General features: G+C 34.9%; 14 protein-coding genes and 4 pseudogenes across 19 annotated transcripts; 14 read left to right on the top strand and 4 right to left on the bottom strand.

Moving 5' to 3' along the window:
* The first annotated feature begins 571 nt into the window (after positions 1-571).
* Positions 572-2,397, top strand: LOC148760228 (putative 7-methylxanthine methyltransferase 4). Its single transcript, XM_088802727.1, has 4 exons — positions 572-715; positions 805-1,200; positions 1,286-1,555; positions 1,951-2,397. The coding sequence occupies exons 1-4, from the start codon at positions 641-643 to the stop codon at positions 2,305-2,307; spliced, it is 1,098 nt and encodes a 365-aa protein (XP_088658853.1). The 5' UTR covers positions 572-640; the 3' UTR covers positions 2,308-2,397.
* Positions 2,398-3,842: 1,445 nt separating this feature from the next.
* LOC148760227 (7-methylxanthine methyltransferase 1-like) lies at positions 3,843-5,941 on the top strand (annotated as a pseudogene).
* Positions 5,942-17,532: 11,591 nt separating this feature from the next.
* On the top strand, positions 17,533-19,812 carry LOC18585924 (putative 7-methylxanthine methyltransferase 2). The gene is made up of 4 exons (XM_088802743.1): positions 17,533-17,731; positions 17,827-18,222; positions 18,308-18,577; positions 18,969-19,812. Exons 1-4 carry the CDS (start codon positions 17,651-17,653, stop codon positions 19,323-19,325), a joined length of 1,104 nt encoding a protein of 367 aa, XP_088658869.1. The 5' UTR covers positions 17,533-17,650; the 3' UTR covers positions 19,326-19,812.
* A 1,617-nt stretch (positions 19,813-21,429) lies between these two features.
* Positions 21,430-23,334, top strand: LOC18585922 (caffeine synthase 1). Its single transcript, NM_001404990.1, is given in 4 exon segments — positions 21,430-21,551; positions 21,632-22,027; positions 22,170-22,442; positions 22,874-23,334. Coding segments are annotated over 4 exon segments (1,092 nt in total). The 5' UTR covers positions 21,430-21,476; the 3' UTR covers positions 23,222-23,334.
* A 3,232-nt stretch (positions 23,335-26,566) lies between these two features.
* LOC18585919 (putative aquaporin PIP-type 7a) lies at positions 26,567-28,308 on the bottom strand. The gene is made up of 4 exons (XM_007008997.3): positions 27,859-28,308; positions 27,418-27,716; positions 27,089-27,229; positions 26,567-26,986 (listed from the first exon to the last, which is right to left on the bottom strand). Exons 1-4 carry the CDS (start codon positions 28,193-28,195, stop codon positions 26,894-26,896), a joined length of 870 nt encoding a protein of 289 aa, XP_007009059.1. The 5' UTR covers positions 28,196-28,308; the 3' UTR covers positions 26,567-26,893.
* Positions 28,309-33,709: 5,401 nt separating this feature from the next.
* On the top strand, positions 33,710-37,467 carry EPC1 (Nucleotide-diphospho-sugar transferases superfamily protein). The gene is made up of 5 exons (XM_007008993.3): positions 33,710-34,201; positions 34,825-35,221; positions 35,930-36,090; positions 36,195-36,265; positions 37,021-37,467. Exons 1-5 carry the CDS (start codon positions 33,993-33,995, stop codon positions 37,179-37,181), a joined length of 999 nt encoding a protein of 332 aa, XP_007009055.2. The 5' UTR covers positions 33,710-33,992; the 3' UTR covers positions 37,182-37,467.
* Positions 37,468-38,310: 843 nt separating this feature from the next.
* LOC18585917 (uncharacterized) lies at positions 38,311-40,463 on the bottom strand. The gene is made up of 2 exons (XM_018128680.2): positions 39,173-40,463; positions 38,311-38,869 (listed from the first exon to the last, which is right to left on the bottom strand). Exons 1-2 carry the CDS (start codon positions 40,306-40,308, stop codon positions 38,614-38,616), a joined length of 1,392 nt encoding a protein of 463 aa, XP_017984169.2. The 5' UTR covers positions 40,309-40,463; the 3' UTR covers positions 38,311-38,613.
* A 2,640-nt stretch (positions 40,464-43,103) lies between these two features.
* HSPRO2 (Hs1pro-1_N and Hs1pro-1_C domain-containing protein) lies at positions 43,104-44,794 on the bottom strand. The gene has a single exon (XM_007008991.3). The coding sequence runs from the start codon at positions 44,709-44,711 to the stop codon at positions 43,281-43,283; it is 1,431 nt and encodes a 476-aa protein (XP_007009053.3). The 5' UTR covers positions 44,712-44,794; the 3' UTR covers positions 43,104-43,280.
* A 7,564-nt stretch (positions 44,795-52,358) lies between these two features.
* On the bottom strand, positions 52,359-54,314 carry LOC18585915 (large ribosomal subunit protein uL10). The gene is made up of 4 exons (XM_018129361.2): positions 53,867-54,314; positions 53,704-53,772; positions 53,125-53,223; positions 52,359-53,019 (listed from the first exon to the last, which is right to left on the bottom strand). Exons 1-4 carry the CDS (start codon positions 54,122-54,124, stop codon positions 52,483-52,485), a joined length of 963 nt encoding a protein of 320 aa, XP_017984850.2. The 5' UTR covers positions 54,125-54,314; the 3' UTR covers positions 52,359-52,482.
* Positions 54,315-54,582: 268 nt separating this feature from the next.
* Positions 54,583-57,383, top strand: SYP31 (syntaxin of plants 31). Its single transcript, XM_018129360.2, has 6 exons — positions 54,583-54,928; positions 55,347-55,597; positions 55,718-55,863; positions 56,206-56,244; positions 56,532-56,729; positions 56,931-57,383. Exons 1-6 carry the CDS (start codon positions 54,706-54,708, stop codon positions 57,088-57,090), a joined length of 1,017 nt encoding a protein of 338 aa, XP_017984849.1. The 5' UTR covers positions 54,583-54,705; the 3' UTR covers positions 57,091-57,383.
* A 7,199-nt stretch (positions 57,384-64,582) lies between these two features.
* LOC18585913 (auxin transporter-like protein 2) lies at positions 64,583-69,283 on the top strand. Of its 3 annotated transcripts, none has more exons than XM_007008986.3 (9): positions 64,583-65,230; positions 65,515-65,697; positions 65,818-66,003; positions 66,112-66,224; positions 66,346-66,529; positions 66,624-66,721; positions 67,403-67,610; positions 67,701-67,958; positions 68,727-69,283. In XM_007008986.3, the coding sequence occupies exons 2-9, from the start codon at positions 65,527-65,529 to the stop codon at positions 68,931-68,933; spliced, it is 1,425 nt and encodes a 474-aa protein (XP_007009048.1). In that variant the 5' UTR covers positions 64,583-65,230; positions 65,515-65,526; the 3' UTR covers positions 68,934-69,283. The 3 variants fall into 3 exon arrangements, with proteins under 3 accessions (XP_007009048.1, XP_007009047.1, XP_088658591.1); XM_007008985.3 differs by having other exon boundaries at positions 64,583-65,240; XM_088802465.1 differs by lacking the exon at positions 64,583-65,230 and adding an exon at positions 65,381-65,398.
* Positions 69,284-71,107: 1,824 nt separating this feature from the next.
* Positions 71,108-73,376, top strand: LOC18585912 (uncharacterized). 2 transcript variants are annotated; one of them, XM_007008984.3, is made up of 5 exons: positions 71,108-71,257; positions 71,479-71,574; positions 71,698-71,772; positions 72,227-72,593; positions 72,939-73,376. In XM_007008984.3, the coding sequence occupies exons 1-5, from the start codon at positions 71,231-71,233 to the stop codon at positions 73,208-73,210; spliced, it is 837 nt and encodes a 278-aa protein (XP_007009046.3). In that variant the 5' UTR covers positions 71,108-71,230; the 3' UTR covers positions 73,211-73,376. The 2 variants fall into 2 exon arrangements, with proteins under 2 accessions (XP_007009046.3, XP_088658867.1); XM_088802741.1 differs by lacking the exon at positions 71,108-71,257 and adding an exon at positions 71,296-71,348.
* A 965-nt stretch (positions 73,377-74,341) lies between these two features.
* Positions 74,342-79,132, top strand: EGY2 (ethylene-dependent gravitropism-deficient and yellow-green-like 2). The gene is made up of 12 exons (XM_007008980.3): positions 74,342-74,669; positions 74,760-74,832; positions 75,134-75,277; positions 75,835-75,885; positions 75,983-76,093; positions 76,388-76,462; positions 76,548-76,653; positions 76,740-76,833; positions 77,178-77,331; positions 77,786-77,993; positions 78,248-78,408; positions 78,602-79,132. Exons 1-12 carry the CDS (start codon positions 74,515-74,517, stop codon positions 78,848-78,850), a joined length of 1,581 nt encoding a protein of 526 aa, XP_007009042.3. The 5' UTR covers positions 74,342-74,514; the 3' UTR covers positions 78,851-79,132.
* An 8,447-nt stretch (positions 79,133-87,579) lies between these two features.
* Positions 87,580-92,298, top strand: ASA1 (anthranilate synthase alpha subunit 1). Its single transcript, XM_018128631.2, has 11 exons — positions 87,580-87,840; positions 88,352-88,536; positions 88,644-88,833; positions 89,558-89,709; positions 89,837-89,952; positions 90,047-90,293; positions 90,390-90,446; positions 90,570-90,722; positions 90,958-91,038; positions 91,392-91,478; positions 91,697-92,298. Exons 1-11 carry the CDS (start codon positions 87,690-87,692, stop codon positions 92,018-92,020), a joined length of 1,743 nt encoding a protein of 580 aa, XP_017984120.2. The 5' UTR covers positions 87,580-87,689; the 3' UTR covers positions 92,021-92,298.
* Positions 92,299-93,144: 846 nt separating this feature from the next.
* LOC18585909 (uncharacterized) lies at positions 93,145-97,514 on the top strand (annotated as a pseudogene). Its single transcript, XR_016028830.1, has 3 exons — positions 93,145-93,895; positions 94,097-95,605; positions 95,846-97,514. The product of XR_016028830.1 is annotated as an uncharacterized LOC18585909 (transcript).
* Positions 97,515-109,789: 12,275 nt separating this feature from the next.
* Positions 109,790-113,354, top strand: LOC18585907 (putative receptor-like protein kinase At3g47110 pseudogene; annotated as a pseudogene).
* A 1,799-nt stretch (positions 113,355-115,153) lies between these two features.
* LOC18585906 (uncharacterized) lies at positions 115,154-118,872 on the top strand (annotated as a pseudogene). Its single transcript, XR_016023084.1, has 3 exons — positions 115,154-115,195; positions 116,061-118,151; positions 118,373-118,872. The product of XR_016023084.1 is annotated as an uncharacterized LOC18585906 (transcript).
* A 16,757-nt stretch (positions 118,873-135,629) lies between these two features.
* On the top strand, positions 135,630-139,582 carry LOC18585905 (uncharacterized). Its single transcript, XM_007008974.3, has 2 exons — positions 135,630-138,498; positions 139,005-139,582. The coding sequence occupies exons 1-2, from the start codon at positions 135,843-135,845 to the stop codon at positions 139,400-139,402; spliced, it is 3,054 nt and encodes a 1,017-aa protein (XP_007009036.3). The 5' UTR covers positions 135,630-135,842; the 3' UTR covers positions 139,403-139,582.
* Positions 139,583-139,856: the final 274 nt, after the last annotated feature.

Genomic DNA, 139,856 nt, shown 5'->3' with positions numbered 1-139,856 from the left:
ATCCCTGTAACTAAATAAAAGTAAGTGACAGGCTATTACACAATCAATCAACCTAAATCTGCCCATGTCGTAAGCATTACATATACCCATTAATGTAGGTCTTACATATACCTTAACAACACCTATCCACAGATAGAGATAACCACACATCAACACAGTATAAAGTACCACAACATATGACGAGTTTATTGAAGCCATTAGTCTGCTCCAATTTCTTCTCGGATCATATCGATGCAACACATAGGATCTCTCTTGCCACCCCTCTGCAAGGCAGCCCAAACACTGGCTGTACTCATCCAACACTGTCCTAATGTTAATTATTTTTGCAAAGAATATTCCCTTCACCTCTTTTACACATAAGTGTATTTTTAAACCTTAATTTGTTTTCGTAAATTATAATTCATCCTATTGAAAGAAACTAAGTCAAGTTTAAAATTATATTAGAAAAGATGAATTTAATTAAATTGTCAATCACACTTAAACAAAAAAAAAATTAATCACAACTTTTATTTAGTTACAGTGATAACATACTTTTATTTAGTTATATAAACCACACAAAGCAAGATAGTTTTCAAGTGCTTGGGAGAATTCCAAAGAAATAAAGTTACTTTAGATTCCAACAGAGAAAAAAAAAATAGCAATGGAGGTGAAGGATATAGTATTCATGAACAAAGGAGATGGAGAAAACAGCTATGTCAAGAGTGCAGGATTGACGGTCTCCACATGATCCTACCCCTCTCTATCTCTCTCTCACTCTCTCTTTACTTGTTTATTAATCATTTTACGAACTTTGCTTCAATGCAGCTAAAAGTGATAGCCAAAACCCAGCCGATGGTGCAAAAGGCAGTTCAATCTCTCTTCAAAGGAACTCATTCAGCCCCACTTCAAGTTGTTAACGTGGCTGACCTGGGGTGTGCTTTAGGTCCCCAACCTCTTGAATCCATGTCAATAGTGATAGAGAGCATCGTGGAAAAATGCGGTGAATTGGGATGCGAAATGCCAGAAATCCAGTTTCACTTTAATGATTTAGCCGGCAACGATTTCAACACACTGTTCAAAGGGTTATCCGTCGTTCAAGAGAAATATAAGAATGTTTCATGGTTTGCTATGGGTGCTCCTGGTTCCTTCCATGGCCGGCTTTTCCCTCGAAACTCCATGCATCTTGTGCATTCCTGTTACAGCGTACACTGGCTCTCCAAGGTGTGCCATTTTTTCTTTAATTTATTAGTATACTTTTCGCATAATACATCAACCTTGTATGATTGACTTCGGACGAATTTCCAAGGCACCAAAAATCACAAGCGAAGAAGGGTTACCATTGAACAAGGGGAAGATCTACATGTCTAAAACCAGCCCTCCTGCTGTAAAAGAGGCATATCTTTCCCAGTTTGAAGAAGACTTCTCTTCAGTCTTGAGATTTCGATCTCCAGAGCTGGCACCTGACGGCCGTATGGTCTTGATTCTGAATGGACGGCAATCTGCAGATCCCACAGAGAAAGACATCTGCTACCTTTGGGATCTTCTAGCTGAGGCCTTATCCTACTTGGTTTCAGAGGTGAAATACAAAAATTTTCACCTAATCTATGGCTAATTAAGTTCTTTCATTATAATTGCAGAGATATATATAATTAAGTATCAAAAGGGGGTCAAATGTTTTGATTAGGATTAACTACACATTTGATATCCGAACAATGATCAAATATTTAATTTAGTATTTGAAATTTAAAATTTCGTGATTAGATACTTGATTTTATTTTCGTTAAATAATTTTTAATTAAAATTAATCTTGTTAGTTAAATAAATATTGTGATAAAAAAATACTAGTTAATAAGAACACGTCCAATATATAATCTACTTAACGAAATGTAATTCGGATAGCAAAAATGTAATTAACCTTTATGATTATTATATTTACTTAATTTTGATTTCAGTTTTGGTCCATACATATAGGGATTGATTGATGAAGAGAAATTAGACTCCTTCAATGTACCCTACTACAATCCCTCTCAAGAAGAAGTTGAGCGTGTGATAGACAAGGAAGGTTCCTTCACAACTGAGTTTAGTGACACGGTTGTGCTGGAGATTGGAGGAAAGAATGCATGGTCCGACCCAGGATTAAGAATTAAAGGCTACAGATGCTTTTCAGAGCCCGTTTTGTCTCACCAGTTCGGAGAAGAAGTGATGGATAAGCTATTTGATAAGGCCGAAGAGATTCTAGCTGAAGATTACAAGCAGGGAAAAGAAGCAACCAAGAACATTAGCATTGTTGTTGTGCTGAAAAAGAAAACAAATCAGACTTGGACTTAATTTCTGGGTCATTCAGCAAATTACATTGCAGAAAAGAATAAAAAGTAATGGGAGAAATAATAGTATGACATGAATGTATCTTGAGACTTAGTTTTTCTTCATACTAAGATGCCAAGAGGCTTTATTTTTAAGTATAATAATTTTTAAGATGATAAAAATCTCATAGAAATCGATGGCTCAAAATGTTTTGTTTTTATTAAATCTAATAGAAAATAACAACTCAAAATGTTTTGTTTTCATCAAATCTAATAGAAAATGATATTCAAAACGTTTTGTTTTTATCAAATTTTATAGAAAACGATGACTCAAAATATTTTGTTTTTAAGATGACAAAAATTTTTAATTTCATAGAAAAATGGCCAATTGCTTTATTTTCAAGTATAATAATTTTTAAGATGACAAAATTTTTTGCTAAGATAACATGGATATTCTTGCTAAAAAAAAATCAAATGTATCCATATATATAAATTTTTGTCAATTGCCCATTTGATGTTTATAGTATAAAATATGTTATCTATATAATCAAATAAAAATTAAATTAAATACTATTACTTAAAAAAATAAAATTAAAAAAACTCTTAATCTCATGAATTGATAAAATTATGATACCTAACATCCCACATCTGATGTGAATGTGATTGTTAAAACCTATATAACAATCTAAGCCCATCATTACTAACAATTTGAGCTTAAATTTTTGTGAGTCATGTGGTTTAAGTCAAAAAAATGTTGGATCAGTAGTTGGGCTTGAATCATTAAAAATACTTACTTAATCGAACCTTTTGTTCGATTTAATTGACTTAACCAAATTAGCATATAACAGAATTAACCGAATTTTTAGATTAATTCGACCTTTGTCCAAATTCTGCTCACACCAGTACGATGATGTCGACACATAAAGTTTCAGGTTCGATTTAATTGACTTAACCAAATTAGCATATAACAGAATTAACCGAATTTTTAGATTAATTCGACCTTTGTCCAAATTCTGCTCACACCAGTACGAGGCAGATAAAGTTTCCCAAAGAAAACGACGGGACAAGCCGTACAAAAAAAGGACAGATGACGTTAAGCCCACGTGGTGAAATTGTTTTGCATGATCAGCTGGAAGCATTGAAAGATGTCTGAAGCAAGGACGGCCATATCAAAAGGCGTGCCGGTGTTGGTCTTCCACACCATCAATACAGAGAAAAACATCCAATGCCATGAAGGAAATACTTATATAGGAATTTTAATTATATATGAATTTTTTTACAGGACAAAAATCTTTCCCCTCGTTCCTGTCTTACATATGAATTTTAATTGTCTAATTAATGCCTATAGTGTAAACATGTTATCTTGTAATTTATTCTTTAAAAAGCATGAATTTCATAAGTATAAACGTGTACATATCCTGCAATTAAATAAAGAATAAATTAAATACTATGTATAAATAATAATAATAATAATAATAAATTTCTCTTTAGAAATGGTGTTGGTTTCAATCATGATTTTTAATTTTATTTTTTTCAATCCTCCCAGCTCATCATGCAAAACAATTCCACAACCTGGGCTTAACAATACAGAGACAAGCAATATTAAAAAGCGTACCAGTGTCAGGATATCACGTAATCAATACAGAGACAAGCAAAGCAATGGCGAGTTGCTTTGTGCTAGTAATTATGTAACCACACAAAGCAAGATAGTTTTCAAGCACTTGAGAGAATTCCAGAGAAATACAGTTCTTTAGATTCCAACAGAGAGGAAAAAAAAAATTAACAATGGAGGTGAAGGATATGGTGTTCATGAACAAAGGAGATGGAGAAAACAGCTATGTCCAGAGTGCAGGATTGACGGTCTTTTCCCTTTCCTTCTTCTTCTTCTTCTTTTTCTTCTTTTTTATATGTTTTCAAGTTTTATATTTGTTAAATGCAGGACAAGCTGGCAGCCGTGGCACAGCCGATGGTTTACAAGGTAGTCGAGTCTGTGTTGAAAGAAAAGTTCTGTTCGAGCCCCGGCGAAGTACTTTTCAACGTGGCTGACTTGGGTTGTTCTTCGGGTCCCAACACTTTCACGGTGATGTCGACGGTGTTAGAGAGCGTGGCGAAGAATTGCGGTGGATCGGAATGCCAGATGTCGGAAATCCAGTTTTACCTGAATGATTTGGTGGGGAATGATTTTAACACACTGTTCAAAGGGTTGTCTGTCATTCAAGAAAAAATATAAGGATGTTCCACGGTTTGCCATGGGTGCTCCTGGTTCCTTTTATGACAGGCTTTTCCCTCGGAACTCCATGCATCTTGTGCATTCGTCTTATGGGATACATTGGCTCTCTAAGGTGAGATTTTTTATAGTTTTTCTGATAAAAGCATCTTTAGGTTTAATGAGATTTGATGAGCGTCGGATACAGTCATATTTTTAACACGAATATTTTTGTTTGAATTCTTTCTATATTTGGAGGGATCAGAAAATTCATAGTTATAACTATTATTTACATATAAATATAAGTATTTCAAAAGATAAAAAAAGTCACTAACAACATAGTTATTATTTTAAACTAATTTGATTCAGAATGAGTATTACGATACGATTATCTAATTTATTTTATATATTTAAGGGTCAGACTTCTATACTTATAACTATCATATATATGTTGAATTTTACAATTATCAACTTAATTTATTTGTTAAAAAGGTTATTTACAACATTATATATTCATGAATTACCCTAAATATATACTTTTAACTTAATACAAATAGAAATTTGGGTATAATTCATGGAATGCATTTTGACTAATCATTTGGAACCCATGATAAAGGCACCAAAAATCACATGTGAAAGAGGGTTACCACTAAACAAGGGGAGTATCTACATATCAGAAACCAGCCCTCTTAAAGTAAGAAAGGCATACCTTTCTCAATTTCAAGAAGATTTCCTTTTGTTCTTGAAATGTCGATCACCAGAGATGGTACCTAACGGACGCATCCTCTTCACAATTAATGGAAGGAAATTTGGGGATCCCATAGGCAAAGAAAGTCTGTACAACTTTGAACTCCTATCCAGGGCCATATCTTACATGGTTTCGAAGGTGAAATATTATCAAATTTTATCCTTTTTTTTAATTATTATTCTATACATTGAAAGTAGAGCTTTTTAATTTCACAAGTAAATTTATACATTTAAGATGTGTTTATTCATTGATCGAGTTACTTAACTTGACATAATATAATTCCAAGTGAATATAATCAAACAAGGATTGATTGATAAAGACAAATTAGATTCCTTCAATGCACCAACCTTCACTCCATCCCAAGAAGAAGTTGAGGATTTAGTGGAGAAAGAGGGTTCTTTCACCTTTGAGTTCATAGACACAATCAAAGTGGAGGTTGGGGATGCATGGGCGAGTGCAGAATCGAGAGCCAAAAACGTGAGAGCATTTTCTGAACCATGGATCTCACACCAGTTTGGAGAGGAAATAATGGACAAGTTATATGAGAAGGTGACACAAATTGTGGTTGAAGATTACAAGTTGGGAAAACAAACAACCATGGTTGTCAATATTGTTGCTGTGCTGAAAAAGAAAGACATCTGACCCTGAAACTTGTGTCATTCAGGGTATTTGATAGTATATTAATTTGCCAAGGAATAAGGTGAAAATACCAATTGAGCTTGGCTTGCTTACATCTTTTGGTCAGGCAAAGTACCTGTATTGACCCATGATGTTAGTATGTTAGTGCTTATAAATCATGGATTGTAAGCTTAAATTGAGATGTGTTAAAATATTGGTCGCACTGGCTTGAGAACTATGTTTAGGGCACAGTTTTCATTCTATTTTGTATTATGTTTAATTTTATAAAACTTTATCTATGATTATATTTATATCAATAATATTAATGTTTAAATAAAGTGAATTTTATTTTTTTATTCTTTGATGCTTGATGATTAAATAGAAATAATTTATTCAAATAGAAGTATAGAATAAATGTGAGAGTGAATATAGATAAGGAAATCCCTTTTGATGATTAAATCTAACCCTTCATTTATATATATGTATAAAAAAATTATGTGAGTGCATATATGTAATATAAACCCTTAAAAATATACTAATTTCAAAGTCAATTAAGTTAGTTAACCAATTTAAAATTTTTTTAACCAAAGTAAATAGATAAGATCGACTTAATCAAACCTTTTAACGAATTTAACTAAATCAATCAAATTAATCAAACTGGATGGGACATATAATACTAGAAAAGGAGAGATGATATTAAGCCCACAAGGTGAAATTGTTTGTGTCGTTTTGCATGATGAGCTGGGAGGGTTGAAAAATGTCTGACGAAGGAAGGCTATGTTAAAAAGCCCGCTAGTGTCAAGATATCACACAATCAATACAGAGAAAAACAATGGAGGTGAAGGAAATACTGTTATGGTTTCTTGAGATGAACTTAGGCTAAAAGTTCTGTTAAGTACATGAAAAATAGAAGCTAACAAAGAGCAAGAGAAAGTAGAGTATGATAACAAGTTTGTATACTGATTTGATTCATTAATGATAAACATAAAGCTTATATACAAAACATGCATGAAGGACACTTGTAAAACAGCAAAACAAGTGTTTAGCCTAATTACATGCACCTGAACACGTAAGGAACAGGGGTAACACAAGCATTTTTCATGACCAGTACAATGAAGCAAACGGATATAATATACAAAAGCAAACTTAATTAAGATGCTGTCCACGTGCTGACTACATACAAGTCTTAACTTCATAACACTCCTCTTTAAGACTTGTATCTAGCTCATGCAGATTGCTTATGAGGAATTCAAGTCTTCGCTTAGGCAGTATCTTTGTCATTATATCTACTAACTGGTCTTTAGATGGACAGTACCGCACATTGACATTTCCTTGTTGTTCAGCATCCCTAATTGCATGGTACTTAACTTGGATATGCTTTGTCTTACCATGAAAAACAGGATTTGGTTTGCTGCAGCAAGGTGAAAATTGGTAGGCTCCTTCATAAACCTCAATAACAAGCTGATTAGAAACATGATGTCAGGACGAGATGAGAAAGATGATTAAGTCTGCTACCACTCTTAGCAGAGAACCTCTCATTAACAGCAAGTGGAGTTGCAGATGGCTTACATTGATCCATGTGAAATCTTTTCAAGACTTCCACGATGTAACTCTTTTATGATAATATTATACCATCAACATTCTGCTTAATTTTGAGTTCCAAGAAGTAATTTATAGCCCCTATGTCAGTCATGTCAAATTCCTTAAACATTTTCTGCTTAAACTCATTCATGACAGCAACATCTCCTCCTGTAACCAACAAGTCATCCACATAAAGTGAGATTTTGGGTGTCAAAATGGATGGTCGAGCCTAGAATCAAGAATCAAAGGCCACAGATGCTTTTCGGAGCCCATTTTGTCACATCAGTTCGGGGAGGAGGTGATGGACAAGCTATACGACAAGCCACACACAAGGGCGGAGGGTAATGCAACAAAAAGGCTCCCCAAATATTTTAAAAATGATTATTATATATATATATATATATATATAAATGGCTCCTCCAAAATTTTTTAGAATTATTTATTTATATATATGTTTTAATGGTCCCTTCAAAAATTTATCGAATTATTTATTTACTATATATTTTTAATGGTTCTCTCAAAATAATATTTTATTTTATTATTAATATAAATAAAAAATAAGAAAATGACCTCATAAACCTTACTTAACTTTACCCTAATTTAAGTTTCTTCACACCTCTTTTTCTCTCTTTCTTTTTCTCTTTTGTCATTTTATTTTTATTTTAGTCTGTTCTCTGTAACTCACCATTAAAACACATTTCATTATTCAAAAGAAATTTATGAGCTTCTGAGTGTGGATAAAGAATGATGGAAACCACTCACCATCATTGTGTGAAATTAAGAAGTGGTAAAATTTTCTTTTATTTTTTTTTACTTATATTATTTAATTATTTATATATTTAACCATTGTGTAAAATCTTATATATCGTATTTAACTATTTATATTTTATACATTATAGTTTTATATTTAGTATTCTAAATTTAGATAGAAATAAAATTAGAATATTGGATGTTGGCTATACATTGATTAGTATCTGATCTTAGGTTTTTTGATATTAGTGGTCTCATGTCTTGCACTTCTTTTGGTCGTTGGGCGTTTTTGTTCTCTTTGAGCCGCTATCAAGTTTTTCGAGTGTTTTTTTCATGTAATTGTATAAGTTTTCGAGTAGTTTAGGAGTCTTTGGTCAATAAGAGATTCAATAAAAACACTTTTCACAAAAAAAAAAGATTTGATTAAAGTACGAGTAAGTTCTAAATAATTTTCCTACACTTGAGTCATCAAGCCTCAATACTTCAAATTATGAAAAAGAGTAATATGAATCAAAGTGTCTTAGGTTCAATCTTGAAGAAATAGATGCTTTTCAAGTAAAATTTGATACTTGTAAAACTGTTGTAAGTTTTTCTTTTCTTATTTCTTTGATTTATATGTTATATAAAATTATTATCTATTATGAATCTTTTGATTATTTTTTAAGTTCAACGTATTAGTTTTAAAAATTTTTAATCCTTAGACCTTTCTCATTTTTAACCTCCCAATAAAAGTTGGCTAACTCTGTCTCTAACCACATAGATTCTTGTGGAGGATTACTCGCATGGAAAAGAAGCAACCAAGACTATTAGCATTGCTGTTGTGCTGAAAAAGAAAGAACTCTGACTTGAAGCTGGCAAAGAATCAGAACCAATGGCATAAATAATAGTATGAATTTGTTGTAAGGAATAAGGAGAAATGTCAATTGACCATGTATAAGTCTTTAGATTAAGTAGAGCTATGACATGAAAGAATCTTGAAACTTTGTTTTTCTTGATACTAAGATGCCAAGTGGCATTTTTAATATATATATATATATATATAATTATAATCGTCAATTTTTTTATAAATAAATTGAAAATGATTAGTTGGGGAAATTGGGTTTTGTAGAAATTTGTATTGTGATATAGCAGAACCTAAACCTATTTAATTTTGGCATATGCTTGCTGTAAATTGGCCTGCACCAAAATGAATTGGGCTAAAGGTGAGTTCTGTTTATTGGTTCCATTAATTTTGTGGTATTTGATGCTTAATTGGGCAAACCACCCGTAATTAGATGCTTTAGGTTAGCCTTTCTATGGCCTTATTGACTTTTAAAAAAGGAATAAACTTTATGCAAAAAGAACCTTTCATGGAATTTGAAATCCACCAATCCAAGCAATTATCTTTCCTATTTTATACTTTTTACCTTTCAATATTGATAATTAATGAATGTCACTATTTGATAGAGATTTGTGAATGTGAAAAGATAAGGTAAATAGTATATATATATGAGTTATTGTTCACGAATATTTTAAAAAATTTTATATTACGTAATATATTTTGTCAACGTATTAAAATATATAATTGTGAATCAATATAATTGATATAATAATATTATTATAAATTTTCAACTGAAGATTAAAATCACTGTTGGGAGATCTTGGTTTTCTTTGTTAAGTTCTCACTTCTTGTTCTTATGATCTTTATGTGGAATTGTTAATAGTCAAGAGGTCTTAAGTCTTTTGTCCCTGCTCCCTCCCTTTGAGCTGCAGTTCTTTTTGTAATTATCTCATTATCAATAAAATTTATTGAATTGTTGAGAAAAAAATTATTATTATTATAATTAACTTTAAAAAATGCCATTCCATAACCAAACCCTTTCAAAATAAAATAATAATGAATGCCATTATTTACTTAAAGCCAACAAAGACAGCTTTTGACAATATTGTAAATGTGATTTCACCCCTTTTCCATCCCTTTGAGAGAAAAAGGCATATCAATGTGAAGAAATCTTGATTTACATAAAAAAATTATAATATCATAAATATCATAATATTTACAATTAAAAATTATAAATATCATAATATTTATTATATATAATAAATTTCAATATTAATAAATATAAATCATCATAAAAATATTAGTATTTATATAAATCAACAAATAGATATTAACCACATATCAGAAATCAAATCTCGTGCAGTCTCTAAGGCATACCTTTCCCAGTTTCAAGTGGACTTCCTTTTGTTCTTGAAATGTTGATCTACAGAGATGGTACCTAACGGATGCATCCTCTTCATAATTAATGGAAGGAAACTTGGGGATCCCATAGGCAAAGAAAGCATCTACCACTTTGAAGTCTTATCCAAGAACATACCTTACCTGATTTCAAAGGTGAAATCTTACTAAATTTTATCTTTTCTTTTAACTATTATTCTATACATCGAGACTTGAATTTTTTAATTTCACAAATGGATTTATACAGTTAAGATATGCTTATTTATTGATCAAGTTACTTAATTTGACATAAACTAACTCCTAGTGAATAAAATCAGTAGGGACTGATTGATGGGGAGAAATTAGATTCCTTCAATGCCAACCATCACTCCATCCCAAGAAGAAGATTAGGATTTGGTGGAGAAAAAGGGTTCTTTCACAGTTGAGTTCATAGACACAATCGAATTGGAGGTTGGAGGTGTATGGGCTAGTCTAGAAGTGAGAGCTAAAAACGTGAGAGCATTTTTTGAGTCATCGATCTCATACCAATTTGGAGAAAAAGTAATGGACGAGTTACATGATAAGGTGACAAAGATTCTCGTTGAGGATTACAAGCTGGGAAAACAAGCAACCATGAATGTAAGTATTGTTGCTGTGCTAAAAGAAAAAGACATTCGACCTTGAAACTTGTGTCATTTAGGGAATTAGATAGTAGTTTTAGTTTGCTAAGGAATAAGGTGAAACTGCCAAGTTGAGCTTGGCTTGGTTACATATTTTGATCAGGCAAAACACATGTACTAACCTATGATGTTGTTATGTTAGTGGTTATTATCATGGACTGCAAGCTTAAATGGAGCAAGTGTTGAAGGGTGTGGACAGTTGTAACCTGTGCTATTCGAAGTGAAGGAGCTACTGGTAATGTTAGAACACCAAACTGAAAACTTAGAAATTGGCTTCAAGGTGTGTATCAATGCCACTGTCCTTAAGGTTTTATTCGCCCCCACTTGTAGTGTGCAAAAGAGTTTCCGACGTATAAACCTTGAAGATACAATGAAGCCCAATGATTGACGACATTTTGCACTGACGAAATCAATCCATTGAGCACTCACCGGAATATAACAAGATTATCAAACTTCTATAATATTTTTTTGAAAGAAAATAGTATAGAAGAAAACTTGAGAAATTTGAGAAAGGAAGGAAAGTTTTTTGTTTTTCTGATGTACATTCTGTTGGATAAAGGGAGTCTCTTTTTTTGGCATAAATGCCTGTTCCCAACAGACACTGTTTGTGTTTGTTTCAAAGAGTTGCTTCCTGTTGGTCTTTTCCAATAGACGTAACTCTTTTTCTTATTTATTTTTTTAATTTTATTTATTTATTTCCAACAGACATAACCCTTCTTTTAATTTAATTTCCAACAGTCACAATTTTTCCTTTTATTAAGATATGAAATCGTATATTTTTTTTAATTTGAAAATATCCAACAATCTCCCACCATTTTTAAATTAATTTAAATTTTCGATAATCTTGGAAATCAATTGCATAAATGAAGGTGTCTTCCGATTGAACCTTTACTTAGTTAACCGAATATATCTCACACAACGATTTCAATACCAATGAATGCACAGTATCTCACGATACTTTTATGGCCATGCATCTGTATCTTTTTTTCATGAGTGTTGTTAAAGCCAAGCTCTTGAACTCCTAAAAGCGGCCACACTTCACACTCACATAGGTAGATCCCATGAATGCCCCCGTAACTAAAGCATTCTAACAAATTATGTTATAGGTCTATTAAGATATATAAATCATCATTTCCTTACCATTACGAGTACCTAGCACTTCACTTAAGATAAAATATATTATATTGTAGTGCTAGCAGCCACATACAAATGGTGTACTTTATCTCATTGAACTCAAGACTTGACGTTATACCAAGCGTTGAGTCGAGTTTCCACCATTGGTGACTTTCAATTTATGAGCTTGAGTCCCACCCCTTTTGAGGTCTTATTTACAGGATCTCTAGCAAGATTTTTTGTTAAAGGATCCGCCAAGTTTTCACTAGACCTCACAAAAGTTATAATAATCACTCCATCAGAAATTAATTGTCGAACATAGCTATGTCTTAATCCAATATGTCTAGACTTTCCATTATACACTTGGCTATATGCTTTTGCTAGAGTTGCTTCACTATCACAACATATAGAAATTAGAGAAATTGGTTTAGGCCATAAAGGCACACCAAAAAGTAAATTTCTTAGCCATTCAGCTTCTTTGGTGGCAGCAACCAATGTAATAAATTCAACTGCCATGGTAGAATCAATTATACATGTTTGTTTCTTGGACCCCTAAGAAATGGCACTCCCACCATGCATGAAGATCCATCCGCTTGTAGAAGCATGATCTTCTAAACTTGTAATTCAACTAGCATCTGAATATCCTTCTAGTACTGATGGATATCCATTATAGCAAAGTTCATAATTAATTGTTTTCTTTAAATATCTTAGTACTCGATTTATGGTTTGTCAATGCAAAGTACCTGGATTACTTGTATATCTACTTAACTTTCCAATAGCAAATGCTATATCTGACCTTGTACATGTCATTGCATACATCAAGCAACCAATTACTCTTGCATATTGTAATTGATCAACAGCCCTACCGGCATTAGGTACTAATTTAATTTGAGGATCCATCAGTGTAGATGCTGCTATATAATTAGTAAGATTAAACTTTTCAAACACTTTTTCAATGTAGTGCGATTGAGATAAAGTTATGTTATTTTCATCTCGAACTATTTTAATTCCTAAAATGACATCTGCTACACCCATATCTTTCATTGCAAAGTTTTTAACAAAAACTTCTTTGTTTCCTCGATTTGTTCTAAATTCGTACCAAAAATTAATACATCATCCACATATAAGCAAATTATAACACCTTTACCATTTTGAAATTTGCTATATATGCACTTGTCAGATTCATTTATGTTGTAGCCATTAGCTAAAACAATTTCATCAAATTTTTTATGCCATTGTTTGGGTGCTTGTTTAAGCCCATACAATGATTTGACAAGTTTACAAACTTTATGTTCTTGTCCTGAAACAACAAACCCTTTTAGTTGTTCCATGTAGACTTCCTCCTCTAATTCACCATTTAAAAATGTTGTTTTGACATCCATTTGGTGAATTACCAACTTATAAATTGATGCAAGGGAGATTAAAAGTCTAATTGTAGCAATTCTTGCTACTGGAGCATAAGTATCAAAGTAGTCAATCCCTTGCTTTTGCGTAAATCCTTTGGCTACTCATCTTGCTTTGAATTTGTCTATGGTTCCATTTACTTTAATTTTCTTTTTGAAAATCCATTTACAACCTATTGGTTTGGAACCTGGTGAAAGATCAACCAAAATCCAAGTATTATTTCCCATTATTGAGTCCATCTCATCATTGATTGCTTTCTTCCAAAATATAGAATCTTGAGACTTCATTGCCTCTTCATATGTAACAGGGTTTGATTCTAAATTAAAACAATAAGGAATCTTATTGTCAATATTTTTCCCTATTCCTTCTACAAGGAACATATAAAAGTTTGGACGAAAATCTTTTACCTTTCTAGCCCTTTTGCTTTTCCTTATTTCTGGTCCAGATTCATCATTATCTTCATTTTGTTCCAATGGAATGACATTTGACTAAATTGATTGTAGTGGTTGTAGTTGTCTTAAAACAGATTTGAATATATTTTCATCAAATATTGCATCTCTTGATTCAATAACAGTATTGACAGGAATTGAATAATTTGGTTCAATTACCATGAACCTGTATGCTTTACTATGTTGTGCATATCCTATGAATATGCATTCTATTCCTCTTTCACCCAATTTCTTTCTTTTGAGTTCTGAAATTTTAACTACAGCTCTACATCCCCAAACCTTCATATAATTAAGGTTTGGTTTCCTTTTCTTCCATTACTCATATGGGGTCATTTTAGTTTCCTTTATAGGAACTCTATTTAATAAATGACAAGCTATTAACAAAGCTTCTCCCCAAAAACCTTTTCCAAGTCCTTAATATGATAACATAACATTTACCATTTCAGTCAAGACCCTATTCTTCCTTTCTGCTACGCCATTATGTTGTGGTGTATAAGGTGCTAAAATATGATGGATTATTCCAATGGAGGCAAAATAACTTGGACTATAATATTCTCCACCTCTATCCGATCTTAAACACTTGATAAAATATTCACATTGTAATTCAACTTCTGGTTTATAAACCTTAAATTTATCAAGTACTTCATCTTTAGAATGCAACAAATATACATAGCAATATCTAGAGAAATCATCAATGAATGTGATAAAATATTTATTTCCAGCTAATGTAGGTGTACTATGCATATCACACACATCACTATGTATTAATTCAAGTAATTTGGTATTTCTTTTAACTTTAGGAAAAGGATTTCTAGTTATTTTTGTTAGCATGCATGTATTACATTTATCAATATTTGGATTGAATTTTGGAATTAAGTCCATTTTATACATGTCATCCAATCTTCTATAGTTTAAATATCCTAATCTATAATGCCACAAATAAGAAGATTCAACCATATAAGCAGAGACATCTATCTTAATATTGACAATATTTAGTTTGAACATTTCATCACACATGTAACCTTTCCCAACAAAAATTTTCCCTTTGGACAGAATGAATTTATCTGCCTCAAATACAAGCTTGAAACCAAACTTATTTAATAGACTTTCAGATACTAAATTTTTCCTAACTTCTGGAACATAGAATACATCTTTCAAAGTTAAAGTTTTTCCAGAAGTGAATTGAAGTTCAACAGTCCCTTTGCCTTTAATCATTGCTGTAGAAGAATTTCCCATTTATAGGAAATTTTCACACTCACTTGGTACGAAATTCTTGAAAAGACTCTTATCATTGCACACATGTTTTGTTGCTCCAGAATCAACCTACCAGGCATCATTTTCTTCAAGCACATTGATTTCAAAAATCATAGTTATAAAATTTTCAAAAGCTATTCTTTTTGAAGAATTATTTTTCTTCTTCAATAATCGACATCCATTCTTGAAATGTCCTGGTTTTCCATAATAGAAACATGTGCTTTTATTTTGTCTTTAGAATTTCGGACCATTAGCAATCTACTTGAACTTCTTTTTAGCAGGTTTAGTGGTCTGTCCTTCCTCTACAACATGTACTTTGGCTTCACCAAAAACAACAACTTGTTCTTGTTTCCTGTATTCCTCTTCAATTCGAAGATGATTTGCCAAAGCCTCAAGAGTTATTTCTTCCTTTTTGTGTTTTAGACTTCTTTTAAAGTCTTTCCATGATGGAGGAAGTTTGTCTATAATAGAGGATACAATTATAGTTTCATCCATTTTCATTTTATATTGTTTAAACTGATTAAACATTCTTTCAATTTCTCGTAGTTGTTCTATAACAGAACGCCCATCAACCATGTGATAATTAATAAAGCGACTAACTAGAAATTTCTTACTTGTTGCATCTTTTGTCATGTACATGGCTTCCAGTTTGTCCCATAATTCTTTTGCAGTAGCCTCATTCTGGTATGTGTCAAATAAGCCATCAGCCAAACCATTCAAGATGTGAACCTTGCACATATAATCGACATTTTTCCATTTTTGCCTTTCTCTCGTTGCAGCAATAGACTCATTTTCTTCTTCTTCTGGTCTAGGTGTGGTCAAAACATAGACAACTTTCAAGATTGATAGTAGAAAATGCATCTTCTTTTGCCATCTTAGAAAGTTGCCACCATCAAACCGGTCCAATTTTACAAAGTCAGAAGCCAATTCTCTTAGTGTTCCACTTGCAGCAGCCATTGTTGGAACAGAAATAAAACCTTAAGATTGTTAGAACACCAAACTGAAAACTTAAAAATTGACTTCAAGGCGTGTATCAATGTCACTGTCCTTAAGGTTTTATTTGCCCCCACTTGTAGTGTGCAAAAGAGTTTTCGACGTATAAACCTTGAAGATACAATGAAGCCCAATGATTGACGGCGTTTTGCACTGACGAAATCAATCCACTAAGCACTCACCGGAATATAACAAGATTATCAAACTTCTATAATATTTTTCTGCAGGAAAATAGTATAGAAGAAAACTTGAGAAATTTGAGAAAGGAAGGAAAGTTTTTTGTTTTTCTGATGTATGTTCTCTTGGATAAAGGGAGTTTCTTTTATAGGCATAAATGTCTGTTCTCAACAGACACTGTTTGTGTCTGTTTCAAAGAGTTACTTCTTGTTGGTCTTTTTCAACAGACGTAACTCTTTTTCTTTTTCTTTTTTAATTTTATTTATTTATTTTCAACAAACACAACCCTTCTTTTAATTTAATTTTCAACAGTCATAATTTTTTTTATTAAGATATGAAATCATATATATTTTTTTATTTGAAAATATCCAACAAGTAGGAGTACAAAGCAGGACAAAAATCTCCTGCCCCCTCCTTTATTGTCCCATATATAAATTTTAACCAAGTGTTTACTTGATGCCTGTAGAGTAAAATGTGTTATTCTGTAACTAAATAAAAAGTAAATTAAACAATATTAATAAAATAATAATAATAAAATTAAAAACTCTTCAGCCCATCACTCATTTTTTTCATGCTTCCATCTTTCTCTTTGTAAATGGTGTCGGTTTCAATCGTGATTTTTAATGTTATTTTTTTCAATCCTCCCAGCTCATCATGCAAAACAATTCCAGATCGTGGGCTTAATATCATCTTTCCTGTTTTGGAATGCGTTGTCCCATCTTTTTCTTTGGGAACCGTTTCGGATGAGCTGGGAGGATTGAAAAAAATGTCTTCACCTATTGCAAGATGTCAGGATATTACACAATCAATTTAGATTTGCAGACAGAGGAACAAAATAAAGTATGTTATCCCTGTAACTAAATAAGGCTGAATACGTGATAGGATGAAGATTCGTGTCGCAGATTAGTGCCGTCCACCGTTCAATTATTTGGCATGATGATATTAAGCCCACGTGGTGGAATTGTTGTACATGATAATAAGCTAGGACGATTGAAAAAGAGAAATGTACCTAGCAATATTAAAAAGCGTGCCAGTGTCAGGATATCACATATATAATCAATACAGAGACCAGCAAAAGCAATGGCGAGTTGCTTTGTGCTAGTAATTATATAAACCACACAAAGCAAGATAGTTTTCAAGTGCTTGGGAGAATTCCAAAGAAATACAGTTACTTCAGATTCCAACAGAGAAAAAAAAAATGGCAATGAAGGTGAAGGATATAGTGTTCATGAACAAAGGAGATGGAGAAAACAGCTATGTCAAGAGTGCAGGATTGACGGTCGGTCTCCACATGATCCTACCCCTCTCTATCTCTCTCTCTCACTCTCTCTTTACTTGTTTATTAATCATTTTACAAACTTTGCTTCAATGCAGCTAAAAGTGATAGCCAAAACCCAGCCGATAGTGCAGAAGGCAGTTCAATCTCTCTTCACAGGAACTCATTCAACCCCACTTCAAGTTGTTAACGTGGCTGACCTGGGGTGTGCTTTAGGTCCCCAACCTCTTGAATCCATGTCAATAGTGATAGAGAGCATCGTGGAAAAATGCGGTGAACTGGGATGCGAAATGCCAGAAATCCAGTTTCACTTGAATGATTTAGCCGGCAACGATTTCAACACACTGTTCAAAGGGTTATCCGTCGTTCAAGAGAAATATAAGAATGTTTCATGGTTTGCTATGGGTGCTCCTGGTTCCTTCCATGGCCGGCTTTTCCCTCGAAACTCCATGCATCTTGTGCATTCCTGTTACAGCGTACACTGGCTCTCCAAGGTGTGTCATTTTTTCTTTAATTTATTAGTATACTTTTCGCATAATACATCAACCTTGTATGATTGACTTCGGACGACTTTCCAAGGCACCAAAAATCACAAGCGAAGCAGGGTTACCATTGAACAAGGGGAAGATCTACATGTCTAAAACCAGCCCTCCTGCTGTAAGAGAGGGATATCTTTCCCAGTTTGAAGAAGACTTCTCTTCAGTCTTGAGATTCCGATCTCCAGAGCTGGCACCTGACGGCCGTATGGTCTTGATTCTTAATGGACGGCAATCTGCAGATCCCACAGAGAAAGACATCTGCTACCTTTGGGATCTTCTAGCTGAGGCCTTATCCTACTTGGTTTCAGAGGTGAAATACCAAAATTTTCACCTAATCTATGGCTAATTAAGTTCTTTCATTATAATTGCAGAGATATATATAATTAAGTCTCAAAAGGGGGTGAAATATTGTGATTAGGATTAACTACACATTTGGTATCTGAACAATGATATTCAATTTAGTATTTGAAATTTAAAATTTCGTGATTAGATATTTGATTTTATTTTTGTTAAATAATTTTTAATTAAAATTAATCTTATTAATTAAATAAATATTGTGATAAAAAAAGTACTAATTAATAAGAACACGTCCAATATATAATCTACTTAATGAAATGTAATTCGGAAAGGAAAAATGTAATTAACCTTCATGATTATTATATTTACTTAATTTTGATCTCAGTTTTGGTCCATACATATAGGGATTGATTGATGAAGAGAAATTAGACTCCTTCAATGTACCCTACTACAATCCCTCTCAAGAAGAAGTTGAGCGTGTGATAGACAAGGAAGGTTCCTTCACAACTGAGTTTAGTGACACGGTTGTGCTGGAGATTGGAGGTAAGAATGCATGGTCCGACCCAGGATTAAGAATTAAAGGCTACAGATGCTTTTCAGAGCCCATTTTGTCTCACCAGTTCGGAGAAGAAGTGATGGATAAGCTATTTGATAAGGCCGAAGAGATTCTAGCTGAAGATTACAAGCAGGGAAAAGAAGCAACCAAGAACATCAGCATTGTTGTTGTGCTGAAAAAGAAAACAAATCAGACTTGGACTTAATTTCTGGGTGATCCAGGAAATTACATTGCAGAAAAGAATAAAAAGTAATGGGATAAATAATAGTATGACATGAATGTATCTTGAGACTTAGTTTTCTTGATAATAAGATGCCAAGAGGCTTTATTTTTAAGTATATATATATATATATGTAATTATCTATTTTCTGCAAATAAATTGAAACCTTCACAACATGAGCAAGTGGAACTATGTAGAAATTAAACAAAAGAAATATGTTGAAGGAATCAGAGTGGGGTTTCAACTTTTTGTGTGAATGCAGCAAAGATGATGAACTACTTTTCGTCTTTGTCGGTGCTCCTTCGCTCCTAGAGACGGAACCGCCACGTACGCAGCTGACAAGTTTGGCTCCTTTTTGGAACTTTGAAATGCATGTGATTCTGTATGGTTGGTGGGTTTTGTTCCTTTGTTTGTGCAATGATGTAACCATAACCTCCACATGATATTCAGTGACAGTAAAAGAACTTTTTCATGGGGTTTTCTTTCTTTTCCTTTTTTGGCCATCTGTTTGTAATTATAGAGATTGGAGAGAAGGATCTGGCGGTTCACAGGAGGAGATATGGCTATCAGGAGTATCAGGTGCTTGAAAAGAGTACGTACATGAGCTCACATTATCCTGGAGAGGAAATATTGTACAATCTGAGTGACGAGTTCAGTCAGAGATTGGTTCAGAGATTGCTGAAATTAGAAAGGATTGGCTTGTCGCGCTAGCAACCATTTGGCCAGGACTTAGAAAGTTGCTTTTGCCCATGGGAGTGAAATAGCGAGAGATGGTGACAGATTAGCTATATACATGTCCATCACACTGTCAAGGGGGGTCGCAAAACAATATATTATAAGTATGGGCATGAAATCACATTTAATAGGCTAAGCTATAATAGAACAACGAAACATATATGAAAAAGAGAACTAATGACAAAGCTACCACCAAGCTAAGAACATAGTCTCACACTCCACACCATTATTAGCTAGCATGTCTGCAAAAGAAATCTTTTCCCGTAGAGAATGCTAAAAAATCACTCCTCCAAGAGCAACTCGAAGTGTGTCTATCTCATTAAACTCATGCCATATGATCCATTAAGCTTATCGTTGTTTACTCAATTCAGCTTGTTTGTTCTCATTGTTGGTCCATTTTGTAGGGACTGATTGATGAAGGAAAATTAGATTCCTTCAATGTACCCTACTACAATCCCTCCCAAAACGAAGTTCAGTGCTTGGTAGACAAGGAAGGTTATTTGACAACCGAGTTCATTGACACAATTGCACTGGATATTGGTCGAGCCCAGACTCAAGAATTAAAGGCCACAGATGCTTGACGGAGCCCCTTTTGTCACACCAGTTCGGGGAACAGCTGATGGACAAGCTATACGACAGGGCCACACAGATTCTGGTGGAGGATTACAAGCGTGGAAAAGAAGCAACCAAGAACGTTAGCATTGCTATTGTGCTGAAAAAGAAAGAACTCTGATCTGAACTTAATATCTGGGTCATTCAGGAAAGAATTTGGCCAAAGAATCAGAACCAATGGCATAAATAATCGTATGAATTTGATATGAGGAATAAAGAGAAATGTCAGCTGACCTTGTCTAAGTCTTTGGGTTAGGCAGAGCTATGACATGAAACTATTTTGAAACTTTGTTTTCTTTATACTAAGATGCCAAGTGGCATTTTATTTATGTATATATATATATATATATATATTAATTATCTATTTTTTAGAAATAAATTGAAATTACTTGTTGGGAAAATTGGGTTTGGTAGAGATTTGTGTTGTGATATAACAGAACCTAAAACTATATAATTTTGTGGCATATGCTTGCCGTAAATTGGCCTGCACAAAAATGAATTGGGCTCAAGCCGAGTTCCGTTTATTGGTTCCTTAATTTTGTGGCATTTGATGCCTAATTGGGCAAACCACCTATAACTAGATGCTTTAGGTTAGCCTTTCATGGCCTTCTTGACTTTTAAAAGAAAAACCAAAAACTTTTATGCAAAATAATTAAGCACATGTTTCTTATCTTGGGAAGTGGAACCCACTAATCCAAGCAATTATCTTTAATATAACCCTAGATATGGGTAGAATTTATCCACACAAAGCAAGTTACATGCTTCAGAACAGAGAAAAGAAAATTATCAATGGAGGTGAAGGAAATGCTCTTCATGAACAAAGGAGATGGAGAAAATAGCTATGTTAAGACTTCAGGATACACGGTTCTTGATCTGATCTCTACCCTCTCTTCTATTATTGTTTTTGCTTGATTTTAACCAGGTTCAATTGTCTCTGAATGCAGCAAAAAGTGGCAGCTGTAACCCAGCCAGTAGTTTACAGGGCAGCTCAATCTCTCTTCACAGGGAGGAATTCTTGCTCATACCAAGTCCTAAACGTGGCTGACTTGGGGTGTTCTTCAGGTCCAAACACTTTCACTGTGATGTCAACAGTGATAGAGAGCACAAGGGACAAATGCAGTGAATTGAACTGGCAGATGCCAGAAATCCAGTTCTACTTGAATGATTTAGTAGGGAATGATTTCAACACACTGTTCAAAGGGTTATCTGTCATTCAAGATAAATATAAGAATGTTTCATGCTTTGCTATGGGTGCCCCTGGTTCCTTTCACGGCCGGCTTTTCCCTCAGAACTCCATGCATCTCATCCATTCCTCTTATGGTGTACAATGGCTCTCTAAGGTGAATAATTTTAATTCTTGTACTTTTATGTATGCAATTTTGATTCAACAAACATTTTTTCAATACCAAAACTTCGGGGATTCAATCACTACATGTCTTCAATGGCATAGTTCATCAAACTTGCATTGATTTACTTCAAAAGGTACCCAAAATGACAAGTGAAGGAGGGTTATCACCACCAAACAAAGGGAAGATCTACATATCGAAAACCAGTCCTCCTGCAGTGTGGAAGGCATACCTTTCTCAGTTTCAGGAAGACTTCCTTTCATTCTTGAGATGTCGATCTCCCGAGCTGGTACCTGATGGCCGCATGGTCTTGATAATTCATGGAAGGAAATCCGCAGATCCCACAACCAGAGAGAGCTGCTACACATGGGAAGTTCTAGCTGATGCCATCTCCTACCAGGTTTCACAGGTGATGAAAGAAGTGCCAAAATTTTCCACTTTTTCCCTTTTGTTTTCCATGTTTATATTAACCATTAGCAAATGTACAACACTTACTCCTGAGTACTCAAGTGCAAAACCTGTTAAGACTGAAAATGAAGATGAATTAGAGGAGTTTTGTGGAAGCTTCAAGCTTTTCATTAAGATAAAAAAAGACTGTACACGAGAGTATTTGTACTCTGTTATATCAGCTAACCAACTAGAAGTAAAAAAGCCAACTTAACTAACTAGCTACTATTTACACGTGCTCTCTTCTTTCCTGAACTCTTAAGCTGTTCTTCAACCCAGTATCTGGCACTTCTCTCTCCTGTTCTTCAATCATCAGCTCCTTACCAAGTTGATAAAACCAGTCAGCACCTTCTGGCCATTTACTTAAGTTTTGTTTTCTTTCTTGGTCATCAGGGACTGATTGATGAAGAGAAACTAAACTCCTTCAATGTACCATACTATATTCCCTCCCAGGAAGAAGTTCGGGATTTAGTGAACAAGGAGGGTTCTTTCTTAACTGAGTTTGTAGACACAATTGAAGTTGAACTTGAAGGTATATGGACGGGACCGGAAAATGGAGCTAAAAACTTGAGATCCTTCACAGAGCCCATGATTTCTCACCAGTTTGGAGAAGAGGTAATGGACAAGCTATATGATAAGGTAAAAGATATTCTAGTAGAGGATTGCAAGCAGGAAAAACAATCAACCAGGGGAGTTAGTATTGTTCTTGAATTGAAAAAGAAAGAATCCCACCTCAGCTAAATGTATCATCATTCAGGAAACATTGAAGAAAACAATGTAGCAAAAGAATCAAGGTGATGAACATATGTAAAGAGTATTATTATTAATTAATTTGCTAAGGAATCGAGAAGAAATGTCTGCTTAGCTAGTTTATATTTTATATCAGTCACAGTTATGATTATTAAGTTGTCTTTGCAGTGGTGTTACTACTGGAAATCCTTATGAAGGTGCATTACCTTCCTTTCCCGATATGATTTCGGATTTTCCATTATATCAGAAAAGGGTAATGCAATGCCTAACCATTTTGATTACAGATGTAATAATCCGTTCATTTTCTAGTAGCAATGAAGAAAAAAAATGCTAGAATGACATTATCTTAGACCCCTTTAGGAACTATGCTAGATTATGGTAAAGAACTTAAGATTTTATAACTAATTTCAATAAAAAGATTCATTATTAGCAAGTTGATTTGTTCGCTTATATATACTCTTGTATACATGGAACTACACTCCATGAAAAGAAGATCAAGACTAGTGCAGACAGAGGAACCCTTCACTTTTGAGCCATGAGGTTGAGTTTGGAGAAAAGAGCCTTTGGACCACTTTGATATGGCCTACTACCAGTTTCTTTATGTTGCAGGTGCCCGAAACAAATTGGAAGTGCCCTTATGATACTCAATTGCATTTGATTTGTGTATCTATCTTCGGTCAACCAAGATTTTTTTTTTTTTATATAATTGGGGGAGGGGGGATTCGAACCTGCTCTTTAGACAGGGATAATGCATCAACCAATGAGCCAAATGCTCGGGTGCCGGTCAACCAAGATTGGTCATGACATAAGTTCCTGGTTTAAAGAGCCTTAGACTCTCTATGTATGCTGATATGTGGCTGCTTTCAAGTAGAAAGAATGGCCATTTCTTTGACTGGAAGAAAGAGTGCCATTATGGAGGTTTGGTTTCTGATTTTCAGAATGGATGGATGGTGCCTGTTTCCATGATCACTATGTTGGTTTTCAAGGTGCTTGATGAATGTTTCATGTGTTCCGACAGTGTTTTTGCTGCTGATTTTGTTGCTATTATTGCTGCTGGGTGTTCTTGGAGTCTGATTTTTATGTTTGGTTGTGTGTTCCAAGCCCTTTCTGGTCTTGCCCTTTCCTCCTGTTCTGTCAATGTTCAAGTCTAATTCTCTATGGCAATGCGGCAATGTCTAAGGTTCTTAGTGCTGTTTAAAGCTTCGTACGTCTATATTATTGCTGTTGCTGGGTTGTTCCAAGCTTTCTTTTGCCTGTTCGTGGAGTTGGTACATTGTTGCTTGTTCTTCAATGTGGTTGTGGTGCAGGCAGTTTCTGGTACTTGTGTGTGAGCTTGGAGGTCATCTTTTTGTTGTTGCAGTTTGAGTGGTTGGTCTGCTGCTGTTGTAGCTTCTCGATTCTTGGTATGGGAATGGCTCGACACCCAGAATTGGTCTTGACTTAAGTCTTTGGTGTGTTCTTGCTTTGTTTTTTCTGGGATTTTTTTGTTGCACTTGAAGCTTGGTAACTGCGTGATTTTGAGTGTTAAGGCTGCCGCTGGTCATTTTGTTTTTGTACAGAATATTGTAACTTGGTTGTGCTGGGATGAGTCTATTTGACTCCTTGTCCCCTTTGTTTCCAATGGGAGTCTTTGTAATGTTTTAGGAGGTTGATCCCATTAGCAACCTGGGATTTATTGCTCTGGGTTCTTTTTTCTTTCACAGGTAACAGCTTTTATAGGGGTTTCTTGTCCCCTGTTTTGTGTTACTTGCTCACTACCGCAAGGCTGGTAGTTTTGTAAAGGAATTTATAATAATGAAATCCTTCAACTATTTCAACATTTGAACAATTCCTGGAATATAAATCATTATTCAGATTCCAGTAAAGAAAAATGTCAATGGAGGAGAAGGAAATGCTCTTCATGAGCAAAGGAGAAAAGAAGCCGGAGCTGCTACCTGCCTGCGGTACTGTCTTGATAATTCAAGGACGGTAATGTGCAGATCCCCGCATGGTTCTACACATGAGAATTTCTAGCAGAGGCCTTATCCTAAATGGTTTTCACACAGGTGAAACCCCATCACCTATTTCTTCATTTAATGGTTAAGTTCCTAACTAGAGATACCCAACTTACTGCCTCCTATTAAAAGAACCCCACATCTTCATTAAATGAAAAGGAAAAGTTTATGAGTTAAATTAGTCAACTTTTGATTCTTTACTTAATTAAGACTGTATTCATTGTTGGTCCACAGGGACTCATTGATGAATAGGAATTAGAATTTTTCAATCTTTGGTGGATAAGAGGGGTCTTTGACAACTGAATTTATAGACACAACTGCAACAGAGATTGGAGATCAAAATGTGTGGCCTGGCCCAGAGTCACAAGCTCAAAGCATCAGAGACTTGACAGACTCCATGGTTTCTTAGCAGTTTGGAGAAGATGCAACTGACAAGCTGTGTGACAAGCTCTAGTTGAGGATTTCAAGCAGGGTAAACAATCAACCAAGGGTGTCAGAATTGTTGTTGCGCTGAAAAAGAAAGAGTTCTGACCTAAGGCAATGGGATTAAAAAATAAAGAAAAGATTAATTGGCAAAAAGTTCAAACTGATGACCTTTAATATTGCAGTATATGTCAGCAACCTAATCTACATCTTTTGATTAGGCACAGCTATGATAGGCACAGCTATCACATAGGCACTGGTATCCTTCTCTTTTAAGTTATTTTTGAGTGGTTATTATTATTCAAAATGAGTTGTAAATTAGACTATAAAGACAAACCATAGAAAACAATAGCTCCTAGCCAAGTGGCAACTGTTGAGACTTGGGCCAATCTGCTTAGGCAGCACCCAGTTTTGTGCCTAGCAGTACCTAAAACCAAACTCTGGCATATGCTTTGCTCGTTGCAACAGGAGGGCAAAAAGATTCAGTAGAAGCATATGCAAAAACTGAAAAGAGAAGAAAAAAAAAAAAGGGTTTAAGATATGAAGCTCTCTCTGCTAAGTGTATCTAGTTTTGTGACCATCACTGCAGAAATCTACCATAACCAAAAGGGCTGCAGGCATATCATTCCTGCTACAATAATTTTAACTGCAATACCTCAGACCATCTTATCCAAAATATTGTATTCACTTGTGAAGTGATAAGATTCATTAATATATGACAATTGATGACAAACACCGTAGGAATTAGTGACTGTTTTTAGTTTTATATGTTCTGCTAGAACCTGCTTCCTTATCTTGATGGTTATGATATCAGTATCAAACCTCATCACCACCGAAGTTATTTAATATCAGAAAGAGACAAATCAGCCCCAGGCCAATGTCATAATTTACCACACGGAAGCCATGGGGTAGGTATTCGTCGGTGCTATTATGAAAATGACATTTCACAAATCACAGACATACAAATACAAATGCCCACTTACTCTGAGATGGGACCATCAGCCATCAGCGGCAACCACCCTTCCTTAAACCCAAAAAAAAGAAGAAAAGGGTAAAAGGAAAGAAGGTTCCCCTTGAAGCATATTACATTTTCTTACATACAGATACACAGGCATGCAAACAAAAGAAAGATGGAAACAAACTGAAAAGGTGGGTGGGATTTGTCCTTTTTTTTTGTTTTTTTATCTTGAGATTATAACAGGAAGGGCCACAAATATGATAATCACAATCATGACCGTTGGTTTGATCACTTTGATTTGAAAGGCATGGCTCTGATCACAACTTGGTGGTAGAGAGCTGCCAGTGTTGCCCCAATGAATGGACCCACCCAGAAAATCCACTGCATACCACAGACCAAAGCAAAAGTAGATAAGCATCAAGCCATAGTGAGCAAGGGTAGAAAAAAAAATAGTGAAAAGTGAGGAAACTTAAAGAGGCTTACATGGTCATTCCAGCCCCTTTCCTTGTTGAAAATTATGGCTGCACCAAGACTGCGAGCTGGGTTGATGCCAGTTCCTGTGATTGGGATGGTGGCCAAGTGCACCAAGAACACTGCGAACCCAATTGGCAAGGGTGCCAAGATCTAGCAAAACACAGTTCATCCCGTTTAATAACCATATCCAAAACTTAATCTTCCGATTCTAACACATAGTCAATCTAATTTATTCAAAATTTAATGATCAATTTGATGATTGACGCGCAAGTATGCATGTGAACATGTATGTATTTGTAAGAACATGATTGTTGGGAAGCGAGAGGGAGAATACTTACGGGGACGTGAGAGTCTCTGGCACTGCGCTTGGCATCAGTGGCTGAGAAGACGGTGTAAACAAGGACAAAGGTACCGATAATCTCAGCGCCGAGGCCATCTCCCTTGGTGTAGCCATGTGCGACGAAGTTGGCTCCACCATTCAAAGCACCGTACCTTCGCTTCCCCATGAATCCCTTCACCACACCAGCACCGCAGATGGCTCCCAAGCACTGCATCACCATGTAGAAAATTGCCCTTGTCAAGGACAGTTTCCTCGCCAAGAACAGTCCGAATGTCACCGCCGGGTTGATGTGACCACCTATCCACCACCATCACCAAAATTCACCAATGATTGCAGTATTCAGGAAAAGTTTTTATTTTTTTATCAGTTTTAGAAAGAACCCAAAAGGAAAAACAAGAGGAGAGAGAGAGAGAGAGAGAAAGAGAGTTATCAAAGATACCTGAAATTCCAGCAGTACAGTAAACAAGAGCAAAGATCATGCCACCAAAGGCCCAAGCTATCCCTTGAATCCCAACAGTTGGGCACTTAGTTGTTTCCTTAACAACTCCCATGACAGTCAAAATGGTGATATACAAGAAGAGAAAAGTAGCCACGAACTCTGCAATCCCAGCCCTGTAAAAAGACCAAGAGGTCAACTCTCCGGGCTCAAAAAGTGGAGCCGGTGGTGGTTCAGTGTAGTCCTTCTCCTCATCTTGGCTCTGAGCTGCAGTCCCAATCGGCTGCCTCTCTGAGAACTTGTTGGCTCCCAATCTAACATCCTCTTCTTTGCCCTCCATTTTCCTTCTTCTTTGCTCTGTACTATCCGACTTCTAGCAACCAAAACTTGTAAAAGCCAAGAAAGAAGACTGCCTGTTTTTCTGTGTTAGTGGGGTGTACGAGCTTGGTGGGGTGTCTTTTATAGGCCAAGTTGGATGAGAAATGGTTAAGCTATCATTATAATCAAATTTTATTTATTTATTTATATGCTTATTTCTGACCGACCAATCGTTTTCTGGCATTTTCTTTGGGGTTTAATGGAAAATCACATGAACACTCATTGGAATGTTTTTGCTACAAACGACAACGAGGTGGGCTGCAGACAACCTTAGTTGGCTCAATTTTGGCCACATAAATATATGAGCTGACGATCATCACCCACCGCCCCATTGCCACTATTTGTCAAGCCAAGGGAATGATTGATTATTATTATTTATCAAGTGTTCAGTGTAGTTTCCGATGGTTAAAGCTAGTTGAGCTGTTAAAAATCGTCGACATAAGTTCAATTGCTGTCAATTTAACAGCATCGTAGTTCTTTTTCTTCTCGACTGCAGACTTACCAGTTACCAGGGCATGCAGGTAAAAGAAGAAACGTCCTTTTCTAAGGACAATTAATGCACAACTTGACAAGGATAGGATCCAAACTCTCAGAGACCTGAAGTAGTAGCCATTATTGTTTCGAGCAAGTTCCAGTGAACCAAGGACCAAATTTTCAGCTGTGTTGAAAAAACTTAAAAGACCACGTTTAGCTCGCGGTCTTGTACTTGGAAAGCATGGCTACAAAATTTCCGCCACATGGGGCGGTGTGAAGGAGTAACACGTAAGCTTTTTACACAATGTTAAGACCTATCCACAGCACCGTTGGAATAGAGTTTATTCCACCAAAGTCATACATCATTAGAGGATAATTAAGCTGGCCTAAGTAGGATTAGCAGTAAAATGTCATTTCTCTTTCTCTTTTTCCAGGTGGGTGCTAGTAGTTTCTGCAGCTGGTTCATGAAGCCACCCAAGCATTGGGTTTAGGCTTTTAATTTGAGAAAGTTTTATAATTTTGTAATATAATTTATTATATTAAAAATATATAAAAGTTAAAAAATATAAAAATAATTAATAATTAATAAATTATTTATTTTTTATTTTCTTAATTATGTATTTAATAAATTTTAATTTTCAATTACTTTTTAATTTTTTAAAATACTATATTATTTCTAATCAACTAACGATCATATGTATTTAATCATCTCTAATAATTAAATTTTTCTCACTTATTTTTTTTATTTTCAATCAACATACTTAATGATTTTTAACAACTATTTTTATATATATAAAACTAATTATTTCCTTTTCAATGTATAATATTTGCTTTTGAATTTTTCTTTTCTCATTTGCTCTTTTTTCTTTCTTTTTTTAACTTCAATTTTCCTCCAAAGAATACATAAAAAGTCTGTTATGTTATTATCTTCATAAAGCCGTAAGCCTCATTTGTGGTTTGTGATAAGCATTCAACAATTAAGTAATATTATTCTAATATTTATAGATTTTTTTACTTTAATTTAAAATTTATATTATATTGTTATATTGTCTTTATTTTATATAATAGTTGATTTATTTGAATTAAAAATTTTGATTGTTGATTTTGTATTAGCCACTTAAAAAATATAAAAATTTTACATATCAAAAAACTAGAAGAATAAAAATTTAATAATTTTTTTAATTTCAATAAAAAAAGATCTTATTGAATATTTCATTTTAAACTTTTGAACTTATTAAGTTTCTCCTGAACTGATTGATTATTAAATGGGGATTAACTGATTAAGATTTGTTGTTTTGATATTGATAGGCAAGCATCTAAGCCTTTCAAGAGGCTCTAGGGCTTTGAATTATGTCATTTTCATTGTGTTATATATATATATGCGCGATAGTCTTCCATTTCCACTAAGTTACACTCATCTGAGTTAGAGGCTTGGAGAGCTTCTCATTTTCATCATGTACTCAGCAGGTTTTTTCTTTTCTGTCCTTGCTTGAAGGAATAGAGAAAGCAAGTGGTTAGTTCATAACCCTTTTCTGTATTCTAGTATTTCTTCCAAGATTATTGATCATTTCTTTAATCTAATCTTGGGTTTATGTGAACCAATGATTATCCCCTAAAAGTGCAAAGAAAATGCAGAAAAGAAACTGTCATCTAGGCAAGTTATTTTTGGAAGATAATGATGGACTCAAGGAATTTTGATTATATTAAAAACCAGTCGGCTAATCTCTTTTATATTTAATTCTCCCCTATGATGTATGGATAACAAAAAATAATTATAATGTAACAACATTGTAATCAATTCAGGATCTTTCCAGCTTTATCATTAATTTTGTGCTGGCAAAAGCATTAGGTTAAAGACATCATATCATGTATATATTTAGGAAATAATTTTTTGTCTGGCAAACATGCAAATGGCCCCATATCCCTCAGCCAAGCTTTAGGGTGAGTGATTCCAGGCTCAAATTTTGTAGCAAGTGGGGCCTTTGGGCATGTTTTTGGAGGTTTTGATCAAGCATTTTGGGGCTGTCATCATAAAGAAAATAGCACCAAGGTTGATTTCCAGCACAATCATGGAGGGGGTGGGGGAGGGGGGGGGGGGGGGGGGGTACACTCTCTTGCATTGCACGATCCTGGAACATTATGAGAGATTTCAACAAGAAGAAAAGTTGTGGTCAATCTTCAAGTTGAAGCTCCATGGTGTCTTACATTTAGTTTAACTTCTTCTGATTGTCCCAAACCAAGCATCCAAATCCTCTCCAAAATAGCTCCATCCATTCTTATAGAATAAAACCCTTTATTTATCTTGGGCATTCAAATACCGTAATCTTTAAAATTTGTTTCATATTTAAAAATTTGACTCAATGATTAATAGATGTAAAGATCTCCTTCATCTACCTTACTAGTTAAATTGGATACTCAAATACCATAATTTCTAAATTCTTTCTTTTCACGTTCAATCATTTGATTTAATGATCGTTACATGTATATATACATTAGACAACCAGCTATAGACTTGTATTTAATTGAAAACAAATGTAATTTATATTAATCTATTAAAAGTGCTACTATTTCAAAAAATTCAAAAATAAAATAAAGAAAAGAAAAGAAACAATCATATAGTAAGAGAGATGAACCACACATAAACCAAATATAAAAAGATATTGGGGGTGGCATAGGTGTCCAGAAGGGTAATGATTTCATACCCAATACATAAATTTAACAACTAAGTATATAATGGTCACTTTCACATTTTGTTTAAAATATGCATAAGAATAAGATTATTCAAACCTCCCCAAACCGCCTGTTGATTTAAGGCCACAGCTTATTTGTTGGTCTGCCCATATCATATGTAGCCTCACAAAATTGCTGCTGATGACCTAATCCCAGCACAAAATTTAGTAATCAAAAGGTGTACAAAGTCTTCTATATTTCCTTTTCATTGAAGTCTTGTGAGAACAATTATTAGACCTATCAAAATGAACCTGACCCATTAAATCGGTTCATTTTTTATTGAGTACGAGGTGGGTTGGGTTTGAAAATTTAAACTCATATTAAAATCGGGTCTAAATGAGCCAATTCATCAAATCAGTGAGTTGGGGTGAGCTAGCTCTATGAGCCAATAAAAATTTAATAATTTTATATATTTAACTATATAAAATTAATAATTTAGTTATCAATGATATTACTTATTTTATATATTTCAAAATCTTTAATCTTTACTTGTCAATTTAATAATTTTAATTTAGATTAAAACTTATTATCTCTTTTTCTTTTATGATAATAAATATTAGATGATAAATTGATAATGATTCAGACCTTAAGATATCATTGCTGTCTAAATAAGATTTAAATATTTTGCTTAAAGATGAGAATTGATGAGGATATAAATGAGTCTTGAAGTTTCTATTACTTGATTATATACTTATGTTTATGGGATAATAGTTTGTGTTAAAGATTTAAACTTTATTTATGTAATTTATTTGTTTATTTATATTTGGTTTTGTAACATGTTTTTATTATTCAATTTATGAATAAAATCATAGAACAATTTTACTGATAGAAAATTTGTTAGGTAAAATTATAAAAATAATTTTTTTTGAAAAAAAATAGACTAACCCAACCAAGTCCATGGGCTAGCAAGAGGTGAGTTAGACTGAGGTTTTGATGGCCTATATAAAAAATGAGCTGACCCGACCTATTTCATATTTTCTTAACCCACAAGTGCTTGGGTTGGGACAACCCATATTGACACATCTAATAATTATGAGCCCAACTATGTTAAACAAATGAAGTATTATTACCAGAAAATTACAAGTTCATTGAATTTGTTTAAACAATTTAACTGGTAATTGCATTGTACTATCACTTGAAGATCAAAACTATCATGACTTCTAATTAAATTTTGTAGATGAGAATTTCAAGTTAAACGATGAGGATTAGACATGTTTGTTAGGTTCAAGACCCATTTTATCATTCACCTACAATAGGAAAAGGGAGTCATCTTGATTTGGGTCCAATCTCAATCCTGTTATGTTTTACTAGGAGGATATCATTTGTTACGAGTCTACATTTTTACTCTAAAAGATTTATTTGTCAAGTGAAGAAAGATTTTTATTTTTAAGCCCAATTTTGATTTTGGGCATAGTCTTTCAGCCCCAATATCTCTTAAAATGGGTCAAAAAACAAGGCCTGGAAGTAGCAGATTTAACCATCTGCCAAGCCCAAGTTTAGAACAAAATTTCACATCCAAAAAGAGCAAAATCAACAAAGTTGTCTTCTGCAGCAGCAATTTATTAATTCTGCCAAGCAAGCAACTCTCCTCCAGGTGTTCATAGTTGGTCCCACCTTCTGCCTGACCAATTTTAAAATATTTTTTCTTCTCTTAAACGTATAGAATTTCTTGGCGCATGCTTTTACGTTACATTCAGTGGTCCAATCCATTAAGTCAATTTTTATGACTTTTATAAATTGTCTCAACAGTCACTGCTAACCGTGACCGACACCAGAAATTGTTAAAATATAATCACATTATATATTTTAAATTTTATAGTATAATAATAAAAAATTAAAAATTAAAAAGTGACTGTCGTTTACCGTCACTTCGTTATAAACTAATCAATTTTTATAAAAGTTTATAATTACATTATTTCAATTTCGATTTTTTATATAATAATTTATAGTTTTTTTAATTAGCATCGTGTGAATATTATTATTTAATAATAAGTATATAAAATCATTTGACTAAATAATAATGGCATGTATTTTTTATTTAAAAAATTGAATTTGACTTTAATTTTTCTCGAAATAGAAAAGAACATAATAATCCATTACTATTCTTACTTATGAAACCAAATTAAAATAAAAAAAAATATGAAAAAAAAAGAAGAAGAAAAAATTTACCAAAATAAATAAATAAATAAAAGAATAAAAACTTTGTAAGTTTCACTGATTTCAGCCAATAGTCTTCCTCCACGTGTTCACTTAAATCCATCTAGGGGCATCTACTCCCTTAACCCCCTGCACTTCACCAGAGTCCATCATTTCCTCCTGCCGTCGTCCTCCCGGCGAGAACCGTACCTTCACATCACCTCTCCGGAACCGAAAAAATATATATAACAATTATATAGTAACGGGATGAAACGGTCCGTTTCGTGACTCGGGCTCCATTCCAGAGTCACACGTCTGGAGTTCCGACCGAGTAAGTCCATTTTTTTGTCTTTCTTCTAATAAGAGAAAAGGAAAAGAGAGAGAGAGAGAGAGAGAGAGACAGAGAGAGAGAGAGGGTGATGAGAGGCAGCTTACCGGTTAACCGTCGAACGGTTTTCAAGTTACGTCAAGTTGGGATCTCGACGCTCGGATCGGTGAAGATCAGGATCCTTCTCTGCGGTTGCGTCGCGTTAACTCTACTCGCGGTCGCGAACCGTAATCGCGACAGTTCTTCCTTTATGAGATGGACCGATGACGTTGATTCGCTCCACAGCTCTTCTTCTTCACGGTACGTTTCGCAACTAATCTCCTCTGAACTTTCACCTTTAAGTGTAGATTAGATAAATTAGTGAATCTTCCATTAGAATTCGTTGAGCGCTTTCCAAGGTTAAATAAAGCTTGATTCTTTTGAAAACTTAATAAACTTAATATCTAAATTAGGAGTGTAATTAAAATCTGATTAGATTTGCAGATAGTTTGGTTAATTAATAAAAGCATCGTTAAAAGATTTTTATTTATGGAAGTTAACACTTTTAAACCATAAGAACAATTAGGATCTGAGACTAAACCAGTTTTCAGCTAAAAATTCTACTAAGACATTGAGAAATGATTGGCATTCAAGTAAAAATTCCAAAGCTTTAAACTTTGTTGAGTGTTCATTATGTTTGGATATTAATTAGAATATTGCCAGAAGGTCTATGTTTAGGAAAGTTAACATCTTCAAAATTTTTAAAGAAAATATTTAGGATCTCAAATTAAATCAATTTGAGCTTAAAAATGTTACTAAAAATATCTAGAGATGATTGATATTCAAATAGAAATTTGAAATCTACTTAAGTCAGTTTGATGCAAATGAAATTTGATGATAAAGTGGTGATGTTCGTTGCTGGATTGTGTATTTTTGTTGTACAGGGGAAGATATGCGATTGTAATGAACACTTGGAAACGATATGATCTCTTGAAGAAGTCCATTTCTCACTATGCGTCATGTCCTAGGCTCGAGTCTATTCATCTTGTGTGGAGTGAGCCTGATCCTCCATCGGATTCTCTTAAAAGATTTCTTAACCATGCTATACAATTGAACTCAGGAAATGGTCACCGAGTTCAGTTGGTATTTGATATCAATAAGGAAGATAGCTTGAACAACAGATTTAAAGAAATTAGAGATTTGAAGACGGATGCTGTTTTTTCGATCGATGATGATGTTATATTTCCTTGCTCTTCAGTAGAATTTGCTTTCACTGTATGGCAAAGTGCCCCAGATACAATGGTGGGATATGTGCCCCGTATGCATTGGGTGGATGAAAAGGTATGCAGCTGTCCTGCAAATTCTTAGTTTTAATAATTTTTTCTGTTGATTGCGATGTTAGCCTTGCTGTAAACTCTTGTTATCAGTTTCCTTTGTTAAGTTTCATGGTCATAAACTTCAGACTTCAGACATGTAATTAGAAATATGCCTATTTCTGGTGTCAAGCTTCGTATTTGTTGTCATTGTTCTCTGTCTTAGAAGATAAATTTCCTGTAACTTAACATTTAAGCATTGACTAAAAGTCTAACCTCATGCTTCTGATTGACTGAAGTGGCTCAATGTGTTGGGTCTTGAAGTTGCCATTTCAGTTAATTTCCATGTCTCTAGATCTGCATGAAGTCATATGAATTCCATTGTTGATAGCCTTGTTGATAGTACACATTGCCATAAATGGAAGGAAAAACTATAATAACTACAAAAAAAGCGAAGCTTGTAGCTTTTTCAGGATCTTGATATCGTTATGTCTTATGGATGAGATTATAAATGAAGCTTAGAATTCATTGAAACTTTTACTTGGATTATAGACTTTACAAAAGACCATTTATAACTTGTGGTATCAACTGATGGATTGAATTCTGGAACTAGTATAGATTATGCATGAAACCTTTTTTCTTTTTTGGCATGAATTTGACAATCATAAGCCTCCTGGATGGTAAAACATGGTAATTAGTAAAAAAAGACCTTCTTCATATGTTCATCTCTATGCAGAAAGGCAAGGATAATTACATATATGGTGGATGGTGGTCTGTTTGGTGGACTGGTACATATAGTATGATCCTCTCAAAGGCTGCCTTCTTCCACAAAAAGTATCTCAAACTTTACACTGATGAGATGCCCACATCGATTAAAGAATACATAACCAGGAACAGGTCCCTCTTTATTTACTACCATTGCAGGCTTTTTAAATGTTTTCATCATTTTATGCATGTTACATGTTTTATTAATATACTAACTCCTGTGCTGGATTCACCAGGAATTGTGAAGATATTGCAATGTCATTTCTTGTTGCAAATGCAACAGGTGCTCCTCCCATATGGGTGAAAGGTAAATCTAAAGGAGTCTTCAACATATTATATATTTTTCGTTCTCTTTTGTCATTCATGTTCTGTATGTGAAAATGATTGGAGGCATGCATATGAAAATCTTTGAAAAAAGGATAGGAAAGAAAGTTAACACTTATCATCAGGCATCAAGGAAGCAGCAATCCTTGTTAAAAAACTGGATATTAACTGATAGCCAGCTGTGACAGAGTTGACATGAGACAAGTCATAGTTTACTTCTACTTAAAGAAGCAAAATAGCGAATGGATAAAATGGAGAACATTACAAACATGATGTTTGCCAATAAGAACTACGGTCTGTTAGACTATATTTTTGAACCTACAGACATGCCATGATTGCTCATTCCTGTTAGATTGCTCATCAGAAGTCCTATGAGGGAGATGCTAAAACTGTATGCAAGTGATGATGTTCGTTCTGTTTGATCTCTCAAAAAGATGCTTTTCTTGGGTGCTCTCTTCCAGATACTTGAAGTTAAAGCCGTTAGACTTTAGATGTCAATCGATGATATGGCTACCTTATTATGCATCCTTAGTTGTCTCTGACTAACTTGTACTTCATTCGTTGGGGAGAGAAATTTAATCTTCAAACTGGTTTGAATTGAATTCATTCTATGATTCAAAATTTTAATGATAAACCGCTTGTTGCTTACTAAATTGTGAACAAGCTTTGCATGTTATATTTCCTTTTAGGCTTCAATATCCTAATAATGTTAAATAAATTCTTCTGCACCAATTGTAGGTAAAATATTTGAGATTGGTTCAACTGGAATTAGCAGCTTGGGAGGTCATAGTGATAGGAGAACTCAATGTGTTAACAAATTTGTCGCCGAGTTTGGTCGAATGCCCTTAGTATCTACTTCTATGAAGGCTGTCGATAGCCGGAATGTCTGGCTTTGGTGATGCTGGAGATTCGACCACATTTCGATTTCAAAATTTCCACTCTTTTAGCTCAGTAAGCAGTTGAGATATTCCAACTCTCTTTTTTTGTTTTTGGTCTCGAGTTGTATAATATTGAAAATAGCTTATATGTTTTGGGGATACAGCTTTTTTGGTCCTGTGGCTCTTGTAGCCTTGATTTTCTTGTACTCTTAACAACTATGGCAGTCGCCATTCGAGATTACTACTTGAAGTCTTTTTTCGTCTCCGGTTCTGGAGATCTTATGAGATGTTCTTCGCATTCCTATCAGTGTATTTCTATCTTTGTATTTCGCTAGATAACACAGAAAATAAAAATCTCATCAGAGGTGATGTCAGGGCATTTGATCTCTCTACGTCTGGCTATAGGGTGTGATAGCCAGCAAAAATCATCTGGTTATAGGGACATTGCCCCTTTCCAGCAACAAAGTAAATTTGCACAGTCACGGGATGAGGGAAAACGGTTTCCTTGTCAATGGTGAAAGATGAAGTTGCTAATCTTAATAATTTTGCACATGTGAACCCTAGAGTCTTGCCATTACCCTCAAGGTACAAATATTTTGTTTATATTAAATTAATTAGTGCAAATCTCGGATATAGATAGATAGATAATTACAAATAATTTTAAAGTCTCGTAAACAAAAAAACAAGTTTTCAATCGAAAATCAAATTGATATCAGACAAAAACACCGTTTATATTATATATTAAAAATATCTCTGACTTAATAGATATAGTGAATTTTGTCGAACTTATCCACATTAATACTTACCCTTTTTTATCAACTCGATCAAAACGTTAGGTTTTTTGTCAAAAAAATCGCATTAAATTTCCTCCCATTAATCTTGTCCTTTGACTTGAACCATGTCGTTCGATGTCAAAAAGATAACATAGTCAGGAAACCATCCTTATTGAGCTATCCATCAGGATAAATTAGAGCTAAAGATTTTAGCAATAATTTCAGTTTAAGTTCTCATTATTTTGAGATTGTATGGTAACTCATCTATTTTAAGCTTTGGAGTGTGATGCTACTTTTAGGAGGTTTGAGCTGACAATGGCTGGACCGGACAGGCCAAGAACAATACTTCGAAACTCAGCATTACCACAGTGTCCATCTACATTAACCCATATATTTATATAGAACAAGAAGGAATTTCTTGGCAGAAGCCTTTGATATAATGCCAGGTTTATACCCCAATTAGCTCCAAAAGCATTACAAATCTATGCATCTACATTTGTGCAACAAATTCTTTTGGGAGTTTCTTTCTTACATATTTAGTTTACTGCATTGATAGCTAATAAGGTGACATATTTTGGGGTATTGGTCTGATCCGATACACGTATGCCAGAAGGATCAGATGAACAAAAATTCCAGGGGGAAAACATATTGCTCTTATGATCAATCCTATTTCGACTAGATTAAGAAACCTTGTTATAGCTGTCATGAGGAGAGCTGAGAGGGAAACAGATATCTTTAGCACCAGTGCTCCATAGGAAATCGGCATACTTGGATGCATAATGAGGGTTTTCAGGGTCAGCTGCAACTGCTTGCAGGTACCTTTCTTCTGCCTCCCAATGGTCATTCCTCACCTTCCACAAGAAGTCAGCGTATTGACCTAATGCCTCTGCGTCTGGTGGTTCGATCTGAATAGCACGTTTGAACCACTCCTCTGCCCTGCATAACCCCAAAAGAACCAGAAGCTACAATATCAGCAAGCTATTTTCATTTTCTGAAGCCGGTAAGAGCTCTGACAGTTTAGTAATCTGCTATACTAGAAGGCAAAGAACTAGATTGCCAGTGAATTAGGCCATGGTATCCTCCCACAATTTCTAAACATTCAACTTCTTTTGCATATGCAGGAATGATATACTTATCCCTAGCATTCAAGCTATAGTCCTACCATTCATAAGGAATTCATGAGAACGAAAAGAGCTTGAATACAAACTCGAATCACATAAAGAGGACCAGGAATTTTACCTGTCATGGTCATGGGCAACAAGGTAAAGAAACCGGGCATAATTTACAACCAGAAGAGGATTAGTCGGCTCCTCAGCTATACACATCTGGTAAACGATGTTCCTTTTGACAAGCTCCTCATGGTTATCTGGTCTAAACTGCATATTTATCTTCTGATGATGTCCTCCCTGCATTCTTGCGGCCTCCTCCACCATCGACTTCCATAAATCTAGCTCTCCACTAGTATGTTGCAGTGAAGTAGAAGAACCACTCCCGGATGTTTCTTCACTCTCTTCCTCTGTAAGAGACATGGTTGCTGCAATAGCCTTTTGAGTGGTACTTGGTTGTTGAGGAGCCATGGAATGTACAGAGAAATTGGCCAAAAGAAGCATCAAATAGACCATAAGTGTGGGTGTTTTCGAGAACACTTGTTGGAATAGCCACACAAACATGGAATTCAAGTCTCCTTGCATCTTAGTCAGAATCACCCGCAAGTCTTCAGGCTGTAGATTCTCTCTTATCTGCCATGTGTGGTTCTGTAGCTCTCTGATGATGAACACCAGTGACGAAAAAGCATTTTTCACAGAGCAATATGCATACTCCCCTGCATCCACAAAACCCTCTTTCCATCTTTGCTTCTTCTTTATGATCCTCAGAGAAAGGGGGATGTCTAGACTGTTTGCTTTATGCTCAATGCTGATCCTGCTGACCTCATCTCTCTCAGGCCAATAAGGTGGCTCCGGCCTGATTCCAAGCAGATAAGGCTCGAGAAACTCAACCTTCGATGGTAAAAGCTGCATTGACAATTCCATCTCTTTGCCCTCCTCACCACTTTCTTCATAAACTGCTGGGGCAGGTTCCTCTTCATGGTTTTCTTCATCTTCGGTATAATCAAAAAGCTGAAAATCTCCTCCAAACCATTCCGACGATTCTCCATCGGAGAAATCATTGAATCTTACACAGCGAGCAAGTTTCAGGTTATGTCCTCTAAACTTTCTTGAGCTAAAAAGAGTCGAACGACGGACCAAGCAATAGGCCAAAGGTTGCCTGCGTCCACCATGAGTTGCAAACCACACAGAGGAGATGAAAGAGGCTGGTTTTGGGAGGAGTTTGAGCATTGACATCTGCGTACTCTTTGGTGCAAAACTTAGCTCCATACCCTTTAATCTGGTCTCAATCTGCTATAAGAAGATAACAACCAGAGAAACCCTGTTAAAGCAAGGAAAGGGTTGAAGCTGGCAAAACCATTAATAAATAAGAGGAAGCAATAGGGAAAACTTGGGTCAAAAGTCCCATGATGCCCGTGTAAGGGAAAAGGTGTTAAAAGGGTTGAAACTTTTGTTTTCTATCTGATATAAATCTAAACGGAAAAAGTCAGATCCTAACAAAAACAAAGCTGTTAAAAAGTCAAGAAAAACAAATCACAGTCTCCCTCCAGTACTACCCCTTTCACACCAAACAAAGCAATTTTCATGGAGAAGAACAGTTTACCCTTCAAAGGATCAAACAAAGTTGACAATGGAGATTGAAAAGCTTATCGGAATATGGATATTTGCTTGGGGGGAAGGGAAAAAAATTAAAAAAATTAAAAAAATTAAAAATCTTTTGGTTCACATCAAACATTGAAAGAGGCAAAGGCTCTGACAAATAGCTTATTCTAAAACAAATTTGGTTTTTTTTCCAAAAAAAGGCACATCTTGTGAAGTGGAAGAATCATTCAAAAACTCTTTCACCACTCCTTTCCCCTTTCTACTGGTTGTCCAAGGTCGAGAGCTTTTCTTTGGTTGGCATTAGACCCACGTGGTTTAACTACATTGTTTGCTGAGATAGGTGAAAGCCCCATGGCTCGCTTTTGGTGAAAAAAGATCCGATGATCAGGTGTACTAGCTTAGCTTTAGGCGGTTTAGGTCCGATTCATGTGCCATAAAATTGCAGGAAGAAGCATTGGAAACTGGTTTTTGGGTTTTTTGCTATGACACTTGGCGTTATGAAAAAGGTGAGTAGGCAAAAACTATCAGAGAGACAAGTTGCTGCTGGCCATGCATTGGACTGACAAGTGAAAACCATGGAAAATTTGGGATGTTTTCTAATAACGAGAAGGAGCCTGGTGACAAACTAAATTCGGGATTTGCTTGGAAAACCCTAGACTCACAGGAGTGTGAATTGCACTCTCAGACTTGTCCTGAAGTTAAACCAAACCAATCCAATCCTGGAAAAAAAGCTGGCGCCTGGAGACAAACTAAATTTCGAGATTTGCTTGGAAAGGAAGGGACAGTTTGGGTGTCTTGAAGCTGTCAAACTAGCCTCACAGGAGTGTGAATTTTTACTCAGACTTGTCCTGTAGTTAAACAAATCTAGACCCGGAAAAAAAAGCTGGAGCCTGGAGGCATACGAATTCAGCACTTTTTTACGAGTTTTGTTGAGTTTTAAGTCGGTTAGAATTTTATATCTTATTTGATTAAAATTTTTATTTGTATATAATATTGAGTAGTTGTATGATTTTAAACTTCTTAACCTATATCGAGTGCTAATCACATTTTATTTTAAACTTTTATATTATAAAAATGGATCTATAAATTTTAGAATTATAAGTAGTGTTTTGAGAGTTTTAGAGAATGGATACATTGTAACTCTATCTTTTGTTTTAGGTGGAGTTAGAGTGGTTTGGGTGAGTGTTTTTGAGAAGTTATTGAGAAAAAGTGTGGGTTTAGAAAATCATAGAAGTTAATTTATTATATTTTAATTTTTCAATAATAAAAAAACAGTTTCATTCGATAGATGTAGGTAAGAGGTCGAACCACATAAATATTTGTATTTTTCTATTTGCTTGATTTCTTTGAATTTTATTTTTATTGTTTTTTGGGTAATTTTCATAGCAAGTTAAGTACAAGTTAGTTTGATCAAAGACAAAGCCTGTTCTTCCGTTAGGTATTGAAGCAATTTCGTCACCAAGCAAGCAAACAATAACATAAAATCGATACCAAAGAGCAAAACAGAACACAAAGGATCTAAACAGCTTCTTATCAGATGACATGATTATGATTTACATAGACAAAAAAAAAAATCAAAACATATATTCAAGAAAGTAAAAGAAAGAAAATCTTACTTTACCAAACCTTTTGATATTTTAATGATATTAAAATCAAAATTGTCAATATATATATATATATATATATATTAATTATTTAATTAGAGTTATAATACAATACAATACTATTAATTATTTAAAGTCAGTTCATGAATAGGATTAAGTTTATAAATAAATATATCTCGTTCACTTATGTTATATACACAATTTAACTACGTAATTAATAATTTATTTTATAAAGAATTATTAATTAAAAAATTATATTCTAATGATAACAATTCAGCATGATTAAAATTTCTTCAGCTATCAAAATTTCTACACATTTGTATTCTTATATTTATATTCAATTTGATCAAATTAGAGTGATCCAGTTAAATACTAAGCTTAATTCGTTATAATGTATAGAATTTAAACACGAGGATGCATCAAATATTAAATTTTTTTCTAATTTGGGCCAGTGGAAACTATGCCTAGAATTGCCCACCACCCAACAAACCAGCATTCAAGCACAAGATTAAATGTATGTGTCCCCATATCCTGATCCTTGGTGGTTCATGGCATACACTGACTTTCACATGCAGCTCAAATGGGGAAAAACCAGGCTCATATCTGGACCAAGAATCATAAATTTTTCCACAGTATTGGTGTCCTGTTTCCAACTGTTATCCCATGTAGCAGTTCGATGGAGTTCGTTTTCCATGTCCTGTCCGCTGACGATTTTCACATGCCAAAGTTGGCAGCGGGGCAAAGCCATGCACGACCCAACGATCTATGGATCCTGTCACTGTCATAACCTTTTTGCAGGTTGCCATTGTTCCAGGTTTCAGCAGAGAATTGGATTAAAAGAAGTGGATAGAGAAAGGATTTAGTGGGCAAACATGGGATTTCCATTTTACAAAAATTTACCAGTATACAAACAATAATCGACCCCCAAACATTTAATACTACAAAAGAATAATTAATCTTTACCCTCTCCTTTTTCTGTTAATCGTTTTTCTTTTCTGTAATTTATCTCTTTAACCAAGAACTGGTACCGAGTCATCACTTCCTCCACCGAGTCCATCCAGACCCACCATGTTCATGGCTCCAAAACTCGCCCAAAAAAGTCTTGGCCGCATCCAGGCTGGGGAAGTAAGTAGGCTCCAAGAAGATCTGACTCAACGAGTCACCCATGTCGGAGCTCGCCACGACTCGGTTCCCTTTCGCTTCCAAACTCCCCATCACTACCACCAGGACTTGCTTGAACCCGTAAAAGAACCGCTTCAAGGCTCCTTCGATGGCTTGCAGGGCTTGTACCAAAAAGACCTTACTACCCTCCTGTTTCTCCGCGTACAATCTCATCGCAGCTTCTTGAATCCTGGGACCTCCCTTGGGATCCACTTCGACGCCGAGGATGAACGGGACCTTGTGTTTCAGCTCCTTGGACATTCTCGTTATTTCGACCAACCCCTTCGATCGGAAACAGAACGCCTCCGTCTCGCTGACGGACTTTATCAGTAACTGGCTCTTCAGGTGAAGGAAATCGTCGGGGTCCATCAGGAGGTGGAGATCTTCGATTTCCGCCAGAAGCTTCCAGATTTTTTCCATCAGGTAACAGTCGCTCGCGGCGGCTTCGAAGCTCTCGGCGTCGATCCTCGAAGCAATGCGTTTCAGCACCTGTTTCGCCGATTGGATCCACGATTCCAGAATATGATGCGTCGTGTACAGCGTCGCGTTCTCGTGGTTCTCGATGTGATCGTACGGACTCTTTTTAAGCTCGTGGAGTTCGTTCGGCCTGCAAACGGCGTCGTAGTCGAGGTTCGGTTTGCCGGAAAGGTTCGGCTCTCCCAGACCGAGAGTGTACGGACACCGCCTCATCTCGCACTCGATGGAGTAGAGGATTTTCTGCGCGACGTCTTTGGATTTCTGCCACGTGGCTAATCGAGGCAACAAGCTGGCTTCGCTGGTCCGGCTCACCACCGTCGCTTCTCCGTGAATCTTCCACACCTGGGTGGAGCTGCTCTCGCGAGCTAAAACTCCATTCGACGATGTCAGATCGACGATCGGCGCCGTACCCGCGGCGGTTTTATCCTCGTTTTCATCCTCACAGAGCAAAGCGATGAGTTCGATCTGACTCGTGGTGAGTGACTCGAGCCTACGCGTCCACTCCCGACGATTCGAATACGGCCTGGGATCCGACAAAACAATCGAAATAAACCGGAACGTGATCTCCAAAGCGTGCAAAGCTGGCTTCAAAACGCACTCGTTTTGCCAACCCGGAAACTCCTTCGTCTCCCACAACTTCCTAAGCTCCGGTAGCCGAAGATAATAGTCGTAATCCGAGGAAGCCGAAGCGGAAGTCGAAAACGGAGACGAAACATTCGAGAAACGAAACGACGTCGGAATCGACACTTGGAGCTTGTTAGACAGCTTCGCAGATTTGTTCGGAATATCGGAAGAAACCATCTTTGCTTTCCAATCTAAATCAACCATTTTCCAGAACCAAAAATGGGATTATCTTTTCTTTTTTCCGGGATTTCAATTTCTGGGATTTTCTTGACTGTAAGGGAGAAGACAGATTGGGGTATTTATAAGGCGGGCGATTAAGCCAAACAGGAGAAAAGGCGTGTGGAAAGAAAGGATTGGGTGGGGCTGGGCCTGACGAAGAAACGGAAATTTGAAATTTTAATTTTTAAATTATTATTTTTTTGGGGGGAGGTAACTAAAAAAATTGGAAAATAAATGAAGCTTATCCAAAATATATTTTTTCAGACCGAACTTGGGAATCTCATGGGGTGTTTGGGAAAAGTGGAAGGGAACCGTTCAAGTGAGACTTTGGTCGTTGTCTGTTTTCTAATGTTCAACCAAAGTCCGCTTGGCCAAGTTGATCAGCTACATTGCTTCTTAGCTTATCCACTCATCTCTCCACCAATCATCTTCCGCCACTTAGTTCTTCCAATTTTCTTCACAAAATTTTACATGTATTTTTGAAATATCACAATTTTCGTATTTGTTTTGTTGAGTTTTCAAATTTTAAACTTATTTATTAAACAAGATGATAATATATATAATTCACTGAAAGTGTATTGGTGTTATATATTGATTATGTATCAAATATAATTTAATTGTAAGATATGAGTGAGGTAAAAAATAAAAAAGAAACCCTTAATTTTCATTGAAAAATCTTGATTAATTGAATTATATTAATATCTTAATAAGGTCTAATATTTATGATATAAGTAGTTCATAATTTTGTACATTTATTCACATAATTTTGTAGAAGATGAATTTAGAGAATTTTTTTTTTTTTTTAAAAAGAAACATCTTTTTCATGGAAAATAGGAAATTGATAAAAATGGGATGTACGATTAAATTAATAGGTAGTGCCGTAGCTGATCCTTTACCCCTTCCCAAATTCGAACAATTATTCCTGTGGAGTTCATGGGATGCTTCCTCAGTGTTCCCCATCGAGGGGGGTCAAATGTCAAGCGCTTACCATCGGACCTGACTTCATCCAAATTTATGCCCATCGTTGTGCACTATTTACGATCATGCCATTGTCGGTTCACCGCCTTCTAGGGAAACTTATTCAAATTTACCAGCCACTTGTTGGGGTGGTGAAATTTGAAAACGACGGCAGCCCACCCTCTTGATTAACTCCAAAGCTGCCACCCAAAGAAACAGAAGCGATCTAACATTTGCGCCGAACCAGTCATGAAAAGTCAGAACCATTAACGGCTATGAAAGGGCTTTGATTGAAGCCAATTTAGTCAAATAAGTTTTAACACCAATTCCATGTTTGCAACTCGGAAACATCAAACGTATGTATGTATTGATTAAGACATTTTAGGAAAATATTGACAATTTTTGCATTCAGTAATTTTAATAAATAAACAAATTCAATCAAAACTTATCACGAGATTATTGCTATCTTCTCAAAAAGTTAACTTAATAAGATGTGTAATTCACGTTTATAAGTTTTTTTAAATCGTGAAATATTTTTGTTTATTTTTTTTAAAACGTTTAATATGACTTTCCCCACTCAATCCGACATCCTCTCGATGTTATCATTCATTTTGCTTGTCTCTATCTAGAAGTGCTTGGGATGAGTTGAGTCTAAATTGGATTAATTCTAATATTATTTTACCACATAATTGACTTTATATATTTCTTCGGAAAGGTTCAACTTGACATTAACGTGAGAATAATAGAAAATACAAAAAAAAATTGATAAATTAATGAAATTCGATTTTGGATAGCTAGATATTGATTTGTCAGGAGAAGATATATGGAGTTGATTTTCATCAAGAATATATCAAGATCATTGCCTTAGAAAACTATCTATTTCATTTAGTATCGGATATTGCTTTAGTTGCAAGAAACATTAGAAAATCTTTCATATATTCTAATTCTAATAGTGTTCAACTACCCAAAGAAAACGAAAATGGTAAGAACCACCCCTTTGTATTTGCACATGTTCTCATATTCTTGTGTTGAATACATCTCTAAAGGTAGCCATACAAACAATTGCCTGATGCTGATTGTTAACAAATGTTGCACGTTTAAATAAGTTTGACATGATGGGTTTTCTAGCAAGTTCTCGAGGGACTTTGATTCTCCACAATTATACCTAATAATTTTTTTTTTCATAAATTTTGAAAACGCGTTATATTTATATAAAAAAAAATTACTTACATTTCATCTTAAAAAATACACATGATCAAGAAAATTATATTCAATAATGAAGTTAAGATTGTGACGACTGACACTCTTTAAATTTTTAATTTTTAATTTTTTTATTATTAAATTTATATAAATTTTGAGATATATAAATTTATAAATACATTTTAATTACCCTCTTATGCAAAATCATAATCCGTCATTATTTATATTTGATGCATTATTTGAGTATAAATTTTATAAGTGTTAGTATCTTAGGTGGTTTAAATGTAAACTTATGATAATTATTATCAATAAAAACTTAGGTATTGAAACTATTTTTTATTATTTTAAATTTTTATTTGAAAAATCGAAACATGGACAGTTCCTTTAGTTCAATCAATTGTGAAATAAATGTTTTGTGGATAAGTCTTCTTTCTTTTTCTTTTATTTTTTATTTGGGAATTTGTCTTGTTGCAAAACTTCCAACCTTTCTCTCCCAAACCATATCCACAGAAGCTTCCCTTAATTGGACTCAATCTCCGCGTTTACCGCCCCAACCCCGCCGAAAAGGCACCGTCCTTTGATTGGAGATACGTGTCACTCTCTCATTGCTCTTCCCCCTAGCCGACTCGGCCTTAATGCTCTCCAACTCGGCCGCGCTTGTTGTATTCAAGCGCCCACAGAAGGTAACACGCGGCCCTATTTTATTGGTCCACATCCATCGTGTCCGTCACGTGTATCGCCCCCCACTCTCACCTGTCGGCTTCCACTTCCCACGGCTTGCCTATCAGGTTCATTTGGCGGTGCCAAGTAGGCGCTTCTGATCTCGCCACGTGGCATTTAATTGCCTTGCACGTCGGGATTTAAACCTTTGATTTATGACCAGCCGCCAAATTCTGAAGGCTAAGATAATTAGATAAACAGTATACTCTTATTTCTCCTTGGTTAATTCCATTACTAAATAAAGTCCTTACATTAAGTATAATATCTTCTCTATATTAAAATTTATCATATTAATAGTCAATTACTACATTTAATTTAAAATTTTTATTAATTAATATATTAATTAATCTTATAAGATGCTTAATAGTTTGATAATTTGACGATTGCTAATACAATGCCCTTATCCGACGAAGATAATATGAAATTTCATATTAATGTGTAAAAGAGGGTCTTAAGTTTATAAGCGTGGAATTACATATAGTATAAATTAATTTTTTTAAAAAAATAATAATCTTGTGATAAAGTGTTATAAAATTGATTCGGATATAATAATCATATAATGTTAAAATTTTTAATTAATAAAATAAGTAAGGTGATCAACTTGTAACGACAACATCGTGAATTCAAATAAAAGAAAATGTTAAAAATCCCACATTAGATCGTAATTCGCATGAAAAGTTTGGAAAGAAAATAAGAATAAAATAATATTATCCAGTAAGGGAGAATAATCCGTTGTTTTTTGACTTAGAAGGGTGGGCTGGGGTCAGGGTCATTAGGATGAGGGAGGTTTCCTAGAAAGGCAGCATGCTTCGAGGCTGATGTCAAGGGGGCATGTGAAAGAGAACATGCACCACAATGTGAACTGTAATGCACTGCTCCCATTTCCCTTCATTTATCCACTGCTTCTTCTTCTCTCTTTATTCTTTCTTTATTTAATATATATATATATATATATTTTAACCCATTCCAAATTTAGATAGGGAAGAATAAAAAGGGGTAATTCACTTATCCTGAATATGCTTTGCTGTAAGGGTAAGCAATTGCTCACCACAGCATATTGAGCACATTGGTTTTTGTAGGAATGGGGAGAAAGGTTTTCTTTATATGCTTGCTACCTAGCACATGCAGCTGGATATGTATGGAGAGATTCTTGTTTGCCAAGAAAATTTGATTCACATTCAATGGATGTGTACCTTAATTCTATCATTCTATGCACCTAAAACGTATGCTTTGAACATTTTCCATCGAAAAATTTGTATATATAACTTACCCTTTAACATTTTTAATAAAAGATACGATTTTGCAATTTATCATCAGATTAAACACCGAATATCAAGTTATACTGATAAATTACAAATAAGAGATTGTGATCAAGAAAAGACCCAAAGCAAAAAAAAGACAGCTAAAAAGAAAGCAGCATGATCAAATCGAATTGGGGTAACATTTGGAATATGTAAGAGATTTGTGTTCCTTGTTCTGTCGATTTTCTTTATCATTATTGTCTGATTTAGTTGCCATTTTTGTCTCCTTTATCCAAAAAATATACATCTCTTTGTCGATTTAAAGTTAAAAATTTAATCATCATCCATCAACCTTTTTGGCTTCTTTAATTTGATACACACCAACCAATTCATTCTCAAAAAGTTAAAGCAAGAGAAGAATAATAAAGTGAAGAAGGGTTTAGCATATTCAGGGGAATTCAAATGGTAATTTCTTCATTTGAATATTGCACTTTGCATGGCTTGTTGATTGTTGACTTAAGTCTTCCAATTAGGGTTTCTTTTCAAAGAAGAGATTTTCATTGGAAATTGTCTTAAAACTACAAAAGCAGGCAAACTATTCATATATATTTTTATATTTTAGGGTTGATTTTTCATTTCAATGACCGCGTAATTTCAAAATTTAATAATTGAAAAAAAACCTAACATATTTTAATCTTTGAACATATCTCTCCAAGTTCATGTAAATACTTATTTTGAAGCAACATTATTTTAATCCATTTATAGTATAATACAAAGATAAAGCATAGTTCTTTCATCTTTTCAATCTACCCATTTAGGTGAAAATTAAGGGTCAAAAACCAAAAATATAAAAAAAAATGCGGATAAGATCATTAATACTTTAATTTTAAATTACAAAGTCAAATCAAAAGTCGTACTAAATTAAAAGTTTTAATTTATTTATTTACAGTTGAAAATATTTTAAATTTTTGAACAAGTAAATATTTGAGGTTGATACTTACCTTTATTAATAGTACCTTTAGGACAAAAGCATTAGGTTTAACTATTCCTACATCATATTATTCAATACAAAACAATTGATTAGTTTTAAACATTGTTTGTTGGAGGATAACAACGTGGAAAAATCATCTAACCCACCAATAATTTTTTAAAAACAATAAAAAATAAAGACGAAGACCGGCGGCGTCATAGGTATTGTTAATTGCTTGTATTAAGATTAATTTAATTAGGAATTGAAAATTCTCCTTGACAAATTAATATATAAACAAAAAAACAAACCAAACCTTGGTACGACCAGTCTCCCAACTTGTTTCAACATGGTCTTTGTAGTGGATAGCCATTCAAGCAAGAAATGCTGCCATTTGCCTTGGGGGGGACCCAAGTGTTAGTAAAGAATTAGGCAAAAGGATGAGCCCACCCTTATCCTCCTAGCCAGCAGCCTTTTTATGGGTTATCAGGTAATTATGAATTTAATTAGTGTTGTCTAATTAGGGTGTTTTCATTGGTTTGGGACATGATTTATATGCATGCACTTAATCTTTTAAGGATTATGCATGAACTTTATGAACTTTAACACACTTAATTTCCAGGAATCAAGGGGCATAATTTTGTTTCTTAAATTTTTTTTTTCCCTAAGAAAAAAGAGCTAGCTGGAGCTCTATCCTCTAGGATCAAGTTTGCCCTAGCTATCACAATCCATAGAATATCAAGTTTGAATTTAAAGTGAATCCATATCTTGAAAACATTGAAGTGATTTTGAAATCAAAGATTAATTCATGGGGTCTAAATCAATGACCAGTTTTTTCCTTGTCAAGATCATATTCCTACACTTTCAAGAACCCACTTTTGCAACTAATTCATAGTGCTAAACAACCTCAATATATGGAAAGAAAAGAACAAAAGTAATTGGCACAATTGTTTATAAAGTTTGTTTTAGATGTGTCAACTGAATAAATAAATTATGATTTAGACAATTTTGAATCCGATTCAAGTGTTATTGTATTTCAAACAAATTCTCTATCATTTGGGTTCGGATCATTTTCTTTTGTTGCCCTACATTTAATGTTTGTGTAGCTCTAAGTTGATATCAAAGTTTGTGATCAATCATTTGGCCTCTTGTATGATTGAATATTGGGACAACTTTTTTTTTTTTTTTGGAAAGTGAATATTGGGACAACTTGAGCAAGTCGTTTAAGTCATGACTTCTTGCCAAGTACCTTCTAATTAATTCCATCAATTTATAATAAATATTTGGTTAATTAATGAAACATAAAACTTATCCATACCACTTGGAAGGATATTAAGCAAAGATTCTCCAAGGCTCCAATCCTACCATCGGATGTGACTAAAGATGTAACATATCCTTAGCTACTTAAAGGAAGGAAAATCATGCTTCCAAAGAAGAAAGCAGAATCCCAGTTTGAGTGCTTATACCTATAATTTAATCAGACAAAAACAATGACACACGGTACTGCGTTTAGTTCCTTGTGGTATGGAGGAGAGAGCATATCCGAATCCGAAAGAATCTGAAAAGGGAAAGGGACAGGATCTTATCCCTTTGCCTTTGCCTTGATCGAGCTCTTTCCCCCAGTAAGTTTTTTGTCACTGCCTGATCTCATTTGGCAAAGAAACTAGCCCGAGAGAGAGAGAGAGAGGGGGGGTGGGGAAAGTGAATGTGAACAAGGTCTAATCCTTACTTTAGTTCAAAAATGTTAAACCACAGCATTAGACAAACAAATCTTGGATCATTCTTGTGGGACAGCTCCAAAAATTCATCTACCCCACGAAAGAATTTATCAAGAGATCATTACCAAGCAGAATTTGAGTTGTTGGGGTCAATAATTCTTATTTTAAAGTATAAAGAAATGTTTGGCAAACCCTCTATTTCAAAGTTCTAACTTGTCAGAGAAGAGCAGATAGTGACTCTACAATTGTTTAGCAATGAGCTATAAATAGATTTCAACATCAAATTTCACGTGCAAGACTTGAGACACTAACCTTGAGTGTAAAGGGTACCCAAATATTGTGTTCATAGTGCTTCTTCCATTCAGGCTTTGCCACAGGCTAAGTTTTGTTATCTCAGGATTATTTGAGTCAATTAGAAATTCTCGTCTTTCTTACATTGTGTATTTCTTTTTTCAATCATGTTTGAATAGTGAGTCCTTTGGATATAAAAGGGGAAAGGTCCAACATCCTATTGTGGAGTTAGGGATAAGGGCGTAAGGTCACATCTCATTCTTGGAGAAAATGAGATTGGGATAAGACCAAACTTGTCCTCCTCTTTTTCCATGGAAGTTCCCCATGCACATAAACCAGTTTTAGCTTTACATCAAATTGAAAATGCTGCAGGGAACCTTGTCATCAAATAGGAGATCTCATATATCAATTCACATAACATTCCCTATGTTTCTAATGACCAAAATGATGGATTTGGGACTGTGTTTAAATGATGGGTTTGGGACTGTGTGTTTAAATGATGGATTTGGGAGCATAATTCGAAATGCAAACTGAGATATAACAGACAATAAAACTAAATTAAAACGTTCATAAACTTATGAATTCTCCAAACATTAACAAATCAAAGTACACATCAAAAAGAAACTAAGCAAAACAAATCCAAGCAGTTGATGATAAAGAACTTAGTCAAAGAGACTGAATCCCATATCGTCATCAGACTCTTCTTCAGGTTCTGGTTTCTTCTCCTCCACAGCAGCAGGAGCAGCAGGGGCAGCACCAGCATCAGCTGCAACAGGGGCGGCAGCGACTGCAAACTTACTTGGATCCGCCAAGTATTCCTTCACTTTGTCAGCCTGTGGGAATGAATACTCTGTCGCAATAGCAAGAGCCAAGACATTCTTGTAGGCATTGATGAACATGTGTGGTGCAGCAGCAAGGGTTGGGTATGAGATGGCAAGGGACAATGCAGTAACCATGGAGACACCAGCAGCAAATTTCTCAACCAGGTCATCCTCAGTAAGATCCAATACCTCAGGGCTAAAGACTGAGCCATTGTCATAAACAGACAGGACAACAAGACCATATGAGAAGGGCCTAATTCCAAGCTTGGCCAGAAGTGCAGCCTCAGAAGACCCAACCTTGTCACCCTTCTTGATAAGCTCCACAGGGGTGATAATTTCGACAGTACCCTTGTTAATCTTGGTAGGAATATTGAGCACCTAAAATATAACAGAAATACGATAAAAGAATCCAACAAATCCTTTAACAAGGAGCACCAAAAATCAGATAAAAGAACAACATTACTACCAGAAAAATATCAGTACCTGGAAGAAAGAGGTCTGTGATGGATCAAGCCCGGTGTTGCCAGGTGGGACAACAACATCAATGGGTGCAACCAGACCAACACGAGCAGGGGCTCCAACCTATTCATAAAGAAAGATAAAATTAAGTCCAAGCATTTTGAGCAAAAACGCAAAACAAATAGCAAGAATCAACTATACATCAAAAAACACTAAACTTAAAACACCAACAACAATATAGTAACAGAATCATTTAAAATTTGAGACATGACTTCTAAAAAAGAACATGGAATTGGACGCAACAAAGAGAATGGTAACTAATCTATTGTCAAGCCAATAAATAGTTTTTCCTTGCATGCCTTTCCCTAAGCAGCAATGTAATGCGGGTTCTAAAACAGAAGTAAACTATATTAACAAATATAATCTAATCATATATACTCCTATGACTGAACAAAATTAAACAAGTTCACATGTTCTTTAGATTATAAAGCAAAATTTTCATCTATCTACTAATTACTATTTAAATCATCATAAAAAAGAACTGATAAAATAGTTCTAGTTTCAAGTATTCCAACTTCCATTTATCGAATAACAATTACCCACCTTGTACTTGGCAACCTCCTCGCTAACTTCCTTCAAGTCACCCTTAGTAAAGATCAATCCCACATTTCCCTGTTTCAATAAATAACAGCAAAAACGCTTACTTTATCTGTCAAACACTAAAAACCAAAAACAAATTACAACAAATAGTTAAACTTAAAAGTACCTGGAGCAAAGGGATGAGGTTAAGGAAAGCCGTATTCCCGGTCTTCTCAGCGTGCATCCTAATGGACCTTTTCATCATGGTATTCTTACCCATGAGAACAACAGAGTCACCACGGAGACCTTTGCGGATGTTCTGGAGCTGGTTCGAACCCACGTTGTCGGCAGCCGCGATCAGGATCTGGGTGTACTCGTCTAATAGCTGGCATAGCTTAGCGTCGTACGCGATCTTCTTGTCGGCCTTGGAGGGTTTCACCGCCATTTCGGGAAGGAAGAAGAGTTAGGAGTAAAGATACAAAATTTTACAGTGGGCAAAATCGAGGGCCAAGACGAAGCGGGTTGCTCGGTCAAGGCGGACAGCGAAACAGTGCCGTCTCTTTAACCTCCGGTGGATTTGGGAGTGAAGAAAGAGTGAAGAGAGAGATAAACCCTAGAGCGATTGGGAGGCAGGTGAAAGTGGAGAAATGGGTTACAGTTGCTTTATAGAGCAGAAATTAGGGTTTTGGGTTATGACCTAGATCGGACGGGTGAGATTTGTTCCGACCATCTGATTGGCTTGGGTCGGGTTCTTGAATTATGGGTTTTTTTGGGCTTCATCTGTTTTGAGCCCAAAAAGAAATATGCCCGGTTAGAAGGCGGGCCATATTCAGCGTGTTACGTGGCGAAACATCATTGGACAAAGTTAGCAACTGAAGACCCCGCTAAAACGACCAAAAAACCACCGCGAACACTTTGTTTTGTTTCTCTCCGGCAATCTTTCCCTCCAATTCCTACGTTAACATTCCCCTCTCCGACAACCGAACTTCCCCTTTCGCGCCACCTTAAACGGCAGCGTTTTCCTCGATGACCTCCCCGTACAGAGATCGGACAGCCGAGTTCCGATCACTACTCCAAACGCTTCAAAAGATCGGAGGGATCTCATCCGTCAATGATAGTCATCTCCAAAACGACCACGTTTCCAAACCGCCTCCTCCTCTCTCTTCCAGATCCGAGTTCAATAAGAAGGCTTCCCTAATCGGATCGGGTATCCATGAAACCTCTCAAAAAATCGTTAGACTTGCCAAATGTAAGCTTTTTTTTTAATTGTTTGTTTATCTGAATTTCTTTTATTTAATGATTTATTCATTTTTTTGGCTTAATATTTACTTGGATTGTTGCTATTGGGAATTAAAATTTGGTTAATTTAAGTGCTAAATATATTTCCTTTTAGTTGTTTAAATTTTGTAAAATGGAATAAAAAGGTGTTTTTTTTTGGTAAATATGTATAATTAGTGTGCTAAGTAAAATGTTAATCTTGATTTTACTATTGGGAATTAAAATTTAATTTATTTAAGTGCTAAAGATATTTCCTTGTAGTTGTTTAAAATTTAATTAATGGAATAAATGTCTTTTTTTTCCTAAAGGAAAGAATCAGATTAGTAGCTGATTTTGCAGTGGTAATTTTGAAATACTGTTATCTTGATGTTTTAATGTGATTGTTGTAGTGGCAAAAAGGTCATCCATGTTCGACGATCCGATTATGGAAATACAGGAATTAACTGCTTTGATAAAGAGTGATATTACGGCATTGAATATGGCACTTTCGGATTTGCAAACACTTCAAAACATGGAGATTGCAGATGGAAATTATTCCGAGGATAGAGTTGTTCACTCGACGACGGTTTGTGATGATTTGAAGGGCAAGTTAATGGGTGCTACGAAGCATCTTCAAGATGTTTTAACTGCAAGAACTGAGGTTTGTGCTACATTAGAATTATAGTTGTTTATTGAGTATTAAGAACTAATAACCCTTCATTGTTGCTCTTAGGTTGCTTATTTATTTATTTATTTTTTGGAATGTGTTGTGGTTATGCAGAATATCAAGGCTCACGAAAACAGGAAACAGATATTTTCTAAAAATGCATCGAGAGAGAACCCATTTCAGCGTCAAACAGAATCTGTGACTGAGCCACCTCCTTGGTCAAGTTCTTCAACTGCCTCTGGGAGTTTACCACAGTCAGGGTGGGTACTCTGCATTTCTTGGTGCAGTATTATTTAGTAGATATAAATAAACATCCAATAGGCGTCTACTGTCTTGGTTATTATCCTGTCTTCATGTGCAGGAGGCAGGATCAAGTGTTTCCAGGCTATTATTTCTATGAATCTAAGGAATCTGGTATTTATAATACATTTGGTGTGCTAGACTGTTGCTGCACTAATAATTTAATCAATTTTGAGTAGCATCTAGCACAGTTGTAGATAGTCTCATCAATACACACTGATCTCTCTTTATGTTTTCCTTTAACTGAAAAACCATTACTACTCTTGCTGTTTGACTAATGTCTACCTTTACTTTATAACCAGACTGCCACCAAATGGAGTTCAAGCTGGCAGCCAACTCAGGTGTGTTATGTTATGTTGTGTTTGATTAAAGTTTGTGGTTTATACTTTTCCCATAAATCATGTTTTCTACTGATCGGTCATATCGTTATGTCATCTTATGAAATTTAGACCCATAAGTACCTATTCACTGTGGTTTTACTATGCATTAGGATTGAAAATTTTCTTTATATGTAGGTATATCCCAAACTCATGCCTGTTTCTTCTATATCTATGGGCCTCATTGTTGTTTCATTTGCACTTCATTAATAGTCATTTTTCTCTATTACATCTTTTATTGACCAAAACAGACGAAGGCCAGCTGTGGATGGAACACCTTCCCACCACATGGAAATGTCCATGTTGCAGCAGGTAGTTCCCAGGCAAGAGCACTACTCACAAAGTAGGGCAGTTGCTCTTCAAAATGTTGAATCTACAATTTCAGAACTTAGTGGGATCTTTACACATCTGGCTACAATGGTTGCACAGCAAGGAGAACTAGCTATCAGGTCTGCTGCTGTTGCCCATACTTTTTGCTAGTTTCTTTTCATTTTTAGATCTGGAAAGTTGCTATTTCCATCAAAAGTGACAATAAACTAAATAAGTATGTCATTTCTCTGGGCACATCTTTATTTTGAAGTGTTTGTTATATGAAATTAGGTATTTTGAGTTGTTTACAGAATCTGCCTGGTTTTGTGACTTGTGAGCAGGATTGATGAGGACATGGATCAATCATTAGCTAATGTTGAAGGTGCTCGCAATGCTCTTCTGAGGCATCTTAACCAAATATCATCCAATAGATGGCTTTTAATCAAGATATTCATTGCAATCGTCTTTTTCCTGGTGGTCTTCATTATCTTTGTGGCTTGAATGTGATAACTTGAGATTCCAATATATCCCTTCTTGTTGTTGCATGGAGTTGACATCCATGTATAGCTTACTTTGTCATATTCATTCTGTATATTCAATTGGCATTGCCATTATTTTCGGATGGCCCTAGCTTGTATAAAAGATGCAGGCTTCTAGTTGTGTTGAGAGAAACATAACTACAACATACCTTATTGCTTGTAACCATGTTGAAAACCCATTTTGTGCATTAAGAGGTTGTTGTAATTTGCAAAAAATGATTAATTGATATCAAGTCATGCAATTATAATTCAAAATGATTTTTTTTGCTTCTTCTATCTTTCATGTTATCTTTTGTATTTCAAATCCAGATGAATTTGCACTGTGATAACTGATAGTAGGTTTGAAGCCCTGGAATGATCTTAGTGCTCTGCTCATTGAATAGTGGGCTTCAAGATGTACAGGCTGGCATCAGGCCCTACTGCCAGTGAAAGAAGCCAACACCTGTCCACCCAAGTTAGAGGATTCCAACTCGGAGTCTGCATCGTTATGTTTATGTTTTATCCATTTAAGTCTTATGGCTGCGAAGTAAAAGCCTTTTGTCCAAGTCCCAGGGCAAGAAAAATGGGCATTGAAGCACATGTCCTGCTATAGAAGTAATTCGGGTCATCGGATATAAGGTTTCCTGGAAACTTGTTGATCGTTCATCCTTCAACCATGTGGGTTGCCTGACCTTAGAAGGAATATTGTTCTAACCCTTGAGACCAGTGGGGGTGCTGTGATAGAAGCAACTAAGCGCCAAAAAGACACTGTTTTACTTGTGCAGCTTTATGAAAGGAATAGTTTTTTTTACCCTGTCTCTCCCTTCTCTTCTCAATCTCTAGTCAACAACTTCACTGGCATGAGACTTCTTATGCAAACAGTGTGGATCTTGATCACTGATTTCACTATGAACTATGGATTAAATGTCTGTTTTTATAGTTGATTCCTTCGATTTAAGGATGAGCATGAGGTAGATCCTATATTCTTCTGTTCATAAGGATGGTTGTTTCTACCAACAAGTTGCTTTTTTATATCATAAGTTCGCATACCATATTTGGGTGTTCATAGAGAATGGAATTTGTCAATCCAAGATTACTACGAAACTACATTTTGCAGATTAAAAAAGCTAAACAGAGAGATTGTAACACATGGTGGGCGAATCCCACTATGTTATCTGATGCAAGCCTTTTGCTCAGAATCTTCTTTTTCAAATCCCCTAGAATTCTTAAATCTATTGTTTGCCACAATCATTCTGACTCACAAAAGTATTTGTTAAAGAAAACAAGTGGGAAATTAGAGAATGAAAGAATCCAGAGGACGGGTCAGGACAGACTTTTGACTGCCTTTGTATGCATCAGGAACAACTAAACTTTTTGATACCAAGTGGCAACCTATCCTGAAAACATGAGATCTTTCCTCTGCAAAGTATTAATTTTTAAACGATTAAGTGATACATATTGATGAAATTAAAGGTAGCAGAAAATGTGGGTTTTGACCAATATATCTGAAAATAAGGATTGGGAACCACATCAGAGATATTTTAATAAGGCTGAAGTTTGTTTCACTTTTGGAGAATGGAAGATCTGTTTTTTCTTGGAGGCAGGTTAGACAGGAAGGGGATGACTTAGATTACAGGCTACAAGATAGAAATAAATGAAAAGCTGGAGATAGAGGGAAGGAAAAGTTGATATAACATGTAAAGGTGGGGTGTGGGAGGAAAAAGAAATGAACCAAACTTTTCCTTTTCTTTTGCAATCTGAAGTTCATTATCACTGGTAGGAATCAGGATAAGACACTTCCACATTGCTTAAGATTCTTCTTTCTTACGAAATTTCTGAATAGGTTAAAAGTGGTGTGTATGTGTGTGTGTGTGTGTGGTTTTTTTTTTTTTTGCAAAGCTTTTCCCTGTTGCCTGCCAAACCTTACAGCTTTTTGTCCTCTTGATCTCTATCTCTTTATCCTTGATTACCCTCTTTTCAGGCTAATAATTTGCATTGACAATTATAATTGAGTATGTGTGCAGCAAGGAAGCACACCCCAAGATTGAGACGTGAAAGCACCACGCAATAAAAACCCTTTGTTAACTGTCATGGAAGATGAAAAATTCAGATAGAATTTGGAGTTTTCCCGTTGCAGAATTATATGCTGCAACCTATCTGGCATCCAGACTGATAAAGTTGGGAGTAAAATTTTGGATTCAAGCACCTCTATGCTTCCTTGCTTGCTCTTTAATGGGGCACAATCAGATGACAATTTTTTTCATATCTAAGGGACTCCCGAGCTATAAATGTCAAGCACTGCCTACCTGTTTTGGTAAAGTGAAGCAAAAACAAATGCTTGGGGGTATTAGTTGCTTCTTTTCCTGAGTGACTGGACCAGGGTGTTTCCTTTTTCAAATGTTCCTGATTATGCTAGACAAACTCAATTGAATTACACCAATTATTACTATTGGAAGGGGCAAAAAAAGAAGATAAAAGAGATGGTGTTACTTGGTTTCTTATTAAGCAGAATAGAAAAAAAAAAGTTGTAGGCTTATAGCAACATTTGATGGTAAAAGTGAATCTTGGGGAATGAATGAAGTTCCAAGTTGCAAGTGATTAAGTTTATTTGGCTTTATTTTCGTGCCTGCTTTCCTCTCAAGACTCAATTGAGAACAAGAAAAATCCAGTAATGGCAGACACAGCAGAAACATCTTCAAATCTTCATGTTCCAATGATAGATTTGGTAGAGGGTGGAAGACTGGGAGGTGGTCATTGAAAAGACTGACAAGCAAAGGGACACTCTGGAAATTTCTCCACTATTAGGCCAAAGGAACTCAAGCCTTACACAATGGTTGACAAAGATGCACCAAGATTCCCTCCTAAACAGACAAATCATAGACAAAAGCTCTCCCACGTAACATTTATAGTGTAAGAAAGAGATTTGCAGAGGGGGAGGGGGATGAATTTGGTGGTTTTGCTGTTTGTATTGGGCATGTGAGCTTGTTGAGTGGAAGAATGATAATGGATTTGTCAAGGATTTTCAATCAATTGATGTTCTTTGCCTGCTTTGTTTTTTCCATGCGTAAGTGTGGCCATTTCTTTGATTTTGGTGCAACAATGAGTTGGTCTTTGAATGTTTGAAGTATCAGCCAAATGGTGGAAGCAGAACAGCTGAACATGGTACGAATCTTCATTTTCCAGGTGTCTTTTGCATAGTTGAACAAGAAAAAATCCTGCTTCTTTATAGCCAGGATGGCCTTAAAAACATTAGAAAAAACCATAGAAATATACAAGAAATCTTGCTTTAAGAGCCCAGTATAAATTACTAAAAGCTTCTTGCAAAGTTGGATTATATGTTGGAAACCTGACAAAAATCTCAAGACAGATTGGACTTTTGATGATCACATAATCTCAGATTCCCTACTTCTTCAAGGAAAAATTAGTACCATGGTGGTTGAATTTTCACACCAAGTTGAATGGGAAAGCATTTTAAGGTTTCGATCATCATTATGATCTTTAATGGACTATGAAAGCAAGATTTTCTTAGTTTCATGACCTCATGGCAATGCAGATTAGACCTTGTAAATGTGTTTTCCATTGACTTTAGGCCTTTTGGAGATCTTTAATTCAATTAACCTAACTCAGGAGAGATCTCTCCCTGGCAAATTACAATTAATAAACACATGGATTTTTCCAACTGGAGGCACAAATTTTGTCCTTTTTTTGAGGCATAATTCAATGTTGACACTTCCTCAAGGTCCTAAAGAAGGAATTTTGCTCCACTAAGCTAGCCTTTATATGATGAAAAAAAAAGGGTTGACCCCATCACCAATTATGTTCTTGTCACTTTGACAGTCATCTCCCATGAGTGTTTCCAATTAAAAAAATCTCTGCAAAAATGGGTCCTTACCCAAGTTTTTGGATAAGTCACATTCAAGATCTCATATCAGTTTGAAGAATAGTGTAATATCAAATAATTGTAATAATGTACATATGTTACACAGTCACACATTAAACACGTAACGTATACATACTAAACACTTACAAACCCTTTCATAGTTCTTCGGATAATAGTTTATTATTGATTTTGGTCATGCTAGCAAGTAGTTGTCCATGATGACCGGACAGCCCTAACTCCTAAACAATATAATGTCTCTATTTCTTTGAAATAAATCAAAATGATTAACAATAAGTTCATGAATTGTGTCTTAAGAATGGACAAAATTAAAGTCCCATACCCTACATTTGGGGCAGTTTCATTGCTATTTTATGTCTAAAACAAAATGTTTAGGGGGGGGAATTGAATGTAGAAGGAATGAATAAATATGTCACAATAATGATTTCAATCCCATTTAATTATCAAAGCAACCCTTAAAAGAAGCATATTTTGGGATGCTTGTTCCACCCTTAATCAAATAGATTCTTGAGCCTTAGAAAGTGACAGAAAATACCCAAAGATAAAGAAGAAAAAAGCTTGCAGCTCAGCTCTCACTATGTAAATCCCAAGGGAAACTTTTGAAGATTAGGAAAAGCCAAGCCAAATCCCATTTTTCTCTGTCATATCACATACCCATTGGGTATTTTCAAGTAAATATTCTTTCTCACTTGTTAGTGTACTCAAATTCCTTCTAATCATCATGGATTGCACATATCCCCCTCTTGCCTTGTCTAAGGCTATTTGTCATGCTGATGTATTTAGTATCTCAAATTATTTAACCTACATTCAAATTTAAATCGTCATTTGAGAACTTAATCACATAATTAACAAACATAAATTTTTTATATGATTTTTATTTATAATATTAAAAATTTTTGTATATAAACATGTCGGATCTTATATGATCACTATTAATTATTTGGAACTTTCTTAAGCAAACGAGAAGGGACCCGTATCGTGTTATTCGATTAATCATTGTCATTCCCACTAATCACTCGATAAAGTTAAAAACTAAGCTAGTTAATTATTGGTGAAATTGAGAACAATCCATAAGCTAACAAAAAGGGTGGGAGGGAGGTAAAACTTTGCACACAACAAGATGTGCTACACAACCTTCCTTTGTCTTCTTTTAGAGCTTCCCCCACATGATTGGTCTCAAAATTCATGCTTAAAACAACACATAAATGTTGCTTAATCCCATTTTTAACGACGAATTAGGTTATGATTAAGTGGAATAATTAAGGTTTGGATAAATGATTCTTTAAGGTCACCAATTAGGATTACTAGTCAAGAGTCAGAGATAAAGGGAGACAGAGAGCATATTAAGGAAAAGTTAAATAAAGTTGGAAGTAGAATGGGGACGGGAGGAGGAGAAGGTCCCTCCACCCACTAAACATGGTTTAATTTACCTAATGATAGAGGAAAAAATAGACGTTAATGAAGCTATGAATTTTGATAAAATGGACTAAGATGCTTTCGGGGTACTTTTGACTCAAAAAGAGTTCACCAAAATCATGGTGATGAGCTGGTCCTTTTCCACTTGCTTATTTTTATGAGTTAAATCAGTACTTCTACTAGTATAATACTACTTCATATGACCTATGTTGAAGGTATAATTGAGTTGAATGGAATCGATATAAATAAGATGTTAAAATTTGAGTTTTTCAATTTTTGAAGTTTAAGGGTAATTGAGTGATTTGGGATTTGACTCAATTTATTATTATTATTGTTGATGTTATTTCTCGACCTTACCCTATTATTTATATATATTACAAAAAGGGTATTTTTGTTTTATTTAAAAACATTTAAAATATTATTGAAAATTGAAATATTTCAAAACCCAACCTTGTTCTATATCTTTGTTTGATATACTAAAAAGGGTCAATGGCATTTGAATGCCATAATGATTCAAGCTATGACCTTGTACTTGAGTGGAGGAATGGCTTGGCGATACACAGTTTGCATGCCCTCTATTGGGCCTCTTTTCTTCCCTTGCTGTGGATTATTATGGCATGATAGTCATTCAAAGAAGTGGCAAGAACCATGAGTATTTGTCTCTTTAATTTTTTGTTCTAGAGAACTCTTTCTCTCTCTCTCTTTGCATGCAGACCATAATGAATAATAAGCAACACTCAAGAGCATTCACTTATTATTTTATCAATTCCCAAAAGAATTAAAAATGTTGGTAAAGTCACGCGTAATTTTATTTTTGAAGAAAGATTATTCAACTATGATTATAATTTTTACTTATACGTAAAGTTTTGCAAAAGAAAACATAATTATGTCAAATATTAATCCCATTTCTCTTACTTTGTTTGCCATCTTTCCTCCATTTTTCCTACCTTAACCAACTAGCTAGTTTATATGACTAAACCCCCACAATTGAAATATGAAGTGGTTGGTCGAGATAAGATGTGTGAGAGGACTAAACTTCCATGTCTGATTATACATTTCTTAAGTTTTTAGGATTTTGTGGTTTTACTGCTAAATGCTGATGATATCAGATTTTGACATTTTGATTCAAATGGCAAAATTATTTGTTGGTCAATAATCAGTTGGCTTAGCCTAAAAGGCAACTTGTTTTGCTTCCATTAGTTGTTTTTGGACAATTAAAGCATTGATGGTAAAGGTTGACAGAAAGCAGAAAGATCCCTTTTCCCCTATGACATCTTACCATACTATTGATCATCATCAAAGATACATTGTTTCTTCTATAATTTTGTCAATGGCATTGTACCTTAGAAAACAACATCAAATGTAGAAATTTGATCAGATCTTATGCTGTAATATGGATTAAAATTTACTAACACTGAAATTTAAGTGGCTTTTTTCTTTGGTTGAACAAAGGCAAGGGAACATATTGATCAATGAATATCATTTGGACAAGCTTTGGTTTTTGTTTAATTTTTTTATGTTGATGTTGGTGATTGATGATGCTATGGCAATCATGGCTGTAGGCTTGTAGCTATGAAGTGCCAGTGATTAATTTACAATTTCATTTCATGAGTTATGACTACTAGCAGAAGCTAATGCAGTTTATGATCATGATGATGCTTTTGATCTATGATGACCATTTCTTTGTTTTTCTTTCTTTACTTTCCTTTTATCTTGCCTGTCAACAAATTTTCCTTTTCCTGTATATGTTAGAATTATTATTAGAAGTAATTTAAGTTTAAACAAACAACACTGCAAAATGATGAAGTTTTCTTCCATAAGCAATTGCCATAAAAAATCTTAGGAACACCAAACACTCTATCCTAAGGCATTTCTCCAATGATGAAAAAAGGGTAGATTAAGCATACAAGAAGTAAGTAATTTCATTAACAATTTTAATGAAACATGTAAATGTGAATGTTTGGTTTAATTCTTTTTTCGTCTTTTTGTTCAGGGAATGAAAATTGAGTGGACTTTTTACCAAAAGTTATATGAATCATTAGCATTGGGATTAAAAGTAGGAGAAAATTTTGAGTTAAAAGAAAAAAAAAGTTAATATTTTGGTACTGTTACTTAAGATTTGGGTCAGTACCCAATGAATTAAACCATTTAAAAAGGCTTATTTTCATAGGATATCCGGATATAGTAACTGAGACAACACCCAGAGAGACCATGAAACAGAGCGAGAGAGTTCATACTGTGTGAAAAGAAGAAGCTAAAAGGATCCCTCTGCCACTCTTATGTCTTAACAGAAAACTCAGACACACAGTTCGAAAAAAAAGAGAGGAAAAGATTTGTTCTTGTTCTTGTTTTTGTTTGCTTAAAAACACTGAAAAAGGATGCAAGCAAAGCTAGCTTCCCTAGTTTCCTAGTTAGCAGCTACTAGTACCCTATTTTGCTTTTCTCAGGTGGTGCTTTTCCCTGGCAGATCTCGTTTTTCAAAAGAGAAAAAAAAAGGGTTGTTTAGTTCTTCTTCAAGAGAAGGAAAGGGAAGCTATTTATTGCTTGTTGGATTTTTGAGTGTGAAAGAAATGATTTTTGGTAGTACAACAAGCATTTGAAAGGGTTGTTAGCTGGCTTTTTGAGGGAGTTAAGGCACTGCCAACCTTGGAATTAAGACTTCTTTTTGAAGCTGGGATTCTTCTGTCTTCTTGTTAAGTCATTTATGAATTACAAGTGTTTCTGAGATATAAATTTGTAACCTCCTGGTGAACCACAAAATTTAAAGCTGTAACGGCCACCCAAAAACTGTGGTTTCTTGCTTTTAAAGGTAAAACAAGGTAAACTCACACAGACACTCTCTTTCTCTTTCACTCTTTCTTTGAGAGAACTTAAAGAGGCTGAGCTGATTTTCGGGTTGTCTCACATTTGTCAAGAATCTCCCTTTTTCTTTCTCTACTTCTCTCCATTACAAGCCAATAGGCATCCTTGAAATAAAGTAACATAGTAAAAAATATTTGAGGTTCATGGTCTAAAGTTGCTTGCTTTTGTGTCTTCTTCCTTGGTTTTGGCTTGTGTGTTTGGTTTGATTTTGTGTTTGATTTTGATCTATAGAGAAGTGAAGCAATGTCAGGACAGAAACAGGCTGAGGAAGCAATTGTTCCAAGCCTTAATGAGGCTTCTGAACATGAAGAGAAAGAGGAAGAGAAGGGAGATCATTCCATCTTCAGTGTTAAGAGCCTTCTTTGGCATGGTGGTTCTGTTTATGATGCCTGGTTTAGCTGTGCTTCAAATCAGGTACTAAATTCCCAACTCAAAATTGTAATCAAAGCAGTGTAAAAACTATTTCCTTTTTTTTTTTTCAGCTGACAAAGATTCTTTCTTCTTCTTCTTCTTCTTTTGGTGGTGGGGTTGCAGGTGGCTCAAGTTCTGTTAACACTACCATATTCTTTCTCTCAAATGGGAATGCTTTCGGGGATTATTCTGCAGATTTTTTATGGCTTTCTTGGAAGCTGGACTGCTTATCTCATCAGTGTTCTGTATATTGAGTACCGAAGCAGAAAGGAGAAAGAGAATGTCAGCTTCAAGAACCATGTCATACAGGTTAGCTTTTCAAGATCAACAGCTTTAAAAAATATACCTACTTGAAAAACCAAAAAAAAAAAAACAATTTCACATATCATCCTTCAATATATTTTTTTTTACATGCAGTGGTTTGAAGTGCTAGATGGTCTCTTGGGACCTTACTGGAAAGCTGTTGGATTGGCTTTTAACTGCACTTTTCTGCTCTTTGGATCTGTCATTCAGCTTATAGCCTGTGCCAGGTCCCATTTCTTGAATTATTCCCCAACTTTTTTTAATTAAATTTTAGACTTTGATGGATTAATCAAACTGAGTTTTGGCATTAATCAACTGATTTCTGATGTTTCTATGAGTTGATTACAGCAACATATATTACATAAATGACAAGTTAGACAAGAGGACATGGACTTATATCTTTGGAGCTTGCTGTGCTACCACAGTCTTCATCCCCTCATTTCACAACTATAGAATGTGGTCTTTTCTGGGGCTCGGCATGACCACCTACACTGCTTGGTATCTGACCATAGCAGCCCTTGTCCATGGCCAGGTAAAAACAAAGAAAGGGTTCTGATATTTCCTCAATTTTTGATTTGATCTCTTTCTTTTCAACTTCTTCTAGTTTTACCTTCTTTCTTTTACAGGTGGAGGGTGTAACTCACCAAGGTCCAACTAAGTTGGTTTTGTACTTCACTGGCGCCACCAATATCCTCTATACTTTCGGCGGACATGCTGTCACTGTGTAGGTGTTATTATTATTGCTACAGTTCCTAAAACAATATAATTTTTTGCTTTATTTTATTGAACAGAAACTTTGCAACGGCAGTAAAATATTTGTTACAGTAGGATCTTATTCGCAGCTTTTGCTTCCCATATTTGGGATTTGAGAAAGAGACTAGTTTAAGAAACAAATTCATTGATATCCTTTGTTCACTTGGTAAAGTTACCCTTGAATCAATTCTTCTGGGTTGGTACCTTTCTTGTCTCCTGTGTTAGTCAAAAGTTGCAGTAAATTCCTTACTAGAGATTTTGCTGCAGAATCATCAATCCTGGTAGGTTACCAGCTCTGCTGGTTATAAATGTGTGCATCAACTTGGGTCAAAATCATCAAAAATTAAATACAACAGGGAAAAAAAGAATATGATGGAAGTGGTGAAATAATGAAAACTAGTACTCTTGGTTGGGTTGAGCTTTTTGAAATCCACTTCCTTGAGTGGGGTTTGCAGCATGATAATTGCAGGGGTCCTCTGCTACTTTAACCATGGATTTTTTTTTTTTTTTTTTGCTTTAGGAGATCTTTAGACATATTCTGTAACCTTATTAAAAAGTGGCAACCCTGGTCCCTTTGGTCACCTTTGACTAAACCACTACTAGTTGCAGTTGAGTAGAACTGAGTTTTGGACAAAAATTTTTATGTTTGCAGTGAAATTATGCATGCGATGTGGAAGCCTCAGAAATTCAAGTGCATATACCTATTGGCCACTCTCTATGTTTTCACGCTAACCATCCCATCTGCTGCTGCTGTCTATTGGGCTTTCGGTGATCAACTCCTTAACCATTCCAATGCCTTTTCACTCCTTCCACACTCTGGATGGCGTGATGCAGCAGTTGTGCTAATGTTAATTCACCAGGTTTATGGATATCCTACAAAACCAATTTTTTTTTTATGCTATCGGAACCTTATTGGATTACTTAAATTGACATGATCAATTGTTTCGCAGTTTATTACATTTGGGTTTGCTTGTACGCCATTGTACTTTGTGTGGGAGAAAGTGGTGGGGATGCATGATACAAAGAGCATATGTTTGAGGGCAGTATGCCGCTTACCTGTGGTGATACCTATCTGGTTCTTGGCTATCATATTTCCTTTCTTTGGTCCCATTAACTCGGCTGTAGGATCTCTTCTGGTCAGCTTCACTGTCTACATCATCCCTGCCTTGGCTCATATGCTCACTTATAAATCAGCCTCCGCCCGACAGGTAAATCCTGAAAATGGTCCAGTTTCTTCATTTCTTATCTTAATTTTCTCTCCAAATGTTTTGTGCAATCCGGCTGGCATTGTCGAATGCCACAATAATGTTGCTACTCTATCATTATGAGCCATCCTTTCCTAGCCATAATGATCAGATGAGTTCCAATAGATACCTGAGGTAATTTTGATGCTTAGGAGGTACCTTGGTCTGTAGGACATGCCCAATGAAGGGTCCTCATCCATTATTGGCTTACCTGATTAGATCATCCTGATTGCTACATATAATAATTCCTAGTATCTAACTATCTCCTGGTGTAATCTATCCAAGCAATCATGCAAGGTTTTCAGCTGTTTGTGACAAGTCAGGAGAGTTTCCAATTCCCACTATAGTTAATACACCAGTCTTGTGTTCAACTCTTCACAATTTCCTGTCCTTACAAGAAAATCGTTTTCAAAGAGGCTGTGAATCAACTAGGGGTGCTCTGTCATGTTCAAAAACTAGTAGTACTATTTCGATACAATGTAAGGTTGTAGGTCATTTTCACCTCTTAAGTCCCATGATTCTTGTCCTACCAGTGGATTTAACAGTAAATATGCGCACAGTATATGAAACAAAGATGAGGGTTGGTGGCATATCCTTATCACTCGGTTTAAATTTTTGTGCTGGCCACATCTTAGAAAGTTAGCTGGTAGGCTAAACCATCAAGGTCTTATTCTTCACATTAAATGATCAACTTACTTTGTTTGTTCTTTTGGTAATTTCTTGTGTGGGCAGAATGCAGCAGAGAAGCCTCCTTTCTTCCTCCCAAGCTGGACAGCAGTGTATGCAGTGAACACATTCATTGTGGCATGGGTCTTCGTAGTTGGCTTTGGATTGGGAGGTTGGGCTAGTATGACAAACTTCATCAAGCAAGTCGATACATTCGGGCTCTTTGCCAAGTGCTACCAATGCCCACCCTCACCATCATCAAAGCATCACTGAAGTATTTTTTGTTATTCTTCTCATTGCAATTACAGTGCATTATAGCATCCTTTTCTTTTGTATTATACTCCTGGGAGGCATCTGCACCTCTCCCATACATGCAGTGTGCTGTAGTTTCCATCTCTTTTGTTCTACCTTTTGCTACAACTAGTTGGTGAACTGTGAATGGGTTGTATTTCCTCAGTATTCTATATTTTTGTCAATGGGAAGAAGCAAAGGGTAAATCTTTTCAAGCTGCTATTCTTCTTCACATGGCTTGTAAACATTTGCTTGCTTCTCTCTCTTGGAACCCCTTTTGGCATGTGAGTTGATATCAATCCAAATCATATGATTACAGTTTATAATCTCAAGTCCAAATTCCTTTTGACCATCTCATGTGTTTCAGCTGGTCAAATTTGGAACTAATTGGCAAAGGGCCCCCTAGATTTGGGGTTTGCTGAAATGGTTGTTTTCACTGTCGTTGGGTATATGTTCCTTTCAATCTTTGTCCCCATCCCCCATGCCTATGAACCTTTGCTGCTGATGCATCTTCATGAGTTCGAGTTCTATGATACGGTTGAAACACTCGAACATGATAGACTTATCATATCTTTACCTCTTACATTTTAATTCCTAATTCTTTGAATAACAATTAAACAATTTTGTATTTTAATTATTAAAATAATGTGTTTATCATATGATGAGAGAATGCGAGATAACGTTTTGCTTAAGAAAAAAAATTTCAAAGATGATGATAAAAATCGATAAATTTTATGTAAAGAGATTTTTAGAAAAGGTGTGTTTCGAGTAAAAGAGAGGGAGACCCTAGGATCACAGGAATTTCTTCATTTTCAAAGACTCTTTTTCCCTTTTTCAAAGGCATGGGGTTTTTTTTTTTAACTTTTTTTTTTCCCACATATTAAAGTGCATAAAAAAATATGAAATTACCTCACAATGCTTGACACAAAAGGGTCTATTTCGTGATAGTGTTAATCATATTTTCACTTTTCTATTCTTTTGACTTGGAAGCCTAAGAAGGGTCCCCCTCAAAGCTTTGGATTTGAACTAAGCATGGGCGTGATTTGTAATAGTACACATCCATTCTTTACACTTTTCTTTCCCCACTTTTCTTCTTCTTCTTAGTCCTCCATTTCTTTGGGTTCTAAGTTCTGTTATGGCAGGCTTTGTTATGTGGGCTTAGCTGTGGCATGGAGATTGGAGCATATGGGTTTCCTTAATGGAATTTAAAGATATAGATTTGCCCATTTGCTTGAACCTTACATAAGATTGGGGGTGTTCTTCTATTTCCCTCTGCAAGTATTAACTTGTAGCTCAGACCAACATTTTGACAGACTCCACTGGAGATGTTCTGTCAGATGTTGCTCATTCAGTGAGCAGTGATTTGGTACAGAACTTATCTGATTCTGATTGCTATATGGATTTTGGCTTAATACCTTAAAAAACCTCATGAACTATATTAGATTTATGGTTGTTTGACAGGGTTTTGAACCATTAAAATGTGTTAGCTGCCACCTGCAAATGCTTCTTTTTGCAGATTGAAGTGAAACATATATGCATATCAGTAATTTTACCATAACCTAGATTTCCCATACTTGCCCTCTCCTTTCATAACTAGCCCATGACCAGGAATGGACAGTATGCTTAGCTTCTCAAATGATGAAAGCTTCACAAGATATGGTTGGAAAGACAGATTCTCTCTCCCACAATTTATCTTCATCAGCAGGAGTCACATTGCACATGCAATCTCCATGAACAGTGGATTCCCACCCAATTCAGAGCCAGAAACCTTGGAAGATCTTGTCTACTTAAAACACCAGCCGTTGGCAAATCTGTTTTCCTGTCCATTTTGATCTTCTGCATTACTAAACTCATGTTCTTTTGGTACTAAACTTTGATGAGAGTTGAAGGCAGAGTTCAAGCTTCCATAATCAACATCCAAATACAGTTACTAAAATGAAACCAACTGTTTTGATGACCCATTTTCTGTCGGAGCCAGCCACCACCCATGGTGGAAGTGGCATAATCAAACCCCTTCATTTTTGTTTTTGGCTGAGTTGGCTCTTCATCTCAACCGTGTATACTTTCGACGACTCCCATGGTTACACGTGCACAAAAAAAAACCGAGTAAACTTTCCTTCCCCCCATTTGGTTTGTAACTCACTCTGCCTTGCGGCCTGTACAGCTCCGCTTTGTCACCTTCTCTCTCGGGCTAAAAACCAAGCTGAGTGCTTTATAAAGTTTCTATTTTTCCTTAGTGTCAACGGAGTGTGAGTGAGAGAGGCAAAAGCAAGATAGTAATGGCTCCAAGAGGACGTTCAAGAAAGGTAGTTTCTTCCATTTTCCTTTCTTTTCTCTCATTTTTGATTCCTATCAAACCATCTTCACTCACGTTTCAAGAAAAGTTGTTTCCTTTTGGTTGTTTTCTTCACTCTTCCTTCTTTTTGTTCTTATTTTTTCACTGTTTATCTTTCAGGTCCTTGTTTTCAGTGTTTTCCCCTTTTTTTTTTTTTTTCTAATTTTGCTCTGTTTTTTTTCTCTGTTGCAGAGGTCTAATACAAGAATGGCTGCAGCCACTGATGCAATGAAGCCATTTGGATTCCCTAACAACTTGGTTGTCAAAACCATCAAGGAACTCCTAAACGTGGGTTTCCTTTCCTTATCTTAAAGAAAAAAAAAATTGCTTTAGAAGTTTTGAGTTTCTGTTTTCTGATTAAGGAAACAAGCTAAAAAGAAGGGAACTTTTGTGCGTTTGTTTGTGATTTAGGTGTATGGGGAAGAAGGGTGGCCCTTCATTGAGGATGCTGCTTATAAGGTTCTGATAGAAGCTATACTTGAAAAGGTAAAAGCTTTATTCGTTTTCTGCTTCTTATAAAGCTTGCTTTTGTAACTCTTTTTGCGAAAAGCTGAAATTCTTACGATTCATGGTGTTTTGAGGAGTTAGATGTCTGGTCCTCATGTTTGTTGTCTTCCCCCATCACCTGATTTTTCTTCCAATCTTTCTTGGCTGATATGCTCCTTCCTATCTGTTACTCATGAATTGTTTGTGCTGCTTTCTGGATTGCTTAATTGTTTTCTTCTTTGGGAGTTTCTTATGATCGTATGGCTTCATTGAACTGATCAGCGATTTACCCTTTTCCATCATTTTGGAGGTTTTGAGCTTGGGGCCTCCCTTTTGGAGGGGAGGTGGCTACTGGTTATACAGATTACAGAACACATGCTAACATTGCCAGCAAGCATATTGTTAGTTTCATTGACTATTTTCAACATTTATTTGTTTCAATCCTGTTTTGAAGGACAACGGAGGAGAAACAAGTCATTCCAAGGAACCAGCTGCTGAGACTTCTGGTGGGACTCTTGCACTCGCATGCTTTGATGTGAACCCTCCCAACACCGCATTGCAGATCAGCAATGACTTGGACCCTGCATCAGAGACTTCTGGCGGGACTCTTGCAGTTGCATGCTCTGATGTAAACCGTCCCAACACCGCATTGCAGATCGGCAATGACTTGGACCCTGCATCAGAGACTTGTGGTGGGACTCTTGCACTTGCATGCTCTGATGTGAATCCTCCCAACACCGTATTGCAGATCAGCAATGGCTTGGACCCTGAATCAGAGACAAATGAGGCTTTGGGCACTGCAAACCTGTCAAATGAATCTGGTAACCAGTCTTCCCATTTTTCCCATTGAAAATTACAGGTTTTGGTCAATTTTTTTTGAATCGATTGAATCAAGTAGCAGTTGGTCACTTATAAATTTGAGAAACATAGAGATGCATTTCATATCGGAGCTAATAAATGAATGAAAAACTTGGGAAAAAAACACTTCTCTACCTTTTTATATTCAACTTGCCAATGTTTGAACACAGGGCATGTTACGATTGACACATTAAACAATCATGCAACTTGTTCCAATATGCAGAATTGCATCTGAACTTACCAATGAATTTCATTTTCTTCACACTGTAAATACCCTTGTTTTCATGTTGGTAAACGTCTCCGATCAGTCGAAGCCGGAGGCCCCGAGAGAGATCCTATTCAGCATCCTGGGAGCACTAGCCAGTCTACTCCATCTCTTACTCATACCCCACCAATGCCAGAGAGCAATTCAACTAGGCAACGCAGGCCTTACTATGGCTGGATCTGCAGTGATGATGAGGAGGATCTTGTGGAGCTAACACCAGGGCCATTAGCTGAAGAAATGGAAAACTTGCTTTTAAGTCTCAGGGGACAGAGAGAGAGAAAGCAAAGGTGGAATGTAAAACCTGAGGATATCTGAACTCTTTTCAGCTGTAAATTCTCTAGCAAAATAGGTATATATTTACTGGGATTTGGCTTAAAACTCTGCTTATGGAAATTCCCAATGGAAGAATATTCATTCATGATGTATATCGAATGTAATCTTGTCAACAATCAGATGAAATCCAATTCCATTTTTCGGTTCATTGGCTTTGATGTCATAAAAATACTTGGATGATCGCTTCTTTTTCCTTGCTAATTCTCAAAATTTGAAGAGCAAAGCAATAATTTTTCTGGCTCAAAATGGCAAGGGTGTAATGATAATCTCGAGTTTAGATGAAACTTGCTACCCTAATCCGTTTTAAACCCAAATATAAAATACCCCTATATAGGATCGAATAGTCGAGGGTATTCCCATTGCCATCCCTAGTTTAGATGTTGGATGATTTCAAATTTAAACTGTATAGTAATAATAACAAAAAATGTTTGTTAAGACCATATTTAAAGAAAGAAATTTGTAATTATTGTATTGTTTTTTTTGAATTTTTGAAAATAGCATTAAATACAATAATAATATCTATATATTGAGAACACGAGAAAACAAAATCGTACCTTTTATCTTAACTTTTTCCTAGTACGTGATTTGTGAGAAAATTATGAAATAATTTTATAATTTTGAATTTTTTACTTAAAATACGAATTAGATAATGAAATTTAATTGAGATAAGATCGTGTTTAAAATCTTTTAATGATTATATTAAATATTGTATAAGATCGAATATTATGTTCATTATAGATATATTATAGATAGGACTCAACAATAATTTACATACATCATAAATATTAGGAGATAAAATTACTCCTTTTATTTTAAATTTTTTATTGATAATTTGTACAAAAATCACGAGATAATTTATAATTTCGATTTTTTTTTTCTAAAATACGGATTAGAAAATTAAATTTAATATTGAAATAAGACGTGTTTAAAATCTTTGACAATATGTTGAATATTTAATTGTATAATTATGCAAGAAAAAAAAAGAAAAATAATTGAAAATATTTTAATTCTTGAAATATCTAAGATTAGCCACTCTGTGTACGTGTCCATTTTTTATTGGCCCAACTGGGTTTGCCTTTCAACATTCGGATCTCCCATAAAAAATATCGTTCTCGCGGGTTCTCTCCTTCGAAGCAACGAACCGAAACGGATAAGACTTCCGAGGAAACCAAAAGAAAATTTGAATTTTCTTCCAATGGGATTGGAGCTTCGTTTGAATTAAGAAAGCTTTTTTCGAGAGATTCGGATTTCGATTAAAGAGAGAGACAGAGAAAAAGGAAAAAGAAATGAATTTCGCAGTAAGTTTTCGCGGGAACTTTGGTGTGTTATCGCAGTGTAGCTCTTGCTGTGATCTTCGGTTTCAGCCATTGTTAGCTTCTCCAAGTCTTGCTAAGTCCAAACGGTGTCGTTTAAGGAACTTGAAGTTTTCTCAGCTCTCAAGGTAACTTTTGTTTTCTTTCTTTTTGTTTTTGTTCTTTAGATTCTGGAGAGGAATGAAAATGAACTAATTTCCTTTTTTTTTCTTTTATAGATTTTGCAGGCGAAGAGAGATTGTTTGTAGAGTAACAGAGACAGAAACTGAATCAGATAGTAACAATGAGAAGGTGATTACTTCATCACTAAATTTATTCTTTTTTTTTCCTTATTTTTTTTTTTTTGCTGTTTTATTATGGAATTGTAAATACTTTTGCTTAAAAAGAAAAAATACAGAGTATTTCAATGTTTATGATGAATTAAGTGAATTATTGCATTTTCACTGATGAATCTGTCCAAGAAGTTATGAACGGCGCGTTAAAGCATAGGTCTTTGTATGAATGAATTATGAACACATCCTCAACATGTGATGATTTATGTTTTCGGAGGGAAAGAATACGTTCTTGATGTAACATGTTGGATGTTTTGTAGGAGAAAGAAGAGAATGAAGGTGGAGAAAATCCAGATACTACTGGTTCTGCAGAGCGAAATGATTCCCAGATTGATCCTCAGCCCGTGAATGTAGAGCAAATAAAAAATAATGGTGCAGAAACTATAGCTCAAGGTGGTGTCCAGGTATTTTAATTTCTGTTGTGTAATAATGCTTGTATGGTGACAGAATAGGGCAATAGGCCTGCCCCTTGATTACTTGCTTCTCAAAGGAAGATCTTGCAACTGATCTTTTCGATAGGTTTCACATCCATTGCCTTAAATTCTTAACTAGAGTGTGTTTTTTATAATTTCCTTTCTCTATCTTGACAGAATATGCTTTTGTCCCATTGAAAGCTAGAGAGTTATTTAACTATGGCAACACCTAGCAATGGCATTATGTTACACTACATGAAAATATTGGCCCTTGCATGTAATATATAAGCTTCTATCTTTTTCATGGTATTTAATACCTACAAAGTGAATTATTATAGTGCATCAGTCCTACATTGAACTGCCTTCTTTATACTTTATAATCAATGGACTTTACATAGTTCTTCCTCCAAATCTACAAAATGTCAATTCACAACAGAAGAGGTTGAATGTTCTAAGCTTTGGCTCATGCTTTTTCATTTTGGTTTGCTTTTTGGCTTTAATTTGAAGAGGAATGACTTAGGTATTAGCTTGCTTGAACCTTATTACAGGAGGATGGCGATGTTGAAGTTACTAGTGGATCACCTCTGCCAGGTGTGAAGGTGATCATGATGCTGTATTACTTCCTGTACTGGAATTTACAAGAGAGATCTTCTTTCGCTGTTTCCTCTTTTTCATCTTCCTATGTTTCCTCAACAGCCGCAGCAACTGGATGAAACAATGAGGATACCAAAGGAAACAATTGACATTCTTAAGGATCAAGTATTTGCATTTGATACTTTCTTTGTGACTAGCCAGGAGCCATATGAGGTGAGTTAGCTATCTTAATAGCTCTAGGCTTTCTTAACCCTTCCTTTTTCTTTCAAACTTGTATTTGGAGGGGCTGAAATCAAATTAGATTGCCTTATTGGAACCTTCTGCAATTGAAGTTTATAATATTTTCATGGAGATTGATAATAGTTAAAGAATGGATTGTCTCCTCTGGATAAGTATTTTATTGTTCTTGGGAATAAGATAAAAGAGAACATTCAGTTTTATTGTGCTCTTTTTTCCTAACTGGGGGTTTTAAATTTATGTTCTTGTTTACCGGCATAATTTTGTTAGGGTGGAGTGTTGTTCAAAGGAAATCTGCGAGGACAGGCTGCTAGAAGTTACGAAAAAATATCTACTAGGATGCAGGCATGTATACTCTGTTTCTTCCATTGTACTATTGTGGAGCTTAATGACTGATTCTTTATTCAATTTTTTCTAAATCAATATACAGAACAAATTTGGTGATCAGTATAAGCTTTTCCTTCTTATCAATCCAGAAGATGACAAACCAGTGGCAGTTGTTGTTCCAAAAACAACTTTGCAACCAGAGACAACTGGTAGTTGACTATGCTATTATTTTATCAAAGTTCACTGTTGTCATGAACCGAATACCTGTCATTGAACTAAAGTATTTCTTTTTCAGCGGTCCCTGAGTGGTTTGCAGCTGGGGCTTTTGGTCTGGTTACAGTGTTTACCTTACTTCTTCGAAATGTCCCTTCACTGCAGTCCAACTTATTGTACGACTTCTTCTATCACTTATCATTCCGACTTTCTAAAAATATTAACTGTGGCTTGTTCTTGTGATCATAATCAAAGCATAACAAAGACCAAAATGCTCCTGTTTCTTGACCACAGATTCTTCAGTCTTCTCTCTCTCTCCCTCTCGCAAGGAGGATTCCTTTCTATCATCATCATGTTATTAGAATAAGTGGGGATAATTTTTATCATCTATGTTGCATACTAACAATATGTTTTCTGATATTTTACCGTGCTTCCTTGTTCTTTGAATTATGAGAATTTCCATCATATCAGTTCAGTTTGTCTTATTGTAATTACTGCCAATGGTATTTTAACGCTCCAGATCAACATTTGATAATCTCAACTTGTTATTGGATGGTCTACCTGGAGCCTTTGTTACTGCACTTCTTCTGGGGTTACATGAATTTGGCCACATCTTAGTAGCAAAGAGCACTGGAGTTAAGCTTGGTGTTCCGTTCTTTGTCCCCAGTTGGCAGGTGATAAATATGGTTCTCTGCACAAAATCTTTTAGTTAAAAACAATCCCACTTATGTTTTCCTTTTCCTTATGAGTTCCTATTATTTGGTACCTTGTCTCTAGAAAGAAATCTTTGTTGCATTCTACTGTGGAAATCATAAATAAGAGCATCACTTTGCCTCTCTCTTTATAGTAACATGTAATGCATTCACGGGAACACACTCCATGTCAGATTTCCAATTTTTCATTTCTATGTAGATCCCTATTAACTTCTGTGCTTTCTTTACTTGAAGCACATGAGTAGTCACACCGAAGCAATTTGTATGACAAACAGCCTTGTTACCAATATCACTGGGCTTCTCATGACTCTGGGATCCTTATATAAATTGCAACCATTTGCCCTTACATTTTGTGATCTATTTGATGTTCTGTAAACATGCGTGCGGCAAGTCTAATGGACTGCTTTGATGGCAGATAGGCTCTTTTGGTGCCATAACAAGGATAAAAAGTATTGTACCCAAACGTGAAGACCTTCTGAAGGTTGCAGCAGCTGGACCTCTAGCTGGCTTTTCCTTGGGTTTTGTTCTATTCCTTCTAGGTTTCATCTTGCCACCCAGCGATGGTATTGGAGTAGTTGTTGATGCTTCTGTGTTTCATGAATCATTTCTTGCGGGGGGTGTAGGTAAGCACTTGTGCTATCAGAGATACTTTGCGTCTCTTACATACATGTTTGAATTGTGATGGGTCTTCTGACGCTTTGCTAAAGTGCCTGTCTCATATTCTGTTAGTTTGCTAAGTTGTGCAGCACTTGCATTCATGTTCTTACCCGGCTCATGCATTATATTTTTCAGCAATCAAGTTAACATTGGACAAATGCTTTAGCTTATTCAGGTCAAAAAGACGTATGCTGATTGTGGGCTTTTTCACCTTTTGCAGCAAAGCTTCTTCTAGGTGATGCATTGAAGGAAGGCACTCCTATATCACTTAACCCACTTGTAATTTGGGCATGGGCTGGACTTCTCATTAATGCCATCAACAGCATCCCTGCGGGGGAACTAGATGGGGGGCGAATCTCCTTAGCAATATGGGGAAGAAAGGTATTCCCATTTCGAGTAAAACCAAATAAACCATTAGAGTTGCACAATTCTCATGCCAAACAGGCTTTACGCCCTTCACCTAAAACTCTTCTTGCAGAATATATCACCTGTAAATTCTGTTTTTTATCTTTATACATATTGATTTATTGTGGAATAACAAGAGTTAAAATTGACCAAGTTTCTAATTGAACAGGCTTCATCTCGCTTCACAGCAGTCTCCATTGCGCTGCTAGGAATCTCATCATTGTTCAATGATGTTGCATTTTACTGGGTAGTTCTCATATTTTTCTTGCAGAGGGGGCCAATTTCTCCACTCTCTGAGGAAATTACTGATCCTGATGGCAAGTATGTTGCCCTTGGAGTTTTAGTTTTGATCTTGGGATTGCTTGTATGCTTACCGTATCCATTCCCTTTCACAGATGAGTCCATTACAAACTTTTAGTGATAATAGTTTATACAATAATCAAACCTACGTAGAGTCAAACTTGGATTCCATTTTTAGGAAGATTTGTCGGAGGAAATGGCCATGATATGCAAATCGGCTTGTAAAGTGGCTGTTATTACATAATAGTGATATAGAAAGAATAATTTTGAGAGTGATGGCTAGTTATGTTTGGAAGTGTAATGATCAGTATGCAACATGTGCTAGCTGGTTGAAACAACTGTCAACTGAAATTAATAGCTGAACCAGTGGTAAGTAAACAGCTCTCTGGTTATTGCAGAACCTTTCCCCTCTAAAAAAAGAAAGTTCTTTGTTTTTTTTTTCATTGATTTACAGGGTTTTGGAAGAAGTATGTTGGGGAGGCAGGGGGGGGAGTATTGTTATATAAACTTCTGCCATTAATTTTAATCTATCTATAACTATAATTGTATATTTCAATTTGTTTTCTGACATAGGAATTGGAATCTTCCTCACCAGGCCGATCCCAACCACCTCTGCTGTACATTTATGGTTCTTTGGTTTGCTTTCCTCTCTGTCCAATTTTTTTAGGTTAAGGGTCGGCGAAACAGTACAGGGACTGTTAGGGAATTTACTTAATTTGACTTGTCATGTACTACTTCAGTATCATAAAGATGAATCCATAGAGGTATGCTTTAGTTTTCCCATATTAACCTGATAGTAAAAACAGTGATGATATGCCAAAGTTATATGATAAAAAGCTTTTTTGTTTAAAAACAAAAATACCCTTATATGATAAAACTTAACTCTAAGTTATAATAACTTTCATTGAATTGTAAATAATGAATCTATAAAAGGAACTTTTAATGTATTTTATTGATGACTAGGGATCTCTTGTGATTTAACTCAGGATAGATAGCAGCATAACTGTGCTAGATAGAATTTTAGTGGCAGGAATTTTTATATTAAAGAAAAGTTTGGAAACCTGCCCACTTGGTCTTGGACCAAAGTTCTGCTTCATCCGGGTAACAGACAATTTGGTCTTTCAGGTCAAAGGCTAAATAAAAATGGCCAGCCATGTGATAGTGGCAGTGAATGTTGCTCATAACTAACTAACATGGTTGTATAGATCAATCAAAAGGAGTTTGGGTAGGGTTAGGTGTGACATTGCAGCTTCATAAATAGCCTTAAAAGGACTAACATTTAAAAAAAAAAGATATGGTCTGGCTGACTCGAGTTTGAATTTTCTTTTCTCGAAGAAATTTCCAAAGATGGAGTTGGGGGTTTATACGAACCACTGATTGAATGAAAGTTTAGGAAGAGTCGTGATCAATTTCCATTTTCATTCATCGGATGATATAAGCATATACACATTTAGGTATTGAAGGTAGATCTCAGTTTATACATTTATGTAGTAGCATCCCCTTTCATCTATGCATTGCCTCATGTGTATTGGAAATGTTCTGGACATTACCTATTCAGAGGTAAGGTTATAGACTATAGTTTATATTTGGTTATAAATTCTTTGAATTATTAGATGTTTTCATATTTTTGTTGCCTCTGTTATCTTGCTGTAGATACGAGGGTAGAGCAAACGGTTATTTTGATTTGTTCAGTTTTGGATATTTAATAACTGAATTTATATTTAAAAATAACCAAAATCGGATCAAATTTCACAAATAACTGAATTAATTGAAATCGAATGAATTCGGTTAGTTCGGTTTTGTTTTCGAAAACCAAACTTGAGAATTTTTTTTTATTTGTATATGTTTATTTATTTTACATTTTTTTTATTATCAATACTACAAAAATATTAACAATGATGATATACAATTAGAATAAATAAGATGGATATTCAGACAAATAACAAATAATTAAAAAATATGAATAAAAACAACAATAAATAGTTTATAATTTATTTTTCATGTAAAAATCCCGTTACACTCTTATTCAAGTTCAGTTAAAAAAATTTCTAACTTGAAACCGATCGAATTAACTCTAATAATCGAATTATTAGAAAAATCGAACTAATCGAACCGGAAAAATCAAATTCATTTCGATTTGATATGGTTTATATTTGCACACTTTTAGATATGATTGAGGTCAAAAAGAGTACAAAATAGTTTATGTTTCAATCTCACATCGAGACATATATATAATTATTGAATTGTAAACTTTTTTATTATCTTTTATGAGTTCAGAATCTAATATTGGATACAAATGTATATATCTAACGCGAGTTTATCATGTTTTTTATAACTCTTTTTACGTCAATTTGATGATTTCTTAAACCTTTTGAAAAAGAAATTATTGCCGTTACGTGCAACTTTTTGTTTTTGCCATCGTGGGTATTTTATATACGGTAACACCATGGTCTTTTTCTGTTCCTTTCTCTTTCGACCGAGCTTTTGTCATGAAACCATAGTCAAAATTTCAAATAAACGCACGGAAAAGAACAATGAAGGAGACGGTTGGTAAAATACAAGAAGGAAGATAAACACATGATAAACAAGCAACGAGGGGCCAATTGGTGGTACAAAAAGAGAGGACATGGACCTAGGAAAGCATACCAGGGAAACATAATTAGCCATTAAAAGGTACTATATCTTTTGTTTATTATTTCTTCAAAAAAACTTACATAGTACTTCGAATCTTTAGTTAAAGATAAATTATTTAGTACTTGATATCTAAAAAAACTTTTTCCGATTTCGGTTTAGTCAATTTTTAGAGAATAATTCGATCGATTCGATTATTTTCTATGGAAAAATCGATTATTTTCGACCATTATATCATTATTCATGTGTATAAAAAAGAAACATAAACATGGTGCCCAAATTTTGTCTTGCATGTGATTTTGATTGGCCGCCGATTGCTTATTGCTCGTGGAGTCTTTGATGTATACTTTTCCATGTGGGAAACCTGAAATTAATTTTTAAATAATCATACAGTCAAAGCTTTCAATTATCAAAGATTTAGTGACCCTGGGACCCCACCAAATCTAAGCATTATTCAGAGCCAACATTTTTGATGCTCCTCTCACTTTCTAGCTTTCTTTTTTTAAGGTCTTTCATCTCTCATGTTTCTTTAATTATGTTAAACTTATCCTAATGATTTTAAATCCTGAATTTTGTATCACAGATATTTAGAATACAAAAATATACTTGATCTTTTATTCATGATTTGATTACAAAAACAATATTAATAAAATTAATTGTGTGATTCTGTGTATTATAAGATCTTCCTTTTCCTTATCTACATCTCTAAATAAGTGGGATTCTCAATATCTTTTAAGCAGGAGAGAATATTTAGTCTTATCTTTAAGTAATGAATTCTTAATCCTACTTATTATATGATTTAGAATTTCCCTTACATTATTAAGCTCAAATATAATATTGGAGTCCAATATTAATTGTGAGACTCAGCATATTAAAATCTTCTTCTTCTTTTCTACATCTCCCCAGGAGATTCTTAATATATTTTAAACACGAGAGAAGATTTAATTTTATTTTAATATAATGAGTTCTTCATTTCATTTATTTATAAAATTTAAAATTTCTTACACAAATCTACGTTATTAAGTTCACATGTATTATCGGAGTCTAATTTGCTTTATTATATTATATTATGGATTTTGCTGTTGATATTGACATTATGCTATGCATATACAGTTGTAATAGTTTTTTATTTTTTCGTTTTGGCCACACGATTGTAAGAGTTTATGGGTAAAGAAGAAGGATGAAGATAAGAAATTCCATCTTGTCGTGGCATTTTCATTCTTGATAGTTAGGTAACCATCAATGCAATAGAAGCAGCTAGCCTGGCAGGTCCATACCATGCAACACATCCATACATTTAACATGGTTAGCAGGTAAGCCGACTATTAAATTTTGGAGAAATAAAAAAAAATAAAATAGTTTTTTATCCAATTAATTGAATTTTTTAAAACATTTTCTTAAATAAAGAAACATCATTAAATTAGGGTAAATCATACTTCTATATGTTGCAAGACATAACATTTGAATAAATGTATTATTGTAATAATTATTTTATGAAAAAAATAACCATTTATATCGTAAGATATCACCTTTGAGCTGCAATATAAAAGATAACTTTGCATATCTGTAGTGATATTTTTTAATTATTTCATAATCTTTGATTTAAATGTGTTTTTTTAATGTCACTTTATCGAAAGACAACATTTGATATGAAAAATCACTTACAATTTAATAATTCAATAGTCACATTACATAACATATTGTTTCAATTGATAAGACTTTTTAATAATTACAATTTTTTATATAAAAAATAATTTTTTATTTTAAAAATACACCAACATTATGATGTGATGAGATCAAAAGAGAGAAATAGACAAAGAAGGGGAAGAAAAAAGAATGAACCATTATGCTTTTCAATACCAGCATGAAGAGAAGACGAGGAAACGAAAGGAGGAGAAAATGGAAAAAAAGAAAAAAGGAAAAAAAATTAAAAACTTATAACTAGTTTAATTAGAATATTGTTAATTTTTTTTAAAAAAATTTTATTTCAAATTTAATCTTGATTAAACTATTTTTTTCTTTTTTCATCATTACGTGTTTTTTTTAAGTTGATAAACGTTTAATAAAAAGTTAATTAAATTAGATTTTAATTTTTTTTCAATTATTTGAGAGTAATTATTATTTTTTGTATTTGTAAATAATTATTAACTAATGGTAACTAAAAGTCAAAGAAAGGTAATAATGTATTTTGAAATAAGCGGGACCAAAGCGTACTGTAAAGGTGTATTAAGGTTTATTTTTTCTTTTATTTTATCCCATTAAACTATGTATAAACATTAACAAGCAAATAATAATTTGAAAACAAGTAATTCAATTCAATGCATATCAAATGAACATGTTGACAATAGCTAAAGTTAGTACTTAATTAATGATAAAATCAAGACTTAAGCCTAATGTTTAAGTTATATTGAAGGTGAAGAGTAGTAGTAATAGTAAAAATTATACTATTATTTTAGGTTTTACTTGTTTCCATTAATAATTTGTAAAAAGGTTATAAGTGATAAATCTCAAATATGCAATGAAACTTAATGATTGATAGGGTCACACTCACGAAATCAATCTATTTAGTAGATATAGATGTTTGTTTCTAACAAACACAATTGTTCGTTTCTAACGGACACAATTGTCTTGGTTTTCCAATAACTGTTATACGGACATAATTCTTTATCTAAACAAACATAGCCGTCTGTCTGATCACACACATCTATTGATAATTAAAAAAAATAAAAATAATTTATTATTTAATTGCACCTCTTACAATTGAAGTGTTTTTAATTTAATTAATTTCAAGACCAACTAAGATTTTAAAAAGCCTAATCATCGTCAAATTCGTACTTTAACCCACTTTAATCTAACTATAATGAACTCATTCTTCTCTTTATATAAAAAACTTATTCATAAGATTTAAAATTTTATGTTGATATTGACCTTCTGCTATGGATATGCAGTTGTAAGAGATTTTTCTTCTTTTTTTTGGCCACACGATTGTAAGAGTTTATGGGTAAGAAAGAAGGATAAGGATAAGAATTTCCTTGTTGTAGCATTTCCATTCTTGTTAGTTAGGCAACCATCAATGCAAGAGAAGCAGATACCTTGGCAGGTACATACCATGTAACTGGTCCATACATTAAACATGATTAGCAGGTAAGCTAACTATTAAATTTTAGAGAAATAAAAAAAATTAAATAATGTTTTTTCCATCATTAAATTAAAGTAAACTACATTTCAGCATGTTGCAAGATACAGTTTTTTTTTTATAAAAATATTATTTTAACAATTATTTTATGAAAGGATAATTATTCATATCGTAAGATATCACTTTTATATTACAATAGTAGTGTTTTTAATTATCTCATAATCTTTAGATTATGCCAAAAAAACATAATTTTTGATATAAAAAATCACTTATAATTCAATAATCACACTGTACGATATACCTTTCACTTGATGTAACTTTTTAATAATCATAATTTTTCATTTACAACTTTTCATATGAAAAGATATAATTTTTTATTTTAAAAATTACCCCTACATGGTGGTGTGTGGAGATCGAAGGAGCGAGAGATAGACAAATAAGGGGAAGAAAAGGAAAGAATCATTATGTTTTTCGATACTAGTGAGAAGAGAATGAAAAGAAAGGAAAGAAGGAGAAAATAGGAAAAAATGGAAAACAATTAAAAAATTATACCTAATTTAATTAAAAATTTATTACTTATTTTTTAAAGATTCTTTTTCATTTCAAAATTATGAATTTTTTGAATTGTTAATAAAATAATCTTGATTAATCTATTTGTTTCTTTTATTTTTTTTCCTTTTTTATCATTATGTGTCTTTTTTTAAAGTTGATAAATGATTAATTAAAAGTATTTTTATTATTATTTAATTAAATTAGATTCTGATTTTTTTTTCAATTATTTGAAGATAATTATTACTTCTCATATTTGTTAATAACTATGGACTAATGGTAACTAAAAGTCAAGAGACCTAACAATGCATTTGAAACAAAAAGAGACCAAAGTATAGTGTATTGACAGGTTTGTCCTTTTTATATTTTACCCCATTAAACGATGTATAAACATTAACAAGCAAATAACAATTTGAAAAAATTAATTCAATTCAATGCATAGAAAATGAACATGTTGAAGTTTGTACTTAATTAATGATAAAATCAAGATCTAACCCTAATTCTTAGGTTCTATTGATAGGTGAAGGATGGTAGTAATAATAAAAATCATACTTTTGTTAGAATAAAGTCTAACAAATGTTAGGCTTATTAATTAGGATTTTATATCTTCACAATTTTATCTTCTCTTAGCTACATCATTCCAATGACAAATGTCCACGTGGAATTTATCATTTAGAAATTTGAAAAGAGAGATTCGAATTTGATATATAATAGGTTTACATAAATTTTTTGAATATGATATGCCTATATTTATTATATTAGAACACATGACTCGAAAATTGATAGTAAATGGCTTTAAGGCGTGCATTGATGTTATTATCTTTTAAAGTTTTATTCGTTTTCATTTATAGTGTTCAAAAGGGTTATAAGTGATAAATTTTAAAGATACAATAAAATTTAATGATTGACTGTTTTGTACTGATGAAATTAATCTATTTATAGATATAGATATTGTTTTCGTCAAGCACAATTATCCGTTTTTAATGAACGCAATTATCTTTTTCAATGGTTACAATTATTTTGTTTTTAACAAATATAACGATCGAATTTTCAACATGTGTATATACGGATATAACTGTCTGTCTAAACAATAATAACTGTTTGTTTGAACAAACATACCTATTAATAATTAAAAAAATTAAAAATAAATATAATTTATTATTTAATTATCTCTACTTGCACTTTCCACAAGTGAAGTGTCTTTCTTTTAATTAATTTCAAAATCGATCAAGATTTTGAAAAACCTAATCATCGTCAAATACGTAATTTAATCCACTTTAATCTAACTATTATGAACCCATTTTTCTCTTTATTTAAAAAACTCGTTTATTTCTTTTCCATTGCAATCCAACATTTATAATTACTTTAATTATAACCCTATAAAAAGTTATATCCCATCTTTGGATAAATCCACCTACATTTAATTTAATTAAATATAATTATGTGTATTAATTTACCACTCATTATTTTATTATATTTTTTAGGCAAGTACCTTTAAGATAGGCCTTTCTGTTGAAGAAAAAAAAAACACACGTGGCCTTTTCACCATTTCCAATGATTATTAAATTGATTAAAAACAAAAATAAAATAAAATTTCGGTTACTTTCACATCTTCCGCCCTTTCTCTTCATTCAATAACTGGGACAGATAATCATACGTCAGTACAAATCACTTAATAATAAATGTTATTTCATAAATATATAAAAATAAAAATTTTAAAATTTTTTAAAATAAAATATTTTAAGATTATAAATATTTATTTTTAAGAATTTTTGACTTTTAAATTTAACCAAAATCTTAAATAATTTGACCACGATTTTGAGAAGGTAAAATCCCATATAATCAAAATTTTTGACATTCTTCTAATTTTGTATAAATATCATATCATAAATAATTTTATTAAAGATATCGAAACACGAGTTTTTTAAAAATATAATTATAATAAAAAATGAAAGCAAATAGTTGCTTATATTATGAAAAATTAAAAAATCGATAATATTTTCATTCAATGAATTTAATTTAATGATCGATGCATATATTTTTTACTTAAAAGAATCGGGTTTTGAATCACTTATACATAGTTGACAACTCAAAACCCATTTCAAAAACATGAAAAGAAACAAAAAAAAAAAAAAGAAACTGATAGGATGAATGTATCCATTTTTTTTTACCATATTCATATAAAAAAAAGGATAAAAATTCATTGATTTTTTTCCTAATTTTGTTGGAGAATTATGGTAACTTCAGTAGGATATTAAGTGTAATTTTCTCTTGTTAAAAAAAATTACCAAATTAAAAATTTTAAATGATAAAAATAAAATCCATAAAAAGAGAAAAAGCAAAACCATAAATTTCTTACCAAAATAAATAAATAAATAAATAAATTCCAATTAAAATTGGAGAAATATGCAAAAAGTACAAAAGTCAGAAAGGGTAAGACCGGAAATAAAAAATGTTGTTTTCTTCTCTTACATGTACATGCAACGGCTTATATAATTCTCTCTCAAACGCTTGTCTCTGCACAACTCATCTCCCCCTTTTCTTCGCTTTTTCTCACAGAAATTTAAGAGAGAATCCAGGTCGGTTACCGGCGACTGAGGAACTGTTGGTTTCAGTACGACGAGCTCGACATTTTAAACCAATGGCAATGCAGAGTAGCCTCGCATTCTCCCACCGACTGGTTCCTTCGAGCAACCGGCTTTCTCAGGTTCCGGTTATCCGCATGCCTCCGGCTCCAACTTGTTTTCGTACTTCACTGAAATGCAGGAGCTCTCTGTCAAGCTCATCTCTTGGTAAATTTTATGTTTTATTATTAAGATAAAGATGTGTCCTTTTTTTCTTGTTTGGTTGCCCAGGAAGTGCGGGAAACTTTGAAGAAAATCTTGGGTGTGATTTGTTTGAATGAGAGAAATGATTGAAGTACATGATGATAGTGAACTGTTTTATTAAAGATAAAGTAATGAGAAACTACGATAAATTTGATTCTTGTTTGATTATTTAATCATTTACTGTTGGTAAGCTTTTTCTTTATGAATTGCTCAGACAGTCAAATAAATTTGATTTCTTTTCCCTTTGGTTACTGAGAAAATGAGGGAAAGAAGGATTTAAGTTCTTAAAATATTGTTTTTTTTCTTATTTTGTTTGATAGAATAAGGAATAATTTAAACAGATAAATAGGCACAGTGAATTGCTTTTTCTTTTTTTTTTTTTTCCTTTTTGGGGTTTAATTTTAATTGATACAATTGTATTTTAGGCTCAATTGAAAGCAAAAAGTGACTCTTTTTTCTTGGTTTGTGTTTTCAGTTGCTGATGAAACGAAGTTTGCTGAGGCAGCGAAGAAGGGAAATTTGGTGCCCCTTTACCGTTGCATTTTCTCTGATCAGCTTACTCCGGTGCTTGCATACCGGTGTTTGGTTAAAGAAGATGATAGGGATGCTCCAAGTTTTCTTTTTGAGTCAGTGGAGCCTGGTTCTCGGGTTACAAGTGTTGTAAGCGCTTTAACTATATACTTTATTGTTTTTTTCTTTTCTTCTTCGAACTGCAGGGTTATATTTATCTTGTACTTTTGTTTGTTATTGGATGTTGATTGTATTAGGGCCGTTATAGTGTGGTTGGGGCTCAACCAACAATGGAAATTGTGGCGAAAGAAAACAAGGTTATGGTTATGGATCATGAGGAAGGATGTTTGACTGAGGACGTTGTTGAAGATCCGATGTTGATTCCAATGAGAATCTCGGAGAACTGGAAACCCCAACTTATTGATGATCTTCCTGATGCATTTTGTGGTGAGAATGATTGGTCTTTTGCATGTCTAATTGTCATAAATCTCTATTTGATATGTTTTCTAGTGGCCTCCATGTGTTGATAGTTTGTGTTTCTCATCATTAATCCTTATTAAATATGGATTGACTGTGTGATTTTGTAAGAGGTTCAAATTTAGTGCCTTTTTTGATCATTAGTTGAATGGTTGGTTCAAATTTCGTGCCTTTTTTGATCATTAGTGATGTTTCTTGATTGGTTAGTTCAGATTTTGTGCCTTGTTTGATAATTACTGATGTTTCTTGATTGGTTGCTTTGATTTGCTATGCTTATATTAAGGAAAGTAGAATAATAAGTAGTCAACTGTTGGTCGGTAATTTAACGGCTGTTATTTATTGTTTATTGACACTGGCAGATGGATGCTTTGACATACAACTTTGGAGTGTATTCATTTCTACATTTGGAAAAAAGTGGACAAGTTTTTTTATTTTGGGTTGAATATAAAATACTGTAATAATTTCAGGTTTTGGAGTTATTCAATGCCACCATGTCTTATCGTGTAGTCTTAACCTATTGGTATCTAGTGTCTTAACCACTTAGGTGCATAATTCTATTAACATTCTCCTGTCCTAAGTACTTCGTTGTCATAATAGTGTAGGGCAACTCTGATATCACTTCATTGTTGGTTGATTTGGTGTCTTTTAGAAATCTTTAAACTCACACTTTTTATTAAATTCCTGTGACGTGTAGGTGGATGGATTGGTTATTTCTCATATGATACAGTTCGCTATGTGGAGAAGAAAAAGCTTCCATTCTCAAAGGCACCACAAGATGACAGAAACCTCCCAGACATACATCTAGGGCTCTACAATGACGTGATTGTATTTGATCATGTGGAAAAGGTATTCCTTTACTCCAACAATTCATATTGTCCTGGATGGGGTGCTGAGTACAAGATTTTAGCTCCAATTATCATTCTATCAGAAACATAGACAGGGAATAATATTGATATGTTCTTTTTATTTGCAGAAAGCATATGTAATTCACTGGGTGAGGCTTGATCGACACTCCTCTGTGGAAAAAGCTTACAGTGTTGGAGTTGAGCACCTGGAGAAGTTGGTGTCTAGAGTGCAGAATGTTGACCCGTGAGCAATAGTTTTTTTACAGTAGCATTGATTTTGATTAAGTTCATATGCTTTTTGATTCTCTGACATCGTTTTGTTCTGATTTCATTCTTAGCCCAAAGCTATCTCCAGGCTCTATTGATTTACAAACTCACCATTTTGGCCCTTCTTTGAAGAAGTCAAATATGGAAAGTGAAGAATTTAAGGGGGCTGTACTACAGGCAAAAGAACATATTCTGGCAGGGGATATTTTCCAGATTGTATTAAGTCAACGTTTTGAACGGCGAACATTTGCTGACCCCTTTGAAATATATAGGGCTTTGAGAGTTGTGAATCCAAGTCCATATATGGCTTACTTGCAAGTTAGTGTGTTCCTCTTTAAGTACTTATTTAGTTTTGAATCTGTGAATTATTCAGAAGTTGCATTGTGAATTTTGTTATTTTGCATGCTCTTTCAGGCTAGAGGATGTATTCTAGTTGCTTCAAGTCCAGAAATTCTCACCAGGGTCAAGAAGGTAAACTTTTACACTTTTTTGATTACTGAGTTTTTCGTTGGCTGTCTCTTTTTACTGATTTAAAATCGTCAAGCACTGTGCTTAGCTATTTGAAGATCTGAATTTTTGTATTGGCATGAACAGAACAAGATTGTGAATAGGCCATTGGCGGGAACAGCAAGGAGAGGAAAGACACCTGCTGAAGATGAGCTAGCAGAAAAGCAGTTGCTAAGTAATGAAAAGGAATGCGCAGAACACATCATGCTTGTTGATTTGGGACGCAATGATGTTGGAAAGGTCTTTCCATAGCGATTTTAATTCTGTATATCATGCCATGCATTTTTGGAGATTATTTTCTTGTGCTCTAGCTTTGTAGGGGTATTACATTAATTCCATTTTCTTCCTGTGCATGACAGATTTTCCTTCTAAAGAAATCGAATTTTTTACTTTCACTTAAAACTTCATGTTTCCTCTTTTATTACCTCAGAAAGGTCAGGAGTCTAACTTGGTTGTTTTTATATTATTCGTGTAGGTCTCCAAATATGGTTCTGTGAAGGTGGAGAAGCTGATGAATATTGAACGATATTCACATGTTATGCACATGAGCTCCACGGTAAGTATATATGCTTTTCGTATCTAAACATTTGTTGACTTATTTTCATTATGTTAAAAGGCATTTTAGGACTGAAATTTCTTGGGATATATAGCATTATTTGATAATTTTATTGCATTTCTAATAGGGGTGATTTAAGGATTTATGATGTCTTTCCAATTGCTGTCTAACTGATATATTCTGATACAAATAATGAACTTGCGCATTCAAATACTTTAGAATGTTCTGATTAGTTATTTGCTTCATTTTGGTTTCTTAATGTCCCACAACCCAAGGAACTGGTTTTAAACATTCTTTTAGTAATGTGACATACAATTAAATGATCTTTTCTATTTTGAATTTAAATTATGCAGGTTATTGGGGAGTTGCATGATCATCTCAGTAGTTGGGATGCCCTGCGCGCTGCACTTCCTGTTGGAACTGTTAGCGGAGCACCAAAGGTTCAGTACTTCTTGTCCTTTACATGTTTTATGCAAATGCTGTTTTTTCAAACAAAAACCGAATGCTTTCTAGTTTGCCTTGATTCTGGTGTTACAGTCCAGCCACCATTAAATAGGCACAAGTTGCACAGTCCTCTGGACTTCTTACAAGTCATAGCTGTGTTGCCTACGTATTTCTTTCCCCCATAGCTTTGATCATGATTGGGACATTGATACAGGTGAAGGCCATGGAGCTAATTGATGAGCTTGAGGTGACCAGGCGAGGCCCTTACAGTGGAGGATTTGGGGGCATCTCCTTTACTGGTGATTTGGATATTGCTTTGGCTCTCAGGACCATGGTATTCACAACCGGAACCCGCTATGACACAATGTACTCCTACAAAGATGCTGGTAGGCGCCAGGAATGGGTAGCTCATCTTCAAGCTGGCGCTGGTATAGTAGCAGACAGTGATCCGGATGCCGAGCACCGTGAATGCCAGAGCAAGGCCGCTGGCCTTGCTCGTTCCATTGACTTGGCAGAGTCTGCATTCGTTAACAAATGATGCACTCTTTTTATCAATCATATGAGTTCCTCACCAACCATGACCAGCTCAAGTTCTCTTTCTGCTGGTTAGAATTTGTCTGCAATACAGTTGCTCATCATTTTTTAGCAGCCACTTGAGTTGTTCACCAACCATGACCAGCTCAAGTTCTCTTTCTGCTGTTTAGGATCTGTCTGAAATACAGTTGCCTTACCTCGGAAGAGATGGTAACTAAATATAGGAACCACAGGATGTAAAATATAACTTTTATATTAGTTTAAGTTTATAATAAAGTTATCTTTCAGACAATTAAACTTGTGATCTCAGTGGCTATCCTTCCTGCTTTGCTCCTGTTTCCTGCTATCCTGTGACGCCTCAACTAAACAACAGCTTAATCACAAACCTTAATGCATATAATCCTGATTATAAATGATTAATCGTTTATTAGTTATGGCTAATCATTTTCTAGTTATTTCAATGGTGACATCAAGGCAGAAGACTGCCAAGGAAAGCCCTTCAGAGTTCAGACTGGTTTTGTCAACTCTAATATTTGTTGTTTTGGCCAACCATTTTCTAGTTATTTCGAAGGTGACATTAAGGCAGAAGACTGCCAAGGAAAGCCCTTCAGAGTTCTGACTCCTTTTGTCAACTCTAATTTTTGTTGTTTTTGCCTTAACTACAATCACTTATTGAGACAAATGAGGAATTTCCTACTGGCTTGATTAACGTGACTGCAATTTTGCTGCCATTTGTCCTACTACTGGCTTGATAAACGTGACTGCCGTTTTGTCAACTATAAGTTGTCCAATCCGAGCTGTGTTTCACATAAATTTTCTAACTCAAAATGTTTCCTAGTCGTGTTTTGCCATTTCTTATGCATGGCATGGGTGGGTGTTTTCTTGTAGCGAAGCTCTGTCCTTTTGGTGAAGACTCAGAAAGTCAATGTTATTCTTTCCAACCTTCTGATCTTCCATGTGGACCTCTCATCGATGAAGTTTCCAGCTTTCCAGCTGGGGCAAACGAGTCGTTTTCAGTTATACTGCCAAGGCCTGGCCAACCAATTCTGAAGCCTTTTTTAGATGTAAGAGAAATGGGAGGACATGGACAGCAATTAAACCAGCTTGTTGCTCAATTCAATTCCTCTCCCAAGCTAATTTTCTTCGAAGAAAATGGGTACATCATGCTTAGGAAACATATGCATTCCTGAGATTAACTTGCTTCTTGGCTTTGTTATTGTACTCAGCTAATGTCTATCAGGGTCCCTGAATTTTGCATTGGCCTTGGGGAAAGAAAAACTGACAGAATAGCTTTGCTTTCTATAAAGGATCAGCTTGTTGGTGCTTATCCAGGAGCTCTCGATTCATGGAATGCTTCTCTCCACTTCTGTGAGTGGCAAGGTGTTACGTGTGGTAGTCGCCACCAGAGAGTCACTGCTCTGGACTTGGATGGCTTGAAACTTGGTGGGTCCTTATCTCCTTTGATTGGCAATTTAACCTTCATCAGAAGAGTTAATCTGTCTTATAACAGATTTGCAAGGTAACATACCTAAGGAAGTTGGCTACCTAAGGCGGTTGCGTGTTTTTGAGCTGTTTCGAAATAATCTCCATGGAACAATCCCTGTGGAGCTTGCCAATTGCTCAAACCTCTTAACAATTCGTTTATCGCATAATAACCTCACTGGTGAAGTTCCTTTCCAGTTGGGTGATTTGTCGAAACTCATCGTACTCTCCTTGGGTGCCAACAATTTGATTGGGGGTATTCCATCTTCTTTAGGAAACCTTTCGTCATTGAGGGATCTCTCGCTTTCTTATAATCATTTGGAGGGAAATATCTCTGATGCTCTGGGTGGGGCCATAAAGTTGAGAAACCTTCTTCTGGCAGCCAACAGCCTAACTGGTACTCTTCTTCTCTCAATTCACAATCTTTCTTCCTTGGAAATGATTTAGATGTCAACAAACAATTTCTCAGTGAGTCTTGCGGCTGTAATAGGCGTTCCTTTTCCAAATCTTTGATACTTCAGTACTGGAGGAAATCAATTAATAGGAACTATTCCAAGGTCAATATCTAATACGTCTAATCTGGAGATATTTGACATAGGTTGGAATGGTATCGGCGGATCTGTTCCTAACAATTTGGGAAACCTCAAGAATCTTCAACAGTTCATGATTGCTGGTAACTACTTGGGAAATGGGAACACAGGAGACCTGGATTTTCTTTCTTCGTTGAGCAATTGTAGCCTATTACAAATATTGGATCTAGAGGCGAATCGATTAGGTGGCGCGTTGCCAGAATCCATAGGCAATTTATCAATCCAACTCAACATGCTTTTTATGGGATGGAATCAGATTTCAGGAAATATTCCTGAAGGGATTGGCAATCTCGTAAGCTTAACTCTTCTGCATTTGCCGAGAAATGCCCTGGCGGGGACCCTTCCAACTTCTTTGGGGAAGCTTCGAAATCTTGAAAGATTGTTTCTCGGTTTGAATAATTTTTCAGGTGAAATCCCATCTTTCATTGGCAATCTCTCTCATTCGTTCGAACTTCAATTACATAATAATAGTTTTGAAAAAAAAAATTCCACTTGTGCTTAGAAATTGCAAAAGTATGCAAATCTTGTTTCTTTCGGGAAATACACTTGGTGGTAGTATACCAGATCAACTATTTGGTGCTTTCACAAGTTTGACTCAAGTTGACATGTCTAGCAGCTCATTGACCGGTCCCCTTCCATCAGATTTTGATAATTTAAAGAACCTGGAAGAATTATTTATTTATGGAAATAAATTGTCTGATGAAATTCCGGAGATACTTGGCCAGTGTTTTGGGTTAAGGTCACTTGATATGGTGGGAAACTTTTTCAGAGGTAGCATTCCCTTGTCTCTTGGTTCTCTGAAATCTCTTGAAACTTTAAATCTTTCCCGCAATAATTTGTCTGGCACCATACCACATGAACTAGAAAAACTTCTATATTTAAGCAGTTTGAATATTTCTTTTAATCACTTGGAGGGTGAAGTTCCAGAAGGAGGAGTTTTCAATAAATCTAGCAGATTTTCAATTGTGGGAAACAAAAATCTCTGTGGAGGGATACCTGAAATAATGCTCCCAAAGTGCTTCAATCAGAAGCCAAAGAAAAACTTGTTGCAGTGAAGGTACTTAACCTTCAAAACCGTGGCGCTGCAAAAAGCTTCGTGGCTGAATGCAAGGCTTTGGGGAAAGTTCGACATCGGAATGTTCTCAAAATTATAACTTCCTGCTCGAGCATTGATTACCAAGGCAAAGATTTCAAGGCTTTAGTTTTCGAATTCATCCCTAATTGGAGTTTGGACAGTTGGCTTCATGAGCAACATGAGTCAAGGTATTTGAACTTTGTTCAAAGGTTAGACATAGCCATAGATGTAGCCAGTGCAATAGAGTACCTTCATCACAATTGCGAGGCGGTAATTGTCCACTGTGATCTATAGCCTACCAATGTTCTTCTTGATGATGACATGGTTGCACATGTCAGTGATTTTGGATTGGCTAAGCTCTTGTCTAGCGACACAAACAATATGGGTAATGATCAAACAGGTTCTTCAATGATGAAAGGAACAATCGGTTATATTCCCCCAGGTAAAATTTTATATCTCCCTTTATTTTCAGTACCGTAATTGTAATTTAACGAAATCTTACTGATTTTAAACTTTCTAATCTGTACTTGCTATTATCATGTTAACAGCCATTAAACCTCCTATTTAATAAGTTGCAAAATCACAAGAATAAGTGGCAAAATCTCTAGTCTCAACTCTTAATTAGAGCTAAAAACATATGGTTGGCATTAAAAGAAGTTGAGTTTATAACAAATTGTTGCAGAATATGGCATGGGCGGGGCAGTGTCTCCAGAAGGTGATTTTTACGGCTATGGGACTCTGCTCTTGGAAATGAACACCGGAAGGAGACCAACAGATGGTATGTTTCATGGCGGCTTAAGCCTTCACAATTTCTGTAAGATGGCACTACCGGAACGATTGAAGGAGATTCTCGATTTTCGCTTGCTCGAACAAATTAGTGAAAACAATGAGAGATTAACAAGTTAGTCAAAAATGGAGGGAGAGCTCATGTTGGAGAGTTTGCTTTCTTTCACTAAAATAGGAATTGCATGCTCTGCAGAGGCACCTGGTGATAGAATGGCAATCAAAGATGCTATCACAGAACTACATGCGACCAAGGCAAGGTTGCTTTGGACCAGGATCCTGTTCTTGTTAATGCAGAAAAGAGACAGCAGGCATGCAAAGGAGAAAGTAAAAGCAATAGACAAAACAGAGAGCAGAACTTGGTTAATATCGATCCCTTACATTAACTGAGGAGAAATGCATAAATATATACAAGAGCTATTTAACTAACACTTGTACAAAAAATATCCAAGTGTTTGACACAGCATTAGAGCAAACATGCAGTGCTTACACGTCCTAGGACAAATGTGCAGCAGCATGCACTGTGAATTACCAAACCAGCACAACAAAACAAAATGGACACTTGTCCTGTACATAGTTAGACAAAATGACATTCAAGCTAGTTTTTATCTCAACACTCCTCCTAAATGCTAGCTTGCTGAATATTTAATTTTCTTCTTAGCTCTTCAAACCTGGACAAGTGAAGAGGTTTGGTTAGAATGTCTGCAAGCTGATCACTGGAGCTACAATGCTGAACAGATATATCTTCATCCTTTTCAGCTTCTCTCAAGGCATGGTATTTGACCTTGATATGTTTTGTTCTGCTATGAAAAACAGGATTTTTCACCATGGCAATGGCAGATTTGTTGTCTACATAAAGCTTGGCTGGAGGCACATGAAGAAATCCAAGATCAGTTAAGATCTTCTTCACCCAAATGGCTTGATTTGCAGCTGTAGCTGCTGCTATATACTCTGCTTCTGCAGATGATTGAGCAGTGGTTTCTTGCTTCTTTGAATTTCAACAAAAAACACCATTTCCTAATGTAAATACATATCCAGAAGTGCTTTTACAATCATCCACACAGCCTGCCCAGTCACTATCCGAGAATCCAACCAACTCAACTGAACTTTCATCTATATAAGTGAATTGAAGACCAAAATTTGCAGTGCCTTTTAAATATCTAAGCACTCTTTTTGCTGCTGAAAAATGCTCAGTTGTTGGAACCTGCATGAACCTAGACAAATAACTTGCAGCAAACATCAAGTCAGGTCTTGATGCACAAATATAAAGCAATGATCCTATCAAGCTTCTAAAGGTTGAAGGATTTTCGAGTGCAGATCCTTTATCAACTGACAGCTTCTCATGAGGAATAAGTGAAGTGGCTACTGTCTTGCAATCTGTCATTTTAAACTTGTCCAGAACCTCACCAATGTAATTTGATTGGCATATGAAAATTCTAGAATTACCTTGAAGGATTTGTAACCCCAGAAAATAACTCATCTGTCCAAGATCTGTCATTCTAAATCTGCTTTGCATTTCAAGCTTGAGTTTTGAAATTCTTTGATCATCTCCTCCTATAACTAACATGTCATCAACATACAATGAAATAATCAAAGGATTTTGATCATCAGCTTTTTGTATATATAAAGTAGCTTCATTACTGCTCTTGTGAAAGCCTTGACCCTTCAAATAGTCATCAAATTTGCAGTACCAGGCACGTGGTGCTTGCTTCAAGCCATAGAGTGCCTTATGAAGTTTATACACTTTGTCTCGGTTAGGCTCACTTTCAAAACCATAAGGCTGCTCAATGAAAATTTCTTCCTGCAAATCACCATTTAAGAAAGCAGATTTGATTTCCAAATGGAATATTTTCCATTTAAACTTAGATGACAATGCTAGCAGCAGTCGAATGGTATCCATTCTTGCAACTGGTGCAAAAGTTTCATGATAGTCTACTCCAGGTAATTGAGCAAAGCCTTTAACAACAAGCCTTGCTTTATGCTTGTTCAGAGATCCATCTGAGTTCAGCTTCATTCTAAACACCCATTTCACTCCAAGAACATGATGATGCTTAGGTCTGTCTACCAAGCTCCATGTCTTGTTGAGATTTATCATCTTCATCTCTTCTTTCATAGCTTCTTTCCATTCTGGTGACAAAACAGCTTCTTCAGGTGTAGCAGGTTCAAATGCAACTACATTGCAGCTTTCATAAATCTCTTGTGATGGTCGAGTACCTCTCACAAGAGGTTCATCTACAATCTGTTCTACATCAAGTATCTCATCACTGTTGGCAGGTTGAAGATTAACATCTTCATCTAGAAATTTAGTATGCTGCACTTGATTATTTTTCCAGTTCTAGTATGCACCTTCATCAAATGTTACATGTCTGCTAACAGAGACTTTGCCAGATTCAATTTGATAAATCCTGTAAGCTTTTGACTGCTGACTGTACCCTATAAAAACTCCCAACTTTGCCTTGGGTTGCAGCTTGTCTCTTAGTTCTTCAGGAACATGGAGATAACAAATGGATCCAAAGATCCTCAAGTGATCCACAGATGGTCTGGTGCTGTACCAAGCTTCATAAGGAGTTTCATTATTGACAGCTTGAGTGATCAGAATATTTTGCAAGTAAACTGCAGTGTTAGCTGATTCAGCCCAGAAGCTTTTAGGAAGCTTCTTCTCAAACAGGAGACACCTGGACATCTCAATAATTGTTCTGTTCTTCTTCTCACTAACACCATTCTGCTCAGGACAATATGGAGCTGTCAGTTGGTGATGAATGCCCTCCTTCTCCAGATAGCTTATGAATTCTGAAGAAGTGTACTCACCTCCATTGTCTATCCTTAGTTTCTTAATTCTGCAGCCAGATTCATTCTCAACTTTTGCTTTGAATTTCTGAAATACTGAGAACACTTCTGACTTATGCTGTATGAAGTAAATCCAAGTCATTCTGGACATATCATCAATAAAGATGACAAAATATTTGCTTCAATTTAAAGAGGGCTCACTCATAGGTCCAGCAACATCTGAATGAACTAACTCCAATCTGTGCTTTGCCCTATTCAAACTTGCTTTGGGAAAATACCTTCTAGTTAGTTTACCATATTGACAAGAGCTGCATATAGGACTATCTCCATGCAGTTTAGGAAGATTCAATTACAAACCAGAGGCACTTACTTGCAACAAGGACTTATAATTGCAATGGCCTAGCCTTTTGTGCCACAGGTAAGTTTGTTCTGAAAAAGATTCTGTTGCAGACAAGCACAAATTTCCCCATTTAACAGGGAAGCAATTTCTCACCATAGGAACAGACATTATATAGAAACCAGAGGGTTCATAAACTGTGCATGCATTGTTTTTGAATACCAACATGTAATCTTCATCAACTAACTGACCAACACTTAATAAATTATGAGTTATTTTAGAAACCAGAAGCACATTCAAAACATACCTGGTGCCTGAAGCAGTTTGAATTGCAATTGTTCCTTTCCCTACTGCATCCAGTACAAGACCATTTCCAATCTTAACTGAAGAGCAGTGATCAGTATCAAGTTCAGAGAATAGCTCAGCCTTTGAGGTCATATGATTGGAGCATGCACTGTCGAGAAGCCAGTGGTTGTTGTCTGCTGAGTTAGAGTTTTCAATAGACATGAACAACACTTCCTCTGCAACTTCAGCTTTCTCGACTTGCTTTGTAACCTGTGGTTTTTTGTTTGCAGCCTTAGCTTTGTTCTTGCAGACTTTTTCTACATGCCCTAGCTGCTTACAAGCATTGCATTTAACTCCAAGTCTGAACCAGCAGTAAGCTTTAGAATGGTTCCTCTTTTTGCAATAGGGGCAGACTGAAAACTTGCCCCTTTTGTTTTGGGATCTTCCAGCAGCTGTACCGGCTTTATCTTTCTCTTTATTTTCATTTGAATTCTTTTTAAATGAAGGATCAGCAGGAGCCTTACCTTTTGCACGAGCCGCCAATGCATGATCAACTCTTTCATCTCTTCTTGCTGCCTTCCTCTGTTCATCAGCTTCCAAAGCACTAACCAAGTCTAATATTGAAAGCTCTGTAATATCCTTAACTTGCTCTAGAGAGGTGATTGTAGGATCAAACCTTTCTGGTAGGCTCAACATAATTTTTTCTACCACTTTCAAATCAATGAGGGAGTCTCCCATGAGTCTGATCTGATTTACAAGTTTCATCAGATCTTCGACAAACTCATCTATTGTCTGATTCTCTTTCATTCTCAGAAGCTCATATTTCTTTCTGAGATTTTGCAAACGCACCTGTTTGCTCCTTGCAGACCCCAAAAACTCCTTCTCAAGTTTACTCCAAGCCTTGTTTGCAGTCTCACATCCCATAATCTTGTTGAAAACCGATTTAGACACTGCTAAATGTATGAATGACAAGGCTCTATATCTCTTTGCAATATCTTCTTCATATTGCTTCACCTGAGCCTGCGAAGCATTCTCCTTCAGCACTAGCAATTCAGTTTCAAACTCAACAGCATTCCAGAGGTTAACATCTCTTAGAAATGCCTTCATTTTTATGGCCCAAACTGCATAATTGGAACCATAAAAAAAAGGAGGTGACTGCTGTGTAATGGTTGAAGTTGAAGTTGACATGTTTGATAAAGAAGTTTGGTTATTGTAGATGAGACTTTTAAGGTAATTTGTAAGTGTTTAAAATGACTCAAAGGATCAATTCATAGCTTTGATACCATATTCTTGTTAATGCAGAAAAGAGACAGCAGGAATGCAAAGGAGAAAGTAAAAGCAATAGACAAAACAGAGAGCAGAACTTGGTTAATATCGATCCCTTACATTAACTGAGGAGAAATGCATAAATATATACAAGAGCTATTTAACTAACACTTGTACAAAAATATCCAAGTGTTTGACACAGCATTAGAGCAAACATGCAGTGCTTACACGTCCTAGGACAAATGTGCAGCAGCATGCACTGTGAATTACCAAACCAGCACAACAAAACAAAATGGACACTTGTCCTGTACATAGTTAGACAAAATGACATTCAAGCTAGTTTTTATCTCAACAGATCCATGGAAGGGACAGGAAATAGGCAGCAGCCGCTTGTGAATCAGAATGAACATTTACTCAACGTTTTGTATCAATAATTGATATGTGAACTTTGCTTTGCTTGTCTTGAAATCGTTTAAACTAGGATTGTCTGCTACTCTGCTGAGATTTCAAAAGCCTTGGCTTTGGAAAGTGAAATTTATATTTATATTTGTCTGCTTTTATCCTTTCCTAATTCCTGAAGTCAATATTTTCTATTGGCTTAATTACAGAATGAGAGTGAATCGATTCCAAGCTTTGTCCAATATGTAGAATCGAAGCTGAGTAAAGTAGTAATGAATGAGCTTAAGGGAAATTTATGTAATGATATTGGCTTCAATTTGCCCAACCTGCGACAACTCGCTTTGGGAGACAACAATCAACAGAATCCATTCCGATATCATCACCAAAATACTTCACAGCTACAAAATGTGTTAGAAGCACTGCAGAGAACGGTGAGCCTATCACGCTTGATCCTTACTTTAGCGTAACATGTTAGGAAGTAGCTATATTAATGGTCCGAATTTCAAATCTTAAACAACACTGTCTGTGGGTAGAACCTCATTTTATAGACAATCCTCAATAAGTACAACAAATACGGAGAAACAGTTAACTTGACTTTTTGTAATACAGCAGCATAGAGGCAGGGAAGTAATGTTCTGGGAAAGAGAGCTAAGTCCTGAAAAGATCTTTAAAATTTAACTTAATGGTCGTAACTCCATTTTAACAATAAAGGTATTTGAACATGAGTCAAGGTATTTTAACAACAGCTTGTGAATCAGAATCTAACTTTTACTCAATGTTTTGCATGTCTTAAAATCGTTTAAACTAGGATTGTCTGCAGAAATTTATATTTCTGCAAAATCTTATATTCAATCTGTATTTTCTTTCTTCCTTGATAGATCAAAGATATGTATAAAACTTTGAAATCCTGTTTAATGCCTTGAAAATTTCTTAAACAGTAAATTAAATTGGTAAGAGAGAACTAGTAGCAGTTACACTAGAACAATAATACTAGTATACCTATTCTAATGCTTGCCACAACTGGTCCTGATATTTTGGCCAACTTGGAAAATTCAAGCAAGCAAGATTGTCCCCTTCTGCTTTAAGTCCATTCAAATGGTCCCAACATTTGATCGTTTCCTTGCTCTCTTTCCAGGAAAGAATACGATGGAGATTGCTCAAACATCCACTTGTTAAAACGGCCATGCTTTCCATATGGTTCTATAGCTAAACTTGATTAAAAAAAAAATAAAAGAAAACTGCAAACTCCCTTGACAGACTCTGCATAAAGTTATTATTGGTAGTAAATAAGTTCATTTTAGCATTTCCATAAGAAATAAAGAACTTAGAAATTTGAAACATTTTTATTAGGATTGAAGGGAGATGTGTCACGACTTAAATTTCGGGCCATGATCGACGCACGGGCCCAATGGACGTAACCCACCAAGCTCAACCAAGCCTACTTATAAGACCTGTTTATCATTCCATCAAAAATTATTAGAGTCATATTTCACAATCTCAATTCGAATAATGATGACCATTTCCAACTCATAGTGGTATTAACTGTCAAAATATACATGTATTATCTACAACATGTATTCTAATAATTTACATGAGGTTTGTCTATACATATAAAAAATGAGACTCGATTTTCAGCGGAGAGACCCGAGTGATGTACGGCTACTGAATGCCGAGATACCTACCAAGAAAACGAATCTACAAGGGCACCTCAACCTAGTTACTGGCTGCTTCTTGATATGAAAATATGAAGTTGAAAACGGTGGGTATAAACCCAGTGAGTGAACAAGGAAGGGAATAAGCAACAATAAGGGAAATTTAAAGAAATCATGATGCATTTATCTTTAAAACAATGCAATTTGGTTTAGTTCTTATCAAAACCCCTCATTTAAACCTCAAATGAGTAAATCACTTGATGGAAAGGGTCCATGCTTAATAAAGGATTTGAAGAGTGAAAACTTTAATAGCATTCATGCAATTCAAGTCAAGTAAGCGAGAATGCCTTTCCGCTGCAACGATATTGGTCTCCAATTATCAACTGGTCGAGGGTTTCTTAGCTGGCCGAGGGTTTCTCACCAAACTTCCTCATTTCAAATTTAATTCATTGATTCCTTAATGTTGGAAGTCCATGCTCAACTATGGTACCAAAGAAGTGGAAAATAGGACAGCAATTGAACAAGATAATAAACAAGACAAAAGGTTTCTCGCTACAGCAAAATTCATGCCATAAAATAGAAAGTTTCTAGCTGCAACGAGATTCATTCTCGCTGCAGCGAGAAGCTTCAACAACTTCTTTGCTACAGCGAGAACCAGGTTTGGTAAAAACCCTCAAAACATGAGAGTTTCTTACTGCAGCGAGAAATAGATCACTAAGAAAAAAGTCTCCATTCCCTCAAGAAAAGGCCATTCTGCTGAAATAACAAAAGCAACATGAAACACAAATAAATTCCCAAAGTTCAACATGTCAAATTTTCACATGCATTACAACCATATACCATATTCATGAGCTTTTGATAACACACATATCTATGTATGTAAATATATATATATCAATCATCATGCACATCATCAGCTCATATGCACTCCCATTAGCACATGGCTGGGTTAGCATCGGCTTATACGCACTCCCATTCACACATAACCGGGTCAGCATCGGCTTATGCGCACTCCCACTCGTACATAGCCGAGTCAGCATCGGCTTACGCGCACTCCTACTCGCACATAGCCGGGTCAATATCATTACACAACATTATTTGTATATATATATATATATATATATCAATACGGTATAGGAGCACATAGGTCCGTCCTTTTACACATTTTACATTTTTTCATAACATCAAAATATTTTATCAAGGGCTTGTTCCCCAACACATATCTTTAAAGAAAAGTTGAAATAAATCATTCAAATGTGTCATACAAATGTAATTATATCTCCCAAAACAAATTTTGAAATGCAAGTTCACTCACCGGTATTTTGTTGAATTTTTAGTCGACTCTAACTTCCCTAATGGTCCAAATGGGGCGATGGGGCTTTGTTGGAACCTATTATCACATTAGCATCACCATTAAGTCAATTCACATACTTATAAATTCTAAAAGCTTTCTTTTAGCTAGCTTTCAATTGCCATTTAAGTGGCTATTTATGTTCACTATCCTAATCACTCTAAAGTGAATGAACAACCTCAACTACCAAAACACCCAAAGTCTAAACACTAATCATTTTCAATACTAAAAATCAATTATAATTCATCACTCACCTTGGTAGCTTTGTATTTGAAATTCTTTCCAAAAACTTTCAAGCTATTATTGAAGGTCCATCTTTCTCTCTCTAAACACCTAGCTGGTGAGAGAAAGTATGGAAATAAGATTTTTTTCAAGGGTTTTAAAGTAAGAGAGTGAAAGAGTACAAGGGTTCTATGCAAAAGTGCACAAAAGCTTGAAAATTGGAGCTATTTTGAGAAAAGTGTGAGACCTTGACCCTTATAGACTCATAGTTAGTAAAATACGCGATATCCTTGATCATGGGTAATTTCATCATTTCCTTAGTAAGCCCATAAAAGTAAGATTTTAAACAATATTATGGCCTAAGTAGGCCTAAGGTATAAATGGATGATGAAATTAGGGGTGAAATGAAAAGGAAACAAAAATTTTGATATTTTCACGGTAGGGGCAAAATGGTCATTTTTCACCTCGGGTTAAAATTTTAAGTTTTCATGAACCCGAGTATGTTTAGACCATTATGGACCTTGTCCCAGTGTCAAAGGAGTAAAAAGATTTATTGAAGGGTTGGAGGAGAGTAAGTTAATTGGTGGAGGGGTATTTTGGTAATTTAAGTGGAATGGATAAGATTGGCTATAAATATCTTTCTTCTAGCAGCTTATTCTCCCATTTTCCAGCAGCTTCTTCTTTTTCTTCCTCCTCCTTCTCTTTCACGTTGCTTCCAACCTCCATGGAAGTTTGATATGGAGCTTGCATGCTTTTCTCTCTCTAGCTCTAGTTTTGATACCTTTGTGCCCTTATGAATAGAACCCTTGTATTCTTCCACTCTCTCTCCTTAAAACCCTTGATAAATCTTATTTTCATACTTTCTCTCACTAGTTGGGCATTCTAGAGAGAGAAAAAGAGAATTACCCATTTGATTTGGAAGCTATTGGAAGAGAATTCAACTACAAAGAAACCCTAGGGTGAGTGATGAACCAAGCTTGATTTTTAACTGTGGATAATGGCTAGTAATTAAGATTATAAGTTATTTTATTGTTGAGGATGTTCATCCACTTTATAGTGTTTAAGATAGTGAACATAGATAGCCATTTAAAGTGGTTAGCTAAGGGATAACTTTTAGGGTTTATAGTATGTGAATTGACCTATTGTTGCTGCTAATGTGATTTTAGGTTCTAACGATGCCCTATCATCCCAATTGGATCATTAAGGGAATTAGAGTAAGCTAAAGGCTCAACAATATACTTGTGAGTGGACTGCTTATCAAAATCGTTTTGGGAATATGATCGTTTTGGGAATATGATCGTTTTGTACAAAGTATTTGAATGATTCTATATAACTTTTGTTAAAACAAGTACCTTGGGAACAAGCCTTTGATGAATCAATTTTATGTTATGACATGTGGTTATCATGGATCTCTATGTTGCAGCATTATCTTGATATACATATATGTTTGAGTATAGTGTTGTGTAATTATATTGACTCGATTATGTGCGAGTAGGGACTGCGCATAAGCCGAGAATGACCCGGTTATGTGCGAGTAGGGAGTGCGCATAACCCGGTGATGACCCAGCCATGTGCGAGTAGGGAGTGCGCATGAGCTGGTGATGATGATGATGTGATGGTGTGTATGATGATGATGGGATGGTGTGCATGATGATGATGGGTATACGTATACATCTATACATATGTAAATATGTGTGATATAAGAAATTAATGAGTAATGGTATATGGTTGTAATGCATGTGAAACTTGATATGTTAAACTTTGAAAAATTGTTATGTGTTTCATGTTGGTTTGGATATTTCAGTAGGATGGTTTTTCTTGGGAAAAAGGAAAAATTTTTCATTGGTACTCTGTTTCTCGCTGCAGCGAGAAACTCTTGGGTTTTGAAAGGGTAGGCTGGCCGAAAACTCGCTGCAGTGAGAATCCATTTTTGTTGCAGCGAGATTCATTCTCGCTGTAGTGAGAAACTTTCTATTTTATGACTAAAATCTCGCTGCAGCAAAAAACTTTCTGTTTTGTCTTTTGTCTTGTCCAATTGCTACCCTATTTTTCACTTATTTACTACCATATCTGAGCATGGACTTTCAACATTAAGGACTATATGAGTTAAGTTTTAAATGAGGAGGTTTAGTGGGAAACCCTCGGTCAGTTGAAAAACCCTCGTTCGGCTAATAACTTAATCCCAACGTTGTTGCAGCGAGAATGCCTTTCTGCTGTAGCGAAGATTCGTTATCGTATTTGACTTGCTTGCGTATCATTGAAGCTTTCATTCTTCAAATGGTTCGTTATGTATGAGTTTATGATTTTCAAATGATTAATCATTTAAGGGCTTGATGAGGTGTTTTTAATCTGAATGGAACTAAATTGCATTGTTTTGAAACAAGTGCATCATGATTTTAAATTCTCCCTTGTTGTTGCTTGTTCCCTTCCTTGTTCACTCACTGGGTTTATACTCATCGTTTTCAACTTCATGTTTTCAGATCACGAGACAGCCGGTAACTAGGATGAGGTGTCCTTGTAGACTTGTATCCATATTCTGGTAGGTGTCTCGGCATTCAGTAGATATACATTCATCCAAGTCCCTCCGCTGGAAGTCAAGTATTCTTTTGTTGTGTATAGACAAACCTAATGTAAATTATTAAGATACATATTGTAGATAATGTATATACATTTGTTTGGTATGCCAATATGAGGTGGCAATGTTTAATATTATTTTGATTCTAAGTTATGAAATATGACTTAGCAGTTTATGATGGAATAATGAACATGTCAGATTAATAGGCTTGCTTGGGCTTAATGGACTACGTCTATTGGGCCTTTGCGCCGGTCATGGTTCGAAATTTGGGTCGTGATAGAAGGTTATGGAGATTTCATATCAAGCTTTCATGAAGGATGAAAGCAACGTGAGATGAGAGGAAGAAGAAGAAGAAAAATTTGTTGGAGAATGAAGAAGCTGCTGGAAGAAAGAGATATTTATAGCTCAAGCTTATCCACTCCACTTAAATTACCAAAATGCCCTCAACAAGTTAGCTTGTTCTCCTTCAATCCTTTATGCAATCTTTTTACTCTTTTGACATTGAAACAAAGTCCATAATGGTTTAGAAATGCTTGGGTTCGCAAAAACTTAAAAATTTTGACTTGAGGTGAAAAATGACCATTTTGCCCCTACCGTGGAAACCATCATCATTTTTATTTCCTTTGTCATTTTACCTATATTTTTGTCATTCATTTATGCCTTAGGCCTACTTAGGCCTTAATATATTTTAAAACTTACTTTTAGGGGCTTACTAAAGAAATGACGAAACTACCCCTAGCCCGTGTTATTACGTCTATATCTAGTTATGAGCCTATAAAGGTCGAGGTCTCACAAGATGAAACCCTTTTTTATTTCTTTTTGAGAGTAAAATTCATTTTTCGAAAAAAAATTACATACCAATATTAGGGCGATGACACTAGCACTAATGCACTCTATTAAAAGTGTTTAGATGAGAGTACTGCTAGCATGGATAAATAATATATATACTTCATATACTTGCATATGAAAATTTCAACTTATTCACTTCACGATACCAATTTTCTGATAATTCAATCATATTTGAGATGGTTAAAAGTCTTCGATTCAACAATTATATTACATCAAATTAGTATATATCTTACTGGCTTGATTAATGTAACTTTTCTCTTTGTTGATTTACTTTGGGAAATTAGGTAAGACTATGGAGAAATTTCCCTGCCTGCTTTGATTGATTAAGTATAATCTATACATTTTTGTAATTAAATTATTATATTTTTATGGTTTTCAATTAACTTCTTTTTTATTTGTGTTAAGTTGAGCATCTATTTTTTCATTTTACCTAATTGAATTCTTATCTTGTAACGAAAAACTGTTTCTTGATCATTTTCTAGTTATTTCAAAGGTGACATGAACACAGAAGACTGCCAAGGAAAGGGCTTCAGAGTTCAGACTGACATTGTGATTGGTTTTCCTCTTTAAAATTTATCTGCCAATTATGCAACCATCAATCTTTAAAGTGGGTTTCAAGTAAATACTTTGTATAAAGTCTTATATTCATGAATTAGTTCATATATTTGCAGTTTCTAATAAAGGGTATTTTTTTTTTTTATAATTCGATTATATTTGAGAATGTTAAAGGTCTTGGATTCTACATTCTACAATTATGTTACATCATTAAGTATCTATCGTACCGGCTTGATTAAAGTAGCTTTTCTCTTTGTTGATTTACTACGGAAAATTAGATAGGATTATGGAGAAATTTCCTGGCTGGCTTGATTGATTAAGTACAATCTATACAAATTGATAATATGATAACTCTTGGACTTAAATAATAAAAAAAAAACTTTGAACTATATATATTTTCGTAATTGAATTTTCATATTTTTATTGTACTCAATTAATTTTTTTATTTATATCCAATTGAGCATTTGTACTTTATTTTATCTAATTAAGCTCTTATCTCGTAGAGGAAAATATAACAAACATTATTCTCAATGACTGTCACTTGTTGCGTACATGAAATTTGATGACATGTATTGATTAAATACAACAAGAATCGGTGATGTAGTAAATGACATTTATATTATTAATTTTTGCCGTGTTTATTCAGCACATGACACGACAAATTTCACGTATACGTAAAGCTAACATTGTATATAATGTCCATTACTTTTATTTAAGGGATAAGGACTTAATAGGGTAAAATAAAAGAATAGACATTGATTAATTAGACACAAATAATACAAATAAAAAAAATAACTTAATTTAGTACGATAAAAGTATAAAAACTTAATTACAAAACAACATATAGTTTGGAAATTTTTGTTACTATTTTAATGCAACTCTTACATCATAGATTCAGAAGCTATGAAAATTTAATTTAATAGTAATAATTTAGTACTATAAAACTTTGGTATAGGCAACGTAGTTTCCCTTTTCGTTATGGAAGTCTTCACCCTGCAAGCTCTTGACCCAATTGCAGACTAGCTATGAAAAGTGATCAATGTTAAACGAGTCGTACTAAATGCATTCAAGATTCATGTAATCATAAAATTTTATTAATTCTTGTTAGTGTATTTCCTGTTCTTGGTCCAAAAGAGAAGACGAAGTTCTGTTTCTAATCTATGGGGGACTGTTTTCTTGCAGCGAAGAACCGTCCTTTTTGGGTGGAAGACTTTGACAGTCAATTTTATTTCTGGTCAACGTTCCGATTGGACTATGATTTTCCATGTCCGTTTACTTGTATGTATAGTTCTCATGGATGAAATTTCCAACTGGGGCAAACGAGTAGTCTTCAGCTATAATGATTAGGCCTAGAGCGAACCAATTTGGGAGGACATGGAAGGTTAAACCTGCTTGGTGCCCAATTCAATTCCTCTCTCATGGATGAAATTTTCAGCTGGGGCAAACGAATAGTCTTCAGCTATAATGATTAGGCCTATAGCCAACCAATTTGGGAGGACATGGACGGTTAAACCTGCTTATTGCCCAATTCAATTCCTCTCCCTAACTAATTTTCTTCAAAGAAGATGGTTAAGTTGCTTGTTTGCTTTGTTATCATACTCAGCTTATTGGCACCAGGATCCCTGAAATTTACATTGGCCCTGGGGAACGAAACTGACAGAATAGCTTTGCTTTCTGTAAAGGATCAGCTGGTTGGTGCAGGAGCAGGACCTCTCCATTCATGGAATGCTTCTCTCCACTTCTGTGAGTGGCAAGGTGTTACATGTGGCCGTCGCCACCAGAGGGTCACTGCTCTGGACTTGGATGGTTTGAAACTAGCTGGGTCCTTATTTCCTTCAATTGGTAATTTAACCTTCCTCAGAAGACTTAATTTGTCTGATAATAGATTGCAAGGTAATATACCCAAAGAAGTTGGCTACCTAAGGCGGCTGCGTGTTTTTGATCTGTTTCAAAATAATCTCCATGGAAGAATCCCTGTAGAGCTTGCTAATTGCTCAAACCTCCAACGGATTCATATAACGGATAATAATCTCACTGGTGAAGTTCCTTTCGAGTTGGGCGATTTGTCGAAACTCATCAGACTCTCCTTGGCTGCCAACAATTTAGTTGGGGGCATTGCATCTTCTTTAGGAAACCTTTCATCATTGTGGCATTTGTCGGTTTCTTATAATCATTTGGAGGGAAATATCCCTGATGCTCTGGGCAAGGCTTTAAACTTGAGAAATCTTTTTGTCGGTGGCAACAACCTGGCTGGTACTCTTCCTCTCTCATTTCACAATCTTTCTTCCTTGGAAATGATTAACTTGGCTTTGAACAATTTCTCAGGAAGTCTTGCAGCTGTAATAGGCATTCTTTCTCCAAATCTTCGATACTTTACTAGCGGAGGAAATCATTTAATTGGAACTATTCCAATGTCAATATCTAATTTGTCTAATCTGGAGATGTTTGACATCTCTGTGAATGGTATTAACGGATCTGTTCCTAACGATTTGGGAAACCTTAAGAATCTCCAAGAGTTCAAGATTGGTGGCAACTACTTTGGAAATGGGAAAATAGGAGACCTAGATTTTCTTTCTTCTTTGAGCAATTGTAGCCTATTAAAATATTTGGATCTAGAACTGAATCAATTAGGTGGCCTGTTGCCAGAATCCATAGGTAATTTATCAATTCAGCTCAACATGCTTTATATCGGTTGGAATCAGATCTCGGGAGATATTCCTGAAGGGATTGGTAATCTTGTCAATCTAATTGTTATGGATATGAGGAGAAATGCCCTGGTGGGCACCCTTCGAACTTCTATTGGGAAGCTTCCAAATCTTGAAAGATTGCTTCTTGGTTGGAATAACTTTTTAGGTGAAATCCCATCCTTCATTGGCAACCTCTCTCGATTGTTTGATCTTGTTTTATTTGGTAACAATTTTGTAGGAAGAATTCCACTTGCCCTTAGAAATTGCAAAAATATGCAAAGCTTGTTTCTTTCCGAAAATAAACTTACAGGTAGTATACCAGATCAATTATTTAGTGCTTTTAAAAGTTTAATTGTGGTTAACATATCTTACAACTCATTGACTGGTCCCCTTCCATCAGATTTTGGTAATCTAGAGTACCTGGTAGGATTATTTGTTTATGAAAATAAATTGTCTGGTGAAATTCCAAAAACACTTGGCGAGTGTTCTGGATTAAGGTCACTGGATATGGCTGGAAACTTCTTCCAAGGTAGCATTCCCTTTTCTTTTGGCTCTTTGAAATCTCTTGAAATTTTAAATCTTTCCCGCAATAACCTGTCTGGCACCATACCACATGAGCTTGAAAAACTTCCATTTTTAAGCAGTTTGAACCTTTCTTTTAATCACTTGGAGGGTGAAGTTCCAAAAGGAGGGGTTTTTAATAAATCTAGTGGATTTTTAGTTGTGGGGAACAAAAATCTCTGTGGAGGGATACCTGAAATAAAGCTCCCAAAATGCTTTAATCAGGAGCCAAGGAATAAGGGGACTGCTTTGTCGATCAAAGCCATCATTGGTATGATCCTTGGCATTCTAATTGCCTCTATTTTGGTCGTGCTTCTTTTCGTTCGTTGCTGCAGACATAGGTCTGGAAAGAAGCTTATCCCTGTTGCTTTGTTTGGTGATGGCTACTTGCGGGTATCCTACAAAGAGCTTCTACAAGCAACTGGTGGTTTTGCATCTTCCAACTCGATTGGTGTGGGAAGTTTTGGCTCTGTGTACAAAGGAGTTCTTCATCAGCAAGAGAAACCTGTTGCAGTGAAGGTACTAAACCTTCAAAACCGTGGCGCTGCAAAGAGCTTCACGGCTGAATGCAAGGCTTTGAGGAAAGTTCGACATCGGAATCTTCTCAAAATTATAACTTCCTGCTCGAGCATTGATTACCAAGGCAATGATTTCAAGGCTTTAGTTTTCGAATTCATCCCTAATGGTAGTTTGGACAGTTGGCTTCATGAGCAACATGAGTCAAGGTATTTGAACTTTGTTCAAAGGTTAGACATAGCCATAGATGTAGCCAATGCAATAGAGTACCTTCATCACAATTGCGAGGCGGTAATTGTCCACTGTGATCTGAAGCCTACCAATGTTCTTCTTGATGATGACATGGTTGCACATGTTAGTGATTTTGGATTGGCTAAGCTCCTGTCTAGCGACACAAACAATATGGGTAATGATCAAACTGGTTCTTCAATGATGAAAGGAACGATTGGTTATGTTCCCCCAGGTAAAATTTTCATATCTTCCTTTATCTTTCTGAAGTTTGTTGATGAGATGTTTTTTTAATCCTCAAAGAAGCTTTATCAGATTATTATACTTTTTTAAATGATTTGACTTATTAGAACATTTTATAGAATCTTAGTCTTGATAACCAGCCCCATATATTTATAGCATTCAACACTAGCTCAACAACTTCAAACCTAAGCCATGCGACTCTCAAAAGTTAAACTCAAATTACTTGCAGTGATTGATTTAGATCGGACATGGAATGAGATATTACACAATATCCCCTCTCCATACTCTTAAGCTGAAAAAATTGTTTAAAAAAGTTCCCAATTCCTCTCTCTGACTTTGAGCTAGCATGCATGTGCTAAAATTGTTAAAATTTTTTGAAAAGCCATTAAAACTTTTAGGTAATATAGATGCAAAATATCAAGTCTCAACTCTTAATTAGAGCTAAAAACAAATGGTTGGCATTAAAAGAAGTATTGAGTTTATATAAATTGTGGCAGAATATGGCATGGGCGGGACAGTATCCCCAGAAGGTGATATCTACAGCTATGGGATTCTGCTCTTAGAGATGATCACCGGAAGGAGACCAACGGATGGTATGTTTTATGGCGGCTTAAGCCTTCACAATTTTTGCAAGATGGCACTGCCTGAACGTTTGAAGGAGATTCTCGATTTTCGCTTGCTCGCACAACTTAGTGAAAACAACGTGGGATCAAGAAGTCAGCCGAACAGGGAAAGAGAGATTTTGGAGAGTTTGGTTTCTTTCACTAAAATAGGAGTTGCATGCTCTACAGAAGCACCTGGTGAAAGAATGGGAATCAAAGATTCTATTACACAACTACTTGCAATCAAGGCAAGGTTGCTTCGCACTGGAATCCATAGAAGGGAGCGGAGATAGGCAGCAGCAGCTGGTGAATCGGAAGCAAACTTCTACTCAATGTTCTGTATCAATAATGGATATTTGAACTTTGTTTTGCCTTTCTTAGAATCGTTTCAACTAGGATTGTCTGCTGTGATTTCAAAAGACTTGGCTTTGGAAAGTGAAATTTACATTTGTGGTGTGAAATTGATATTTCTATTTGTCTGCTTTTATCCTTTTTTGATTCCTGAAGTCAATATTTTCCATTGGCTTAATTACAGAATGAGAGTGAATCGATTACAAGCTTTGTCTAATATGAGCTTGAGGGAAATTTGTATAATGATATCGGCTTCGATTTGCCCAACCTGCAACAATTTGCTTTGAAGACAACAATCAACAGAATGTATTCCTATATCATCACCAAAATACTTCACAACTACAGTATGTGTTAGAAGAACTAGAGAGAACAGTGAACCTATTATGCTTGATCCTTACTTAAGTGCAACATGTTAGGAATTAGCTATACTAATGGTCCGAATTTCAAATCTTAAACAACACACACATCAGCAGACAGTGTCTGTGGTACAACCTCGTTTTATAGTCAATGCTCAGTAAGTACAGGAAATAATTTCTTCTACAAACATGGAGAAACAGTGAACTTAGCAACATAGGGGCAGGGAAGTAATGTTCCAGGAAAGAGAGTTAGTCCTGAAAAGATGTTTAAAATTAACTTAATGGTCGTAACTCCATTTTAACAGTAAAGGTATTTCAACAACAGCTGGTGAATCAGAATCGAATTTTTACTCAATCTTTTGCATGTCTTAAAATCGTTTAAACTAGGATTGTCTGCAGAAACTTATATTTCTGCAAAATCTTATATTCAATCTGTATTTTCTTTCTTCCTTGATGGATCAAAGATATGTATAAAACTTTGAAATCTTGTCTAACGCCTTGAAAATTTCTTAAAGAGTAAAAGTAAAGTGGTAAAAAAGAACTAGCAGTAGTTATACTAAAACATTTTTCATTTTAGCATTTCAAAAGAAATAAAGAACTGAGAAATTGGAAACATTTGTATTAGGATTGGAGGGAGATTGAACCCTTTTTATTTCTTTTTGAGATTAAAATTCATTTAAAGAAAAAAAAACGAAAGAAAGAGAAATTACATACTGGCATTAGGAAGATCAGACCGACACAAATGCATGCAATTAAAAGTCTTTGGACAAGAGTAATACTAGTATGTGAAAATTTCAACTTATTCAATTCAGGATCCCAATTTTCTCATAATTCAATTATATTTGAGATGATCAAAGGTCCTGGATTCAGCAAATATATATTACACCAAATTTATAATGTTTCTTACTGGCTTTATTAAAGTAACTTTTTCTCTTTGTTAATTTACTTTGGAAAATTATAGATTGGATTGTGGAGAAATTTCCCTGCTGGCTTTGATTTATTAAATATAATCAATACAATTTTGTAATTAAATTCTTATATTTTTATGGTTTTCAATTGCATTTTTTTTTTATTTGTGCTAAGTTGAGCATCTATTTTTTTATTTTACCTAATTGAACTTTTATCTTGTGAAGAAAATATAACAAATGTTATTTCCAACAATTGCCTTATGTATACATGAAATTTGACAAGACATGCTGATTAACATCAATTACCAAATAAGTATTGAATTAGATAAAATAAAATTATAGGGACTGATCAATTGGATTGTAAATAAATAAATAACTTAATTAAGTATGATAAAAATATAAAACTTCGTTGAATTTTTAAGGTTTTTACATTTCTTTTTCAATTACAGTTATTTTGTCAAAAGCCAGGCCACATGCATGTCACTGGCTTCCCACAAGGTGTACTGGAAGGGAGAAATGGTATGAAACATGGCCCATCTCTACCACTACTCCTTTGTCCTATTGTTTTCTCTTTCCTATTGAAAACTATTGTGACCTCCATTATTAATATACAGAAGCTTTGTTGCTCCACTTGTTCTGCATTTCTATGCTCGATTTCCTCTGAAATTATTTAGTTTTATTTTTGAATATTTCAACAAAATTTAATTGTAAAAAAGCATATAATTCAGAAACTTTTTTATTAATTTAGCGAATCTCTTATAGTAACATTTATGCATCAGAAACTATGAAAATTTAATTTAATAGTAATAATTTAGTACTATAAAACTTGCAATGTAGTTTCCTCTTTAGTAATGGAAGTCTTCTCCCCGTAGCTGGAGCCAACATGTCCTTCAACCAAAGACAAGTTTTTCTGGATCACCGTCTCAGACGGGATCTCTTAAGTCAACTATTGAATTAGTCGTGCTAAAAGTGGTCTAGATTCATGTAATTATAAAATTTCATTAATGCTTGGAAGTGTTGTTCCTTATTCTTGGTCTGAAAAGTCAAAAACAAAAGAGAAGACAAATTTCAGTTTCGTAGTGTTTTTTTTTTTTTTGCTTGCGACGACCTGTCCTTTTTGGGAGAGGACTTACTCTGTCAATGTTATTCTTTCCAACGTTCTGATCTTCCATGTGGACCTCTCATGGATGGAATTTTCAGCAGGGGAAAAGGAGTAGTCTTCAGCTATAGAGGTTAGGCCTATAGCCAACCAATTCTGAAGCCCTTTTTGGCAGTGGTAAGAGAATTGGGAGGACATGGACAGTTAAATCTGCTTGTTGCTCAATTCAATTCCTCTCCCCAGCTAATTAATTTTCTTCTAAGAAAATGGATAAATAATGCTTAGGAAACATATGCATCCTCGAGATTAACTTGCTTGCTTGTTGGCTTTGTTGTTATACTCAGCTTATTGCTACCAGGATCCCTGAAATTTGCATCGGCCTTGGGGAACGAAACTGACAGAATAGCTTTGCTTTCTATAAAGGATCAGCTTGTTGGCGCTTATCCAGGAGCTCTCGATTCATGGAATGCTTCTCTCCACTTTTGTGAGTGGCAAGGTGTTACATGTGGTCGTCACCACCAGAGGGTCACTGCTCTGGAGTTGCCTGGTTTGAAATTAGCTGGGTCCTTGTCTCCTTCAATTGGCAATTTAACCTTCCTCAGAAGACTTAATCTGTCTGATAATAGGTTGAAAGGTAACATACCCAAGGAAGTTGGCTACCTAAGGCGGTTGCTTTTTTTTTTAGCTGTCTTCAAATAATCTCCATGGAAAACTCCCTGTGGAGCTTGCCAATTGCTCAAACCTCTTAACAATTGATTTATCGTCTAATAACCTCACTAGTGAAGTTCTTTTCCAGTTGGGTGACTTGTCGAAACTCATTAGACTTTCGTTGGATATTAACAATTTAGTTGGGGTTATTCCATCTTCTTTAGGAAACCTTTCGTCATTGTCGAGGCTTTCGCTTGCTTATAATCATTTGGAGGGAAATATCCCTGATGCTCTAGGTAGGGCCTTAAACTTGAGAATTCTTTTTCTCGGTGTGAACAGCCTAACTGGTACTGTTCCTCTCTCAATTCACAATCTTTCTTCTTTGGAAATGATTGACTTGGCTATGAACAATTTAACAGGGAGTCTTGCAGTTGTAATGGGGGGCATGTCTTTTCCAAATCTTCGTGTCTTTAGTATTGCAGGAAATCAATTAATTGGAACTATTCCAAGGTCAATATCTAATATGTCTAAGTTGGAGATATTTAGCATTGTTTTGAATGGTATCAGCGGATCTGTTCCTAACGATGTGGGAAACCTTAAGAATCTTCAACAGTTCAGGATTGGCGGCAACTACTTTGGAAATGGGAAGGCAGGAGACTTGGATTTTCTTTCTTCTTTGAGCAATTGTAGCCGATTAAAAATTTTGGCACTTGATGAGAATCGATTAGGTGGCCTGTTGCCAGAATCCATAGGCAATTTATCAATCCAACTCAACAAGCTTTCTTTGGCATGGAATCTGATCTCGGGAAATATTCCGGATGGGATTGGTAATCTTGTCAACCTAATTCTTCTAGATATGAGGAGAAATGCCCTGACGGGCACCCTTCCAACTTCTATTGGGAAGCTTAAAAATCTTGAAACATTGCTTCTTGGTTGGAATAACTTTTCAGGTGAAATCCCATCCTTTATTGGTAATCTTTCTCGTTTGTTTGAACTTATTTTACATGATAACATTTTTGAAGGACGAATTCCACTTGCCCTTAGAAATTGCAAAAGAATTCAAAATTTGGATCTTGGTGCAAATAAACTTAGCGGTAGTATACCAGAGCAACTATTGGGTGCTTTTACAGGTTTGATTTGGGTTAACATGTCTTACAACTCATTGACCGGTCTCCTTCCATCAGATCTTGGAAATCTGAAGAACCTGATAGGATTATATGTTTATGAAAATAAATTGTTTGGTGAAATTCCGAAGACATTGGGCGAGTGTTCTGGATTAAGGTCACTTGATATGGCAGGAAACTTCTTCCAAGGTGGCATTCCCTTGTCTTTTGGCTCATTGAAATCTCTTGAATTTTTAGATCTTTCTCGCAATAACCTGTCAGGTACTATACCACATGAACTTGAAGAACTTCCATTTTTAAGTAGTTTGAACCTTTCTTTTAATCACTTGGAGGGTGAAGTTCCAAAAGGAGGAATTTTCAACAAATCTAGTGGATTTTCAATCGTGGGAAACAAAAATCTCTGTGGAGGGATTTTTGAAATAAAGCTCCCAAAGTGCTTTAATCAGGAGCCAAGGAAAAAGGGGACTGCTCCAATCTAGCGACATGGTTGCACATGTTGCTGATTTTGGATTGGCTAAGCTCCAATCTAGCGACACAGACACTATGAGTAATGATCAAACAAATTCCTCGATGATGAAAGGAACAATTGGTTATGTTCCCTCAGGTAAAATTTTATAAATTTCTCTTCTGTTGAAAATTGTAATTGTAATTTAATGAAATCTTATTGATTTAACTTATAATCCGTAACATTGCTATTTTCATGTTAACAACTATTAAACTTCTTATTAAATAAGTTGCACAATCTCAAGTCTCAACTCTTAATTAGAGCTAAAAACAAATGGTTGGCATTAAAAAAAGTATTGAGTTTATATCAAATTGTTGCAGAATATGGCATGAGTGGGGCAGTGTCTCCAGAAGGTGATATATACAGCTATGGGATTCTGCTCTCGGAGATGATCACCGGAAGGAGGCCAACGGATGGTATATTTCATGGTGGCTTAAGCCTTCACAATTTCTGTAAGATGGCACTGCCTGAACGGTTGAAGGAGATTCTCGATTTTCACTTGCTCAATCAAATTAGTGAAAACAACGATAGATTAAGAAGTCAACTAAATATTGAGGGAGAGGTGTTGGAGGGTTTGGTTTCTTTCACCAAAATAGGAGTTGCATGCTCTGCAGAAGCACCTGGTGAAAGAATGGGAATCAAAGATGCTATCACACAACTACTTGCAATCAAGGCAAGGTTGCTTCGGACTGGGATCCATACAAGGGACAGGAGATAGGCTGCAACAGCTGGTGAATCAGAATCAAACTTTTACTCAATGTTTCGTATCAATAATTGATATTTGATCTTTGTTTTGCATGTCTTAAAATCGTTTAAACTAGGATTGTCTGCTGAAATTTATAATTTTGGTGTGATTGATTTTTGCCTTTTAACTTCTCCTCAAGCCCTTTGGTCTCTTCTTTTAACTCCTTTCCATTATTTGTAATGGATAGGAAATAAAAGTGACCTAAAAATTTGATTTGCAATTGAAAGTAGTAAGAAGTAGGCAATTTCCTTTTTATTTTTTATTGGAAATTCTCTATCCTTTTTCAATTCCCGTAGTCGAAGAAATTTATGATATTGGCTTCAATTTGCTCAACACAACAATAAACAGAATCCATTCCTATTTCACCACCCAAATACTTCACAGCTACAGAATCCTTTAGATGAACTAGAGACAAAAATAAACCCTTTTCAATAATCACAGTCGCTGGAGATGCCATTTTACTCATGAGAAATAATTAAAAGATCTGCAGAGGACTTTGAATTAATTAAAGTCGCATGCCTGCCCTGTCCTAGACAACAATAAACAAGGAAGTCTGGCTCTTTTAGTCATCATTGTTCATACGTTACTGAACTACTGGCTAACTCTATTTAGCAGGCTTACTTGATCCTCTAATGGAAGAAAATTTTCTTGTTAGGAAACTACTACAGCGGCTCTCAGTTACAAAATTTCATAGGGTAACCTCTTAGAGCTAACATTTGCTCCTCCGATGCCAACTTAATTGGAACGATATAGAGAAAAAATTGACTTAATACACAATTTTTAATAGAAACTAGTTTCGTACTAACCGTATCAGATATTCCTTTTGACTTTTTATAGTCAGATATTTATTTAATTTTATTAAATGAATTGGCTTATCAGAACATTCTGTAGAATCATAGTCTTGATTACTAGCAAATTCATTCTTCAAGTTGTAAACTTACCAATGTGCAGATACAGGGGATCTGTTTCTTATGCTGAAAAAACTATCTGAAAAGAATTGCCAATTCTCTCTCTCTCTCTCAATTAAAAAAGAGTTTTAAGTTTGTGAAAAATTATTGCAGAATTTAGCATGGGTAGGGAAGTGTCTTGAGAAGGTGATATTTACAGATATGGGATTCTTGTCTTGAGAAGATAGGCAGCAGCAGCAAGCCTATGTTGGCATGTATTCAGATCATGTAGACTAGGATTGTTTACAGGAATTTCAAAAGAACTGGCCTCAGAAATAGAAACAGATAATTAAATTTCTGACTATTGGTGTTTGGTTTTCCTTTACGTTCTCCTCGAGAGTCGAGAGACCTTTAGAATCATCTGCCAATTATGCAATCATCAACTAGAGTTAGCATTGAAAATTTCAATCGATTGACTTCACTCCACCATCTCAATTTTCTGATAATTCAATTATATTTGAGATGGTCAAAGGTCCTGGATTCAGCAATTATATTACATAAAACTAATCTTAACTAAAAATTTCTGTGGCTAGTTGCTTTCACAAGAAATCCCCATTGTCAAAAGCGGATACAAGAGTTCGAGCAGAGGGTTGGTAAAGTATAGTGAGAAAAGGCCCCTTCTTTATTATTGACTTTTATGAGACTTCTCCAATGGCGGGTTGTCTGGGTCTTGAATCAATGAAAAGTTGATTCTCGTTCAATTTTCTATCAACTTTGGTAATAAAAAAATGATTAAGCAATTGCATGGGTGGTTCCTGATTGAAGCAAGTGGGGATTAAGCTGGCTTTTCTCTCTTTTGTATCTTTTCTCTTTCGGCTTTATTAAAGTAACTTTTCTCTTTGTCGATTTGCTTTGGAAAATTAGATAGGACTTTGGAGAAATTTCGCTGCAAGCTTGATTGATTAATTAGTATAATCTATACAGTTGATAATTTGAATAACTTAAATTTCTATAAAGTGGATATTCCATCCAAAGCTCGGGATAACTCTTAGGCTTAAATAGTAAAAAAGTTTATGAATTATATGTATTTTTTAATTGAGTCTCAATATTTTTATCGTATCCAATTAAATCTTTTGTTTTATTTGCATCCAATTGAATTCTTATTTTTTTATTCTATTCAATTGAGTCTTCCTCTTGTAATAAAAATGTAATGGATGTTATATTCAATGACTGTCAGTTAAAATTTTACTACGCAAGTATATGTATCGAATAGATAGTATATAAACAAGCAGAATATCGATCTCACAAAGAATTAATTAAAAATTTTACTTAGTGTTAAAATTAGAACAATTTAATCATAGCAAGACAATCAATATCAAATAACTAAATTAATTAACTAAAAATAATTAACAAAAATTTAAACTAAAAAAAGAAAAATCAAAGTAATAATAATTTGAGTAACAATCAAATCAAACAAGTCTAAGATTACAATATCCCTCACACTTCATCTAAATCTTAACTCTCTTTCTTAACTTATTTCAATGGGTTGAATTGTTAATTTAGAGTCCTCAATTATTTATAAGGGTCTCATGACTTATTTTATAAAAATATCTATTTTAACTAAAACACTGTATCCTTATGTGAATTGAAATTAAGACAAACTCATTAAGTTCAAGCTCTAATTTGGCTACATATGGCCTATAGGTATATCCCTATCCTATACACAAATCAATTAATATAATCATATGCTATCTCAATTTTAGTCTACACTAAACTCCTCTTCTCAAGTTTGTTTAGATTTCTAAATCAATTTAATTGGTAATCAAGCAATTAAAAGCATTAAGAACAAATTAGAATAAACAATTCTAATCCCATTAAAGATAAGCAAGAAAGAGATTAAAAATTTAGATTACAAGTGAGTTCAATTGCAATCCTAAAAAAATAGTTTAGTTCATAATATCTAATAAAAACTTCATCCAAAGAAAATTAGCTATTAATCCAAGTCAAAGAAAATAAGAAATACACAAAAGTAGAGAGAGAAAACTAATAATTGAAACTTTGTGATCTTGATTTTCTCTCCAATTCTCTTGCTTTCTTGCTTTGTTTTTGACTCTTTTTCTTCAGAGAATTGCTTGCTGCTTCCTCCCAGAAACCTCTAAAAAAGGCCCCTTAAATAGCCTTCAAAAGTCCTAGCTTCTAAAATCCTGCAAGCTAGTTATTTTGGAAAATATGTTGAGCGCCACGGCTCTCATTTTGCAGAGCCACGGCTCTCAAAGGTTCTGCTCAGTTTAGTTTTTCTGGTGCAGTACTTTTATGTTGATAAAGATTTTGACCATTCTTTGTTTAGAACTGGGCAAAGTGGTAAACGTCAAAGTTGTATCCCTGCCTCTTAGCTTTCTAATGGTCTAAAAATCATGTCATTTGGACTCTTGTAGTGGGAGATATGCTTGAAAAACTGAAACATATGCAAACAAAGCACCACTCTATTATGCACCTTTCTTCACCAATTGAAATTATTTTTGATCCTACTACTACAAAAACATGAAAATAAATATAAATAACATAAAACTAACATTATTAACTTAAAATAAATATTTAAACATAAATTAAATTTTACTAATAAAATAAATAAAAACACCTAAATCTGATCCTAAATCTAGTCTAACTTAGACTAATTAGGTATTTAATCTCTCGTTAAATATATGTATTTGATGCACTCATCAATGACAGCGGTCATTTTCTATTTATGTGAAATTAGACGTGACGTATTAATTAGATACAAAAAAATTGATGATGTGACACGTCATATCAGTAGAAATTCCTCATCATCAATCCTTGTGTTTGGTGACCACGTCTTGACACGTAACATCAATGAAAATTCCACATCATCAATTCTTCTTGTGTCTAGTCAACATGATCTCGTTAAATTTCACGTATGCAGCAAATGACAATTGTTACTAGATATTATATTTGTTGCATCTTGGTTACAAGAGAAGAGCACAATTGAAAAAAAAAACTAAAAAAGTAAGGTTCAATTGAATATAAATAACAAAAACTTAATTAAATACAATGAAAATAAAAAAATATATATAATTCAAGATTTTTTTAATTATTGTAGGGTAAGTCTTATGGTAACATTCATAAATCAGAAGCTGTCACAAATTACTTAAATAGTAATAATTAGTACCATAAAACTTTAGTATTGGCAACGTAGTTTCCCATTTCGTCATGGAAATCTTCTCCCTGCAGCTGGAGCCACATATCCTTCAGCCAAAGACAAGTTTTTCTAGACTAACCATCTTAGCTGTGATCTGTTAAGTCAACTGTAGACTAGGTTTGAAAGTGATCAATGTTTAACTACTCGTACTGAAAGCAGTCAAGATTCATGTAATTATAAAATTTTATTAATTCTCGGTGGTGTAGTTCCTGTTCTTGGTCCAAAAGAGAAGACAAAGTTCTGTTTCTAATCTATGGGGGAATTTTGTCTTGTAGCGAAGACTTGTCCTTTTTGGGTGAAGAATTACACAATCAATGTTGTTCTTTCCAACGTTCAGATTTCCCATGTTTGTTTACTTAGATGTGGACCTCCCATGGATGGAATTTCCAGCAGGGGCAAATGAGTAGCCTTCAGCTATAGTGATTAGGCCTATAGCCTTCCATGGATGTGGACCTCCTAACAATTCGTTTGAAGTATAATAAACTCACTTGTGAAGTTCCCTTCCAGTTGGGTGGTTTTTCAAAACTCAGCAAACTCACCTTGGCTGTTAATAATTTAGTTAGGGGTGTTCCATCTTCTTTAGAAAAGGTTTCGTCATTGTGGGATCTCTCGCTTTCTCGAAATCATTAGGAGGGAAACATCCCTGATGCTTGTTAACAAATTGAGAAAGGAAAGGATAAAGAAAAAGCTTAGGATGAAATATCAGCAAAACAGAGGCTTAATTGAGATATATTCATTAGAACATCTTAGCCTTTTAAAGCTGAAGTACAAGAGAGAGAAACCATAACTGAACAAGAAATTCAAACTGATAACTAATGCCACTAACAACATGTAAAGAAAGAAAACTAATAATAACTGTTTGAAAATTTAAAATCCTAAATAAGTATTCCTAGTATGCCAGTTAATTCTAACACACGTTCTTGAGATTTAATTTGGTGACACCTAAATTAGATCTCAAACTTATAAACTGATCATTTGACAAACTCTTAGTCATGATATAAGCATATTGCTCATTTGAACAGCAGTAGTAAACTTCAATATCCAAGTTCTTTTCGACTTCTCGGATTGAGTGATATTTCACTCTGATGTGCTTGGTGCGAGCATGCTGAATAGGATTTTTGGCTAATGCCATAGTTGATTGATTGTCAATCCAAAGAACAGTAGGATTCAGTTGTGGCTTTCCTAAATCAAGCAATATCTTCCTCAACCATATAGCTTGGTTGGCAGCTGATGATGTTGAGATATACTCAGCTTCTGCAGATGACAGTGCCACCACCTCCTGTTTCTTAGAATGCCATGAAAAGCCTCCAATTCTAAATGAGAATACAAAACTAGAGGTGCTCTTTGAGTCATCAATATTACTTGCTCAGTCACTATCAGCATATCCTTTTAGTTCACTGCTTGAAGTTTTGGAAAACTTGATTCCATAATCAATGCTTCCTTTGATGTACCTTAATATCCTTTTTGTTGCAGAGAGATGATTTATGGTTGGTGATTGCATGAATTTGGACATTAAGCTAGCACTAAACATTATTTCAGGTCTGGAAGCTGTTAAATAGAGTAAACTACCAATAATACTTTTGTAGTATGTAGCATCTGCAGCACCCGAGCCATCTTTTTTTGTTAGCTGCAGATTTGCAGCTAATGGAGTGGATGCAGGCTTGCATTCATTCATTCTGAACTTCTTCAGTAGATTGAAAGCATACTTCCTTTGATGGATAAAAACTAGTCATCAGATTGAATAATTTCTAGTCCAAGAAAATAGGTCATCAACCTCAAATCTGTCATCTCAAATTCTTGCATGATTTCTTGTTTGAATCTAGCCATAAGTGAGCTATTTGGACTTGTAAAAAGTATGTGATCCACATAAATAGAGACTACAATTTACTACTGGCAACCAAAATCTCTTATGTACAATGTTAGTTCATTGTCACTACGGATGAAACCTTTTTTGCACAAGTAGGAATCAATTCGCCCATACCGAGCACGAGGAGCTTGCTTCATGCCATAGAGTGCCTTGTTTAACTTATAAACCATGTCTTCTTTTCCAAGTTCTGTGAAGCCTTGTGGTTGCTCAATATAAACATCTTCTTCAAGTATGCCATTTAAAAAAGCTGATTTAACATCGAAGTGCCATATCTACCACCTTTCTTTAGCTACAAGTGCAACTAATAATCTGACAGTGTCATGTCCTGCAACAGGGGCAAAGGTACAGTATAATCAATACCATATTCTTAAGCAAAACCTTTAACTACTAATTAAGCGTTCAGCTTATTGACAGTGCCATTAGGATTTACTTTGGTCCTAAAGATCCACTTGACCTTAATTACTTTGTGATAGGTTGGTCTTTGAACAAGTTGCCATGTTTTATTCTTTTTTATCATCTCGAGCTCAATTTGCATTGCCTTTCTCCAATTATTAGATTTGAAGGCTTCATTAAATGATGAAGGTTCAATCATGGCCACATGACACCTCTGATATATTTCTTGAAGGCTTCCAGTTCCTCAAACAAGCAAGTGATCCACATATTCTTCATTTATTAATTCAGCTGGAGCAATTTCACTATCATCAACAATTCTCAAGTCATTTGACAACTCAATTTCTTTGGAGATCCAATTCCATCTTTTGTTTTCTACGAAATCCACATCTCTGTAAGTAAAAACTTTTCTTCTTATTACATCAAAGAGTCGATAACCCTTACTTGATTCACTGAGTTCGAGATGGATAACAACTCTAGATTTTTCATCAAGCTTTTATCTTTTACATTTTGGAATATGTGCAAAAGCTATACATCCAAATACCTTACAGCTACTCACCGATGGTTTAACACCATACCATGACTCATGTGGAGTCTCATTTGCAAGAACTTTGGTGCAAATGATATTTAACAAATCATTGGCAGCGTCATTGCCTCAGCTCAGAAAATTTTTGGTAGTTTTTTTTCAAAAACTAAACATCTAGCCATCTTAAGCAAAGTCCTATTCTTTCTTTCAGCTACTCCATTTTGTTGTGGATTGTAGAGAATTGTGAGCTAAGTGTTTTATGCCACACTTAACCAAGTATCTTTCAAACTCATTAGAGACATATTCATCTCCATCGTCTGTTCTAAGTGTCTTAATTGATTTTCCAGCTTGATTATCAATAAACACTTTGAACTTAACAAAGCAATTGAACACCTCAGACTTTTGCTTAAGAAAATAAACCCAACTGAATCTAGATTTATCATCAATGAAGGTGAGATAGTACTTACTGCCATTGAATGATTGCTTAGAGAAGGGACCTTCTACATCCGAACGCACTAACTCTAACTTGTCAGCAGCTCTCCATGTGCTCTGTTTTGGAAAAGCTTTTCTGGTTTGTTTCCCATACTTACATGTATCACACAATTATCCTGTCTTGATCATGCTAGGACGACCTTCAGCCAGATTTAAATGATGCCATGTGCTCCAAGGAATCATGGTTCACATGACCAAGCCTTTTATGCCATAATTTAGTGTGATTAGTTAAGCATTGGTAAGCTTGATGATGTGTTTCCTTCCAATCTAAAGGAAAACACTTGTTCTTCATGCCAACAAAGAACAACTTCTTACCACTAGGATCAAATACAGTGCACAAATTGTCCACAAACACAAGTTAATAATGCTCTTCAAGTAACTGCCCAACACTAAGCAAGTTATAGCTCACTTTTGGTGAATAAAAAACATTAGGAATTTTCTTCATACCTTTAACAGTTTCCACTTCAACTGTGCCTCTTCCACAAATCTTAAGAAATTCCCCATTTCCAATTTCAACTTGAGATTTGAAGTTTCGGCCCAAGTTAGCAAAAATGTTGTTATTGCCAGTGATGTGATTCGAACATGCACTATCAATGAACCATATCTCATTATTCTTTGAAACTTCAAATATATTGGCCATGAATAAAACTTCTTCTGTCTCCTTTTTGTGTTCAACCACTGTTGCATTTTCATCTTGGTGGTTTGCTTTGGTCTTGCAAACCTTCTCGACATGGCCAAGCTAATTGCAGGTACTTCATCTCACATTCAGCCTGAACCAGCAATATTTGTTAAGATGATTTCGTTTTTTGCAGTGTTGGCATAGAGGGTATTTTCCATTTGGTCTTCTTTTTTCCATTTCTTTCTTCTTGGTGCCACTGTTAGCACCTCTTTTGTGCTTTATCAGCAAGGCACTTTCAGTCTTATCATCACTTCTCGTGGCTCTTCTATGTTCTTAGGCCTGGAGAGCGTTGACAAGCTTTGTCATGATGAGAGTTGAGAGATCTTTGGAGTTCTCCAATGATGAGATCTTGGACTCAAATTTTTTAGGTAGACTTATTAATATTTTGTTGACTATTCTTATCTCATTCAACTCTTCACTGAGAAGCCTTAGCTGATTAACTATTTTCATAACCTTATCATTATAATCTTTTATCGATTCCTCATCTTTCATCCTTAATACCTCAAACTCCTTCCATAAATTAAGCACCTGCATCAGCCGTGTACGGGCACTTCCCTAGTATTGCTCCTTAAGCTTGTCTCATGCTTCCTTGGCTGTCTCACAGGCCATTATGTGAGTGAAGATGGAATCTGAAACTACCGAGTGTATGCAAGATAGTGCCCTGTATCTTTTAGGAACTTCCTTATTATGTTGCTTGATTTGTGCAACAGTAGGATCTTTCCTTAACTTCGGTGGCTCACTCCCAGTTTCTACAACTTTCCACAAATCAAAAGCTTTTAAATAGGCTTTCATTTTAACACTCCATATGGGAAAGTTTTCACTTGTAAAAATAGGTGGTGAAGGTGAATTGAAGTTGAAGGAAGCCATTGAATTTTTCTTGTTGGTTTCGAGTTTTAGGAGTTCAAACTTGGTTTTTCTTTGTTTTGAAGGTAAAAGGAAAAAGGAAATTTCACAGATCCCTTAAGATCCTTAGGGGCTTCGATACCTTGTTAACAAATTGAGAAAGGAAAGGATAAAGAAAAAGCTTAAGATGAAATATAAGCAAACCAGAGGCTGAATTGAGCTATATTCATCAGAACATCTTAGCCTTTTAAAGCTAAAGTACAAGAGAGAGAAACCATAACTGAACAAGAAATTCAAACTGACAACTAATGCCACTAACAACATGTAAAGAAAGAAAACTAACAAAAACTGTATGCAAATTTAAAATCCTAAATAAGTATTCCTAGTATGCTAGTTAATTCTAACGATGCTTTGGGTGTGGGGCCTTAAACTTGAGAAAACTTTTTCTTGGTGCCAATAGCCTAGCTGGTACTTTTCCTCTCTCAATTCACAGTCTTTCTTTTTTGGAAATGATTGACTTGGCTATGAACTATTTCTCAAGGAGTCTTGTAACTGTACTAGGTATTCCTTTTCTAAATCTTCGAGTCTTTAGTATTGAATTATTGGAACTATTCCAAGGTTAATTAACATGTCTAATCTAGAGATGTTTAACATTGAGTCGAATGGTGTCAACGGATTTATTCCTAACGATTTAGGAAACCTCAAGAATCTTAAAGGGTTCCAAATTGGCAACAACTACTTTGGAAATGGAAAGACAGGAGACATGGATTTTCTTTCTTCTTTGAGCATTTGTAGCCTATTACAAATTTTGGAACTACACGGGAATTGTTTTGGTGGCCTGTTGCCAGAATCCAATTTATCAATCCATTTCAACATGCTTTTTATGGGATTTAGTTAAATCTTGGGAAATATTCTGGATGGGATTGGTAATCTTGTTAACCTAAATCTTCTAGATATGAGGAGAAATGCCCTGATGGGCACCCTACCAACTTTTATTAGGAAGCTTCAAAATCTTGAAACATTGCTTCTTGGTCGGAATAACTTCTCAGGTGAAATCCTGTACTTTATTGACAATTTTTCTCGTTTGTTTGAACTTATTTTATATGGTAACAATTTTGAAGGACGAATTCCACTTGTCCTTAGAAATTGCAAAAAAATTCAAAACTTCGATCTTACTAGAAATAAACTTAGTGGTAGTATACCAGAGCAACTATTGGGTGCTTTTACAAGTTTGATTTGGGTTAACATATCTTTCAACTCATTGACCAGTCCCTTTCAATCAGATTTTGGAAATCTAAAGAACTTGAAAAGATTATATGTTTATGAAAATAAATTGTCCGGTGAAATTCCAAAGATACTTGATAAGTGTTCTACATTAGCGTCACTTGATATGGCGAGAAACTTCTTTCAAGGTAGCCTTCCCTTGTCTTTTGGCTCGTTGAAATCTCTTGAAATTTAAAATCTTTCCTGCAATAATTTGTGTGGCACCATACCACATAAACTAGAAGAAATTCCACATTTAAGTAGTTTGAACTTTTCTGTAATCACTTGGAGGGTGAAGTTCCTAAAGGAGGAGTTTTCAATAAATCTAGTGGATTTTCGATTGTGGGAAACAAAAACCTTTGTGGAGGGATACTTGAAATAAAGCTCCCAAAGTGCAACAAGCAGAAGCTAAGGAAAAAGGGGAATGCTCTATTAGCCAAAGCCATCATTGTTATGATCCTTCGCATTCTATTTGCCTCTATTTTGGTTGTGTTTTTTGCGTTCGTTTTTGCAAACAAAGGTTTGGAAAGAAACTTATTCTTGTAACTTTGTTTGGTGATAGCTACTTACGGGTATCCTCCAAAAAGCTTTTGCAAGCATTTGGTGGTTTTGCATCTTCCTACTTGATTGGTGTGGGAAGTTTTGGCTCTGTCTATAAAAGTGTTCTCCATCAGTAAGAAAAACCTGTTGCAGTGAAGGTATTGAACCTTCAAAACTGTGATGCTTCAAAGAGCTTCAGGGCTGAATGCAAGGCTGAGGAAAGTTCGACATTGGAATCTTCTGAAAATTATAACTTCCTGCTCAAGCATTGATTACCAAGGCAATGATTTCAAGGCTTTATTTTCGAATTCATCCCTACTGGTAGTTTGGACAGTTGGCTTTATGAGCAACATGAGTCAAGGTATTTGAACTTTGTTCAAAGGTTTGACATAGCCATAGATTTAGCCAATGCGATAAATTACCTTCATCACAACTGCGTGTAATACCCCAAAAAAATTCTACTTAATTAATTATGTTACAAAAAATTAGTAATTACTAAGTTATGATCTATATTAAATAAATAAATAAATATAAGATAAGTCCAACTTTTTATAATTGCAATTATTACTTTGAATTTATTAATAAAGAGAGAATAGAATAAGGGTCTTTTAGCGAATATAGTAGTTTTGTTAGTGTCAGCTTTTATCACAATTTAAGGAAAGGCAATTACATTATCATGTTTAAAGGAAAACCGTCTAAGGAAGTTAAAAAAAATAGTTTTACAATATCACGTTTAGACGAGGAAAAGAAGTTAGAGAAGTTAACCCAATTTGATATCATCTTAAGAGAAAGGCAGTTTGAAGAAGAAAACCATTTGAGAGAAACTAATCCTGGAGAAGAAGGAGAAAGATAGAAAAAGCAAAAATCTATTCAAGATAGCAGTGGTTAAGGTATGATTAGGCTTTAACTTACGAAAATTGTATTTTTTGCATAGTTCGAAATAAAATACCCTAAAATTTGTTTATGTTTCTTTAACTTTAATTCAAATCCGATACCATTCCGGTGACTTTCCGATAGCATGATGGGTACCAATGGAAAGGTCTTAAAAAGTCTTTCCCATGGTTTTTGTAGCATCTTGTTTGGCTTTGTGGTTAAAAATGTATGAATTTTTAAAATTGGCTAGAAACCTCACTTTCAATAGTTTTGATGACCCAACTTTGGGTCACCGGTACTGCACATTCTGATAATGTTTTGAGTCATTTCTTTGAGGACTTTTGTAGTATGAAATGTGATATTTAATTTAGTGTTAATGGCTCAGTTAGGGGCCTTTTGTGTTAAGAGAATCGAAACCTCAAAATAGGCTCACTGAATCTGAAAACCTAGAAATATGAGTATTTCAGTGATTGATTTTGTAACTTCTAACTTCTAAAAATTGTGTCTCTGATGATCTTTAATTCTAAAATGAATTTGGGTTTTAAAGTATGTTATGTAAGGTTCAATTTAATGCTTATTACACCTTCGGTTTCAACTTAGGTTGGAAGCTGTAAGTGCTTGAAGTAAGCCAAACAATCATGAAAGTTTACAAATCCAAAAGTTACGAAAATTTATTTTTAATTATTTCGAAAGTTATTCTTGGCCCATATTCTACCTATTTGGCTAGGAATCTAAGAAATTTAAGCTATTTGAATTTTAGTGAATTTTTGAATGAATAAATATTTATTTAACAAATTATTTTTTTTGAATTGGCATATTTTGGAAATTTATTAGAAATCTTCAAAAACTAAATTTTGATTTGTATTTAATGTATTTTCACCTAACCTCATATTGTTAATAATTTTGCACTATAACCTATAAGTTTCTAAGTTTTGAATGTTTTATGTATTTATATATTATTAAGAAAATCAATTTTAATTTTGAATCAAAATTAGTTTTGGTTAGTGAAAGAAATGCTACACCCTAAATGCTTTAGAATGACCAGTAGGGAGTCATGGTTTGTTTTGATAAGTAGTAGTGTTGATTTCTAATTCCAAGTACTTTGAATTAATAGGCTTCAACAGGATTTTGATTCTTTGTCTTTTGGTTTTGGTTGAGTGAATCAAGTAAGTGACTGATATCCCTTCTGTGTTTTCACACTTTAAAATTTACCTCAATATGATTTTCGTACTTGTATATGATATTTTGTCCTATGGTTTGTTAAATCAGGTGAGCATGCTAATAAATGTAAGTAAATATGATCTCTATGCTGATTTTTGGAATATGATTTCGATTTTGTACTGGAACGTGATTTTTATCAATGTATGCATATATGACTATTTTTGTGAATATTTAGTTTGAAACGATTATATTTTTGATATGCATGAGATATATTTTGAGAAAACGGATACACTATTTTGTGAAATTTGGGTAATCTAAAATTATGTTTAGTTTTGTCTCCTGCTATGGCTATGCTATGACCCTGCCAATGGGAGTTAAATGTTGGTCATGTCGATATGTATTTTGTGATTAGAGATCAATCTCCCAACCGCACCATCGATTACAGAATAGTGGTATTTGTGATATCTGTTCAATGTAGCTAATGGTTGCTTTTGATATACTTCTGACTCATGCCACTAGGGCATGCCACTGGGGTTAACTGCGGTTCTGATTTTGACCCGTGCTATTGTGGTTACTTGTGGTTTTATTATTGACCTATGCCACAAGGGTTAAATGTAGTCATAGCATGTTACAGGAGACCAATAAAAATATGAAATTAGTGTGAAATTATGTTTTGTTCTGTTATCAGAAAGTTTCAAAATTTTGTTAGCTATGTTATTTGAAGTGAAATTATATTGACTTTTTGGTAATTTGAAAATGAAATTTTGAAATATATGTTTTTGAATGAGATTATAAAAAATTCTATTTTGATACCTATATGTGTATTAGTATTTTTGAGCCTAAATGTTTTGAGCATACTTAACCCGGCTGAAGGGATGTCAATTACTTGCTAAGTGGTTGTACTCATTCCTATAATCTCATCATTTTATACATTTCAACATTTTGCATGTTTGGGAGTTAAACTTGCTTGGCAAGAGTTTTGGTTAAATAGATTAATGTATGTCCTTGGATATTTATAAGCTTTGATATGAGTATTCAGTTTTTAGTTTGTTAAGTAAATGTTAGCTAAATGAGAAATTTGTATCTTTTGGAGAATTTTATTTTAATATTATATTTGGAGAATTGAGATTTTGTAAAGTGTAAATTTTGAAAAGAATGTGGAAGTATTATATTTGATTAAGTATGATATTGTTGCCTTACATGTTTATGGGATTCATCTCATAAGTATGTGACGTTTTTTATGTCTCAAAACCTTGGGTTTGAGGCGTGACACTGCAAGGTAGTAATTGTCCACTGTGATCTAAAGCCTTCCAATGTTTTTCTTGATGATGACATGGTTGCACATGTCACTGATTTTGGATTGGCTAAGCTCCTGTCTAGCGACACAAACACTGTGGGTAATGATCAAACAGGTTCCTCAATAATGAAAGGAACAATTAGTTATGTTCCCCTAGGTAAAATTTTATATATCTTCCTTCTGTTGAAAATTGTAATTGTACTCTAACAAAATCTTACAAATTTGACTTATAATCTGTAGCATTGCTATTTTCATGTTAATAGCCATTAAACCTCCTATCAAGTCAAATAAACCTTTATAACTAATTATTAACTTAGTTAAAATACCCATTATCATTTTGTGTCGTATGACGCTAACGTGAAATGCTAACATATTATAATTAATCATGATATGATATGTTGATATATTATAATTGATGATGACGTGATATGTTAATTTAACATGATAACATGACCATATGACTTTTATCATCCTCCACATTAATGTCATGTTAGACATTTTGATTAATGTCAATTTGTCAATCATTAGACATAAGGGCTTATTAGACCCAAAATAAAAGTATAAGAGTTTAATTGAGCACAATAAAAAAAATAAATGTTTATTTAAATTTTCTTAAATATTTTAAGGACTTTTTTAAAGATTATGCTTTTAACTCAATATTAATAATTAGTACCATAAAACTTTAGTGTGGGCAACTTAGTTTCCATTTCGTCATGGAAGTCTTCTCCCGTGAAACCCAATCCTTCATTGCGTGATATTGTTTAAACTTAAGTATGATATTGAGTGAGTTGAATGAGTCATCATGTGAATAAATTATGTACTAAGATAATTTTGAATGTTGGATGAGTTTTTCTCAACATTATTTACATAAATTTCTCTCTATAATGTTGTAATCAAGACTTGAAAAATTCAATTTTTTCACATCCCTTCACCATTCCAATTTTCTGATAATTCAAGTATATCTGAGATGGTCAAGGGTCCTGGATTCAGCAATATATTACATCAAATTATTATAAATCTGAACTAATCTTAACTAAAAATTTCTGTGGCTAGTTGCTTTCATAAGCAATCCCCATTGTCAAAAGCAGACACGAGAGTTCGAGCATAGTGTTGGTAAAGTATGGTGAGAAAAGGCCCTTACTTTATTAAGACTTTTTCGAGACTTCTCCAGTGGCGGTTGGTCTGGGTCTTGGATCAATGAAAAGTTGATTCTCGTTCAATTTTCTATCAACTTTGGGGAAAAAGAAAAATGATTAAGCAATTGAATGGGTGGTTCCTGATTGAAGCGAGTTGGGATTAAGCTGGCTTTTCTCTTTCGTATCTTTTCTCTTTCGGCTTTATTAAAGTAACTTTTTTCTTTGTCGATTTACTTTGGAAAATTATTAAAGACTATGGGGAAATTTTCCTGCTGGCTTGATTGATTAAGTATAATCTATACAAATTGATATAATGATAACTCTTGCACTTAATAAAAAAAAAAAACTTTGAAGTGTATGAATTTTCATAATTGAATTTTTATATTTTTATTGTACTCAATTAATTTTTTTATTTGTATCTAATTAAACATCTGTTCTATAAAATAATATATTATTTTACCTAATTGAGCTCTTATCTCATAAAAGAAAATATAACAATATTCCCAACAACTGTTCACTTGTTGTATACATGAAAGTTGAAGGGATGCATATATTGATTAAATACAACAAAATCGATGATGTGATATATCATGTCACAAGAAATTCCATATTATTAATTCTTGTTGTGTTTTGTCAGCAAATGACATGACAAATTTCATGTATATGTGAAGCTATCATTGCGTATAACATCCATTACATTTTTGTTAAGGGATAAGGACTTAATTGAGTAAAATAAAAGAATAGAGATTGGTTAATTGGATACAAATAAAAAAAAACCTAATTGAGTACAATAAAGATATAAAAACTTAATTACACAAAAAGCATATAGTTCGGAAAACATTTTTATTATTTTTATGCAACTCTTATATCATAGATTCAGAAGCTATGAAAATTTAATTTAATAGTAATAATTTAGTACTATAAAACTTTAGTATGGGCCATGTAGTTTACCTTTTCGTCATGGAAGTCTTCATCCGGTGAGCTCTAGAGCCAACTGTAGACTAGCTATGGAAAGTGATCAATGTTAAACTACTCGTACTAAATGCATTCAAGATTCATGTAATTATAATATTTTATTAATTCTTGGTAGTGTAGTTCCTGTTCTTGGTCAAAAGAGAAGAAGAAGTTCTGTTTCTAATCTATGGGGGACTGTTTTCTTGTAGCGAAGAACCATCCTTTTTGGGTGGAAGACTTTGACAGTCAATTTTATTTCTTGTTAACGTTCTGATTGGATATAGACGCTGATTTTCCATGTCCGTTTACTTATATGTATAGCTCTCATGGATGAAATTTCCAGCTGGGGCAAACGAGTAGTCTTCAGCTATGATGATTATGCCTATAGCTAACTGTTGAAAGATGGCTTCATCTTGCTGCTAAGCTGATTCAAAGGCTGATGGTTACAGGAAATTTATAGCTGCAAAAAAAAGAATGGCTTCCGTCGGTTGATGCTTATCAGTTTTATGTGTGATCTTTTTTTTGTTTATCAGCAATATTTTTTCTTTCAAATGCTGTGTCGTTTTACTTGTGCAGACGTTAGGTTGGTGTGGCTGTCTCTCTATGCACTATTCTTTTAGATGTTTATAGAGAACCAGGTGTCATCAGCTCACTGTCTATTTTGTCTCTTATGTAACCACCTATAAATACCATTTTTTCTCTTTGTTAAATGAAGAGTGTGTACAGCACACTGTTTTGTGCTCATCAAGAATTTTTCTCTTTCCTCGATAAGAATTTTCTCAGCTTCTCTGTTTTTTAGCTCATTCATTTTTCCAGATTTCTTAGTCAATCAACACTAACCAATTTGGGAGGACATGAACAGTTAAACCTGCTTGTTGCCCAATTCAATTCCTCTCCCCAACTAATTTTCTTCAAAGAAGATGGTTAACTTGCTTGTTTCCTTTGTTATTGTACTCAGCTTATTGGTAGCAGGATCCCTGAAATTTGCATTCGCCTTGGGGAACGAAACTGACAGAATAGCTTTGCTTTCTATAAAGGATCAACTTGTTGGTGCAGGAGCTCTCGATTCATGGAATGCTTCTCTCCACTTCTGTGAGTGGCAAGGTGTTACATGTGGTCGTCGCCACCGGAGGGTCACTGCTCTGGACTTGGATGGTTTGAAATTAGCTGGATCCTTGTCTCCTTCGATTGGCAATTTAACCTTCCTCAGCAAACTTAATCTGTCTGGTAATAGCTTGCGAGGTAACATACCCAAGGAAGTTGGCTACTTAAGGCGGTTGCGCGTTCTTCACCTGTTTCAAAACAATCTTCATGGAAAAATCCCTGTAGAGCTTGCCAATTGCTCAAAACTCCAAGCGATTGCTTTATTTTATAATGACCTCACTGGTGAAGTTCCTTTCCAGTTGGGTGATTTGCCGAACCTCATCATGCTCTCCTTAGGTGCCAACAATTTAGTTGGGGGTATTCCATCTTCTTTAGGAAACCTTTCATCATTGTGGAAGCTCTCGCTTGCTCATAATCATTTGGAGGGAAATATCCCTGATGCTCTGGGCAGGGCCTTAAACTTGAGAATTCTTTTTCTCGGGGTCAACAACCTGGCTGGTTCTTTTCCTCTCTTAGTTCACAATCTTTCTTCCTTGGAACAGATTGACTTGGCTGTGAACAACTTCTCAGGGAGTCTTGCAGCTATGACAGGTATTTCTTTTCCAAATCTTCGAGAATTTCTTGTTGGATTTAATCAATTAATTGGAACTATTCCAAGGTCAATATCTAATATGTCTAATCTGGAGGCATTGGACATTATTGACAATAGTTTCAGCGGATCTGTTCCTCAAGATTTGGGAAACCTCAAGAATCTTAAATGGTTTAATATAGGCGACAACAACTTTGGAAATGGGAAGACAAGAGACTTGGATTTTCTTTCTTCTTTGAGCAATTGTAGCCTATTACAATTTTTGAATATACAGAATAATCGATTTGTTGGCCTATTGCCACAATCCATAGGCAATTTATCAATCCAGCTCAGCATGCTTTTTATGGGATGGAACTCGATCTATGGAAATATTCCTGATGAAATTGGTAATCTTGTGGGCCTAACTCTTCTAGATATGAGGAGTACTGCCCTGGCGGGTACCCTTCCAACTTCTATTGGGAAGCTTCAAAATCTTGGAAGATTGTTTATCGGTTGGAATAACTTTTTAGGTGAAATCCCATCTTTTATTGGCAACCTTTCTCACTTGTTTGATTTTCTTTTAAACAATAACAATTTTGAAGGAAGAATTCCAGTTGCCCTTAGAAATTGTAAAAATATGCAATTCTTGGATATTGCCAAAAATAAACTTAGCGGTAGTATACCAGATCAACTATTTAATGCTTTTACAAATTTGGTTTTGGTCAACATGTCTTACAACTCATTGACCGGTCCCCTTCCATCAGATTTTGGTAACCTAAAGAACTTGGTAGAATTATATGTTTATGAAAATAAATTGTCTGGTGAAATTCCGAAAACACTTGGCGAGTGTTCTGAATTAACGATACTTGATATGGCTGGAAACTTCTTCCAAGGTAGCATTCCCTCGTCTTTTGGCTCTTTGAGATCTCTTGAATTGTTAAATCTTTCTCACAATAATCTATCAGGTACCATACCACATGAACTAGAAAAGCTTCCATTTTTAATCAGTTTGAACCTTTCTTTCAATCACTTCAAGGGTGAAGTTCCAAAAAGAGGGGTTTTCAATCAATCTAGTGCATTTTCAATTGTGGGAAACAAAAATCTTTGTGGTGGGATACTTGAAATAAAGCTCCCAAAGTGCATCAGTCAGGAGCCAAGGAAAAAGGGGAATGCTTTGTCGACCAAAGCCATCATTATTTTGATCCTTGGCATTCTAATTGCCTCTATTTTGGTCGTGCTTCTCTTCATTTGTTGTTGGGGACAAAGGTCTGGAAAGAAGCTTATCCTTGCAGGTTTGTTGGGTGATAGATACTTGCGGGTATCCTACAAAGAGCTTCTGCAAGCAACTGGTGGTTTTGCATCTTCCAACTTGATTGGTATGGGAAGTTTTGGCTCTGTGTATAAAGGAGTTCTTCATCAACAAGAAAAACCTGTTGCAGTGAAGGTACTAAACCTTCAAAATCGTGGCGCAGCAAAGAGCTTTACAGCTGAATGCAAGGCTTTAAGGAAAGTTCGACATCGCAATCTTCTCAAAATTATAACTTCCTGCTCAAGCATTGATTACCAAGGCAATGATTTCAAGGCTTTAGTTTTTGAATTCATCCCTAACGGTAGTTTGGACAGTTGGCTTCATGAGCAACATGAGTCAAGGTATTTGAACTTTGTTCAAAGGTTAGACATAGCCATAGATGTAGCCAATGCAACAGATTACCTTCATCACAATTGCGAGGTGGTAATTGTCCACTGTGATCTAAAGCCTTCCAATGTTCTTCTTGATGATGACATGGTTGCACATGTCACTGATTTTGGATTGGCTAAGCTCCTGTCTAGCGACACAGACACTATGGGCGATGATCAAACAGGTTCCTCAATGATGAAAGGAACAATTGGTTATGTTCCCCCAGGTAAAATTTTCATATCTTCCTTTATCTTTCTTAATTTTGTTTATGAGCTGTTTTTTAAATCGTCAAGGAAGCTTTATCAGCTTATTATACTTTTTTAAATGATTTGACTTATCAGAACATATTATAGAATCTTAGTCTTGATAACTAGCCCCATATATTTATAACATTCAACACTAGCTCAACAACTTAAAAGCTAAGCCACACGACTCTCAAAAGTTAAGCTCAAATTGCTTGCAGTGATAGATTTAGATCTGACATGGAATAAGATATTACACAATATCCCCTCTCCATACTCTTAAGCTGAAAAAATTATTTGAAAAAGTTCCCAATTCCTCACTCTAGCTTTGAGCTAGCATGCATGTGTTAAAATTGTTAAAAAGTTTTGTAAAGCCATTAAAACTTTTAAGTAATATAGATGCAAAATATCAAGTCTCAACTCTTAATTAGAGCTAAAAACAGATGGTTGGCATTTAAAGAAGTATTGAGTTTATAATAAATTGTGGCAGAATATGGCACGGGCGGGACAGTGTCCCCAGAAGGTGATATCTACAGCTATGGGATTCTGCTCTTAGAGATGATCACCAGAAGGAGACCAACGGATGGTATGTTTCATGGCAGCTTAAGCCTTCACAATTTCTGTAAGATGGCACTGCCTGATCGGTTGAAGGAGATTCTCGATTTTCACTTGCTCGCACAACTTAGTGAAAACAACGAGAGATCAAGAAGTCAACCGAACAGGGAAAGAGAGATGTTGGAGAGTTTGGTTTCTTTCACTAAAATAGGAGTTGCATGCTCTGCAGAAGCACCTGGTGAAAGAATGGGAATCAAAGATGCTATTACACAACTACTTGCTATCAAGGCAAGGTTGCTTCGCACTGGGATCCATAGAAGGGACAGGAGATAGGCAGCAGCAGCAGCTGGTGAATCGGAAGCAAACTTCTACTCAATGTTCTCAATGTTTTGTGTCAAGAATGGATATTTGAACTTTGTTTTGCTTGTCTTAGAATCGTTTGAACTAGAATTGTCTGCTGTGATTTCAAAAGACTTGGCTTTGGAAAGTGAAAACTATATTTGTGCTGTGAAATTTGTATCTATATTTGTCTGCTTTTATCCTTTTTTGATTCCTGAAGTCAATATTTTCCATTGGCTTAATTACAGAATGAGAGTGAATCGCTTCCAAGCTTTGTCTAATATGAGCTTGAGGGAAATTTGTATAATGATATCGGCTTCGATTTGCCCAACCTACAACAATTTGCTTTGGAGACAACAATCAACAGAATCTATTCCGATATCATCACCAAAATACTTCTCAGCTATAGAATGCGTTAGAAAAACTAGAGAGAACAATGAACCTATCA

The sequence above is a fragment of the Theobroma cacao genome, chromosome 10, assembly GCF_053813885.1.
Source record: "Theobroma cacao isolate CCN51 chromosome 10, ASM5381388v1, whole genome shotgun sequence".
In the NCBI taxonomy this organism is placed as follows: Eukaryota; Viridiplantae; Streptophyta; class Magnoliopsida; order Malvales; family Malvaceae; genus Theobroma; species Theobroma cacao.
The sequence above is the reverse complement of the archived record's forward strand: the minus strand, read 5'-3'. Positions and strand labels throughout refer to the sequence as shown.

What these genes read in the sequence shown, in the direction of transcription:
- LOC18585912 (XM_007008984.3), top strand. Translation starts at nt 71,231, where the DNA reads ATGGCTCCAAGAGGACGTTCAAGAAAG. An exon ending in CCATCAAGGAACTCCTAAAC is followed by an intron (nt 71,575 to 71,697) that starts GTGGGTTTCCTT and finishes TTTGTGATTTAG; the next exon opens with GTGTATGGGGAAGAAGGGTG. An exon ending in TAGAAGCTATACTTGAAAAG is followed by an intron (nt 71,773 to 72,226) that starts GTAAAAGCTTTA and finishes CCTGTTTTGAAG; the next exon opens with GACAACGGAGGAGAAACAAG.
- LOC148760228 (XM_088802727.1), top strand. Translation starts at nt 641, where the DNA reads ATGGAGGTGAAGGATATAGTATTCATGAACAAAGGAGATGGAGAAAAC. An exon ending in GCGTACACTGGCTCTCCAAG is followed by an intron (nt 1,201 to 1,285) that starts GTGTGCCATTTT and finishes CGAATTTCCAAG; the next exon opens with GCACCAAAAATCACAAGCGA. An exon ending in TATCCTACTTGGTTTCAGAG is followed by an intron (nt 1,556 to 1,950) that starts GTGAAATACAAA and finishes CCATACATATAG; the next exon opens with GGATTGATTGATGAAGAGAA.
- LOC18585919 (XM_007008997.3), bottom strand. Translation starts at nt 28,195, where the DNA reads ATGGAGGGCAAAGAAGAGGATGTTAGATTGGGAGCCAACAAGTTCTCA. An exon ending in CCAGAGACTCTCACGTCCCC is followed by an intron (nt 27,230 to 27,417) that starts GTAAGTATTCTC and finishes GTGTTTTGCTAG; the next exon opens with ATCTTGGCACCCTTGCCAAT. An exon ending in AAAGGGGCTGGAATGACCAT is followed by an intron (nt 26,987 to 27,088) that starts GTAAGCCTCTTT and finishes TGTGGTATGCAG; the next exon opens with TGGATTTTCTGGGTGGGTCC.
- LOC18585924 (XM_088802743.1), top strand. Translation starts at nt 17,651, where the DNA reads ATGGCAATGAAGGTGAAGGATATAGTGTTCATGAACAAAGGAGATGGA. An exon ending in TCAAGAGTGCAGGATTGACG is followed by an intron (nt 17,732 to 17,826) that starts GTCGGTCTCCAC and finishes GCTTCAATGCAG; the next exon opens with CTAAAAGTGATAGCCAAAAC. An exon ending in TATCCTACTTGGTTTCAGAG is followed by an intron (nt 18,578 to 18,968) that starts GTGAAATACCAA and finishes CCATACATATAG; the next exon opens with GGATTGATTGATGAAGAGAA.
- LOC18585905 (XM_007008974.3), top strand. Translation starts at nt 135,843, where the DNA reads ATGGTTAACTTGCTTGTTTCCTTTGTTATTGTACTCAGCTTATTGGTA. An exon ending in AATTGGTTATGTTCCCCCAG is followed by an intron (nt 138,499 to 139,004) that starts GTAAAATTTTCA and finishes AAATTGTGGCAG; the next exon opens with AATATGGCACGGGCGGGACA.
- EGY2 (XM_007008980.3), top strand. Translation starts at nt 74,515, where the DNA reads ATGAATTTCGCAGTAAGTTTTCGCGGGAACTTTGGTGTGTTATCGCAG. An exon ending in TCACTGCAGTCCAACTTATT is followed by an intron (nt 76,834 to 77,177) that starts GTACGACTTCTT and finishes TTAACGCTCCAG; the next exon opens with ATCAACATTTGATAATCTCA. An exon ending in ATTTCTTGCGGGGGGTGTAG is followed by an intron (nt 77,994 to 78,247) that starts GTAAGCACTTGT and finishes CACCTTTTGCAG; the next exon opens with CAAAGCTTCTTCTAGGTGAT.
- LOC18585915 (XM_018129361.2), bottom strand. Translation starts at nt 54,124, where the DNA reads ATGGCGGTGAAACCCTCCAAGGCCGACAAGAAGATCGCGTACGACGCT. An exon ending in ACCTCATCCCTTTGCTCCAG is followed by an intron (nt 53,773 to 53,866) that starts GTACTTTTAAGT and finishes TTATTGAAACAG; the next exon opens with GGAAATGTGGGATTGATCTT. An exon ending in CACAGACCTCTTTCTTCCAG is followed by an intron (nt 53,020 to 53,124) that starts GTACTGATATTT and finishes GTTATATTTTAG; the next exon opens with GTGCTCAATATTCCTACCAA.
- SYP31 (XM_018129360.2), top strand. Translation starts at nt 54,706, where the DNA reads ATGACCTCCCCGTACAGAGATCGGACAGCCGAGTTCCGATCACTACTC. An exon ending in GGGAGTTTACCACAGTCAGG is followed by an intron (nt 55,864 to 56,205) that starts GTGGGTACTCTG and finishes CTTTATAACCAG; the next exon opens with ACTGCCACCAAATGGAGTTC. An exon ending in CAAGCTGGCAGCCAACTCAG is followed by an intron (nt 56,245 to 56,531) that starts GTGTGTTATGTT and finishes TGACCAAAACAG; the next exon opens with ACGAAGGCCAGCTGTGGATG.
- LOC18585913 (XM_007008986.3), top strand. Translation starts at nt 65,527, where the DNA reads ATGTCAGGACAGAAACAGGCTGAGGAAGCAATTGTTCCAAGCCTTAAT. An exon ending in TCAAGAACCATGTCATACAG is followed by an intron (nt 66,004 to 66,111) that starts GTTAGCTTTTCA and finishes TTTTACATGCAG; the next exon opens with TGGTTTGAAGTGCTAGATGG. An exon ending in CAGCCCTTGTCCATGGCCAG is followed by an intron (nt 66,530 to 66,623) that starts GTAAAAACAAAG and finishes TTTCTTTTACAG; the next exon opens with GTGGAGGGTGTAACTCACCA.
- ASA1 (XM_018128631.2), top strand. Translation starts at nt 87,690, where the DNA reads ATGGCAATGCAGAGTAGCCTCGCATTCTCCCACCGACTGGTTCCTTCG. An exon ending in TCTTCCTGATGCATTTTGTG is followed by an intron (nt 88,834 to 89,557) that starts GTGAGAATGATT and finishes TGTGACGTGTAG; the next exon opens with GTGGATGGATTGGTTATTTC. An exon ending in GACGCAATGATGTTGGAAAG is followed by an intron (nt 90,723 to 90,957) that starts GTCTTTCCATAG and finishes TTATTCGTGTAG; the next exon opens with GTCTCCAAATATGGTTCTGT.
- EPC1 (XM_007008993.3), top strand. Translation starts at nt 33,993, where the DNA reads ATGAGAGGCAGCTTACCGGTTAACCGTCGAACGGTTTTCAAGTTACGT. An exon ending in GAATACATAACCAGGAACAG is followed by an intron (nt 36,091 to 36,194) that starts GTCCCTCTTTAT and finishes TGGATTCACCAG; the next exon opens with GAATTGTGAAGATATTGCAA. An exon ending in TCCTCCCATATGGGTGAAAG is followed by an intron (nt 36,266 to 37,020) that starts GTAAATCTAAAG and finishes CACCAATTGTAG; the next exon opens with GTAAAATATTTGAGATTGGT.
- LOC18585917 (XM_018128680.2), bottom strand. Translation starts at nt 40,308, where the DNA reads ATGGAGCTAAGTTTTGCACCAAAGAGTACGCAGATGTCAATGCTCAAA. An exon ending in GTTGCCCATGACCATGACAG is followed by an intron (nt 38,870 to 39,172) that starts GTAAAATTCCTG and finishes GGGGTTATGCAG; the next exon opens with GGCAGAGGAGTGGTTCAAAC.
- HSPRO2 (XM_007008991.3), bottom strand. Translation starts at nt 44,711, where the DNA reads ATGGTTGATTTAGATTGGAAAGCAAAGATGGTTTCTTCCGATATTCCG.